General features: G+C 43.0%; 5 protein-coding genes and 1 pseudogene across 8 annotated transcripts in view; 2 read left to right on the top strand and 4 right to left on the bottom strand.

Annotated features, from left to right (window-relative positions):
- Window positions 1–16,125: 16,125 nt before the first annotated feature.
- On the bottom strand, window positions 16,126–33,298 carry LOC121584276 (annotated as a pseudogene).
- An 8,581-nt stretch (window positions 33,299–41,879) lies between these two features.
- LOC121584275 (arrestin domain-containing protein 3-like) lies at window positions 41,880–44,132 on the bottom strand. The gene is made up of 4 exons (XM_041900102.2): window positions 43,986–44,132; window positions 43,297–43,393; window positions 42,817–43,073; window positions 41,880–42,077 (listed from the first exon to the last, which is right to left on the bottom strand). The coding sequence occupies exons 1-4, from the start codon at window positions 44,130–44,132 to the stop codon at window positions 41,880–41,882; spliced, it is 699 nt and encodes a 232-aa protein (XP_041756036.2).
- A 7,077-nt stretch (window positions 44,133–51,209) lies between these two features.
- Window positions 51,210–69,142, bottom strand: LOC121584450 (arrestin domain-containing protein 3). Its single transcript, XM_041900332.2, has 7 exons — window positions 68,793–69,142; window positions 65,384–65,428; window positions 58,332–58,392; window positions 55,553–55,703; window positions 55,259–55,355; window positions 53,100–53,356; window positions 51,210–52,402 (listed from the first exon to the last, which is right to left on the bottom strand). Exons 1-7 carry the CDS (start codon window positions 69,046–69,048, stop codon window positions 52,037–52,039), a joined length of 1,233 nt encoding a protein of 410 aa, XP_041756266.2. The 5' UTR covers window positions 69,049–69,142; the 3' UTR covers window positions 51,210–52,036.
- Window positions 69,143–77,809: 8,667 nt separating this feature from the next.
- Window positions 77,810–104,961, top strand: ttc37 (tetratricopeptide repeat domain 37). Of its 3 annotated transcripts, none has more exons than XM_041900329.2 (41): window positions 77,810–77,915; window positions 78,979–79,073; window positions 79,206–79,349; window positions 80,886–80,977; window positions 81,082–81,157; window positions 81,236–81,376; window positions 82,952–83,050; window positions 83,183–83,291; window positions 83,535–83,675; window positions 83,753–83,854; window positions 84,115–84,239; window positions 84,413–84,499; window positions 84,646–84,749; window positions 85,212–85,338; window positions 85,676–85,855; window positions 86,133–86,257; window positions 86,361–86,611; window positions 86,887–86,989; window positions 87,238–87,420; window positions 87,622–87,775; window positions 87,949–88,027; window positions 88,252–88,313; window positions 90,379–90,435; window positions 90,655–90,723; window positions 90,902–90,976; window positions 91,180–91,321; window positions 91,503–91,596; window positions 91,771–91,848; window positions 91,958–92,082; window positions 92,193–92,316; window positions 92,445–92,669; window positions 93,035–93,107; window positions 99,345–99,398; window positions 99,567–99,678; window positions 99,800–99,928; window positions 100,108–100,232; window positions 100,491–100,655; window positions 100,799–100,951; window positions 102,413–102,543; window positions 102,997–103,126; window positions 103,445–104,961. In XM_041900329.2, exons 2-41 carry the CDS (start codon window positions 78,984–78,986, stop codon window positions 103,517–103,519), a joined length of 4,710 nt encoding a protein of 1,569 aa, XP_041756263.2. In that variant the 5' UTR covers window positions 77,810–77,915; window positions 78,979–78,983; the 3' UTR covers window positions 103,520–104,961. The 3 variants fall into 3 exon arrangements, with proteins under 3 accessions (XP_041756263.2, XP_041756264.2, XP_041756265.2); XM_041900330.2 differs by lacking the exon at window positions 77,810–77,915 and adding an exon at window positions 78,470–78,651; XM_041900331.2 differs by lacking the exons at window positions 77,810–77,915; window positions 78,979–79,073; window positions 79,206–79,349; window positions 80,886–80,977 and having other exon boundaries at window positions 81,215–81,376.
- A 296-nt stretch (window positions 104,962–105,257) lies between these two features.
- On the bottom strand, window positions 105,258–125,877 carry LOC121584451 (grass carp reovirus (GCRV)-induced gene 2p). Of its 2 annotated transcripts, XM_041900334.2 has the most exons (3): window positions 125,677–125,877; window positions 121,963–122,073; window positions 105,258–105,944 (listed from the first exon to the last, which is right to left on the bottom strand). In XM_041900334.2, exon 3 carries the CDS (start codon window positions 105,941–105,943, stop codon window positions 105,263–105,265), a length of 681 nt encoding a protein of 226 aa, XP_041756268.1. In that variant the 5' UTR covers window position 105,944; window positions 121,963–122,073; window positions 125,677–125,877; the 3' UTR covers window positions 105,258–105,262. The 2 variants fall into 2 exon arrangements, with proteins under 2 accessions (XP_041756268.1, XP_041756267.1); XM_041900333.2 differs by lacking the exons at window positions 121,963–122,073; window positions 125,677–125,877 and adding an exon at window positions 107,472–108,024.
- A 17,761-nt stretch (window positions 125,878–143,638) lies between these two features.
- Window positions 143,639–144,179, top strand: part of zgc:194908 (uncharacterized protein LOC797835 homolog) — a 1,520-nt gene continuing 979 nt past the window's right edge. The window contains exon 1 of the mRNA XM_041900101.2: window positions 143,639–144,179. This exon is cut by the window's right edge and continues 979 nt beyond it. The gene's annotated coding sequence lies outside the window, so the exon portion shown is untranslated.

Genomic DNA, 144,179 nt, shown 5'->3' with positions numbered 1-144,179 from the left:
TTTTAAATTTATTTTTTATACTGGCCCCCCGTGGGAATCAAACCCACAACCCTGCGTTGCAAGCGCCATGCTCTACCAACTGAGCTACACAGGGCCCAATTCTCTTTTTATTTATGGGGGCGTGTTTGTTAACAATACCACTGAAAATATCAAAAAAGAAGGTCCAAGCGTCTTCCTTCACACCACAGTCAACAATTTTGTACTGTAACTGAAAGATCCGTGACAAGCAGATATTGTGTCATAAGGAACAAATGTGGAAAAACAGATTAAGTTAAACTCAAGAGTTGGGAAATAACTGATACATGTGACAGAATAACATAATTACAGACATTGTGACAGTGACAGACAGTGTTTCAAAACAACAGAGATTCTGGGAAACTGGGCCCGTATCCACAAAGCAGCTCATAGTAGGAGTGCTGATCTAGGATCAGGTCCTTCCTGTCCATAATAATCTCTGTCCATAATGATCTAAAAGGGAGAACAGATCCTAGGTTAGTACTCCTATTCTGAGATGTTTTATGGATACAGGCACAGACCACCAGCTAGTGTCTTACATCCTATGGGCATCAAGGACCAGGACTGAACAACACTGTTTTCACACAGAATCTTATAGGAGGACATTCTTTCTGCCATTCTCAGCTGCTTTTAATTTGTCCAGGAGGATAACCAGGGGCAGTTTAACCTCTGGGTCTTTGGCCATTGGGCGTCAACATTGACCTTAATGGAGTAGAGAATAGAGAGATTAATGTATACTGAGTTGATATTTGAGACATTGATTTGCAGGTTACTCAAAGATCTCATAATGGTGTAATTTACACAGTGAATTACTAAATACGTTTTTATGAGAATTGCATTGCATTCCCTTCACACAAAAGCACAAAACATGCCCTCTTTCTCTAACATTATTCAAAGTGGTGCACTAAAAAGTTATTTGAATTCAACAAAACACAAGAGGTGCTGCTGCAAAATCGGTCGGTCTGCTGTCTGATCACTTGAAAATGCTTGGGTACACTCAAGCATGGTGGTGCTAGATCACATTACTACTCTCATCACTGTTATCACACGTATATGGAGAAGTTCATGTGAAAGAATGTCACATCACCTAAGCAGCATCAAATAATGCTCTTTCCTACTTTTCCACTGCATTCAGAGCCTAAAACTCATCATCAAATCAAATCAAATCACATTGTATTTGTCACATGCGCCGAATACAACAGGTGTAGACCTTACCGTAAAATGTTTACTTACAAGCCCTTAACCAACAATGCAGTTCAAGAAAGAGTTAAGAAAATATTTACTAAATAAACTAAAATAAAAAATTCAATAAAAATAAAAATTTAACACAATAAAATAACAATAACGAGGCTATGTACAGGGGGTACCGGTTCCGAGTCAATGTGCAGGGGTACAGGTTAGTCGAGGTAATTTGTACATATAGGTAGGGGTAAAGTGACTATGCACAGATAATAAACAGCGAGTAGCAGCAATGTAAAAACAAAAGGGGGGAGGGGGTGTCAATGTAAATAGTCCGGGAGGCCATTTTATTAATTGTTCAGCAGTCTTATGGCTTGGGGGATAGAAGCTGTTAAGGAGCCTTTTGGTGCTAGACTTGGCACTCCGGTACCGCTTGCCGTCCAGTAGCAGAGAGAACAGTCTATGATTTGGGGGACTGGAGTCTTTGACAATCCTTCCTCTGACACCACCTAGTATATAGGTCCTGGATGGCAGGAAGCTTGGCCCCAGTGATGTACTGGGCCGTACGCACTACCCTCTGTAGCGCAATACGGTCAGATGCCGAGCAGTTGCCATACCAGGCGGTAATGCAACCGGTCAGGAAGCTCTCGATGGTGCAGCTGTAGAACTTTTTGAGGATCTGGGGACCCATGCCAAATCTTTTCAGTCTCCTGAGGAGGAAAATGTGTTGTTGTGCCCTCTTCACGACTGTCTTGGACCATGATAGTTTGTTGGTGATGTGAACACAAAGGACCTTGAAACTCTCTACCCGCTCCACTACAGCCCCGTCGATGTGAATTGGGGCCTGTTCAGCCCGCCTTTTCCTGTAGTCCGTGATCAGCTCCTTTGTCTTCCTCACATTGAGGGAGAGGTTGTTGTCCTGGCACCACACTGCCAGGACTCTGACCTCCACCCTATAGGCTGTCTCATCATTGTCGGTGATCAGGCCTACCACTGTTGTGTCGTCAGCATACTCAATGATGGTGTTGGAGTTGTGTTTGGCCACGCAGTCGTGGGTGTACAGGGAGTACAGGAGGGGACTAAGCATGCACCCCTGAGGGGCCCCAGTGTTGAGGATCAGCGTGGCAGATGTGTTGTTGCCTACCCTTACCACTTGGGGGAGCGGCCCGTCAGGAAGTCCAGGATCCAGTTGCAGAGGGAGGTGTTTAGTCCCAGAGTCCTTAGCTTAGTGATGAGCTTTGTGGGCACTATGGTGTTGAATGCTGAGCTGTAGTCAATGAACAGCATTCTCACATAGGTGTTCCTTTTGTCCAGGTGGGAAAGGGCAGTGTGGAGTGCGATTGAGATTGCGTCATCTGTGGGTCTGTTGGGGCAGTATGCGAATTGGAGTGGGTCTAGGGTTTCCGGGATGATGGTGTTGATGTGAGCCATGACCAGCTTTTCAAAGCACTTCATGGCTACCGACGTGAGTGCTACGGGGCGGAAAACATTTAGGAAGGTTACCTTCGCTTCCTTGGGCACAGGGACTATGGTGGTCTGCTTGAAACATGTAGGTATTACAGACTCGGTCAGGGAGAGGTTGAAAATGTCAGTGAAGACACTTGCCAGTTGGTCCGCGCATGCTTTGAGGACACGTCCTGTTAATTCGTCTGGCCCCGCGGCCTTGTGAATGTTGACCTATTTACAGGTCTTGCTCACATCGGCTACCGAGAGCATGATCACACAGTCGTCCGGAAGAGCTGGTGCTCTCATGCATACTTCAGTGTTGCTTTCCTCGAAGTGAGCATCAAAGGCATTTAGCTCGTCTGGTAGGCTCGCGTCACTGGGCAGCTCGCGGCTGGGTTTCCCTTTGTAGTCCGTAATAGTTTGCAAGCCCTGCCACATCCGACGATCGTCAGAGCCGGTATAGTAGGATTCAATCTTAGTCATGTATTTGACGCTTTGCCTGTTTGATGGTTTGTCTGAGGGCGTAGCGGGATTTCTTATAAGCGTCCAGATTAGTGTCCCGCTCCTTGAAAGCGGCAGCTCTAGCCTTTATCTCGGTGCGGATGTTGCCTGTAATCCATGGCTTCTGGTTGGGATATGTACGTACGGTCACTGTGAGGACGACGTTGTCGGTCCACTTGTTGATGAAGCCAGCGACTGACATGGTATACTCCTCAATGCCATTAGATGAATCCCGGAACATATTCCAGTCTGTACTAGCAAAACAGTCTTGTAGCGTAGCATCCGCATAATCTGACCACTTCCGTATTGAGCGAGTCACTGGTACTTCCTGCTTTAGTTTTTTATTGTAAGCAGGAATCAGTAGGATAGAATTATGGTCAGATTTGCCAAATGGAGGGCAAGGGAGAGCTTTGTATGTGTCTCTGTGTGTGGAGTAAAGGTGGTCTAGAATTTATTTTCCTCTGGTTGCACATTTAACATGCTGGTTGAAATTAGGTAAAATGATTTAAGTTCGCCTGCATTAAAGTCCCCGGCCACTAGGAGCGCCGCTTCTGGATGAGCATTTTCTTGTTTGCTTATGGCCTTATACAGCTCGTTGAGTACGGTCTTAGTGCCAGCATCGGTTTGTGGTATTAAATAGACGGCTACGAATAATATAGATGAGAAGTCTCTTGGTAGATAGTGTGGTCTACAGCTTATCATAAGGTACTCTACCTCAGGCGAACAATACCTCAAGACTTCTTTAACATTAGACATCGGGCACCAGCTGTTATTTACAAATAGACACACACCCCCGCCCCTCGTCTTACCAGACGTAGCTTCTCTGTCCTGCCGATGCACGGAAAACCCAGCCAGCTCTATATTATCTGTGTCGTCATTCAGCCACGACTCAGTGAAACATAAGATATTACAGCTTTTAATGTCCCATTGGTAGGATAGTGTTAATCGTAGATCATCCAGTTTATTTTCCAATGATTGCACGTTTGCCAATAGTACGTATGGTAGTGGAGGTTTACTCACTCGACCTACGAATTCTCAGAAGGCAGCCCGACCTCCGCCCCCTTTTTCTCAGTCTTTTCTTCACGCAAATGACTGGGATTTGGGCCTGGTCTCGAGAAAGCAGTATATACTTCATGTCGAACTCGTTAAAAAAAATTATTCATCCAGTTCGAGATGAGTAATTGCTGTTCTGATGTCCAGAAGCTATTTTCAGTCATAAGAGACGGTAGCAGCAACATTATGTACAAAATAAGTTAAAAAATAAGTTATAAACAATGTGAAAAAACAAACAAAATAGCACAGTTGGTTAGGAGCCCGTAAAACGGCATCCATCCCCTCCGGCGCCATTATATATAATATACCTTAAGTGTGTAACTTCAGTATCGGTCAGTCTAGGAGGTTCCTAGATGATATGAGGCACAAAGTAGATTGTTATGATAACATCTCTTGTAATGCCACTGCCAGTTGTGGGTGTTCCTGGTATAAACACACCTTTGTGTGAGAGAAACAGAAACAAGTCCATTGATTAAAATCAACACCATACCCTCAGTCCTGGAACGATCATATCAGACTTGGACAGAAAGGTGAACTCAACTTTGACTTTGCTTGTCATCCTCATTGACCTTGTCAACTTTGTCTTCAAACTGTAGGTGATTTTGCCAAATTTTGCCACATAAGATGAAGGCATTTTTCTGAGATGAAAAAACATAACATAATATTCAGTCAACCACTATTACTGTCACGATCGTCTTCTTGTGAGATATTGGACCAAGGCGCAGCGTGTGCAAAATACATCTCTTTATTTTGGAAGAGAGAAAACACGAAACCGAACACTATCCAAAACTTACAAAACAACAAACGACCGTGAAGCTAAATAACGTAAGTGCACAGACCAGCAACAAACGTACAACATAGACAATTACCCCCCAAACACATGATGCCCATGGCTGCCTTAAATATGGCTCCCAATTAGAGACAATAAACCACAGCTGTCTCCAATTGAGAACCAATCTAGGCAGCCATCAACATACAAACACCTAGACAAGAGATTACCCCATTAAACCTACAAACCCCTAGACAAACCAAAACACATACTTCACCATGTCACACCCTGACCTAACTAAAATATTAATGAAAACAAAGATAACTAAGGCCAGGGTGTGACAATTACAGTAAAAAAAGTTTTTATTCTGTTAAAACACATTGTGTATGAAATGTTTCTAAATACCTACACATCATTTGATGGATGGAACACTTACTCAGTTGGGATCTGGAAGGTAAAAGGGTACACATGTCGCCCAGGACTAATGAATCTGGAATGTAAAAGGTTACTCGTCGCCCAGGACTAATGAATCTGGAAGGTAAAAGGGTACACGTCGCCCAGGACGAATGATTTCAAAGCCTGGAAAACAGTGAATACATTAAATGTATTCACATGTTGTATTACCATCTTAACATGGTACATCCTGATCAAAATCTCAAGAAAAATCTCATCACATCTCACCATAGTAGGCACAAAATACCATCATAAATTTGATTGTTAATTTCTGATTATTTACTATTTATGAAAGTAAACCAAATAAGAGGTAGGCTGCCATTACACACACCATCCATTTCCCCTTCCTGCAACAATATTTGCTCAAGACTGAAGTATTCCTTCTTGCTACTGAACTCCTTAGTATATTTATTTTGATGTTTGTTCCATTCCACCTTGGCTTTACCTATTGCCTTGACAACAAGAGACTTGACTATGGTCTCCTTGGATACATCCAAGGATGAATATCCCTTTTATAACATGGCTTTAATTTAACACATTTGCCACTAGAAATGTGTTCATTTGCTGATATAAATGTGTTCAATGTCCACTGAAGTAGCTAGCAAGTTTACTGGATAGCTACAGTGGTTGCCATGGTAACCAAACAAACAGACTTGCTAGTTTAGCTAACCAAACCATCAGTCCTAGCTTGCTATTATGAAAATCGAATTAAACAATATCAATACTGTTTTCAATTCGACTTTTGCTTTCAAAAGCAGCTCAAACAAAACATGTAAAAATTATCTATAGCCATTGAATTCTACTGTGCAAATATACTGTGCATTATAGGGAAATAATGCACGCTCTAGAATGCCCTTCAAGCCAATCAGAAAGGAGTATTCAACAATGCCGTGGTATATTTAAGTGATAATGCCAGAGAAGGCAGTGTTTTCGACTTTGTCTCGGGCCTAACAACACCTGTGCCAATATATCCTCCAAACACCAACGGGTTACCAACATATTCAAATAATGATTGACATATTTTCATGAAAAACTTTATTTTGATGAATTTATTCATGATATTTCATCCTTCCACAAGATATAGTCCCGACACAAATTTAGGGTTGATACCCAAGCCGGCTGGTCGTTCGTTTTATCGGTTCGGTTGCCAGAGAACCGACTCTTCGTACAGTCTTTTTGTTCTGTATCTATGGACGCGACCTCGTCGTTCGTTGTAAATGTTCCATTGCCATTCTGGCTGGCAACGTTCTTATCCCTTGCTTGCTAGCTAGCAAACTACGGCTAACTTACAGTCACGTCAACAGTGCAGCCAGAATAACAACAGTAGCTGTATTTGCATTTGTTTAAGCTGTTTTCTAGTGACATTTATTTGGATACATCCATAACAATGAGTTAATGAGGCGCAATTTCGACCTGGCATAGAAAATGTGCTCTCTCGTCAGGACACTGTTCTTCAGAGGAGCTAGCCAACAACACAGCTAACACTTCAAACTGAAGCTGGAAAGACTGCAAACTAGCTGCACTTCGTTTCGTTTGACCTTTTTTCAATTGACATTTCTTTGTACATATCCATAAAAACGATGCCAGCTGATTCATGATTTCGACTGGCTGAGAAACGCTGCCTGCCTGCCTGTCTGTCTCGTCCCGACTCCCGACACGTTCATTACCATTTGAATATTGAAACAATGTTGCAAATGTCAGAGAGACAGACAGCAAGGTTTATACAAATCTCTGCTGTTGAAAACTAAATGTTAGTCTAAAAGAAATGTGAGATATTGTCTAGATGCTTTTTATAGTAGAGCTCAAGTTTATAAATTGCCTAGCTGGGCTGATGAGACAGTGGAGATGGAACAGAGTAAATAGTCATTTTAACATCATAGATTTAGCTGGTGGTAACTTGTGGAATAGACACTGGCTGGAATGTGGTTTTAACCAATCAGCATTCAGGATTAGACCCACCCGTTTTATAAAAAGGGATAAACCAGTTTTACACCTCACTATCCTATCTGCATGATGTTCCTCCTCCATGGAAGTAGTCCATGGAAACCTACTGGTTTCATTATCACATGCTTGTCTGCCATCTGTTTTGTTATGATTGTTACTGTTAGTTTGTAAACTGGTCTGGTATGTGTTTTAAGAGATACATGCAGTGAGTAAAGTCACTGTTGTTCATAACCAATGAGACGTTAGTAAAGTAAAGTGTTATTTTATTTATTTGAGAGATATACAGTAGACAACACATGCAACTCTGTTGGTCAAAGTGAGGTAGCTTGAATATTTCCTTGTATTTTTCCAGAATCTGAACAACTTTATAACCATTCACAAATGTTTATATGAATTTGTCCTTCTGTTTCAGCTCTGGTCCTTTGAACCAACAGGGCATGCAGGCTTTCGTTCCTGACAAGCACTAACACCTGATTCAATTATTTATCAAGGGTGTGAAGTCCTGTTGTTGTTTTCTCACACAATATCTTAAAGAGATTCTCCATTATTTTATATACTTTCTAGCCAGTAGTTCTGAATGTAGCGCTCACAAGCCAAAAGTGGTCCCAGAAAATTGCATACTATGTCACAAATGATCAGATATGTGGACCACGTCATTGCTCTCTCTCTTTCTCTCTGTTGTGTGTGCATCTTGCTAGCTGTCACTAAAATGGTGAACGCTGAAGCTCATTGGCTAGAAATTGAATTGCTAGGGGGCTGGCCCTAAAATTTAGGGAAAATGGCACAGCACAGCTTCCAGAAAAACAGAACTTCCAGAAAAACTAGGGATTTTGTGGCTAATTTAGGTAAGACAATAATTCTGCTCATAGACAGGATTCAGTAGGTTACTTTTTAAATGTAATCTGTTACAGTTACTAGTTACCTGTCCAAAATTGTAATCAGTCATGTAACTTTTGGATTACCCAAATTTAGTAACATAATCTGATTACTTTCAGTTACTTTTAGATGACTTTCCCCTTAAGAGACATTAGAAGAAGACAAAAATGAATATTCCCAATTGAACAACATATATTGCAGAATAAATCAATGTTAGAGTTTACATAGCTGGCCATAAATGGATGTTGTATTTTACTTTATGAGTTATGTAGGCTTCTTCTAAACCATTGCATTCTACTACAATTCAGATAATAATACGACTAGGCTATATCTTTACATAAAAAACCAAGTCTGACAGATTTCCAGTCATTCCAATTCATTTAATAGGTGGCAGGTAGGCTAGCGGTAAATAACTTTGGGCCGGTAACCGAAAGGTTGCTAGTTCGAATCCCCGAGCTGACTAGGTGAAAAATCTGTCGATGTGCCCTTGAGCAAGGCACTTAAAGCTAGTTGCTCTAGACAAGAGCATCTGCTAAAAATGTTTAAAAAAATAAAAATACCCCTTGATCTTCAAGAATAGGACATGGAAATATAGATTAGCCAAATTGTTTTACCTGAGCATAACCCAAAAACGAAGGACTTGGAGGACTGATTGGGCTCATTGTTTCGAGTTGAAAAATAAATGCTGCTCTCATGGAATGGTATGCTTTGAGCACTACCGAAAAGTGCTATTTGCATGTGAAAAATGAATGCCATATGCTGCATCTGCTATAGGCCTATTGTTTACGTTTTTGTTGGTGACACTTTGATATCTTGATCATTTGCAGCTGTTTAATTTACTGCAGTGGGCTAAATTAGGTTCACACAGAGTGTTTCTTGGTAGTTGAAAATAAAGTATACACCTCACACACATGGTTATGGGATTTTTAAAAAGAAGACACTTGAGCAATAAAAGCCCCACTCGTGGCCTTCTTAAATTAAACTTGTTTTTGACAGTTTTTGCACAATACCACAGAAGAGTTTAGAAGGGAGGAACTCCCTCAAACTTTTATTCCATGGGCTGGGATCCGCACTATGCAGCTGCTGCAAGAGCACAGTCTATCCACTGGTCGCAAAAACAATGATTGATAGGCAGCTTAAACTTCTTCAATTAAACCATTATTGGGTTAAATTACACATAAACACTGAGTGTACAAAACATTAGGAATAGCTTGCTAATATTGAGTTGCACGCCCTTTTACCCTCAGAATAGCCTCAATTCGTTGGGGCATGGACTCTACAAGGTGTCGAAAGCATTCCACAGGGATACTGGCCCATGTTGACTCCAATGCTTCCCACAGTTGTGTCAAGTTGGCTGGTAGTGGATCTCTACTCCGAAAAGCTCGTTCCATATCATCCCACAGATGCTCAATTGGATCTGGTGACTGGGCAGGCCACTATCAAAAAGCTGAATTCACTATCATGTTCGTGTAACCATTCCTGGACAATCCTATCCTTGTGGCATGGGGCATTATCCTGCTGAAAAAATCTATTTGCAGATGGATACACTGCTGCCATGAAGGGCTATTCCTGATTGGTAATGATGTTCTGATATCCTGTGGCATTCAAACACTGCTCCACTTTTATCAATGGGCCCAATGTGTGCCATGAAAACACAACCCACACCATCACACCACCATGCATGTACTCATGTGGTTTTCTCCATACCCTAGTCATCCCATCAGCATGAAACAGCAGTAACTGGGATTCATCAGACCAGGTCATGTTTTTCCAATTCTCCAGTGTCCAGTGTTTTAGTTCCTTAGTCCACTGCAACCACAGTTTCTTGTTTTTTGCTGAAAGAAGTGGAACTCTTTAAGGTCGTTGGCTGCCATACCTCATTTGTGTCAAGGTACGATGAGTTCTTCATTCTTTTATGGGTCTTTGGACAACAATGTTGTACTGGACTGTCAGTTGACTTAACTGTAGCCCGTCTGTTGCGCTGTACAATTCGTGTCAGCCTCCTTTGTCCTCTTTCATCAATGACCCGTTTTCGACCACTGGCCTGCCGTTGGATGGATGTCCTTTGGGTGGTGGACCATTCTTCATACACACGGGAAACTGCTGAGCGTGAAAAACCCAGCACCATTGCAGTTCTTGACACACTCAAACTGGTGCTCCTGGCATCTACTACCATACCCCGTTCAAAGGCACTTAAATATTTTTTCTTGGCCATTCACCGTCTGAATGGCACACATACACAATCCATGTCTCAATTGTCTCAAAGCATCAAAATCCTTCTTTAGCCTGATCCGCTCCTTCATATACACTGATTGAAGTGGATTTAACAGGCGACATCAATAAGGGATCATAGCTTTCACCTGGATTCACCTGGTCAGTCTATGTCATGGAAAGAGCAGGTTTTCCTAATGTTTTGTACACTCAGTCTACATTTGTGAACAGCCGACCATAACAACCACAATCCATAAGGAGCAAATAGCTAAATGAGAGAGCAGTAGTGTGAGTCACATCATTGTGCTGTGTAGATATCAATAATAAGTAATATTCGTATCGCCCGTAGGCTACACCACTGTTGTCTGCCCTTTTTTTTGGGGGGGGATAGATCAGCTTTAATATTGCAGATATATTGTAGCTTCCATCAATATAATTGTCTGCATCACTTCCAATCCCCCATATATTTTTTTCGCTAATACATAGATAAATATATATACATATACATACATACACATACATACAGTGGGGGAAAAAAGTATTTAGTCAGCCACCAATTGTACAAGTTCTCCCACTTAAAAAAGATGAGAGAGGCCTGTAATTTTCATCATAGGTACACGTCAACTATGACAGACAAATTGAGGAAAAAAATCAAGAAAAATCACATTGTAGGATTTTTTATGAATTTATTTGCAAATTATGGTGGAAAATAAGTATTTGGTCACCTACAAACAAGCAAGATTTCTGGCTCTCACAGACCTGTAACTTCTTATTTAAGAGGCTCCTCTGTCCTCCACTCGTCACCTGTATTAATGGCACCTGTTTGAGTTGAGTTGAGTTTGAGTTTATTTTTACAGGGACAGTGCACATTAATCAACGTTTCAGTAAAAGTGCCGGTTTTAGCCAGCCGGCTAATTTTCAACCGCAGTCCCTGGGCAGGTTATTAAAAACAATTACAATATGGACAATAACAACATAGAACAAGACATAGCATACAGACATAGCAACATAGGACAAGCAAGACGTAGCATACAGACCGAGCAACATAGAACAAAAAGCAGCAAGACAAAATTCATAAAAGCAACAAAATGTTTCCACACCTCACAAGTTACAGACAACAGACATGGAAAGCGGCAACACACAGCTAGGGACCATGTTCACAAATCTGATTGACCTTTAGCCATGTCTTCAAGCATTTTGTGAAAGTGTGATATGTGGTGCAGTTGTGTGTGTCTGATGGCAGTGTATTCCAGACATGGGAAGCTCTCACAGAAAAAGCAGATTTACTAAAGGTGCTTTTCCTTAGGGGAACTACACAGTCACCTCTCATGGCAGACCTTGAACTTGTTATCAGTATAAAAGACACCTGTTCACAACCTCAAACAGTCACACTCCAAACTCCACTATGGCCAAGACCAAAGAGCTGTCAAAGGACACCAGAAACAAAATTGTAGACCTGCACCAGGCTGGGAAGACTGAATCTGCAATAGGTAAGCAGCTTGGTTTGAAGAAATCAACTGTGGGAGCAATTATTAGGAAATGGAAGACATACAAGACCACTGATAATCTCCCTCGATCTGGGGCTCCACGCAAGATCTCACCCCGTGGGGTCAAAATGATCACAAGAACGGTGAGCAAAAATCCCAGAACCACACGGGGGGACCTAGTGAATGACCTGCAGAGAGCTGGGACCAAAATAACAAAGCCTACCATCAGTAACACACTACGCGCCAGGGACCCAAATCCTGCAGTGCCAGACATGTCCCCTGCTTAAGCCAGTACATGTCCAGGCCCGTCTGAAGTTTGCTAGAGTGCATTTGGATGATCCAGAAGAGGATTGGGAGAATGTCATATGGTCAGATGAAACCAAAATAGAACTTTTTAGTAAAAAACTCAACTCGTCGTGTTTGGAGGACAAAGAATGCTGAGTTGCATCCAAAGAACACCATACCTACTGTGAAGCATGGGGGTGGAAACATCATGCTTTGGGGCTGTTTTTCTGCAAAGGGACCAGGACGACTGATCCGTGTAAAGGAAAGAATGAATGGGGCCATGTATCGTGAGATTTTGAGTGAAAACCTCCTTCCATCAGCAAGGGCATTGAAGATGAAACGTGGCTGGGTCTTTCAGCATGACAATGATCCCAAACACACCGCCCGGGCAACGAAGGAGTGGCTTCGTAAGAAGCATTTCAAGGTCCTGGAGTGGCCTAGCCAGTCTCCAGATCTCAACCCCATAGAAAATCTTTGGAGGGAGTTGAAAGTCTGTGTTGCCCAGCGACAGCCCCAAAACATCACTCCTCTAGAGGAGATCTGCATGGAGGAATGGGCCAAAATACCAGCAACAGTGTGTGAAAACCTTGTGAAGACTTACAGAAAACGTTTGACCTGTGTCATTGCCAACAAAGGGTATATAACAAAGTATTGAGAAACTTTTGTTATTGACCAAATACTTATTTTCCACCATAATTTGCAAATAAATTCATTAAAAATCCTGCAATGTGATTTTCTGGAAATACTTTTCTCATTTTGTCTGTCATAGTTGACGTGTACCTATGATGAAAATTAGAGGCCTCTCTCATCTTTTTAAGTGGGAGAACTTGCACAATTGGTGGCTGACTAAATACTTTTTTTCCCCACTGTACATATATATAAATTAATATATATGCATATCCTTTAAAAATATATATTTTCCTTTATTACTTTCCAACCCCACCACCCCTCCCCTAATTGGAGTAAACTAGTGAACAACAACGCTTAGGCCTCTACTTCCAGCTTATACATACTATATACATTTTATGGACACAGTCAGTTTTACAATAGTTATATTTTGTTTGTTTTTACTCCTGAACTTCCTCTACCCTCAACCTCTCCGATCATTTTTATGATGTCCATCCGGTTTGCTTCTATATGCCATATCTTTCAAACTGTGCTCTTTCACAAAAGTTCTTAACCTATAACCTATATACTTATTGTGGACACAGTATGTTTTACGTTAGTTATCTTGTTGTTATTAGTCCCAACCTTCAGCTCCATTCAACCCCTCCCATCTATCTCTTAACACCATCCATTTGGGATTTCTATTTGCCATATATTTTTCAACTGTACTGTGATGTTTCACAAAAGTTCTGCTTTTGTCGTCCTTTCCTCCAAGTGTTTATTCAAGTAGGATGTATAATCTTTGGATGACAACAGCAGTCGCGCCATTTCAGTATTTTAGCATTTTATTAGGATCCTCACGCAAACATAGTTTCTGAATGAATATCCTAGAAGTAATCATTGGGTTTAAAAAAAAAGTATTTGTAATCTGATTACAATATTTTTGCTGGTACCGTAACATTTACATTTTAGTCATTTAGCAGACGCTCTTATCCAGAGCGACTTACAGTTTAGTGAGTGCATACATTTTTACAGTTACAGTTTTTTTGTAATCAGTTACATGTAATAGATTACATGTAATCCGTTACTCCCCAACCCTGCTCATAGATTATGCATGTATGAACTACACATTGACACAGCCAGCCCAAAGTTGGAGGTTTAAAAAATACTAAGTAGTCGCCAATGTTCTGGAGCATGTCTTTAAGAGAAGGTGAGAACTCATTTAGACCAGCTGTATTCCTGCTGCCGTTCCTCAGCTGCTTTTGATTTGTCCAGGAGGATAACCAGGGGCAGTTTAACCTCTGGGTCTTTGGCCATTGGGATGTCAAGAGTGACCTACAAATACAGAAAATATATGAATGTACACTTAGTTGCCCAAATGTTTAATTACAGCATAGTTTTCACATGCAAAGTGACTGCTTTATCCATATCTTTTGTGTGTGTGTTTTTTATGAGATGAAAACGCTCTTTCCTCTCCTACTCTGCATCCCTGTATTCATAATTTAGCTGGTCTTGTGCTTTCATTATATGTGTGTATCTCATCACAATATACCTTCAGTCTGTACTCTAACTTCAGTATGGAGCAGTCTAGGAGGGAGACAGGGAGTTGTGGAGGGATAGTCAGCACTTTGGTCACAGTCTGTCTTGTAGAAGCCGTAACAGAATCTCCTCTCTCTTTAATGATGTCATTGGTGTAGACTTTCCTTTTATGCTTGGCGAAGAAGCTCTGCTCTTCATATAGGTAGAAGTCTGGGGTTACTGTGCGTGTAGAGTTGTTGTGTATCTCAACAAGGACTTTTATTGCTTCACCTTACAGTGGACACAAGGAAAGGAACTTGATTCAGTTATTGGGTTTGCAGACTGTACATTTAGAGACATTTTTCTCCTCAGGAGAAGTGTATCACATTGTAGCCTAATTCATTAGCAAATTAGATAGTTCACTCGTACATTTTCCCCCATTCATTTATTGAATTTCATATTTCATATTCATTTATTGAATTTGTATATTAATTTACTGATCTCTGTTTTATTTAATACAACCCACCTTGTACCTTATTGAATGGATATAGATTTAATATTAAAATGACCATCAGCTCTGATCGCTGTTAGGCTAGCTGAAGTGGCTTTGGTTGCAGACTGACCTGATAGATACCCCATTGTCTCAATATGAATGTCCATAGAGATATTTCCAGAGGCAAGGAATACAACCTTGGAACCATGCTGGGGCTCCTACGAAACAAGAGATAAAAAGTAGACTGTTAAGATGCGTTCTCTTGCCATGCTTATTTTGTCTGTAACTAGTAAAAAAGCAGATGTAGTTACAGAAACAGGATAGAAAATAAGAACTCTTTACCCTCAGTCCAGGAATGATCATATTAGTCTTTGACAGATACGTGAACTCTGTCTTGGCTTTGTCTATCAACCAAAGCGTCCTGATCAACTTGGCCTTCAAACAGTAGGTGATTTTTCCCCATTTACCCATGTAAGATGAAGGCATTTCTCTGAGAGGAAATATGAAAAAAAAGAAAACCCATTATCATCTATCTGTGGAAACCACTAGAAGGCCTTTTTACATAACAAAATCTGTGATTATTGTTTCCTCAAATAAAAAAAGAAACCCACAAATATGTGATGGATGGAACACTTACTTGGCTGGAATCTGGAAGGTGAAAGGGTACACATGTCTCCCAGGAGTAATGATTTCAGAGCCTGAAAAACGGGATCTATTTTGAAATGGGCAATGTAAATTCAGATTCTGCTTAATACAAAGTCATATTAAGCATATATGTAACCTAACCCTACAGTATTCTCAACCATGGTTCTGGAATACCATAACATCACCAATAATTATTATTGTGAGTTAGGCTATTAAATGGTTAGGCTAACCATTCTTAATTGTTGCAGAAAGTAAACACAGAAAGCTGAAGTGTTACATACCATCCCCCTTCCCTTCCTGCAACAATATTTTAAGACTGAAGTATTTCTTCTTGCCACTGAAGGCAACAGGGTTTTGCCCCTCATGTTCGTTCCATTTCACCTCAGCTTTCCCTTTTGCCTTGATAAAAAGAGACTGGAGAGAGGTCTCCTTGGATGCTTCCAAAGTGACCCGCCCAGTGATAGTATCCCCAGCTGAAAAAGTGCCATGTTCATTAATCATGTTGTAGTTGACCGAGAAGCGTTTAACTGTCATTCTGACTGAGTTGGTGAACTGAGCAGTCACAAGGGGCATGCGCGACTCTAATGTATGATTCATGAAGCAAGACAATAGTTTCAGTAGTCCACACAGTGTAACAGGAGATGCTACCTAGAAGCATGGAGGATGAGGACCAGAGCAGACCCTTTGAGTTCACTGTGTTATTACCTCCAGGCTAAAAGTCAACTGTGCTCTCTACTATGAACAGGGATACCAACCAGTTTGGCACATCGTTATCTAGCAGTCATGTCCCTCCATTATGGAAGTAGGCTACTTTATCTGTGTCGCGGGCCACGGCTCTTCAGCCAACAGGTGGCTATTTTTATTTATTTTATTTAACCTTTATTTAACCAGGTAAGCCAGTTGAGAACAAGTTCTCATTTACAACTGCGACCTGGCCAAGATAAAGCAAAGCAGTGCGATAAAAACAACAACAACACAGAGTTACATATGGGGTAAACAAAACATAAAGTCAAAAATACAACAGAAAATATATATACAGTGTGTGCGAATGTAGTAAGTTATGGAGGTAAGGCAATAAATAGGCCATAGTGCAAAATAGTTACAATTTGGTATTAACACTGGAATGATAGATGTGCAAAAGATGATGTGCAAATAGAGATACTGGGGTGCAACATTAGCAAATAAATAACAATATGGCTATGTCACAGTCACATGGGTAAATGCCGTCAAATATGTTACAAATAATACATAATATAACTTGAGCCATATAATATAATTGTGTATAGGCTACATCCTTATTGTACTCCCTTGATCAGGAGAAACCTTTATTACCATGTAAAACAGAGATGTTAGGTATTTGGCTTGGGGTTGTAGCTACAGTTGAAGTCGAAAGTTTACATACACTTAGGTTGGAGTCATTAAAACTCGTTTTTCAACCACTCCACAAATTTCTTGTTAACAAACTATAGTTTTGGCAAGTCGGTTAGGACATCTACTTTGTGCATGACACACGTAACTTTTCCAACAATTGTTTACAGACAGATTATTTCACTTACCACGTTCATCTGGACAAACAATAGTACGCAAATATAAACACCATGGGGCCATGCAGCCATCATACCACTCAGGAAGGAGACGCGTTCTGTCTCCTAGAGATGAATGTACTTTGGTGCGAAAAGTGCAAATCAATCCCAGAACAACAGCAAAGGACCTAGTGAAGATGCTGGAGGAAACAGGTACAAAAGTATCTATATCCACAGTAAAACGAGTCCTATATCGACATTACCTGAAAGGCCGCTCAGCAAGGAAGAAGCCACTGGTCCAAATCCGGCATAAAAAAGCCAGACTACGGTTTGCAACTGCACATGGGGACAAAGATCGTAGTTTTTGGAGAAATGTCCTCTGGTCTGATGAAACAAAAATAGAACTGTTTGGCCATAATGACCATCGTTATGTTTGGAGGAAAAAGGGGGAAGATTGCATGCCGAAGAACACCATCCCAACTGTGAAGCACGGGGTGGCAGCATCATGCTGTGGGGTTGCTTTGCTGCAGGAGGGACTGGTGCACTTCACAAAATAGATGGCATCATGAGGAAGGAAAATGATGTGGATATATTGAAGCAACATCTCAAGACATCAGTCAGGAAGTTAAAGCTTGGTCGCAAATGGGTCTTCCAAATGGACAATGACCTCAAGCATACTTCCAAAGTTGTGGCAAATGGCTTAAGGACAACAAAGTCAAGGTATTGGAGTGGCCATCACAAAACCCTGACCTCAATCCTATAGAAAATGTGTGGGCAGAACTGAAAAAGCATGTGCGAGCAAGGAGGCCTACAAACCTGACTCAGTTACACCAGCTCTGTCAGGAGGAATGGGCCAAAATTCACCCAACTTATTGTGGGAAGCTTGTGGAAGGCTACCCGAAACGATTGACCCAAGTTAAACAATTTAAAGGCAATGCTACCAAATACTAATTGAGTGTATGTACACTTCTGACCCACTGGGAATGTGATGAAAGAAATAAAAGCTGAAATAAATAATTCTCTCTACTATTATTCTGACATTTCACATTCTTGAAATAAAGTGGTGATCCTAACTGACCTAAGACAGGGAATTTTTACTAGGATTAAATGTCAGGAATTGTGAAAAACTGAGTTTAAGTATTTGGCTAAGGTATATGGAAACTTCCGACTTCAACTGTAAATGGCTAGACACTAATAACATAATCACTGAATAAATACTGGACCTAGCATTTTTAGGGTGCAGGAACAATATGATTTTCTCCTTCACTTAGGTTTTATTTAATATTAGTTCATGGTAAACATTAACTGCATTTGCCAGATATTTTACATATAGTGATAATAATGCAAAAATAAAGAAATAACGATTGTTATGTGAGAAATTGTGAACATTACATGCACACAATAAATAATATACAAAAACCATCACATTTAGCAATCTCAGATTTTAAAAAGGACCAAAATGACTGTTAAATCATACAAATAAATACACTGTATACAGTACATTGATAGATGAATATGCATCAGAAGAGAGTGGTATTTCATTTGATCCCGCTCGACCTCTAGCTGCTTGGAGACTGACCCATCAATGTTAGGGAGTAAGGTGGAAGATGGGGGTTCCTGCCCAAGACCTTGAGTTGCAGGAAGAACAATCATAGGTAGCTTGATCTCAGGGTTTTTGGTCAGGGCAACATCAAGGCAACCTGAAAGAACAGACAAATATTATGTATCAAAAACCATGAAATGTTTGTAGGGCAGGCTACTCTTTATAATCTGCTTTCATCTATAGCTAGACAATCATCTCTGTTTCACACTTCCAATATTAGGGTTGTTTTCTTGCCCTGTTTAGGAGTATTTTCAAGCAATTTCTATCATTGTCAATTACCTTCAGTCTGTACTCCAGTTTGAGTATGTGGCAGTTGAGGATGGTTGGAGTGAGTTCTGCAGGGATGGTGAAGAGCTTGGTCACAGTCTGTCTGGTGGAAGAAGCAACAGACTCGCCTTTTTCTTTCACAAGGTTTTGGGTGTCGACTCTTCTCGCCCCTCGGGCAAACAAACTCTTCTTTTCATACAAGTAGAAAATGGGTTTGATTGTACGTGTTGAGCTGTTGGTGATATATTGCTGTGGCTTTCAATGTCTCACCTGTAAAGGTATTTACATATGCAGAAACACAGAGGAAAAATCCAAATGATCAATTTGAATAGTCATTGACATCACACATTTCTATGACAGTGAGATTATGTCCAGCCAAGGTTCAAATTATGCATTATTCACTCATGGAGGTGATCTGAAAACAGTGAGCTGGACCTATTTTAACACTTATGTGGCACCAAAACATCAACATGAATCTCCATTCTAACTCCTTGTCCTTGTTTTACTACAGTATAGGGCTATAGCCCGGGGTAGTCACATTGATTATGTAGTGCTGATGCTACTTCTTTCCACTAGTTGGTGCTGAATCATTACCTTGCTGGTATCCCATCCTCTCAGTGTGAATATTCATAGAGATGTTTCCAGATACAAAGAACACAACATCCTTATCCTTGGTCCCATGCTGAGGTTCCTGAAAAGGCACAACAGTGGTGACACAACATAGAATGTGATAATGATCTCTTGTGCAATGACAGTAGTGCTTGGTGTATCGTAGCCCTTTCCTGCAGTCAATGACCAAAAGCCCCTATTTGGCCTCATGGGTGGAATGTTATTCATATTTTTCATAATTTCATAAATAACTAATCATCAGTAATATGTGTCAGTGCAGTACATGTTTTTTCCAACAGTTTGCTAAGAGATGGCAGCAAGCTGATAGGTCTGCTGTTAGAATCAGTAAAGGCCGCTTTACCACTTGTTGGTAGCAGAATGACTTTGGCTTCGCTCCAGGCCTGAGGACAAACACTTTCCTGTACGCTCAGATTAAAGATATGACAGATAGGAGTGGCTATATAGTCAGCTACCATCCTCAGTAGCCTTCCATCTAAGTTGTCAATGCCAGGAGATTTATCATTATTGATCGATAACAAACATTTTTACACCTCTCCAACACTAACTTTACAAAATTCTAACTTGCAATGCTTTTCTTTAATATATACAGTATATATATATATATATATATATATATATATATATATTTGTGACGTCACGAGAGGCTACACAGCTTTCAGCGGGATTGCTCAAGTAGTGCAAGGAGACAAGGTTCAAACAAAACAAGGATTTTATTATAGGTCTTGGGAAATTAACGAAAATATAACAAAATTCTGTTCTCTTGTGGCTCTTTAAGGGTTAACAGTTCAGGGATGTCTCTTCCACATCCAAAATCATAATTCTCACTCGCTCAGATAACTTTTCCCCAGCCTTACTGTAGTCCACGTTGCAGCTAGTGGCCAACCCAGCAAAAAGTCCTTCCAAATGTCTCTCACGTATTTCCACAGGTGCATATATCCAAAGGTGAGTATTTCCCAAAGGTAAGTATCTCCAAATCCTTATATTCCTCATGGAAGTGGACGTGCAGCACTCTTGTCCTCCAGAGAGCCCAGGTTGGAGACTGTGTCTCTTCCCTTCCCAAACCTTCAGCTCATCAGCTCCTCATTTGTTTCAGCTGCGTGGGAAGATTGGCCATAGAGGGGTGGAGTTCCCCGACCATACCAGCAGATGGAGCCATAGCTGTCTGGGTTTGCAGCCACCTCAGGGGGATGTAACGTCCCCTCCAGGACACAGCCTCTCGTGACATCACACATCCCCCTCCTCGGGACCGACGTCCTCGTCGGGTAAAGGCTGCGAAGAAGGCATCACGCCGGGAGAGGGCGTCCGCATTGCCGTGGTGCTTGCCAGACTGCTCTCTCTTCAACTCCTCCAACTCTAGGACCAGGGACTCAGCCTCCTGTTGTCTCTCCTTGAGTTTCTTACTGAACGCATCAGCCTTGGTTTTAGCAGAGTTTAGCTTCTGTTGAGCAGCTTTCAGTTCCTTCTCTCTCTCTGCCTCCGCATTCTTCATCTTGTTCTCCAACACCTTGTACTTCTCCTCTGCCTTCTTCTGGACCTCCTTACTACTGCGCAGGGTCTCCTCACACTCCTCGATGGTCCTGCGCAGCCCTCTCCAGCTCCTCCTGTTGCTTAGGGAAGGAGCTCTGTTGGAGTTTAGCCTGGAGGATATCTAACTCTTCTGTCTTCATGTCTAACTGTTGCTTTAACAAACGATACCTCCCAGCGGTCCCCTTCAGACCAGACAGTTCTTTGTCCAGATTCTGTAGCTCCGTCTCTGTGTCGGTCTGGGCACCTGCCATCCCTATCAGAGCCCGAGGCGGGAGTGAGTAACTCGGAGGATTGCACCGGAGCCTTCCCAGGATGAGTCTTGCCTCTCCGTTTCCGAGGTACTCGGGTTATCCTCTCCTGAGACTCTCTCCAGAGTGGGTAAAAGGCTGGGCAGTCTCGTCCAATTAGGACAGGGACGGGGAGGGAATCAACCACCCCCGCCGTCGTGTGTATGGTTCCCCGTGTGCTGGTCATTGTAAGTTCAGTAATGGGGTATTCTCTGGTGTCCCCATGGACACAGGAAACTGGGAGGACTTTCCCGGGGTCAGACACGTTGGGCCCACCAAATCCTTACGCACCAGGGGTGGCCCGGCTACCAGAATCCAGTAAGGCCTCCACATCATGGTGATTCACAGTTACCGGGCAGGTGGGGGTCGATCTGGGCCGCCATCTACGACTCCCAAGAGCGAGGCAAAACGGGTGTGTGGGTGCTGAGCTGGAGGACTCCGCAGTGGGCATAGGTTCATCGGCTGGTTTCCCACACTGCCAGGAGATATGTCCCATCTCCCCACACCGGTAACACTGTCGAGTTTCCCCCTCCTGGTGTACTCTTCTTGGACCCGCCTGGTTTCTGGCTCCCCCTGGAGCCGGGATAAGTCCTGACGTGGCTGGGTTTTTACCTTGGGGTCCTTTGGACGGGTTCTTCCCATTTGTGGTGGGGCCGCACTCCTGGGGTCTTTTTCGGGAAGCATTCAGCATCTCCGCTGTGGCCTGGTACTTTTCCACAGCTTCCACGGTCAGATCAGCCGTGGTCAAGGCCTGTTGACTGATGAACCGTTTTGCCTCATAAGGCAGGGCGCGTAGGTAACGATCCACCACCACGGCCTCCACCACCGCCGCTGCTGTATTCCTCTGCGGATCCAGCCATTTCCTTGCGATTCGGACAAGTTCATGCATCTGCGCCCGAGGAGGTTGGTCTGGTTGGAAGGTCCAGCTGTGAAAGCGCTGGGCCATACCAAACTTTGTGAGTCCATATCTGCTGAGGATCTCAGACTTCAGGGCATCATAGTCAGTAACCTGGTCAGGGCCCAGGTCCCGGACAGCATTCAGCGATTCCCCGGTTAGAAAGGGGGCTAACAGACCAACCCACTGTTGCTTGGGCCAGGCTTCCCTAGTGGCCGTGGCCTCAAATGCATGCAGGTATGCCTCAATGTCATCGGTAGCTCCCATCTTAGATATAAAGTCACTTGCCTTTATTGGGCGGGTATTTTGGACCACCCTCTGTCTCTGCAACTGCAATTCCTCTGCCTTCAGAAGGTTGGCTTTCTTTTGCTCCTCCAAGAGAGCCACGTTTGCTTGCATCTGGGCTTGCTGGCCAGCAACAAGGGCTTTCAATATGTCCTCCATTTCAGTCGGCGGGGAGCCTACGGCCAACTTGGAAAACTGGGTGATCAAACCTTCGGTATCCTCCTCTGACATGCACTATTAACGCTTGAGCGTGCCCGTATTCTCCACCATCTGTGACGTCACGAGAGGCTACACAGCTTTCAGCGGGATTGCTCAAGTAGTGCAAGGAGACAAGGTTCAAACAAAACAAGGATTTTATTATAGGTCTTGGGAAATTAACGAAAATATAACAAAATTCTGTTCTCTTGTGGCTCTTTAAGGGTTAACAGTTCAGGGATGTCTCTTCCACATCCAAAATCATAATTCTCACTCGCTCAGATAACTTTTCCCCAGCCTTACTGTAGTCCACGTTGCAGCTAGTGGCCAACCCAGCAAAAAGTCCTTCCAAATGTCTCTCACGTATTTCCACAGGTGCATATATCCAAAGGTGAGTATTTCCCAAAGGTAAGTATCTCCAAATCCTTATATTCCTCATGGAAGTGGACGTGCAGCACTCTTGTCCTCCAGAGAGCCCAGGTTGGAGACTGTGTCTCTTCCCTTCCCAAACCTTCAGCTCATCAGCTCCTCATTTGTTTCAGCTGCGTGGGAAGATTGGCCATAGAGGGGTGGAGTTCCCGACCATACCAGCAGATGGAGCCATAGCTGTCTGGGTTTGCAGCCACCTCAGGGGGATGTAACGTCCCTCCAGGACACAGCCTCTCGTGACATCACAATATATATATATATATACACTTGACATAAGATCTTCTCTAAGCATTACAGGGATATGGCTCTGAATATATGCAGCAACACCTCCCCCATAAGCATTCCTGTCTCTTCTATAGATGTTATAGCCTTGTATTGCTACTGCTGTATCATCAAATGAATTATCTAAGTGAGTCTCAGAAATGGCTAATATATTAATGTTATCTGATGTTAACATATTATTGATTTCATTAACCTTATTTCTAAGGCTACATATATTAATATGGGGTATTTTCAGCCCTTTCCTGTGTAGTTTATCTATTATGTTTATAGACATAATATGGAAAAGAGCAAACAAAGCAAGATAAAAATATATATATACATTCAGCAGTCCATTAATAAGTTGGTGTGTGTAAGAGTGTGTGTGTGTGTGTGTGTGTGTGTGTGTGTGTGTGTGTGTGTGTGTGTGTGTGTGTGTGTGTGTGTGTGTGTGCACTGCGGGGTTGAATCTACACTACATAACCAAAAGTATGTGGACACCTGCTCGTCGAACATCTCATTCCAAAATCATGGGCATTAATATGGAGTTGGTCCCCCCTTTGCTGCTACAACAGCCTCCACTCTTCTGGGAAGGCTTTCCACTAGATGTTGGAACATTGCTGTGGGGACTTGCTTCCATTCATCTACAACAGCATTAGTGAGGTCGGGAACTGATGTTCGGCTATTAGGCCTGGCTCGCAGTCGCCGTTCCAATTCATCCCAAAGGTGTTCGATAGGGTTGAGGTCAGGGCTCTGTGCAGGCCAGTCAAGTTCTTCCACACCGATCTCGACAAACCATTTCTGTATGGACCTCACTTTGTGCATGGGGGCATTGTCATGCTGAAGCAGGAAAGGGCCTTCAGCAAACTGTTGCCACAAAGTTGGAAGCACAGAATCGTCTAGAATGTCATTGTCTGCTGCTGCGTTAACATTTCCCTTCACTGGAACTAAGGGGCCTAGCCCAAACCATGAAAAACAGCCCCAGACCATCATTCCTCCTCCACCAAACTTTACAGTTAGCACTTTGCATTGGGGCAAGTAGCATTCTCCTGGCATCTGCCAAACCTAGATTTGTCCGTCGGACTGACAGATGGTGAAGCGTGATTCATCACTCCAGAGAACGTGTTTCCACTGCTCCAGAGTCCAATGACGGCGAGCTTTACACCACTCCAGCCGATGCTTGGCATTGAGCATTTTGATCTTAGGCTTGTGTGCGGCTGCTCGACAAGGAAACCTATTTCACGAAGCTCCAGACGAACAGTTATTGTGCTAACGTTGCTTCCAGAGGCAGTTTGGGCCTTGGTAGTGAGTGTTGCAACCAAGGACAGACCATTTTTACGCGGTACGCATATCAGCACTCGGCGGTCCCGTTCTGTGAGTTTGTGTGGCCTACCACTTCGCGGCTGAGCTATTGTTGCTGGTATACGTTTCCACTTCACAATAACAGCAATTGCAGTTGACCAGGGCAGCTCTAGTAGGGCAGAAATTTGATTAACTGACTTGTTGGAAAGGTGGCATCCTATGACGGTGCCACGTTGAAAGTAACTGAGCTCTTCAGTAAGGTCATTCTACCGCCAGTGTTTGTCTATGGAGATTGCATGGCTGTGTGCTCGATTTTATACACCTGTCAGCAACGGGAGTGGCTGAAATAGCCAAATCCACTAATTTGAAGGGGTGTCAACATACTTTGTATATATACAGTGCATTCGGAAAGTATTCAGACCCCTTGACTTTTTCCACATTTTGTTTACATTACAGCCTTATTCTAAAATTGATTAAATTGTTTTTTTCCCCCTCATCAATCTACACACAATACCACATAATGACAAAGCAAAATCAGGTATTAATAAACTTTTGCAAATGTAGAAATAAAACAGAAATATTACATTTACATAAGTATTCAGACCCTTTACTCAGTACTTTGTTGAAGCACCTTTGGCAGCTATTATAGCCTTGAGTCTTCTTGGGTATGATGCTACAGGCTTGGCACACCTGTATTTGGGGAGTTTCTCCCATTATAATCTGCAGATCCTTTCAAGCTCTGTCAGGTTGGATGGGGAGCGTCGCTGCACAGGTCTCTCCAGAGATGTTCGATCGGGTTCAAGTCCAGGCTCTGGCTGGGCCACTCAAGGACATTCAGAGACTTGTCCTGAAGCCACTCCTGCGTTGTCTTGGCTGTGTGCTTAGGGTCCTTGTCCTGTTGGAAGGTGAACCTTCACCCCAGTCTGAAGTCCTGAAATCTCTGGAGCAGGTCTTCATCAAGGATCTCTCTGTACTTTGCTCTGTTAATCTTTCGCTCAATCCTGACTAGTCTCCCAGTCCCTGAGGCTGAAAAACATCCACACAGCATGATGCTGCCACCACCATGCTTCACCATGCGGATGGTGCCAGCTTTCCTCCAGACGTGACACTTGGCATTCAGGCCAAAGAGTTCAATTTTGATTTCAGCAGACCAGAGAATCTTGTTTCTCATGGTCTGGGAGTCTTTAGGTGCCTTTTGGCAAACTCCAAGCGGGCTGTCATGTGCCTTTTTTCTGAGGAGTGGTTTCCGTCTGGCCACTCCATAAAGCCTGATTGGTGGAGTGCTGCAGAGATGGTTGTCCTTCTGTAAGGTTCTCCCATCTCCACAGAGGAACTCTGAGGCTCTGTCAGAGTGACCATCAGGTTCTTGGTCATCTCCCTGACCAAGGCCCTTCTCCCCCGATTGCTCAGTTAGGCCGGGCGGCCAGCTCTAGGAAGAGTGTTGGTGGTTCCAAACTTCTTCCATTTAAGAATGATGGAGGCAACTTTGTTCTTGGGGACCTTCATTGCTGCAGACATTTTTTGGTACCCTTCCCCAGATCTGTGCCTCTACACAATCCTGTCTCGGAGCTCTATGGACACTTCCTTCAACCTGATGGCTTGGTTTTTGCTCTGACATGCACTGTCAACTCTGGGAACTTATATAGACAGGTGTGTGCCTTCCAAATCATGTCCAATCAATTGAATGTACCACAGGTGGACTCCAATCAAATTGTAGAAACATCTCAAGGATGATCAATGGAAACAGGATGCACCTGAGCTCAATTTCGAGTCTCATAGCAAAGGGTCTGAATACTTATGTAAATAAGGTATTTCTGTTCTTTATATTTAATACATTTTCAAAAATGTCTAAAAACCTGTTTTCACTTTGTCATTATGGGGTATTGTGTGTAGATTGATGAGGGGAAAACAAAATGTAATCAATTTTAGAATAAAGCTGTAACGTAACAAAATGTGGATAGAAATCAAGGGGTCTGAATACTTTCTGAATGCACTGTAGTGTACGAACCCATAGGCTTTGCTCTCTCATCCCTTCCAGGCTTTTGTGAGGGAGGGTGGACAATGAGCCTGTCATAGCAGATGTAAGCAATGTCCTCACGCGCTCTGGCAGCTTTCATGGCTGGGATAAATTCTTCAGGACAGCTTCAGGATAGTCCTTGTTGAGGAAGATATAAGATATACATTCCTCTCAAGTTATTGGCTCTTTCCAGAACAGCTACCTTGTCCTTGAACCTCAGGAACTTGACCAGTATCGGCCTGGGCCTGTCACCTGGGCCGGTGTTGGGTTTTCCAGTCCTGTGGGTGCGCTCCACCTCAATTTTCCTGTGGTCAATCTTCAGTTTCTCCGAGATAATTTCCCTCACTTTGTCCTCAGACTCCATCCAGGTCTCATGTGGAGATTCTGCAATTCCATCCACAATCATGTTGTTACGCCTTGATTGTCCCTCAAGATAATCTGATTTCTCCGTCATTGTTATTATGGATTCACATACAGAACTGATGTCCTCTCTCAATGCCTTACCGATTGCTGACATCTTGCCATTCTCCTGTTGAAACAAATCGAGCTGACCCTGGGAGAACTGCAAACTGTTCTTCAGGTCCTGGACCTCTCTGGTCAGGTCGTCCATTATTTATTAGTTGACTCCAGCAGTATTTGGACAAAAAACACTTGAAGCTATTTTGCTTGTAGAACTATTTTTGTTCATTTAACCTCTTAAGGAATCGGTCCCATTTTTTCAATTTTCGCCTAAAATGACATACCCAAATCTAACTGCCTGTAGCTCAGGACCTGAAGCAAGGATATGCATATTCTTGATACCATTTGAAAGTAAACACTTTGCAGTTTAGGCGCAATATAGCAGTGTGTGTGCAAAGTTTCAGATTGATCCAGTGAAGCATTGCAATACTGGACTATTTTGTATCAAGTCTGCCCAAATGTGCAAAATTGGTCAATTGATACATTTTCAAGTACATAACTATAGAGAACATACAAACATGATATGGTAACACAAAATGTAAGTTTACACACTCCCAGGAATGTCATAAATGATGGATCATTAGCTTATACACTAACTTTCACACATCTAGATGGCCGGGCGGGGTGGGTGTGGAGCCAGAGACAGCAGGGGTTCGAACCCAGTTCCTACATTTAAATATAAAAATTGATTTTATCAAACAAAACTATGCTACATTTTATCTCTGGGACCCTCAGGATGACAAATCAGACCAAGATTACTGAATGTAAGTACATTATTTACCTTCAGAGGAGAATGTATCAAACCAGTTGCTGTGATACGTTTTTTGTTGTTGTGCACTCTCCTCAACCAATAGCATTACATTTACATTTACGTCATTTAGCAGACGCTCTTATCCAGAGCGACTTACAGTTAGTGAGTGCATACATTCTTTTTTTTTTCATACTGGCCCCCCATGGGAATCGAACCCACAACCCTGGCTTGCAAACGCCATGCTCTACCAACTGAGCTACACAGTATTTATTCACTGTGATAGCTACTGTAAATTGGACAGCACAGTTAGATTAACAAGAATTTAGGCTTTCTGCCCACATAAGACATGTCTATGTCCTGGAAAGTTTGCTGTTACTTACAACAGTCATGCTAATCACATTAGCGCACATTAGCTCAACCGTCCCGTATACAGGACACCGATCCCGTAGTGGTTAAAATATCCTTCTCCTGTGATAGAGAGACACCACTGTCCTCAACTGTACTCCTGCCGGCTTTGGTCTTTGTCATGGTAACATCATAGGTTATGCAGTTACTCCTCGCAGTTCCAGACAGGGCAGGTCGCAGGGAAGATTAAAAACAACAATAATAACAATAACAAACATCAGGGTCTAGACAGCCACAAGCCCGGGAAAATCTGCAGTCCCAGCCACAATGGCTAACCTAGTCGCAGACTGCGTTCAAGCAGTCAAGAAAACCCTGCTAGCTTGATAGGCAGCCAGCTATCAGTTAGGCTAGCTGCTACGCCAAACAGCTCCTCAGACCCGGCCTTGGTCGGCAGGATCACTGGACAGAGAGTAGCAACTGTTTCAAACCGCATCGTGGGATCCAAATTCAAAAGGTACAGCAGCTAGCTAGTAACCAAACTTTTTCAATAGACTTTCAAAACTTTCCAAAACAACAAACTTTGCAAAACAACAAACCAAGCTCTCCCTCGTTCCATGTTCAACAGGAAGTGAGGACAGGAAGTGGACTTATTGTGGACCCAGAGCATCCCAAACATTCTCAATGCTCAATGGGTGACATGTCTGGTGAGTTTGCAGCTATTTTTGCAGCTATTTTTTTAATGTATCGTGTAGTAGAGCTGCATAAGTGAACTCAGTGGAATTAGAGTATGATAGCTAAAGAGATGGCGAAAACACCTGTCTCCGGATTACATCTTCAAACTAAGGGCAACCATGGCATGTGTGACAGGGAGACGCGTCCATCCATGCATGATGGTATCACTGGCGCCGACGAAGATGGCGGCCTCGCGACTAGCTCTTAGGAAACTTTGCAGTATTTTGGTTTTTTATTTATTATTTTTTACATTTTTAGCTCAGAAAGTGTTTTGCATCATTACATACAGCCGGGAAAAACTATTGGATATCAGAGCAGCGGTAACTCACCAACATTACGACCAGGAATACGACTTTCCCGAAGCAGATCCTTTGTTTGCTCTCCCCAGGGCAACTGAACTGATTCCAGCGGCTGACCCAAAACATCGCCGGCAGAGAAGAGGCACTCGGAGCAGCCTGCTGGTCCGACTTAGGAGGCGCGCAAACCACCCACCGTTTCCAAGTATTCTACTCGCTAATGTTCAATCTTTAGTTAACAAAGTCGACGAACTACGGGCAAGGATGTCTTTCCAGAGAGACATCAAGGCCTGTAACATACTCTGTTTCACGGAAACATGGCTCTCTTGGGATATTCTGTTGGAATCGGTCCAGCCAGATGGGTTCTCAGTTCATTGCGCAGACAGGAATAAATATCTCTCCGGGAAGCAGAAGGGCGGAGGTGTGTGTAATTGTAGTAACATAGAGGAACTTGAGTCCTTCTGTTCACCCGACCTAAAATATCTGACAATTAAATGCCGACCGTATTATCTCCCAAGATAATTTTCTTTGGTTATAGTCACGGCCGTGTATATCCCCCCTCAAGCCGATACCACGACGGCCCTCAAAGAACTTCACTGGACCTTATGCAAACTGGAAACCACATATCCTGAGGCTGCATTTACTGTAGCTGGGGATCTTAACAAAGCAAATCAGACGGCATACCTAGCCGCGTCCTCAGAGCATGTGCAGACCAGCTGGCTGGTGTGTTCATGGACATATTCAATCTCTCCCTTTCCCAGTCTGCTGTTCCCACATGCTTCAAGAGGGCCACCATTATTCCTGTACCCAAGAAAGCAAAGGTAACTGAACTAAATGACTATCGCCCTGTAGCACTCACCTCTGTCATCCTGAAGTGCTTTGAGAGACTAGTCAAGGATCATATCACCTCTACCTTACCTGTCACCCTAGACCCACTTAAATTTGCTTACCGCCCCAATAGATCCACAGACGATGGAATTGCCATCACACTGCACACTGCCCTACCCCATCTGGACAAGAGGAATACCTATGTAAGAATGCTGTTCATTGACTATAGCTCAGCATTCAACACCATAGTACCCTCCAAGCTCATCATTAAGCTCGAGACCCTGGGTCTGAACCCCGCCCTGTGCAACTGGGTCCTGGACTTCCTGACGGGCCTCCCCCAGGTGGTGAAGGTAGGAAACAATATCTCCACTTCGCTAATCCTCAACACTGGGGCCCCACAAGGGTGCGTGCTCAGCCCCCTCCTGTACTTCCTGTTCACCCATGACTGCGAGGCCAAGCACGCCTACCATCAATGACGAGACCGCCTACACGGAGGAGGTGAGGGCTCTGGGAGTGTGGTGCCAGGAAAATAACCTCTCACTCAACATCAACAAAACAAAGGAGATGATCGTGGACTTCAGGATACAGCAGAGGGTGCACCCTCCTATCCACATCGACAGGACCGCAGTGGAGAAGGTGGAAAGCTTCAAGTTCCTTGGCGTACACATCACCGACAAACTGAAATGGTCCACCGACGCAGACAGTGTGGAGAAGAAGGCGCAACAGAGCCTCTTCAACCTCAGGAGGCTGAAGAAATTTGGCTTATCACCTAAAACCCTCACAAACTTTTACAAATGCACAATTGAGAGCATCCTGTCAGGCTGTATCACCGCCTGGTACGGCAACTGCACCGCCCACAACCGCAGGGCTCTCCAGAGGGTGGTGCGGTCTGCCAAACGCATTACCGGAGGCAAACTACCCGCCCTCCAAGACACATACAGCACCTGATGTCACAGGAAGGCCAAAAAGATCATCAGGGACATCAACCACCCGAGCCACTGCCTGTTCACCCCGCTATCATCCAGAAGGCGAGGTCAGTACAGGTACATCAAAGCTGGGACCGAGAGAATGAAAAACAGCTTGTATCTCCAGGCCATCAGAATGTTAAACAGCCATCACTAGCACATTAGAGGCTGCTGCTGCCTATTGAAATCACTGGCCAAGAAATGGAACACTAGTCACTTTAATTATGTTTACATATCTTGCACTACTCATCTCATATGTATACTGTATTCTATTCTATAATATTCTACTGTATCTTAGTCCATGTCGCTCTGTCATTGCTTGTCCATATATGTATATATTCTTAAATCCCATTCCTTACTTTTTTGTGTGTATTGGGTATATGTTGTGAAATTGTTAGATATGACTGCACTGTCGAAGCTAGAAGCACAAGCATTTCGCTACACCCGCTATAACATCTGCTAAACACGTGTATGTGACAAATAAATGTTGATTTGATTTGATTTGATTTGATTTGATGTACGGGTAAAATGCTGACCACACCACTAGCGTCACGTGAGGGAGCATTGCAAAATAAATGTACACATACATGTTATTCAATCATTGCACCCACACTGCTCGCGCACGTCAACGTGCGTCTGCATAGCCAGGCGCTAAAATAGAACTTGGTTCTGCAAGTCCTGCCTCTCCCATCTCCTCATTGGTTTTTAGGAGTTTATACCCACGTGGGTGATTGAAAGATGAACTGAGGTCCACACTCCAGTCCAGTTGGTGGTGGTAATGCATCTTAAAGTTGGTTGCCAACCGCCATATAAAGTCCAAAGAAGAAGAAGAAGCCTGAAGGAGGAGAGATTACTAGAAACCAACTCTGTTTACTCTTTTATCTGTGGATTAATTGTCGGAGTAGAGGACCTTGTGCATTTCAGGTAAAATAACAACCCAATGTTTATATCCCAGGACAAATTAGCTAGCAACAGCAAGCTAGCTAGCTACATTTCCATAAATGTTTAATGCTTTTCGACCTGTCCCCAAATTAATATGGTTGGTTCAGAGTTCATTTTGATATTTCAACCTGCGTGTCCTGATAGCGTCTGGTGTGGATGGACAAAATCAACATGCGCGCGATGTCACAAGTAACCATTTTGGGTGCGTTCGTAAATTCAGTCTGAGTATGCCAGAGCGCAGAATAACTGATGAATTTACGCGCAACACCCGTTGAATATGGCCGGTGTCAGTAAATGTTGGCAAAAAATAGTAATTAAATTGTTGCCAGCAGCACAGTTACAGTCACCAATGCTCTGGATAACATGAAAACAGCCTAACCAGCTCTGCTAGGGCGAGTAAAATGGTCAGTGGGGTGTTCACTCATTTGTGTCTGGAAGTAGCTAGCAAGCTAGCCAATGTTAGCCAGTTAACTTGGGTGCTTGACTGCCGTTGTGAGGTCAAAACGCTCGGATCAACCCTACTCATCAGCCAGAGCGTCCAGTGTGTGCTCTGAACGCTCCGAGAGCGAAACGAGATGGGTGGGGCTAAAGCTTAAGAGGGTGTGAACGATTTTGAATGGGTGTAGACAAAGAAGAGCTCTCCAGTAGGTACCAAAACATTTAAAGGCCATTTTCTCAAAAGTGAGAAAGTTTATCAATTTAAAAAGCAGAATTACATTCCCATTGTTTCTCAAATGCAGTGTATGATATACCATTTTGTAGCTCTGTCTCTGCTTTTATCCAATGTAAAAAACACAATTTCAAATTGTGCTACATAAGACCGAATCAAGGCGGTCGGTCACAAATGTGTTTTATTTTTTAGGTGTAAACAGGGCTTAGGTGTGTATGTGATTTTACCATACCAAACTGTTAAGTGACAACAGATAACCTCAGCTCTACCTATGGCATGTGGCATGATTGGGTCCAGTCATTCCTCATTATCTAATATTGTTATGAACCTGAGTGAGAATGCCATACATTATCATTGACTCTTCCCTCCTTCAATATATTGTGCTCAATTTTGAAGTATTTCTTGCTGGCATAGTATACAACTTTTGTATACTGTCCATAATATTCAGTCCAATGCACAGTAGCCTTTCCTTTGGCCAACAAAGTGAGAGACTGGATCTTAGTTTCTTTTGAGACATCCACAGTGATTCACCCAGTCAGACGATCCCCGCTGGTGAAGATGTTCTGTGCATTGATCGCATCATAATCAATGGAGAAGCTGTTGATAGTCATTCTCTCTTGAGAAAATACCAAACTAGTTTGGTCCTGATCAACAAAATGAAAACTCCCACTCAGGTAACACTTGAAAAAGAGACTTGACCAACCTGAAATGGTTGACACGAGGCAAAGCAAGATATTTAACTATCTATGTGTGCAGGAAACTGGTTTTACCACATGCCAAACTGGATACAGGATAATGCTCAATTTGAATTATAGCATGTGGCATGGATCTTAAGCCTTGTTCACACGACAGGCCTTAATGCTCAAATCAGTTTTGGAATACTGACTGTCCAAACAGCAAGTTAAAAGTAACCAAATAGGATGTGTGTTCAGACAGCAGTCATTTGCTGACATGGCTATGCTAGTTGTCATAGTAACGACGAGTGTGTGCACAGTGGTGTAGGCTGATTGGTGGTGGTGCTCGTGCTTCCTATCACTCAGAGGTTAGGTAGCAAGCTAAGGTGACAACAATGCCTACCATGGACTTTTCCCAGTTGCTTTGAATGTTCAAAATCATAGTGTAAGAACACTTTTAAAGCCTCAAAGGATAAGATGATCCAACTTTCAAAACGAGTCCTTTTTGGCTAGCCACAGCAGTCAACTAGCTAGCTAGGTAGCTGTTTAGCTTTCTATCACGTTCACTAATTGTTTGTAATCAATTAACAAGCTAGCTAGTTGGCAACCACATGTTCTTGTCAAACTGTCAGCAGAGTAGCTAGCAAGCAACAAGATGTGACAAATAATAGTCTAAAAGCCACTTGAGGGCAAATAAATCAGATTTGACTGTCGCATGGCCAGGAATCAGATTTGTATCTGATTTCAAACCACCTATGAAGGTGGTTTGAAATGTGACTTGAAATATCCAATTCCATGTGCTTTTTGGATGTTCAGAGAACAGGAAAAATAACAGATTCTAATCGGATATGCAAAAAAAAGGATTTGGATCAATTCAAACTGTTAACGTGAACAAGCTTTAGTTTCTTTAGGCTGCGTTTACACAGGCAGCCCAATTCTGATATGTTTTTCACTAATTGGTCTTGTGACCAATCACATCAGATCTTTTCACATCAATCTTCTTCAGATGTGATCTGATTAGTCAAAAGACCAATTAGTGGAAAAAAATATCAGAATTGGGCTGCCTGTCTAAACGCAGCCTATGGCGCCTGAGCGGCCATCGGAGAGGCGTGTACATGTGAGGGACTTGGTAATGGGCGCGTTCCTCTGCCCAGGTGTTGCTGATGCACTATTTGCTATGTGACAAGCAGGAATGTGTGATGTGTGGGCCCTAGTACATACAAGATAAGATCATAGGACCAGGAATCCATAATATTTTGTATAGTGAAATGCAGATGGGGCCGCTGATTACCCGGGGCGCAAGGTGGTTGGAGTTATCAACAAAGCAGCATGACAGAAATATGATGCCAAGTTTTCGAACTACCGGTAGTTTCTTTGTGAAGATACAGTGAGGGAAAAAAGTATTTGATCCCCTGCTGATTTTGTACATTTGCCCACTGACAAAGACATGATCAGTCTAGAATTTTAATGGTAGGTTTCTTTGAACAGTGAGAGACAGAATAACAACAACAAAAATCCAGAAAAAGAAATGTCAAAAATGTTATAAATTGATTTGCATTTTAATGAGGGAAATAACTATTTGACCCCTCTGCAAAACATGACTTAGTACTTGGTGGCAAAACCCTTGTTGGCAATCACAGAGGTCAGACGTTTCTTGTAGTTGGCCACCAGGTTTGCACACATCTCAGGAGGGATTTTGTTCCACTCCTCTTTGCAGATCTTCTCCAAGACATTAAGGTTTCGAGGCTGACGTTTTGGAACTCGAACCTTCAGTTCCCTCCACAGATTTTCTATGGGATTAAGGTCTGGAGACTGGCTAGGCCACTCCAGGACCTTAATGTGCTTCTTCTTGAGCCACTCCTTTGTTGCCTTGGCCGTGTGTTTTGGGTCATTGTCATGCTGGAATACCCATCCACGACCCATTTTTAATGCCCTGGCTGAGGGAAGGATGTTCTCACCCAAGATTTGACGGTACATGGCCCCTTCCATCGTCCCTTTGATGCGGTGAAGTTGTCCTGTCCCTTTAGCAGAAAAACACCCCCAAAGCATAATGTTTCCACCTCCATGTTTGACCACTTCTGCAAATGCTTCCACTGTTTTGAACAGATTAGATTATACTATTTAGAACGAGCAGCCAGCTCACAAACGAACAAGTGCACCAGGGAGAACGCAACAAGCATGCAGATGCAATAAGTGAAAAACACATTATCTAACTGGGGATAGCTAGCTAACATAATGTCAAAAAGCATGATGTGCTAGCCAGTTAACTTTCATTCTAAAATAACTTCATATTTCCAAGTTAGTCAGATATTAGTTTAGAGAGACTTGAAAATTCACAACATGTTAAGTGTGTGCCCACAGGCCTCTACTCTGCTACCACTTATCTATAACACAAAATATATTTGTACATGTGTGTATAGTGCGTATGTTATTGTGTGTTTGTATGCATGTGTCTATGTATGTGTTGCTTAACAGTCCCCGCTGTTCCATATGGTGTCTTTTTATCTGTTTTTTTAATCAAATTTTACTGCTGGCATGAGTTCTTCATGTAGTCATGGCTCTATGTAGTATTGTGCACCTCCCATAGTCTGTTCTGGACTTGGGGACTGTGAAGAGACCTCTGGTGGCATGTCTTGTGGGGTATGAATGGGTGTCCGAGCTCTGTGCCAGTAGTTCAAACAGACAGCTCAGTGTATTCAACATGTCAATACCTCTCACAAATACAAGTAGTGATGAAGTCAATCTCTCCTCCACTTTGAGCCAGGAGAGATTGACATGCATATCATTAATGTTAGCTCTCTGTGTACATCCAAGGGCCAGCCGTGCTGCCCTGTTCTGAGTCCCTCTTTGTGGCACCTGACCACACGACTGAGTGGTAGTCCAGGTGCGACACAACTAGGGTCTGTAGGACCTGCCTTGTTGATAGTGATGTTAAGAATGCAGAGCAGCGCTTTATTATAGACAGACTTCTCCCCATCCTAGCTACTGTTGTATCAATATGTTTTGACCATGACAGTTTACAATCCAGGGTTACTCCAAGCAGTTTAGTCTCCTCAACTTGCTCAATTTCCACATTATTCATTACAAGATTTAGTTGAGATTTAGGGTTTAGTGGATGATTTGTCCCAAATACAGTACTTTTTAGTTTTTTAAATATTTAGGACTAACTTATTCCTTGCCACCCATTCTGAAACTAACTGCAGCTCTTTGTTAAGTGTTGCTGTCATTTCAGTCGCTATGGTAGCTGACGTGTATAGTGTTGAGTCATCCGCATACATGGACACACTGGCTTTACTCAAAGCCAGTGGCATGTCATTAGTAAAGATTGAAAAAAGTAAGGAGCCTAGACTGCTGCCCTGGGGAATTCCTGATTCTACCTGGATTTTGTTGGAGAGGCTTCCATTAAAGAACACCCTCTGTGTTCTGTTAAATTTTTTTTAGACATCCACAATATAGCAGGGGATGTAAAGCCATAACACATAAGTTTTTCCAGCAGCAGACTATGATCTATAATGTCAAAAGCCGCACTGAAGTCTAACAAAACATCCCCCACAATCTTTTTGATCATCAATTTTTCTCAGCCAATCATCAGTTATTTGTGTAAGTGCTGTGCTTGTTGAATGTCCTTCCCTATAAGTGTGCTGAAAGTCTCTTGTCAATTTGTTTACTGTAAAATAGCATTATATCTGGTCAAACACAATTTTTTCCAAAAGTTTAGTAAGGGTTGGTAACAGGCTAATTGGTCGACTATTTGAGCCAGTTCAGGGGGCTTTACTATTCTTAGGTAGGGGAATAACTTTTGCTTCCCTCCAGGCCTGAGGGCACACACTTTTTAGTAGGCTTAAATTGAACACATGGCAAATAGGAGTGGCAATATCGTCCGCTATTATCCTAAGTAATTTTCCATCCAAGTTGTCAGACCCCGGTGGCTTGTCATTGTTGATAGACAACAATAGTTTTTTCACCTCTTCCACACTTTACGGAATTCAAAATTACAATGCTTGTCTTTCATAATTTGGTCAGATATACTTGGATGTGTAGTGTCAGCATTTGTTGCTGGCATGTCATACCTAAGTTTGCTAATCTTGCCAATGAAAAAATAATTAAAGTAGTTGGCAATATCAGTGGGTTTTGTGATGAATGAGCTTGATTGAGGTAATATGTACATGTAAGTTTGGTTAGGTGATTGATTGATTGAAGTACTGTGTACATGTAGATAGGGGGTGAAAAGCACAAAGTCTGGATAGCCGTTTAATGAACTGTTCTGCAGTCTTATGGCTTTGGTGTAGAAGCTGTTCAGGAGCCTTTTGGTTCCAGACTTGTTGCTCCGGTACCGCTTGCCGTGTGGTAACAGAGAGAATAGACTGTGACTTGGGTGGCAGGAGTCTTTGACCATTTTTAGGGCCTTCCTCTGACACCACCTGGTATAGAGGTCCTGGAGGTCCTGGATGACAAGGAGCTCGGCCCCGGTGATGTACTGGGCCATATGCACTGCCCTCCGACGCCTTGAGGTCGGATGCTGAGCAGTTGCCATACCAAGTGGTGATGCAGCCAGTCAAGATGCTCTCAATGGTGCAGCTGTATAACTTTTTGAAGATCTGAGGGCCCATGCCAAATATTTTCAGCCTCCTGAGTGGGAAGAGGCATTGTTGCGCCCTCTTCATGACAGTGTTGGTGTGTTTGGACCATGATAGGTCCTTAGTGATGTGGACACAGAGGAACTTTAAGTTCTCGACCATCTCCACTATAGCCCCGTCGATGTGAATGGGGGCATACTCGGCCCTGCAGTTTCCTGTAGTCGATGATCAGCTCCTTTGTCTTGCTGATGTTGAGGGAGAGGTTGTTGTCCTGGCACCACACTGCCAGGTCTCTGGCCTCCTCCTTGTAGGCTGTCTCATCATCGTAGGTGATCAGGCCTACCACTGTCATGTTGTCAGCAAACTCAATGATGGTGTTGGTGTCGTGTGCGGCCACGCAATCGTGGGTGAACAGGGAGTACAGGAGGCGGCTAAGCACGCACCCCTGAGTGGCCCCCGTGATGATGGTCTGCGTTGCCGATGAGTTGTTGCCTACCCTCACCACCTGGGGGCGGCCCGTCATAAAGTCCAGTATCCAATTGCATAGTGAGGTGTTTAATCCCAGGATCCTTAGCTCAGTGATGAGCTTGGAGGGCACTATAGTGTTGAATGCTGAGCTGTATTCTCACGTAGGTGTTCATTTTGTCCAGGTGGGAAAGGTCAGTGCGGTGTGCAATAGAGATTGCGTCATCTATGGATCTGTTGGGGCGGTATGCAAATCGGAGTGGTCCAGGTTTCTGGGATGATGGTGTTGATGTGAGCCATGACCAGCCTTTCAAAGCATTTCATGGCTACAGGGGCGAAAGTCATTTATTAATGAAGCCGGTGACTGATGTGGTAAACTCCTCAATGCCATCGGATGAATCCCAAAACATATTCCAATCTGTGCTAGCGAAACAGTCCTGTAGTTTAGCGTCCACTTAATCGGAATCGAACCATTTCCATATTGAGCACATCAAATCAAAATCAAATCAAATTTTATTTGTCACATACACGTGTTTAGCAGATGTTATAGCGGGTGTAGCGAAATGCTTGTGCTTCTAGCTCCGACAGTGCAAGAATATCTAACAAGTAATATCTAACAATTTCACAACATATACCCAATACACAAAAAAATAGTAATTGAGCACATCACTGGTAAATCCTGTTTGAGTTTTTGCTTGTAAACTGGAATTAAGAGGATGGAGTTATGGTCAGATTTGCCAAATGGAGGGCGAGAGAGAGCTTTGTATGCATTTCTGTGTGTACAGTAGAGTTGATCTAGAGTTTTTTTCACCTCTAGTTACAAGAGACATGCTGGTACAAATGCATGGATAGCCTTCCAAAATCAGAGTAGACCTGTTTTAAATCTGACATCAGCGGTTGCTTCTGTGGTAAAACTAATACATTAAATTCATATTGCATCCAAGTAATGTTCATGTAACAATGTTGCTTCCATCTCTCTGCTTGCCCAAGTCTAGGCTCTAGGGGGACTGTGTTGTACGCATCCAGCAGCACTTCCTATTCCGCCCCATCCATATTGGACCTGAACAAGCATGCATACACATCCAACCTCCTTCAGGTTTTAATTTCTACCCCTTTTTGGCTACTTTCTGCCATTGACTTCACCAGGCTTTCTGAAGCCTGGTTCTCGATGAGGCTACACTGATATACAGAAATTTCCATCAAATATCCCTGATTTGTATGCGCTCATAAAAAATTGTAATAGGCCTATCTTATCAATTAAAAAAGACATGTAGCCTTTTCCCCCTGACTTTTGAATAGGTGATTACATCTCTGTGTAGCCTATACTTTATCCCTCACATTTGTTTTCCATAAATTAAATAATTGTCTTTGCACAAGTCTTTAGTTGGCTAATCCTAGCTTTACTGTAATGTTTGGGGATTTGTTCATTGCAAATAGTAATAATAATATATTTAATTTGTATAGTGCTTTTTATTAGTTCTCAAAGCTTTTCTAAGGCAACATGCATACATTTAAAATCAAGGCAGGTAAAATAGCAATAAGTATATGTGCTAATAATAATATAATATTAATAATATAATAATAATATGCCATTTAGCAGAAGCTTTCATCCAAAGCAACTTACAGTCATGCATGCATACAAAAATGCATATAAAAAATAAATACCAATAAAAGTGTAGGAAGAAATGGTTAGACAATACAATACAATCAATTCCAATTCTTCTGAAATTGTTCACCCTCCATCTTCCTTTCTCCAGGAGAATATCAATAGAATTTGCTCAATTCCTCACATCATCGCCGCTGTCCTCTCTTCCCATCTTTTTGAAAAAGGTCAAAGGTAATCGAGGCCGAGGCGGCAAGGAGAGGAAACGTGGAAACAACTACGCTGGTATGAAATTAGACTTTCCTTGTCGACTAGCATCTCATGTTTACAGAGGAGAATTTCAAAACATACACTCACCGGCCAGATTATTAGGTACACCATCCCTTTCACGAAAATAGATCGCTCCTACAGACAGCGAGTCACGCGTGACCGTGGCTTGCTATATAAAGCAGTCAGACAGGCATTGAGGCATTCAGTTACTGTTCGATTGAACATTAGAATGGGCAAAACAAGTGACCTAAGCGACTTTGAGCATGGAATGATGGTCGGTGCCAGGCGCGCCGGATCCAGTATCACAGAAATGGCCACCCTCCTGGGCTTTTCCCGCACGACAGTCTCTAGGGTTTACCAACAATGGTGCAACAAACAAAAAACATCCAGTCAGCGGCAGTCCTGTGGGTGAAAACAGCTCGTTGATGAGAATGGCAAGAATCGTGCAAGCTAACAGGAAGCGGCACAGGTCCTAATCCAGGCACTTGTCATCTCCCGTCTGGATTACTGCAACTCACTGTTGGCTGGGCTCCCTGCCTGTGCCATTAAACCCCTACAACTCATCCAGAATGCCGCAGCCCGTCTGGTGTTCAACCTTCCAAAGTTCTCTCACGTCACCCCGCTCCTCCGCACACTCCACTGGCTTCCAGTTAAAGCTCGCATCTGCTACAAGACCATGGTGCTTGCCTACGGAGCTGTGAGGGGAACGGCACCTCCTTACCTTCAGGCTCTGATCAGTCCCTACACCCAAACGAGGGCACTGCGTTCATCCACCTCTGGCCTGCTGGCCCCCCTACCTCTGCGGAAGCATAGTTCCCGCTCAGCCCAGTCAAAACTGTTCGCTGCTCTGGCACCCCAATGGTGGAACAAGCTCCCTCACGACGCCAGGACAGCGGAGTCACTCACCACCTTCCGGAGACATTTGAAACCCCACCTCTTTAAGGAATACCTGGGATAGGATAAAGTAATCCTTCTACCCCCCCCCCTTTACTCCAACCCACCCCCCCCACCCCCCCGAAAAAATAAAAATAAAAAACAACTTTGTAAAGAGGTTATCCCACTGGCTATAAGGTGAATGCACCTATTTGTAAGTCGCTCTGGATAAGAGCGTCTGCTAAATGACGTAAATGTAAATGTCTAACAGTCGGGCCACAAGCGGCGCAGTACAACAGTGGTGTTCAGAGCGGCATCTAGGGAACGCACAACTTGTCGACCCTTCAACGCCACAGCGTATTTAAATATTGTTGCTGACCAGGTGCATCCATTCAGGCTGTTCTGAAGGCAAAGGGGGGTTCGACCCGGTACTAGATGGGTGTACCTAATAAACTGTGTGAAGTGGTAAAAATAAATGTAGCTAGTTGTGCCTGAAATGTTATAGATAAAACGATGAGTAGCATATCATTTTAAAGGTACATACTTTTCTCCTCCGACAAAACAACAACTGATTCAAAGGGGATGTGGCGCATTTCAAAACTCTTCCATGTAGTACTCCGGTAGGATACCTATCAAGGAGCAAACTCCTCCGTTCTGGGTCACGGAAGAGAGGAGGATGGAGGAGTTGAGGAGAGGATGGACTTTTGCCCAATTGAGAATCTCTGTGTCTCTACAATTTTCCATAGAAATTTGACGAGGAAGCAAACATTTCGTAGGGGGGTGGTAGCTCAGAGGCTGTTGGGACTTGTGACTCAAAACCAAAACTGGAGTAAGGTGGGGGTTCCTGTCCAAGAGTTTGAGTTGCAGTAAGAACAACAATAGGTAGCTTGATCTCAGGGTCTATGGCCAGTTTAACATCAAGAACGACCTGAAAGAATAGAAACACAACAAGTATTACAAAAGGCTTGTTTGAATAATTGGAAACTTAAAACATAGTTGTTCATTTGGTGTCTGGAGCTCTGCAGTTCAGATTCATCCTATCACATACACTACCGTTGAAAAGTTTGGGGTCACTTAGAAATGTCCTTGTTTTTCGAAAGAAAAGCAATTTTTTTTGTCCATTAAAATAACATAAAATTGATCAGAAATACAGTGTAGACATTGTTAATGTTGTACATGGCTATTGTAGCTGGAAACGGCTGATTTTTTATGGAATATCTACATAGGCGTACAGAGGCCCATTATCAGCAACCATCAGTCCTGTGTTCCAATGGCACGTTGTGTTTGCTGTAGCTCAGCTGGTAGAGCACGGCGCTTGTAACGCCAAGGTAGTGGGTTCGATCCCCGGGACCACCCATACACAAAAAAAAAATAATGTATGCACGCATGACTGTAAGTCGCTTTGGATAAAAGCGTCTGCTAAATGGCATATTATATTATTATTATTATGGTTGCTGATAATGGGCCTCTGTATGCCTATGTAGATATTCCATAAAAAATCAGCTGTTTCCAGCTACAATAGCCATTTACAACATTAACAATGTCTACACTGTATTTCTGATCAATTTTATGTTATTTTAATGGACAAAAAAATTGCTTTTCTTTGGAGAACAAGGACATTTCTAAGCGACCCAAACTTTTGAACGGTAGTGTATGTAGGTAGCTACCTTCAATCGGTACTCCAATTTGAGTATAGGACAGTTGAAGATGGTGGCAGGGAGTTGTGGAGGGATGGTCAGAATTTGGGTCACCGTCTGCTGAGTGCCAGCAGGGACCCGATCACCCTTCTCCTTCAAGATGTTGTGGGTGTGGACTCTCCTCTTATTCTGGGCGTAGAAACACTGCTTTTCATACAGGTAGTATTTTGGGGTCACTGAGCGAGTTGAGTTGTTGACAATAATTGCCCTGACTTTCAGAGCCTCTCCTGTACAAATAGATTTAAAACCTGAATGAGGTTAGATGTGTATGCTGGTTCAGGTCCAATATGGTGGGGCGGAGTAGGAAGTGCTGCTGGATGGGTAAGACACAGTCCCCCTCAAAAATGAAACCTATTTGGTTAGTAGAGATCCGACTTGAGTATTTTTCACCCCAGTTTATTTGAGACAGGTGGTAAAGTTTTTTATGTACAGCTCAATATCAATCGTTACCTTGCTGGTATCCCTGCCTCTCAGTGTGAATGCTCACATAGATTTTTCCAGATGCAAAGAACATAACATTCTTATCCTTGGTCCCATGCTGAGGTTTCTGAAAAATGTGACACACAGCAGTCACAATGAAGTTATATCTGGATCCATGTCAGTTTGGGGAGCGAAAAATATTATTTATTTAGTGACAAAAAAGGAATGTGTTATAGAATGTGTTTCCCCTGTCTGACCTAAATAACTTGTTTGTATATGTATGCTGATCTGTAAGTATTGGATGTATGGAATTGACTGTTGATACTGTAGGTAGGCCTAGAGTATAAGTCTTTCTGTTTTTGTAAGTATTTTGTCAGTACATTACTTTTTATTTATATTATTCTTGTTTTAAATGTATGTAGTTCGGTCCTTGAGCTTTTGTTGTCCATGAATGTTCTGTATCATTTAATGTTTTATGTTTTGAGTGGACCCCAGGAAGAGTAGCTGCTGCGTGAGCAACAACTGATGGGGATCCTAATAAATAAAGACATAAGGCCAGGAGTTTTTCCAGACCATGTGACCAGGAAGTTATCACTTGACTTGATCAATGTTAGTTGTGGGTGTAACACAAACATTATATTCTACATGACAGGCAGGAATGTGTGATAACTAAACTCTGGGCCCTAGTAGTGACAATATAGCCTAATACTGGTCCTTACCATTAGATATGGGATCATAGACAGGTCTGCCTTTGAGACAAAGGTGAAATCAGTCTTGGCTTTGGTGGCAAACCTCATTGACCTGGTCAACTTAGCCTCTAATGAGTAGAGGATTTGACCACATTTACCCTTGAAGGAGGAGGGCATGTCCCTGAGGAAGACAAGATAACATCGTAGGACCACGAATCCATCACATTTCTCTAGTGAAATTAAAACAAAATGTCACATTTCTATCCATAACCATGATTTAAAAGAAATCTCTAGTTAATTACTATTGCATTCATCTCATATACTCTTTCTGCAGCTAATATATCTGGTTTATTTCAAATTATGTTCCTGCACTGCTATGATTTCTTTATGTAGATGTAGATCGTGCATATGAGTAGTGCCTAGTCTCTCATGGTTAGCCTTCCAAAATCAGAGTAGGCCTATTTGAATCTGACATCAGTGGTTGCTTCTCTGGTAAAACTCACAAATTAAATTCATATTGCATCCAAGTAATGTTCATGTAACAATGTTGCTTCCATCTCTATGCTTGCCCCAATCTTGGTTCGAAAACAAAGACCCTCACATAAACTACTATCACCCACAAAGCATTGTTACCCATCGCTCCACAAAAGCCACAGCCCTTGCGGACTGTTAACTAGCGTGCACTGGTAATTAACTAGCCATTTCATCCCCCTTTGACCTCCTCATTTTCCACAGCGACCCCGCAGCTGGGCAGAGCCCAACTGAGTGATCTGGGTCAAAACAGCAATGTGTCCCTGTCGTTGCCCCAACCTCAGCTAGAAACCTGGGACCCTCTGAACACATTGACAACTATCACCCATGAAGTATCATTACCTATTGCTCCACAAAAGCCGGGGCCCTTGGGGAGCAAGGGAAACAACTACTTCAAGGTCTCGGAGTAAGTAGGTGGCTTCCCCAATTGGGTGATGTCACCGATTGAAAACTACTAATGTGCACCACTGACTAGTTAGCCATTTCACATCGGTTATATTTACAACATTAAAAAGTGTAATACTTACTTGTCAGGAATTTGGAACGAGAAAGGATGCACATGCCTTCCTGGAGTTAGAACATTGGTGCCTGAGAGTTTGGGGAAATATAAATCTAATTTAGATACACTGAACAATGTTGACCATGTAGTCTCTCCCAACATCTGTTATCAAAGTTAACTGAGCTGATTATGGGCATTCTGCGATTGGTACATCCATTTTTGGACTTTCAAATTAGGCAGCCGCTGCGTGACCTGACTGAACCAGCCCTTCACACTCCAGCAGAACACCTATCCTGTGCATTAAACAACCTTATAATGTTCTGTGTTTCTTAACACACAAAGAAAGTTTTGGAAAAACCTTACGCAGCTTTTGCTGCCCCCCCCCTCCCTTCACATTACTCACTTTAGGCTACTCACCTTTTTTAAACCCCAGTCTAATCAATGACATGTTGTACAAAGTATTTGATACACTGCCGATTTTGCAGGTTTTCCTACTTACAAAGCATGTAGAGGTCTGTAATTTTTATCATAGGTACACTTCAACTGTACACTTCAACTGTGAGAGACGGAATCTAAAACAAAAATCCAGAAAATCACATTGTATGATATTTAAGTAATTAATTTGCATTTTATTGCATGACATAAGTATTTGATCACCTACCAACCAGTAAGAATTCCGGCTCTCACAGACCTGTTAGTTTTTCTTTAAGAAGCCCTCCTGTTCTCCACTCATTACCTGTATTAACTGCACCTGTTTGAACTCGTTACCTGTATAAAAGACACCTGTCCACACACTCAATCAAACAGACTCCAACCTCTCCACAATGGCCAAGACCAGAGAGCTGTGTAAGGACATCAGGGATAAATTGTAGACCTGCACAAGGCTGGGATGGGCTACAGGACAATAGGCAAGCAGCTTGGTGAGAAGGCAACAACTGTTGGCGCAATTATTAGAAAATTGAAGAAGTTCAAGATGACGGTCAATCACCCTCGGTCTGGGGCTCCATGCAAGATCTCACCTCGTGGGGCATCAATGATCATGAGGAAGGTAAGGGATCAGCCCAGAACTACACGGCAGGACCTGGTCAATGACCTGAAGAGAGCTGGGACCACAGTCTCAAAGAAAACCATTAGTAACACACTACGCCGTCATGGATTAAAATCCTGCAGCGCACGCAAGGTCCCCCTGCTCAAGCCAGCACATGTCCAGGCCCATCTGAAGTTTGCCAATGACCATCTGGATGATCCAGAGGATGAATGGGAGAAGGTCATGTGGTCTGATGAGACAAAAATAGAGCTTTTTGGTCTAAACTCCATTCGCCGTGTTTGGAGGAAGAAGAAGGATGAGTACAACCCCAAGAACACCATCCCAACCGTGAAGCATGGAGGTGGAAACATCATTCTTTGGGGATGCTTTTCTGCAAAGTGGACAGGACGACTGCACCGTATTGAGGGGAGGATGGATGGGGCCATGTATCGCGAGATCTTGGCCAACAACCTCCTTCCCTCAGTAAGAGCATTGAAGATGGGTCGTGGCTGGGTCTTCCAGCATGACAATGACCCGAAACACACAGCCAGGGCAACTAAGGAGTGGCTCCGTAAGAAGCATCTCAAGGTCCTGGAGTGGCTTAGCCAGTCTCCAGACCTGAACCCAATAGAAAATCTTTGGAGGGAGCTGAATGTCCGTATTGCCCAGCGACAGCCCCGAAACCTGAAGGATCTGGAGAAGGTCTGTATAGAGGAGTGGGCCAAAATCCCATTATTTATTATTATTTATTATAAAATCCCTGCTGCAGTGTGTGCAAACCTGGTCAAGACCTACAGGAAACGTATGATCTCTGTAATTGCAAACAAAGGTTTCTGTACCAAATATTAAGTTCAGCTTTTCTGATGTATCAAATACTTATGTCATGCAATAAAATGCAAATTAATTACTTAAAAATCATACAATGTGATTTTCTGGATTTTGGTTTTAGATTCCGTCTCTCACAGTTGAAGTGTACCTATGATAAAAATTATAGACCTCTACATGCTTTGTAAGTAGGAAAACCTGCAAAATCGGCAGTGTATCAAATACTTGTACTCCCCACTGTATTTCTGAACAATTGGTCCGGACTGGACCAAATCTGAACCAATCATAGACGTCTATGTTTGGGCCAAATCAAGGCCAGTCTGGACTGGATTAATAATCAATGTCTGTGAATGTTGAAATCAAGGCCGAGCGTTCTTTCAAAATCGGAAGAGCGTGAGCTGCATTACTTTATTATAATTTTTTTGTCAAGTTAAAGGGACATCCACGCCTAGGGCGATAATTATAATGATAACTATAATAAATGATAAACTGTACATAAACTATAAACATTGGCGAGCATCCACACTAGAGGACAGTTTATAATTTCTCATTCTACAGTAGCCTTTGCCTGTCAACTGATCAACCCATTCTACTGCACACTGTATAAGGTGTTTACAGACTATTCAGCGCTTTCAGGGTGTGTGTATTGTCATAGTGACAACTGCAAATAAATGTACATGCAATGAAAAATGATATACAAACACATGTAGACGTTAAAGAGACATTGAAAAGACATCAAGTTAATTTTCAGTTCATGGAGAAAGTTTAAAATAGATATTTTACCAATGTTGAAATTGTCTTTTTACAGACATTGAAAAATACCTATTTTTGCAGACATTGAAAACATGACTCTACCAGACATTAAAAAGTTGCTTTGTCTGACGTTGAAGTCACATTAATCATACGTCAATGAAGAACGCATTATGTCATGTTTAAATGTTCAAATAAAATAGGAAAGAGAAGCAAAATGGAGGTTAACCAATCATAAACGTCTATTTTTGGGCCAAATCAAGGCCGTTCTGGACCAAACAAAAATCAACGTATGCGGACCAATAACCGAAGTCCATGGACGTCCTGCATCAATTTCAAGAACTTTGAAAGACTTATTCTACCAGAAAATAGTCCAAATAAAGAAAAACCCTGGACTGAGTAGGTGTGTCCAAACTTTTGATTGGTACTGTATATATATACACACTGAGGGTACAAAACATTAAGGACACCTTCCTAATATTGAATTGCACCACTCATTTTGCCATCAGAACAGCCTCAATTTGTCGGGGCATGGACTCCACAGGGATGTTGGCCTATGTTGACTCCAATGCTTCCCACAGTTGTGTCAAGTTGTCTGGATGTCCTTTGGGTGGTGGACTATTCTTGATACACACGGGAAACTATTGAGCGTGAAAAACGCATGCAGCTTTGCAGTTCTTGGCACAAACTGGTGCGCCTGGCACCTACTACCATACCTCGTTCAAAAGGCACTTAAATATTTTGTCTTGCCCATTTACCCTCTGAATGGCACACATACATAATCCATGTCTCAATTGTCTCAAGGCTTAAAAATCCTTATTTAACCTGTCTCTTCCCTTTCATCTACACTGATTGAAGTGGATTTAACAAGTGGCATCAATAAGGGATCATATTGCTTTCACCTGGATTCACCTGGTCAGTCTATGTCATGGAAAGAGCAGGTATGTGTCCTTAATGTTTTGTACACTCAATGTATATATACTGAACAAAAATATAAACGCAACATGTCAAGTGTTGGTCCCATGTTTCATGAGCTGAAATAAAAGATCCCAGAAATTTTCCATATGCACAAAAAGCTTATTTCTCTCAAATGTTGTGCACAAATTTGTTTACATCCCTGTTAGTGAGAATTTCTCCTTTGCCAAGATAATCCATCCACCTGACAGGTGTGGCATATCAAGAAGCTGATTAAACAGCATGATCATTACATAGGTGGACCTTGGGCTGGGGACAATAAAATGTCACTCTAAAATGTGCAGTTTTGTCACAAAATGTCACAGATGTTTCAAGTTTTGAAGTAGCGTGCAATTGGCATGCTGACTGCCGGAATGTCCACCAGAGCTGTTGCCAGATAATTTAATGTCCATTGCTCTACCATAAGCCACCTCCAACGTCGTTTTAGAGAATTTGGCAGTATGTCCAACCGGCCTCACAACTGCAGACAACTTATAACCACGCCAGCCTAGGACCTCCACATCAGTCTTCTTCACCTGCGGGTTCAGCTTTTCTGATGTATCAAATACTTATGTCATGCAATAAAATGCAAATTAATTACTTAAAAATCATACAATGTGATTTTCTGGATTTTGGTTTTAGATTCCGTCTCTCACAGTTGAAGTGTACCTATGATAAAAATTATAGACCTCTACATGCTTTGTAAGTAGGAAAACCTGCAAAATCGGCAGTGTATCAAATACTTGTTCTCCCCACTGTATTTCTGAACAATTGGTCCGGACTGGACCAAATCTGAACCAATCATAGACGTCTATGTTTGGGCCAAATCAAGGCCAGTCTGGACTGGATTAATAATCAATGTCTGTGAATGTTGAAATCAAGGCCGAGCGTTCTTTCAAAATCGCCATGTTTGGAGGAAACCTGGCACCATCCCTACAGTGAAGCATGGTGGTGGCAGCATCATGCTGTGGGGATGTTTTTCAGCGGCAGGAACTGGGAGACTAGTCAAGATCGAGGGAAAGATGAATGGAGCAAAGTACAGAGAGATCCTTGATGAAAACCTGCTCCAGAGTGCTCAGGACCTCAGACGGGAAGATTCACCTTCATACAGGACAACAATCCTAAGCACATAGCCAAGACAAAGCAGGAGTGGCTTCTGGACAAGTCTCTGAATGTCCTTGAGTGGCCCAGCCAGAGCCCAGACTTGAACCCGATCGAACATCTCTGGAGATACCTGAAAATAGCTGTGCAGCGCACTCCCCATCCAACCTGACATAGCTTGAGAGGATCTGCAGAGAAGAATGGAAGAAACTCCCCAAATACAGGTGTGCCAAGCTTGTAATGTCATACCCAAGAAGACTTGAGGATGTAATGAGTAAAGAAATTTTCCGGATTGACTGACCTTCATTTCTTAAAGTAATGATGGACTGTCATTTCTCTTTGCTTATTTGAGCTGTTCTTGCCATAATATGGACTTGGTCTTTTACCAAATAGGGCTATCTTCTGTATACCAACCCTAACTTGTCACAACACAACTGATTAGCTCAAACGCATTAAGAAGGAAATAAATTCCACAAATGAAGTTTTAACAAGGCACACCTGTTAATTGAAATGCATTCCAGGTGACTACCTCATGAAGCTGGTTGAGAGAATGCCAAGAGTGTGCAAAGCTGTCATCAAGGCAAAGGGTGGCTACTTTGAAGAATCTAAAATCTATTTTAATTTGTTTAACACTTTTTTGGTTACTACATGATTCCATGTGTGTTATTTCATAGTTTTTTACATTTTTACATTTACGTCATTTAGCAGACGCTCTTATCCAGAGCGACTTACAGGAGCAATTAGGGTTAAGTGCCTTGCTCAAGGGCACATCAACAGATTTTTCACCTAGTTGGCTCGGGGATTAGAACCAGCGACCTTTCGGTTACTGGCACAACGCTCTTAACCACTAAGCTACCTGCCGCCCTAAGCTACCTAAAGCACACCGTTGCCTCGTTTGGTTCACATTCCAATGATAAAACTGTGGGGGGGGGGGGCTATAAATAAAACTTCTGAATGTGGGGGGGACATGTCCCCCCCCCCCCAGTGAAAATTGCACCCCTGGTTAAAACTATAAGTTTGATATCATGGATGATCAGTTCTTGCACTCAGAGCTCCGTCTATGAATTTGAGTGTGGTTAGTCTACATTTCTCTACCCCCGCCTTTCCTTAACTTTATCCAAACAGTATAGCTTTTTTATTGTTTGAACTGCAGATTGCCCCTTTACTACTTTTTCCCCAAAATGTCCTCCTCATCTTTATGATGGCTGATATGCAATGCATACATTTGTAAGAAAATAAGAAAATAAGTTTTGATACTTTACCATTCCCTTCCTGCAGTATACACTGCTTAATTGAAAAATATTCATCTTTGGCATGGTATGTTACCATCGAGTATTGTCCATAATCTTCCTCCCACAAAACAGTAGCTTTTCCTTTTGCCTTGACAGAAAGACATTTAATCTTTGTTTCAGCTGAAACGACCAACATAATTCTCCCTGTGATAGTATCTCCCCTTGAAAATACATTTAGCCCATTCTTCGCGTCATATTTGATTGTGAAGATTTCGATTGTCATTCTGGTCAATGAAATGAAGCGTAGCCAACGCAGAAAGAAAAACAAGTGTTGGTTGGGTTCACAACTGTCTGTAATATAACATAGTAAGGGAGTAGGTTTATGTTTACAATAGGCGGGGACAATAAATAGGCCTTTGCCCACGATATTTGCAATGTCATCATTAAACGTTACGTCTGATTAATTTTCCAACACTTGTTGTGGCAGCATAACTCCGTGATTCTTCTCCATAAAATAAAAGGTTGTAAGGCTTACATAAGGTTTATGTATGCATATGGTGTGGTATTTGGTTGATAACAAGGTGTTTGTGGTTTTCTGTATCTCATCATAAAAAAAATTGACCAGTGGCCTATTATCATCCTGGATATATATATGGTAATAGTGGAAATGTGTGTGTATGTGTGTGTGTGTATATGGTAATAGTGAAAATGTGTGTGTGTGTGTGTATGTATATATGTAATAGTGAAAATGGCCAAATAAGTCCAAGGAAATAAAAAGCAGGGACGTCCAGGACGATAATAGGCCACTGGTCCATTTTTTGAGATACAGAAAACCACAAACACCTTATAAATAAAACTATTTAATTAGATTATCAGCACCGCCATGAAATTATAACATTCACTGTTTCATTCTTACCAGCAATATTCATATGTAGACAACTTATACAAGGCACACTGTTAGGCAGAGCTTTGTTCCATTTCATTATTCATAGTAGGCATTTCCAAAAAGATTGAAGTTATACACGTTGCCATGGCAATGACAAGAAACATCAACAATAGAGAAGTATGGAAGTATAAATGGACGTCTAAAGAGATAGAAAACTGCACATTATAATATACAACGCATTCATTTGTTATCATCTACCCTCTATCTTTTCTCCCACTAGGATTGACCACCAAAATCAGACAGGGATGGGTATACTCCGTAGGCTGGGGGAGGCGCATAAGCTCCTGGGGCCATTGGTGGATAGGCTCCTGGGGCCGTTGGTGGATAGGCTCCTGGGGCCGTTGGTGGATAGGCTCCTGGGGCCGTTGGTGGATAGGCTCCTGGGGCCGTTGGTGGATAGGCTCCTGGGGCCGTTGGGAATTGTGGTGCGCTGTTCCATCCGGGTTGGTTTGTGTTCCCAAACGAGTCAAAACCAAAGTCAGAGTAAGGTGGCGGCTGCAGTCCAGGCGTTTGAGTTCCAGGGAGGATGACCAATGGCAATTTGACTTCTGGGTCTCTGGCGTACGGAACATCCAGGACGATCTATGATGTAAACAAGGATATTGGAATCAAATTCAATGCAATAAACGACAAAGCACAGTATGCAAGCTAGAATTAAAGGTAAATGATTACATTTACATTTTAGTCATTTACGCCCAACGCTCTTAACCAGTAGACTACCTGCTGCCCTTGATTATTGGATATAACGTATATTCAAGCTAATATTTCAAGTGCATACTGTTTAAAAAAAAAACGTTTACATTTGAGTTAGAAAAAATGACTCGTATAAATCGATCAGTGACACTTTGTCAAACAGTATAACGATTTACCAATTGCATAATGTGGACTCATTAAGAAAATGGTTTGCCCAACAGTAAGTTATTCTTAGAGAAAGAGAACATTTCTCATTAAGATCATTGTGGTTAAAATGTAGCCAGCCTCTAGTCTTTGCGCTACATTTCTATCAATGATAACAACCCACATGACTTCAGAAGTTGTAAAACTGGGTCTCTAATCATTTCAAAAGTCTAATGACTCCCTTGGTAAGCAATAACAACAAAAGAAAGGGAGGAGTTTCACCAGAGCATTCCTTTTGCAGCAACCAAGCCCACTACAGCATGTTGTAAGCCCAGAACATGTTTCCTGTATCTTAGTAAATAAATGGTCAAGGCACATTGTAGTAGTGGTTTTGGATAGACACTGAATACATGTTTTAACACACACACAGAGAGATACACACCTTCAGCCTGTACTCGCATTTGATATTACTGCAGGTGAGGATGGACGGAACAATGTGGTGTGGGATTTTAAGGACTTTAGTGACTTTCAGTTGCCCAGATGGCGGGATAGGCTCTCCCAGCTCTTTCAGGATGTCTTTAGTGGACACCCTCATCTTTCCCCTCGCAAAGAAGCTGTCCTTCTGGTACAGAGTATACTTGGGCTTGATCTCACGAGAGGAGCTATTCTCAATGGACGCCACAACCGTCAGGTCTTCACCTGCAAAGGGAGGGGGGTATATTTATGGTAGCTATGTTTTTCTGAATTCATGATACTCAGCGCCATGGTCAAACCCTAATATGAGATAAATGATAGTAATTCAAACACTTGAGCAAATCTACCATGTCTGTGCATGATTTGCGTGAAACCTCAACTTGTGCTTTTTTATGAATAAGTAATTCATAAATACAAGTGTTAAAGTGGAACTGACAGCGTTTTAGCAACATTAAATCATATAAAAATCTGTTCATATACACCCCCAGGAAGAATTACGTTTCTTTTACATTTTCTGACAAGCGAGCACATAGATAGGGTAATTTCCATACTTTCATAGAATGTTTGGGAATGACGTAGAGTAAGGCATTTGTGAAAATTCTATATCAATATAGAGTGTGAAAGCGGCCGTGCGTTTGGATAATTAATAGACACTGCAGTAAATAAAACCTAATACAAATGTGTCAGTCTTGTCCAGGACCGGACTCTACACAGACCAGTGTGCCATAGCCAAATCAGAGCTATAGTAGGCATACAGTGGAGAAAAAAAGTTTTTAGTCAACCACCAATTGTGCAAGTTCTCCCACTTAAAAAGATGAGAGAGGCCTGTAATTTTCATCATAGGTACACGTCAACTATGACAGACAAATTGAGGAAAGAAACTCCAGAAAATCACATTGTAGGATTTTTTATGAATTTATTTGCAAATTATGGTGGAAAATAAGTATTTGGTCACCTACAAACAAGCAAGATTTCTGGCTCTCACAGACCTGTAACTTCTTCTTTAAGAGGCTCCTCTGTCCTCCACTCGTTACCTGTATTAATGGCACCTGTTTGAACTTGTTATCAGTATAAAAGACACCTGTCCACAACCTCAAACAGTCACACTCCAAACTCCACTATGGCCAAGACCAAAGAGCTGTCAAAGGACACCAGAAACAAAATTGTAGACCTGCACCAGGCTAGGAAGACTGAATCTGCAATAGGTAAGCAGCTTGGTTTGAAGAAATCAATTGTGGTAGCAATTATTAGGAAATGGAAGACATACAAGACCACTGATAATCTCCCAAGATGAAAGATGAATGAATGATTGTCCCAACGCACGTTTTGACAACTCAATACGAACTGCCGGCCCGCCCATTTGATCGATCCCAAATATATTTGATTGACAACTCAGAGATATGCATGCTAACTGTGGATAACAGTCGTTCAAGTTCAGCATAGCTAGCTAGCAAAGCGATTCACATTTCTTGCTAGCTAACCAAATGACACCCGCAACTCTAGCTGTAGCCACCGAAAAACGATGTGAGGGGAAAAAGTTGGTCGCTCTCCCACTCGTCCAATGACATGACATCCTTCCAGCAGTTAGCTAACCTTAGCCTCAGTGTTTTTAGCTTGCTAAATAGTTACATAAATAGATATGCAAGCCTACTAGCCACGTTATGACCTACTTGTGATCATTGCCCATGCTAGTTTGATTGTATAGACTTTCCCAGCCTTAGTTACTTACATTCGTCCGTTTTTGTCCAAAATATTGAGTCATTGAAACAGTGCATCCCGAATGGGTTGATATTTTTGACTGATATGATCGTCTGTTTGTTTCATATTTGCAAAGTCATTAAAATGCTGTCAATTCCACTTTAACCACTAAAGTCAACAATACAACTGACAAGATTCAGCTGTATTGTTTGTGTATGCATGACAAAGAACAAAATGCAATCATCTGGAAAGTATATGCTTGAGGATTGGAATACTGACAACACCCTTCCTTCACTCTTACATGTTTCCATACCTTATATTTTCTAAGAACAGTCAAATGTTCTTAAGCAACAGTATGGTATGAAAGGCTATATACCAGGGGTGCATTACTCTGTCCCTAGCCCTCGTTAGTCCTGTTGGTTTTCTTACCTAAGTAGTAGCCCATTCTCTCTATGTGAATGTCCATTCCCACTTTTCCTGAGGTGAATAACTTCATCTTTTTAGCCTTGGTTCCATGCTGAGGTATCTGAAAAGGAACAGACAGTTGTGCTACAAACACCACCACCATATAACCACAATAAGGAGGAGAAACAATTAAGAAAAGCATTGGCAGTACTGCATTAGTATCGGGATAGGCTCACACAGTAGTATTCACTGTGTCAACAAGGCGCATGTGTGTGTGTGTGTGTGTGTGTGTGTGTGTGTGTGTGTTTGATTCCATACCATCAGCACAGAGATGCTGCCCGGGTCTGCCTTGGAGACAAAGGGGAACTCAGCCCTGGCTTTGCTGGATATCCTCATTGATCTGCTCAACTTGGCCTCTAACGTATACAGGATTTTCCCCCAGGCACCTTTAAAGGATGATGGCATTGCTCTATGAAGGAGGAACATCAGTATTATTAGTTTATTTTTTATTACAAAACGGAGACTAAGCGTGGTGATAGATCGACATTCTACATAAAGTTAATATTTTATGGTGTAGTAACTAGAAGCTATTTGGTAACTACACTCAGCTGTATGGTAACTCCAGATTAGGGCCATAAATAAACAAGTGAACTGTCATAATTGGAAAATGGGCAACTAATGTCTCCGATTGGTGCAAAGTGTTAAACAAAGCAAAATATATTTTATATTTTATATTTGAGATTCTTCAAAGTAGCCACCATTTGCCTTGATGACAGATTTGCACACTCTTGGCATTCTCTAAACCAGCTTCATGAGGTAGTCACCTGGAATGCATTTCAATTAACAGGTGTGCCTTGTCAAAAGTTAATTTGTGGAAATTCTTTCCTTAATGTGTTTGAGCCAATCAGTTGTGTTGTGACAAGGTAGGGGTGGTATACAGAAGATAGCCCTATTTGGTAAAAGACCAAGTTCATATTATGGCAAGAACAGCTCAAATAAGCAAAGAGAAACGACAGTCCATTACTTTAAAACATGAAGGTCAGTCAATCTGGAAAATTTCAAGAACTGAAAGACTTAAAATAGTGAAAATAAAGAAAAACCCTGGAATGAGTAAGTGTGTCCAAACTTTTGTTTCTTCAAGTGCAGTCGCAAAAACCAAGCGCTATGTGAAACTGGCTCTTATGGGGAGTCATTGCAGATAAAGGTGGCACAACCAGTTATTGAGTGTAAGGGGGCAATTACTTTTTCACACAGGGGAATTGGGTGTTGCATAACTTTGTTTATGAAATAAATGAAATAAATATGTAATTGTTGTGTTATTTGTTCACTTATGTTCCCTTTATCTAATATTAGGTTTTGGTTGAAGATCTGATAACATTCAGTATCACAAATATGCAAAAGTTGAGAAAATTAGAAAGGGGGCAAATACTTTTTCATAGCACTGTAAGTATTCAGACCCTTTACTCAGTACTTTGTTGAAGCACCTTTAGCAGCGATTACAGCCTCGAGTCTTCTTGGGTATGACGCTACAAGCTTGGCACACCTGTATTTGGGGAGTTTCTCCCATTCTTCTCTGCAGATCCTCTCAAGCTCTGTCAGGTTGGATGGGGAGCGTCGCTGCACAGCTATTTTCAGGTATCTCCAGAGATGTTAAAATCGGGTTCAAGTCCGGGCTCTGGCTGGGCCACTCAAGGACATTCAGAGACTTGTCCTGAAGCCACTCCTGCGTTGTCTTGGCTGTGTGCTTAGGGTTGTTGTCCTGTTGGAAGGTGAACCTTCACCCCAGTCTGAGGTCCTGAGCGCTCTGGAGGAGGTTTTCATCAGGGATCTCTCTGTACTTTGCTCCGTTCATCTTTCCCTCAATCCTGACTAGTCTCCCAGCATGATGCTGCCATCACGCTTCACCGTAGGGATGGTGCCAGGTTTCCTCCAGACGTGACACTTGGCATTCAGGCCAAAGAGTTCAATCTTGGTTTCATCAACCCAGAGAATCTTGTTTCTCATGGTCAGAGTCCTTTAGGTGCCTTTTGGCAAACTCCAAGCGGGCGGTCATGTGCCTTTTACTGAGGAGTGGCTTCTGCCTGGCCACTCTACCATGAAGGCCTGATTGGTAGGGTGCTGCAAGGATGGTTGTCCTTCTGTAAAGTTCTCCCATCTCCACAGAGGAACCCCCCCCCCGATTGGTCAGTTTGGCTGGGTGGACAGCTCCCTACCAATCAAGAGTGTTGGTGGTTCCAAACTTCTTCCATTTAAGAATGATGGAGGCTACTGTGTTCTTGGGGACCTTCAATGCTGCAGACATTCCTTCGACCTTATGGCTTGGTTTTTGCTCTGACATGCACTGTCAACTGTGGGACTGGTGTGTGTCTTTCCAAATCATGTCCAATCAATTGAATTTACCACAGGTGAACTCCAATCAAGTTGTAGAAACATCTCAAGGATGATCAATGGAAACAGGATGCACCGGAGCTCAATTTCATGTCTCATAGCAAAGGGTCTGAATACTTATGTAAATAAGGTATGTTTATTTTTAATACATTTGCTAAAATGTAAAATAAAACTGTTTTCGCTTTGTCATTATGGTGTTTAGTGTGTATATTGATGTGGAAAATGTTTTATTTAATCCATTTTAGAATAAGGCTGTAACGTAACAAAATGTGGAAAAAGTAAAGGGGTCTGAATACTTTCCGAATGCACTGTCCATGTAGTATCTGCAATCTATTGATTATATTATTGACTTAATATGGCTGTTTACTCAGGCAGCTCATTTCTGATCTTTTGCCACTAATTAGTCTTTTAACCAATCAGATCAGATATTTTGCCCATAATTGGGCAAAATATCCTAATTGGGCTGCCTGTGCTTCAAACGTAGAGTAAATAATTTGTTTATTCTCATTCAGTGTGTCATGAGGAATGCTAAGACACAATCAATCATAAAACACAATGACTTAGAAAGTTAACCATTGTAAACAACTCAGGATTACCTTGCTGATGTTAACAAGATAGCTAACTACTCTAATTATTTGATTGTGCTTCATGATCGAGTGTCTTAGCAATCTAAATATTAGCCCACCAGGTGTGTATGCAGGGCACTTACTGCTGAGGGATCTGAAAGGTGAATGGGTAAACGTGAGTTCCAGGAGCTACGACATTACAATCTGAAAAACAATAAGTCACGTTTATGTTACAAGAGTAAAAAAGAAGCCGTCCAGAAATATGGACCTTTTTCTAGGCATAAAGTTCAGTGAAGTGTGTAGTAAAGCTGCGTATTTGATAAAGTTGCCACACAGTGAGTGTGTGTGTGTGTGTGTGTGTGTATGGGTGATTCTCACGAACTTGGTACATTTTTAAAAGACAAAGATAAACATTTTTATTTTGTAATGAATAAGATACCGTCTCAAATTAATCATCTTAACTGTTCAGATTCAAGACCATGCGCAAAAAAAGTATTACCGTAACACTTGTGATGTTAGAAAAGAAACATAGCATGGTGAAAATGTTGCAATTTTTTAAAAATTGCCTTAGAGATACAGGATAATTATTACAATATTTCATCCAAAACAATGTGATTATGATTAAGTATATTTTAATTAGTTATCTAGCATGTTCATAACCTGGATTTTTTATTTATGTTTTAAACTATTATTAATATTTTAAAAGTACACAAATATAAAGAGTAAATTACATTTTATGCACAGCTAAAATATTTTGAATTCTGTAATATTCTAGGAATATGTTATCATTGATGCATTTCGGTAATGAGATCCATGTTACGGTAGATGAGACCACATTACGTTAATGAACAAATAAAATGAGCAAACAATATTTTATTAAGAGCAAAAAATATAAATTTAGAACCATATTAACCATTAAGAACAAATTGATCATAACCTCCCCACCACTGCCCAGCTCCACCACATCCCACACCCGCTAAACCACAAATTTTTTTTAATGAACAGTCCTTCCCTATTCCTTCAGTGTTACGAGTGTAGGCTAACTACAGTGTTCCAACCAGTGCCTAAAATAATGCTAACCAGTAATGCTAATCGCTAACTAGCTAGCTGGCTAGCTAAAATGCCATTTAGCTAAATGCGCTAGCTAGGGCAAAGCAAACATTAGCTCTAATACAGGTTGCTACCAGTGATGGTGTATATCAGCATGTTGTTTGTTTGTGCATTAGCATGTTCTGAATCAGATAGCCTGTTCACAAATATTTGTCTAAATGCTATTAAAATGTGATTAGGGTCCCATGGGAAACACCGACCAACACTTTGGTTCCTACCCTGTCATAACTCCTACCTGGCTTTTTCTATTTGTTGTCATGCCAAATCTTTATACTTCTATGATTCCCAACAGTTGTGTTTTGATCTACGCAGTTTATTAGGTACACCACCCCGTTCACGAAAATTGATCACTCCTACAGAGTGAGTCACGTGGCCGTGGCTTGCTATATAAAGCAGGCAGACAGGCATCAAGGCATTCAGTTACTGTTCGATTTAATGTTAGAATAGGTATAACGAGTGACCTAAGCGACTTAGAGTCTGGTATGATCATCGGTTCCAGGTGCGCCGGATCCAGTATCTCAGAAACGGCCGCCCTCCTGGGCTTTTCACGCATGACAGTGTCTAGGGTTTACAGAGAATGGTGCAACAAACAAAAAACATCCAGTCAGCGGCAGTCCTGTGGACGAAAACAGCTTGTTGATGAGAGAGGTCGAAGGAGAATGGCAAGAATCGTGCAAGCTAACAGGCGGGCCACAAACAGACAAATAACGGCGCAGTACAACAGTGGTGTGCAGAACAGCATCTCGGAACGCACAACTCATCAATCCTTGTCACGGTTGGGCAATTGCAGCAGACGACCACAACGGGTTACACGCCTATCTGCTAAAAACAAGAAGCAGCTCCAGTGGGCAAGCAATCACCAACACTGGACAATTGAGGAGTGGAAAAACATTGACAAATCCTGGCTCCTGTTGCGTCATGCTGATGGCAGAGTCAGGATATGGCGTAAGCATAAGTTAAATGTGTAAGACATTTCCGTTGAATGCAGTCAGTTGTGCAATTGACTAGATATCCCCTTTCCCTATCAATTTAAACATACATTTTTCTGGTGCTTATAGTATGTGGTGCTCCTAACTTTTCTACCAATGAAAAACAGTGCTACCAATGAAAAAAGTTAATTTAGAGCCCTGGTTACAACACAGGTATAAAAGCAGTGTCAATTGGATTGTTACCAAATCTTTCTGTAGGGACAAATGAGTCATCAATAACACTCGTCTGCAACTTTCCTCTCTACACACACACCTCTCTTTCCTTTCTTCTGTACTCCTCATGCAGCTCTGGATTCCTGTACAGTTGCTCTCTATGCTTCTCTGCCTTCTCTTTTGATGAAGCCCTCTTTACATTTTAGTCATTTAGCAGATGCTCTTACAGTTAGTGAGTGCATACATTTTTTTTTCATACTTTCTTTCCTTGTCTGCCAATCTTAATAACAAGAACTTTAGATTAATCAGATTGTTCTGTTTATTGGACTACTACATTATTACACAACCCCTAAAAGGGGAATTACATTTTCAAAAATGTTGTTTGTCAGATGTTTTCATACCTCAAAAGTAGTCTTATGGGAAAAGTTAACCCAAATTACAAAATTCCATTGGTACATTGGTTTCCTTATCCTGTAAGCAGTCGGCGGACAAGGTAAGACAGCAATCCATGCTTTGGTTTTGTTTAGCATTTATAGCACAAAACCTATGCAAGTGGATATCCCCGATACAAGCATGTTCCATGTCCAAATCCTCCCAAAGTGTAAAGAATGTATTATATAGCTCAATAAAATTACTTTGACATGATTTGGAAATGAAATGCGAAAAAGTATAATAAAATCAGGGATATTCACTTACATTGGCTTTGTGCTAGAAATGCTAAAAAGTTAGAGACAATGACCAGGTAAACAAAACCAAAGCATAGATTGCTGTCTTCTCATAAATAGACAGCATACAGAGTAAGTGGACCAATGTATTGTGTAATTTGTGTGAACTATTCCTTTAAGTCCACATCCCAGGCCATTCATTGTGTAGATACACCTACAGTGGGGGGAAAAAGTATTTAGTCAGCCACCAATTGTGCAAGTTCTCCCACTTAAAAAGATGAGAGGCCTGTAATTTTCATCATTAGGTACACGTCAACCAGAAAATCACATTGTAGGATTTTTTATGAATTTATTTGCAAATTATGGTGGAAAATAAGTATTTGGTCACCTACAAACAAGCAAGATTTCTGGCTCTCACAGACCTGTAACTTCTTCTTTAAGAGGCTCCTCTGTCCTCCACTCGTTACCTGTATTAATGGCACCTGTTTGAACTTGTTATCAGTATAAAAGACACCTGTCCACAACCTCAAACAGTCACACTCCAAACTCCACTATGGCCAAGACCAAAGAGCTGTCAAAGGACACCAGAAACAAAATTGTAGACCTGCACCAGGCTGGGAAGACTGAATCTGCAATAGGTAAGCAGCTTGGTTTGAAGAAATCAACTGTGGGAGCAATTATTAGGAAATGGAAGACATACAAGACCACTGATAATCTCCCTCAATCTGGGGCTCCACGCAAGATCTCACCCCGTGGGGTCAAAATGATCACAAGAACGGTGAGCAAAAATCCCAGAACCACACGGGGGGACCTAGTGAATGACCTGCAGAGAGCTGGGACCAAAGTAACAAAGCCTACCATCAGTAACACACTACGCCACCAGGGACTCAAATCCTGCAGTGCCAGACGTGTCCCCCTGCTTAAGCCAGTACATGTCCAGGCCCGTCTGAAGTTTGCTAGAGTGCATTTGGATGATCCAGAAGAGGATTGGGAGAATGTCATATGGTCAGATGAAACCAAAATAGAACTTTCTGGTAAACACTCAACTCGTCGTGTTTGGAGGACAAAGAATGCTGAGTTGCATCCAAAGAACACCATACCTACTGTGAAGCATGGGGGTGGAAACATCATGCTTTGGGGCTGTTTTTCTGCAAAGGGACCAGGACGACTGTTCCATGTAAAGGAAAGAATGAATGGGGCCATGTATCGTGAGATTTTGAGTGAAAACCTCCTTCCATCAGTAAGGGCATTGAAGATGAAACGTGGCTGGGTCTTTCAGCATGACAATGATCCCAAACACACCGCCCGGGCAACGAAGGAGTGGCTTCGTAAGAAGCATTTCAAAGTCCTGGAGTGGCCTAGCCAGTCTCCAGATCTCAACCCCATAGAAAATCTTTGGAGGGAGTTGAAAGTCTGTTGCCCAGCGACAGCCCCAAAACATCACTGCTCTAGAGGAGATCTGCATGGAGGAATGGGCCAAAATACCAGCAACAGTGTGTGAAAACCTTGTGAAGACTTACAGAAAACGTTTGACCTGTGTCATTGCCAACAAAGGGTATATAACAAAGTATTAAACTTTTGTTATTGACCAAATACTTATTTTCCACCATAATTTGCAAATAAATTCATGAAAAATTCTACAATGTGATTTTCTGGAAAAAAAATTCTCATTGTGTCTGTCATAGTTGACGTGTACCTATGATGAAAATTACAGGCCTCTCTCATCTTTTTAAGTGGGAGAACTTGCACAATTGGTGGCTGACTAAATACTTTTTCCCCCCCCACTGTATATGCAATAACCCCAAATGAAATAAAATCAGGAAATGATATGGTGTTTTCCTGTTGGTGTTCAGGCATACAGCTGGCTCTACACAACCAATGGCATGGGGTGTGTATTTATCTTGTGAAAAGCATGAGCTGGCGCACACCCAAAACATTAGTTCAGGCATACGGCTGGCTCTTCACAACCAATGGCATGGGGGGTGTATTTATCTTGTGAAAAGCATGAGCTGGTGCACACCCAAAAAAGTTAGTAGAGGTGCTGACTAACGGCGAGTAAGCTGTAGGCTATAAAAATAAAGAGAGTCGTACACTATATATTAGCTCCCACCAACGTTTCGGGATCATCTTGTATTCATCTTGACAATTCATCTTTGAATTTACGTGTAATGCCCCTTTAACACAGGTTTGTCCAATGTTTTCAGACCTCAAAAGTTGTGTAATGTCAAGAACAGCCCGCATTGCATGTCAACAATTACAACATCATGCTATATGCCTCAACCCCAAATGAGTGATGTTTCTTTTCTGTTGAAGAAGCAGCAGCTATTCTTCCTGGGGTCCACACAAAACAGAACATGACAACATACAGAATGCTTATGGACAGGAACAGCAACACACATTTAAACTAAGAACAATCCAACTAAAGAACAATCTGACTATTTTAAAGTAATAATAAGAAGAAAGAGAAAGTAAAGAAAAATATATAAATTAATAATACTAAGAATAATGTGTGGGTGTGTGTAGAGTGTGTGTGCGCATCTCTTCACAGTCCGCATTGTTCTGTGAGGTGTCGTTTTATCCGGGGGTTTTTTTATCCTTGAGGTGTTGTTTTATCTGTTTTTGAACAGTTACCTGAGGTGGAAGATAATTCCATGCAGTCATTGCTCTATACCAGGGTTCTTCAATTCCGGTCCTGGAGGGCCGAAACACTTTCTACCTGGTAGTTAATTGCACTCACCTGGTGTCCCAGGTCTGAATTAGCCCCTGATTAGAAGGAGAGGATGAAAAACAGAGGTGTTTCGGCCCTCCAGGACCGGAATTGAAGAACCCTGCTCTATACAGTACTCTGTGTCTCCCAGCCTCTGTCCTGGACTTGGGGACTGTGAAGAGACCCCTGATTGCATGGGGTACACCCCCCTTTAACTTTTTTCACATTTTGCTGCTTTAAAATGTAATCTAAAAAGGAAAAAAATAATTTAATCCCTACAACCTACTCAACATTTTCAAAGTGAAAGAAAGTTATTTTAAAATAACTTTTCAAATTAAGAAAATACTACTGAAATATCATAATTGGTTAAGTCTCCACCCCCCTGGGTTAGGCTAATACTTGGTGGAAGCAACTTTGGCAGCCATTACAGCTGTGAATAATTTCCATTAAGATTCTACCAACTTTGCACAACTCTTAGGGTTTTTGTCAAAATTGCTCAGGCTCAGTAAATTTGGTTGGGGATCATTGATGGACAGTGATATTTAAACCTTGCCTCTGATTTTTTAAGGAGATTTCAAAATCAGGACAGACTAGACCACTCAGGAACACTCAACACCTCTTGGAAAGCCATTCTGGTGTGTCTTTGGCATTAAAATGTGTAATTGTCTCACTGAAAAATAAAACTCTTCCCCCAGGGTTAGGTTTTCAGAAGACTGAATCAGGTTGTCCTCTAACTTTTTACATGGGCTTTGCTCCTTTCATATTTATTTTGATCCTGACAAACTTCCCAGTCCCTGCCGATGACAAGCATACCCATAACATGATGCTGCCAACACAATAGGTTTTGAGCTGTGTGTTAACAGGCTGAACAGACAATTCGGTACTTTCAGCGCGTCAATACCTCTTACGAAGACCAGCAGTGATGCAGTCAATCTCTCCTCCACTCTGAACTAGGAGAGAATGACCTGCATGTTATTGACATTGTCCCTCTGTGTACATTTGAGGGCCCAGACGTGCTGCTCTGTTCAGGTTCAGCTGCAGCTTTTCTAGGTCCTTTTTTGACACACCTGACCATACAACTGGGTAATAGTCAAGATGCGACAAAACCAGAGCTTGCAGGACTTGTTTGGTTGCATGTGATGTTAAGAAAGCAGAGCATCTCTTTATCACAGACAGACCTCTCCCCATCTTTACAACAATAGAATCAATATGCTTTGACCATGACAGTTCACAACAGTGGCGTGTATTCATGGATGCCAAGGGAAGCCATGCTTAACAAAAAAATTGACCATAAATAAAAATAAAACATTCTGTTTCTGTGTTTAATAATTTTCCTTCAAGTCACAAAAGGCTGAATGTATCTTACAGGAGAAAGCATCCGAGCGAGCAAAACTGCGGCCCTCTGTCTCTCTATGTGTAGGCCATCTATCTGATGCCGTCTGGTCCATATAAAGGCTATAAAGCTGAATTGGTTTCAGTTGGTTTTATGAGAATCACTCATGTGTGTCTGCATGCGTTGCCACACAGTGTTCCAGAAGTGTTGAGTGTGTGATTATAAGAAGCAAACTCACACATAGTGGCACTTTGACCTGTCAACAGGGTTTGATGGTCTTGTCCTAAGGAGAAATCAGTATATAGTTATTGAACGATTGTTTAGATCAAGGCGACTATGTACATCTGTTAACATGCGTTTGGATCATCATCAGCTGATGGAAAAGGCTCACTGGAATTCGCATAACTCACTCTTAATGCATTGCCCCACAGCCCCTCATTGGCTTACCTGGAATCTTTTACCTGTAAAAATTGGTTAAAGAAATCCAACTCTACACCAAAAGTAGGTGTTTAACTTGGTGCAATGGTATGGATCATTATTGATCAGTTGCTGTACAGTCGTGGTCAAAAGTTTTGAGAATGACACAAATACTAATTTTCACAAAGTCTGCTGCCTCAGTTTTGATGATGGCAATTTGCATATAATAATAATAATAATAATAATAATAATAATAATAATAATAATAATAATAAGCCATTTAGCAGACACTTTTATCCAAAGTGACTTACAGTCATGTGCGCATACATTTTTACGTATGGGTGGTCCCGGGGATCGAACCCATTACCCTGGCGTTACAAGCGCCATGCTCTACCAATTGAGCTACAGAATGTCATGAAGAGTGATCAGATGAATTGCAATTAATTGCAAAGTCCCTCTTTGCCATGAAAATGAACTTAATCCCCCAAAAAACATTTCCACTGCATTTCAGCCCTGTCGCAAAAGGACCAGCTGCCATCATGTCAGTGATTCTCTCGTTAACACAGGTGAGAGTGTTGACGAGGACAAGGCTGGAGATCACTCTGTCATGCTGATTGAGTTAGAATAACAGACTGGAAGCTTTAAAGGAGGGTGGTGCTCGAAATCATTGTTCTTCCTCTGTTAACCATGGTTACCTGCAAGGAAACACGTGCCGTCATCATTGCTTTGCACAAAAAGGGCTTCAGAGGCAAGGATATTGCTGCTAGTAAGATTGCACCTAAATCAACCATTTATCGGATCATTAAGAACTTCAAGGAGAGAGGTTCAATTGTTGTGAAGAAGTAGTCAGGGTGCCCAAGAAAGTCCAGCAAGTGCCAGGACCGTCTCCTAAAGTTGATTCAGCTGCGGGATCGGGGCACCACCAGTGCAGAGCTTGCTCAAGAATGGCAGCAGGCAGGTGTGAGTGCATCTGCACGCACAGTGAGGCGAATACTTTTGGAGGATGGCCTGGTGTCAAGAAGGGCAGCAAAGAAGCCACTTCTCTTCAGGAAAAACGTCAGGGACAGACTGATATTCTGCAAAAGGTACAGGGATTGGACTGCTGAGGACTGGGGTAAAGTCATTTTCTCTGATGAATCCCCTTTCCGAATGTTTGGGGCTTCCGGAAAACACCTTGTCCGGAGAAGACAAGGTGAGCGCTACCATCAGTCCTGTGTCATGCCAACAGTAAAGCATCCTGAGACCATTCATGTGTGGGGTTGCTTCTCAGCCAAGTGAGTGGGCTCACTCACAATTTTGCCTAAGAACACAGCCATGAAAAAAGAATGGTACCAACACATCCTCCGAGAGCAACTTCTCCCAACCACCCAAGAACAGTTTAGTGACGACCAGTGTCTTTTCCAGCATGATGGAGGACCTTGCCATAAGGCGAAAGTGATAACTAAATGGCTCGGGGAACAGAACATCGACATTTTGGGTCCATGGCCAGGAAACGCCCCAGACCTTAATCCGATTGAGAACTTGTGGTCGATCCTCAAGAGGTGGGTGGACAAACAAAAACCCACAAATTCTGACAAACTCCAAGCATTGATTATGCAAGAATGGGCTGCCATTAGTCAGGATGTGGCCCAGAAGTTAATAAACAGCATGCCAGGGCGGATTGCAGAGGTCTTGAAAAAGAAGGGTCAACACTGCAAATATTGACTCTTTGCATAAACTTAATGTAATTGTCAATAAAAGCCTTTGACACTTATGGAATGCTTGTAATTATACTTCAGTATACCATAGTAACATCTGACAAATATTTCATAACACTGAAGCAGCAAACTTTGTGAAGACCAATACTTGAGTCATTCTCAAAACTTTTGACAACGACTATACACATTATATAACGTTACTAGTCAGCCCCTTGTCAATCTTTTTTTTTTTTTCACCTTTATTTAACCAGGTAAGCCAGTTGAGAACAAGTTCTCATTTACAACTGCGACCTGGCCAAGATAAAGCAAAGCAGTGCGATAAAAACAACAACACAGAGTTACATATGGAATAAACAAAAACGTACAGTCAATAACACAATAGAAAATCTTGTCATTTACATTTTAGTCATTTAGCAGACGCTCTTATCCAGAGCGACTTACAGTTAGTGAGTGCATAAATTTTTCAATCTATACCTTCAGTAATAGTAGTGACATGTGAAGTGCAGTGGCGACTACACTGGACTAGCCTGATCCACCATATATAGATCTCACACACACACACAGACACATATAGCACACACACACGTATACACATACACACACTACCGTTCAAAAGTTTGGGGTCACTTAGAAATGTCCTTGTTTTTGAAAGAAAAGCTATTTTTTTGTCCACTAAAAAAACATCAAATTGATCAGAAATACAGTGTAGGCAATGTTAATGCTGTAAATGGCTATTGTAGCTGGAAACGGCTGATTTCTAATGGAATATCTACATAGGCATACAGAGGGCCATTATCAGCAGCCATCAGATGCTGGAGGAGTGCTTGATGCCATCTGTCAAGCATGGTGGAGGCAATGTGATGGTCTGGGGGTGCTTTGGTGGTGGTAAAGTGGGAGATTTGTACAGGGTAAATGGATCTTGAAGAAGGAAGGCTATCACTCCATTTTGCAATGCCATGCCATACCCTGTGTGCGGCGCATGATTGGAGCCAATTTCCTCCTACAACAGGACAATGACCCAAAGCACAGCTCCAAACTATGCAAGAACTATTTAGGGAATAAGCAGTCAGCTGGTATTCTGTCTATAATGGAGTTGCCAGCACAGTCACCGGATCTCAACCCTATTGAGCTGTTGTCCAATTTGTGGGAGGTGCTTCAGGAAGCATGGGGTGAAATCTCTTCAGATTACCTCAACAAATTGACAACTAGAATGCCAAAGGTCTGCAAGACTGTAATTGCTGCAAATGGAGGATTCTATGACGAAAGCAAAGGACACAATTATTATTTCAATTAAAAATCATTATTTCTAACCTTGTCAATGACTACATTTCCTATGCATTTTGCTATATTATCTACTGAAACTCATTTCATGTATGTTTTCATGGAAAACAAGGACATTTCTAACTTTTGAACGGTAGTGTATATATATAAATAAATAAAATGGTAGAACGACGCTACTACTGCACTACAATAGGCATACTTCGTAAATACATTTCCCATTGAAAACTCTGGAAGCTGGGCTTGATGCCTTACCTTGGCCTTTTTGTTCTCGAATGATACATTGTTCAATGCTAAAGTACTTGTCCTTGGAATGGTAAGTTACAGTTGTCTTATTATGATGTTCTGTCCAAAGGACCTCCGACTTTCCCTTCGCTTTTATGGAAAGAGAATCTATTTTGCAATCTTTTCCCAATTCCAACGTTATTCGTCCCGAAATGAAATCGCCGCTGCTAAAAGTTTTGCCTACATCGTCGTAGGTTACCGAAATATTCTTTACGGTAGACGACATTTCAAGAAGAGCGCACGGAGAGATAGTAAAGAAACTGAGGTAATTTAAAATGTTCAATTGTTACTAAGGAACGACGCGAGTCTCTTTCATGACGTAGTCTAAACGATGGGCGTGGCATGAACCAGAATCTTACGACAGACCTTCTTCTTCGATGAGGTTTAACGGCGGTTGGCATCCAATTTGTTGCATTACCGCCACCTACTAGACTGGTGTACAACTCCCTTATATTTTGCTTGAAAAATTAAATAAAGAAATACCCTACCATCTAACACTACACTCACAAATTCAAAATTATTATTAATAATTAACACCACCCCACTCCACTATTTAAATATATTCATTCCTACCTCATGCCCTCAACCTGAGATGATGGAACATTACCACTTAACACTCCCTGTAACTCTTCTGATGTCAAGTCTCGCACACCCAAATACCTCTCTGCAGCTGCCACCACAACCTCAATTTTCTTAGACGTACGTTCCATCCCTGCTGTACAATTAATAACCATTGCTATAAATGCTAAACATTCAAATCTTACTGAAACATATCACTTGTCCTATCCCTCTGCATTGGTACATCTCTACTACTCTCACCACTCCTCCCCCTTGACCCATCTTCCTCTACTTTCTTCACTGCCTCAGCATATGACAACTTCTTCACTACTCTTACCCTGGAAACCTCAACCTGCCTTTCTCGCACAGGACATATATTTAAATAGTGTGGTTGTGGTGTTAATTATTAATAATAATTTTGAATTTGTGAGTGTAGGGTATTTCTTTATTTAATTTTATTTTTCAAGCAAAATATAAGGGAGTTGTACACCAGTCTAGTAGGTGGCGGTAATGCAACAAATTGGATGCGAACCTCCGTTAAACCTCATCGAAGAAGAAGAAGCCATTCAACAACGTTTCAAGCATAATACTGTCAAAATACGTTCGATACTTATCAAATAATGGAGTTTCGCTGATCAACTATGGCCATTACTACCGTTACGGTCGGTATGTACTTCCAAAAAGGTCTAAATAAAAAGTGACATGCAACCGAAAAAATGCAGTCTGGAAATAATCTAAACATTGTTTTTGACCAAGTGTATGCGCTTCTTCGTTTTCTTTAGGATTTGGTTGGCGGATCGCATCCAACTTTTAGGTGCGTACACCGCCACCTACTGTACTAGCGCGTGAGGCCATTCACGGCCTACCTACATGAAATTCTTGAAGTGCAAGAGCTCACCGAAAGAGGAGTTTTTGTATGGAGGTCAAATTTCATGTTCACATGCGTATCAACGGCTGATCTTGCCTCTTCTTTTTCTGACCAGAGTACCTTCTTCCATATGTTTGGGGAGTCTCCCACATGCCTTTTGGTGAACAACAAACATGTTTGCTTATTTTTTATTACAGAAAATCACATTGTAGGATTTTTAATGAATTTATTTGCAAATTATGGTGGAAAATAAGTATTTGGTCACCTACAAACAAGCAAGATTTCTGGCTCTCACAGACCTGTAACAACTTCTTTAAGAGGTTCCTCTGTCCTCCACTCGTTACCTGTATTAATGGCACCTGTTTGAACTTGTTATCAGTATAAAAGACACCTGTCCACAACCTCAAACAGTCACACTCCAAACTCCACTATGGCCAAGACCAAAGAGCTGTCAAAGGACACCAGAAACAAAATTGTAGACCTGCACCAGGCTGGGAAGACTGAATCTGCAATAGGTAAGCAGCTTGGTTTGAAGAAATCAACTATGGGAGCAATTATTAGGAAATGGAAGACATACAAGACCACTGATAATCTCCCTCGATCTGGGGCTCCACGCAAGATCTCACCCCGTGGGGTCAAAATGATCACAAGAACGGTGAGCAAAAATCCCAGAACCACACGGGGGGACCTAGTGAATGACCTGCAGAGAGCTGGGACCAAAGTAACAAAGCCTACCATCAGTAACACACTACGCCGCCAGGGACTCAAATCCTGCAGTGCCAGACGTGTCCCCATGCTTAAGCCAGTACATGTCCAGGCCCGTCTGAAGTTTGCTAGAGTGCATTTGATGATCCAGAAGAGGATTGGGAGAATGTCAGATGAAACCAAAATATAACTTTTTGGTAAAAACTCAACTCGTCGTGTTTGGAGGACAAAGAATGCTGAGTTGCATCCAAAGAACACCATACCTACTGTGAAGCATGGGGGTGGAAACATCATGCTTTGGGGCTGTTTTTCTGCAAAGGGACCAGGACGACTGATCCGTGTAAAGGAAAGAATGAATGGGGCCATGTATCGTGAGATTTTGAGTGAAAACCTCCTTCCATCAGCAAGGGCATTGAAGATGAAACGTGGCTGGGTCTTTCAGCATGACAATGATCCCAAACACACCGCCCGGGCAACGAAGGAGTGGCTTCGTAAGAAGCATTTCAAAGTCCTGGAGTGGCCTAGCCAGTCTCCAGATCTCAACCCCATAGAAAATCTTTGGAGGAGTTGAAAGTCTGTGTTGCCTAGCGACAGCCCCAAAACATCACTGCTCTAGAGGAGATCTGCATGGAGGAATGGGCCAAAATACCAGCAACAGTGTGTGAAAACCTTGTGAAGACTTACAGAAAACGTTTGACCTGTGTCATTGCCAACAAAGGCTATATAACAAAGTATTGAGAAACTTTTGTTATTGACCAAATACTTATTTTCCACCATAATTTGCAAATAAATTCATTAAAAATCCTACAATGTGATTTTCTGGATTTTTTTTCCTCATTTTGTCTGTCATAGTTGACGTGTACCTATGATGAAAATTACAGGCCTCTCTCATCTTTTTAAGTGGGAGAACTTGCACGATTGGTGGCTGACTAAATACTTTTTTTCCCCACTGTATTTGGGTGAAGAAGGCACAGTGATGCCGAAACGTTGGTGTTTTTTTACCCAATAAATTACTGGGAGGTTATACATATGGAGTGTGCGACTATTTGTTTTTATTGCTTACAGTTTATTCAACGTTAGTCAGCACCTCTACACTAAATAATTTTCTCTGGGTGTGCGCCAGCTTATGCTTTTTATCAGTGCCTTCAGAAAGTATTCACAACCCTTAACTTTTTCCACACTTTGTTGTGGTATAGCCTGAGTTGTCACTGGCCTACACACAATACCCCATAATGTGAAAGTGGAATTATGTTTTTAGAAATGTTTACAAATTAATAAAAAATGAAAAGCTGAAATGTCTTGAGTCAATAAGTATTCAACCCCTTTGTTATGGCAAGCCTAAATAAGTTCAGGAGTAAACATGTGCTTAACAAGTTGCATGGACTCACTCTTTGTGCAATAATAGTGTTTAACATTATTGTTTTATGACTACCTCATGTCTGTACCCCACACATACAGATAATTGTAACGTCCCTCACTCGACCAGTGAATTTCACACACAGATTCAACCACAAAGACCAGGGAGGTTTTCCAACGCCTCACAAAGAAGAGCACCTATTGGTAGATGGGTAAAACATCAAATAAACATACATTGAATATCCCTTTGAGCATGATGAAGTTATTAATTACACTTTGGATGGTGTATCAATACACCCAGTCACTACAAAGATACAGGTGTCCTTCCTAACTCTGTTGCCAGAAAGGAAGAAAACCGTTCAGGGATTTCAACATGAGGCCAATGGTGACTTTAAAACTGTTACAGAGTTTAATGGCTGTGATAGGAGAAAAGTGAGGATGGATCAACAACATTGTAGTTACTCCACAATACTAACCTAATTGACAGAGTGAAAAGAAGGAAGCTTGTACAGAATACAAATATTCCAAAACATGCATCCTGGTTGCAACAAGGCATTGTCCTGAATACAAAGTGTTATGTTTGGCGCAAATCCATTACAACACATTACGGAGTACCACTCCTCATATTTTCAAGCATAGTGGTGGCTGCATCATGTTACGGGTATGCTTGTAATCATTAAGGACTGGGGAGTTTTTCAGGATAAAAAAGAAACAGAATGGAGCTAAGCACAGGCAAAATCCTAGAGGAAAACCTGCTTCAGTCTGCTTTCCACCAGACACTGGAGATGAATTCACCTTTCAGCAGGACAATAACCTAAAACACAAGGCCAAATCTACACTGGAGTTGCTTATCAAGAAGACAGTGAATGTTCCTGAGTGGCCGAGTTACAGTTTTGACATAAATCTATGGCAAGACCTGAAAATGGTTCTCTACCAACGATCAACAACCAATTTGATGGAGCTTGAAGTATTTTGAAAAGAATAATAGGCAAATGTTGCACAATCCAGGTGTGGAAAACTCTTAGAGAGACTTACCGCGAAAGACTCACAGCTGTAGTTGCTGCCAAAGCTGTTTCTCCAAAGTATTGACTCAGGGTTGTGTGAGTACTTATGCAAATTAGATATTTCTGTATTTCATTTTCAATACATTTGCTAACATTTCTAAAAACATGTTTTCACTTTTTCATTATGGGGTATTGTGTATAGATGGGTGAGGGAAAAAACAATATATTTAATCCATTTTGAATTCAGGCTGTAAGACAACAAAATGTGGAATAAATCAAGGGGTATGAAAACTTTCTGAAGGCACTGTAGCTAACAGTAGCAGTATGTGGGTAAAATCACTGGGGAAGCCAAGCCCCCCCCAACCCAACCCCCAAAACAGCAATATTACAACCTGTGTTGTGATAATTGCATTGTTTGCTCTATAACCTGTTAGTTCATATGCCTTGCCACCGTGATATATAGGCCTAAGGCTGAGACAATAACAAAACACAGTGGCAGAATAAAATCAACCACACCTTTGTTTCATCACAAAACTGGAGAACAACATCTGTTCCGGTGGTGTCCATAAAGTATATTGCATGTAACAAACAGTTACATGACCTACAGCATGGTCAATCAAGTTAATGTTTCCGACATTTTCGGACTACTAAACAACTATTGATTTAAAACACCGGAGAGATACCGCAAGTCGCAAAGAAAACAGGAGCTGCCTCCACTATTCCAGCACCACTTCAATGTCATCAAATCCCCTATGCTTAGTCTAATACAGTGACAACTAAAATATTCCAAAAACAATTTAGTCCAATCAACGTAAGCTATATATCATGTGGCTGTCCATGGGACTGATTTCCGTGTGTAAGTAGAAAAGACATGTTGACTCACCCTACTTGTAGAGAAACACCAATGCCATAATCCTATTTTTCATGTTGCCGAAACAGTTTATGACTTTGTCATACAGTACACACCTTTAGTTTTTGTTGTCCTAGGCTACCTGGCTAAAATGCTAACTTCCCTTAATGGGCAACAATTAGCCAGCTAGTTAACATTAGCCTACTACATCTAGCTACATAGTGAACTTCCATCCTCTCAGGCTAGAGGCACAATGTATGAATTTATGGTTGGATCCGAATTGCCGTTTTAATCATTGGCCAATACGGAGAATTAAGTAAAACCACAAGTCCAAATCCATATCTCCATCCAATGGCTAATTTAGGAAAGGGACAATTTTAGCTAGCTAGCCACCGGAGGGCAACAACACAACACAACAATTCAAGTTTTTTTCTGTCAATGATGTTTGGCTTTTGATGTGAAGCCAAATCCAAACTTTTTTTTGGTGCACCAAGACCATTCACAGTTGAGTTCACTCAGTCTAGCTCAACGCTGATTGGCTATCATTGTATATATTTTTTTTATCAAGGGAGGCCAAATGCTCACTGGCTTCCCTTGCTACAGACGGCAACAATATCATACTCTTTTTGACCAGACAGCATCAGATAGATGGGCTACACATACAGAGATAGAGGGGCGCTGTTTCGCTCAATCGGATGCTTTCTCCGGTGAGATACATTCAGCCTCTTGCTAATTGAAGGAAAATTATGAAACAGAGAGATTAAAGATAAATAATTTTCGGGGTTTTGTTTCTTGGTAAATGTTCCCTTGGCATACATGAAAACATGCCACTGATAGCTACACATCAAACATATTGCAGCAACCTTAACCGAACACCTGGCGAAACGGTTAAGGTGTTGTCTTTACAGTCGCTGGACCGTTTTGTAACAGAGGCCAACCCTGACAAATAACTAAAATGTCAACCATAAAACCGTACACCCAAGTACTTTTCTGCCACCACACATCTACAGTGGGGAAAAAAAGTATTTAGTCAGCCACCAATTGTGCAAGTTCTTCCACTTAAAAAGATGAGAGGCCTGTAATTTTCATCATAGATACACGTCAACTATGACAGACAAATTGAGATTTTTTTATCTCCAGAAAATCACATTGTAGGATTTTTAATGAATTTATTTGCAAATTATGGTGGAAAATAAGTATTTGGTCACCTACAAACAAGCAAGATTTCTGGCTCTCACAGACCTGTAACTTCTTCTTTAAGAGGCTCCTCTGTCCTCCACTCGTTACCTGTATTAATGGCACCTGTTTGAACTTGTTATCAGTATAAAAGACACCTGTCCACAACCTCAAACAGTCACACTCCAAACTCCACTATGGCCAAGACCAAAGAGCTGTCAAAGGACACCAGAAACAAAATTGTAGACCTGCACCAGGCTGGGAAGACTGAATCTGCAATAGGTAAGCAGCTTGGTTTGAAGAAATCAACTGTGGGAGCAATTATTAGGAAATGAAAGACATACAAGACCACTGATAATCTCCCTCGATCTGGGGCTCCACGCAAGGTCTCACCCCGTGGGGTCAAAATGATCACAAGAACGGTGAGCAAAAATCCCAGAACCACATGGGGGGACCTAGTGAATGACCTGCAGAGAGCTGGGACCAAAGAAACAAAGCCTACCATCAGTAACACACTACGCCGCCAGAGACTCAAATCCTGCAGTGCCAGACGTGTCCCCCTGCTTAAGCCAGTACATGTCCAGGCCCGTCTGAAGTTTGCTATAGTGCATTTGGATGATCCAGAAGAGGATTGGGAGAATGTCATATGGTCAGATGAAACCAAAATAGAACTTTCTGGTAAAAACTCAACTCGTCGTGTTTGGAGGACAAAGAATGCTGAGTTGCATCCAAAGAACACCATACCTACTGTGAAGCATGGGGGTGGAAACATCATGCTTTGGGGCTGTTTTTCTGCAAAGGGACCAGGACGACTGATCCGTGTAAAGGAAAGAATGAATGGGGCCATGTATCGTGAGATTTTGAGTGAAAACCTCCTTCCATCAGCAAGGGCATTGAAGATGAAACGTGGCTGGGTCTTTCAGCATGACAATGATCCCAAACACACCGCCCGGGCAACGAAGGAGTGGCTTCGTAAGAATCATTTCAAGGTCCTGGAGTGGCCTAGCCAGTCTCCAGATCTCAAACCCATAGAAAATCTTTGGAGGGAGTTGAAAGTCCATGTTGCCCAGTGACAGCCCCAAAACATCACTGCTATAGAGGAGATCTGCATGGAGGAATGTGCCAAAATACCAGCAACAGTGTGTGAAAACCATGTGAAGACTTACAGAAAACGTTTGACCTGTGTCATTGCCAACAAAGGGTATATAACAAAGTATTGAGAAACTTTTGTTATTGACCAAATACTTATTTTCCACCATCATTTGCAAATAAATTCATAACAAATCCTACAATGTGATTTTCTGGATTTTTTTTCTCTCATTTTGTCTGTCATAGTTGACGTGTACCTATGATGAAAATTACAGGCCTCTCATCTTTTTAAGTGGGAGAACTTGCACAATTGGTGGCTGACTAAATACGTTTTTTCCCCACTGTACGTAGCAAACCGACAGGTGTGGCATATCAAGAAGCTGATTAAACAGCATGATCATTACACAGGTGCACCTTGTGCTGGGTAAAATAAAAGACCACTCTAAAATGTGCAGTTGTGTCACACAACATAATGCCACAGAGGTCTCAAGTTGAGGGAGCGTGCAATTGACATGCTGACTGTAGGAATGTCCACCAGAGCTGTTGCCAGGGAATTTAATGTACATTTCTCTACCATGTCATTTTAGAGAATTTGGCAGTACATCCAACCGGCATCACAACCGCAGACCAGTGTAACCACGCCAGCCCAGGACCTCCACATCCAGCTTCTTCACCTGCGGGATCGTCTAGAGACCAGCCACCTGGACGGCTGATGAAACTGAGGAGTATTTCTGTCTGTAATTAAGCCCTTTTGTGGGGAAAAAAATATTTCTGATTGGCTGGGCCTGTCTCCCCAGTGGGTGGGCCTATGCCCTCCCAGGCCCACCATGGCTGCGTCCTTGCCCAGTCATGTGAAATCCATAGATCAGGGCCAATTTTTATTTATTTAAATTGACTGATTTCCTTATATGAACTGTAACTCAGTAAAATCGTTGAAATTGTTGCATTTATATTTTTGTTCAGTATAGTTTCAGGCCTGTTAGGGTACTCCCAGAAAGTCCTAGCAAAATTCTTGTTTGATAAATATTTTATTGTTAAAAAGCTATTCTTGCCCATTTTATTGGAAATCTATTACCTTAAGGTACGTCATGGTTACCCAGAAATTATTTTATATTGATATAAAAACAGCTTCATTGGGCATTTAAATAGTTACCCCAGCGAAAGTACATATTGTTGTGCTTCCGAGTCAAATTTCCCGGAAAATAACAACATTACATAGTTTGTTCTGTTTATGAAGTATTGCATTTTTCAAATAAATTTAAAGGCCTTATTTAATTGAGACAATCATGGCATTCGATATAAAAAATATTAAATATCAATGCTTGCTTTTATTTGGAATAAAATTAATAAATTGAAGAATATTCACTTCCGGGACAAACTCCCTGGTCAACACCTTTTAGTAAAGAAGTATGATTGCTAGCGACGTGGTTTCGCTATAATCAAATAATGTTTTATTACTGAATTAAAAGCATCTAGATAAGCGACAGGTAAAGTTAACGCTTGTGTTTTGTTGCTGGTCCTTTTTACGTGTTGTGGTAACGAGCCAAGCAAGCAAGCTACCTAAAGGCTACCTGAAAACGAGTGTAAACAACCGGCTAACAGTAGTTAGCTAACGTTACCTAACTTGTTTTGATTTAGTTAGCTAACTACAGTAGCTAGTTGTAGTGCAAGCTAGTTTTAATAAGGCTATTGCTATCTATACTTAATCGTTAGCTTGATGACAAGCTACCTTGCTAGCCAAGTCAGTTTGCTAGCTGGTAACCCAAACAACGAGATCTAAGCCAACGATTATATAACTACGGTTTCCCCTTTCTGTGTCTAAACTATGTCTGGGCTAGCTCTAAGACTCTAGACGGCATTAGTTTTTAGCGATTACCTTCGCCACGACAGGCTCATGTGAACTACAATCCCGACGCGGTGTTTTAACGTTTAGAAACGTCAATAATCATCACTTTCAATAGGCTTTCGTAACATATGGCCCGTATCTTTCATGAGCGAGAAAGAATCCTTCAAATACAAAATATACACTTACTGTAGCAGTTTTGCACAGATCCATGTAGCTATGGGTGCCTCCATCTGATCTGACGAAACTACACTTCCCGAGTTAGGCTTACACACAGGTGTTTGGAGCACCCTACATAGCCAATTAGCACAGCTGGTCTTCCTTTTAACAAGCGATGTAACATGGAGCTATTGCTGTGTGGGAACACTAACCCTATAAAGGTGTGTAGTAATTTAACCTATTGTTTTTTGAAAATTATTTATCGTGATATGAAAGATATGTTCCTTATGTTTCCAAAAACATTCTGCAAGCGATGCTTGTTAATGTTTTGACTATCGTCTGGGCTCTTAACAAAACTACCCCGGTCCGAAGATACTATTGTCAATAAGTGCCAAAGCAGTTAGCATCTATGAATGGGCTATGTATGTCTGTGTTAGCTGGCTAACGTTACTCCACTCCTGTTGCTATTAACGTTAGCCCAATTGCTTAATTTTGGTGACAACTTTGACTGGTGTCTTAATTGACTTCTCACTGACTTGGATTTATAGAGACAATGTCAAACAAAGAAGTGAAATCGGCTCTAAAAAATGCTAGAGATGCCATAAAGAACAAGGAATTTAAAGAGGCTCTAAAACACTGCAAGGTAAGTCCTTGCCCATTTCTCTATGTTCTTACTACACACACTTATAGTGTGAGGGGAAACTGGGTGATATGTAGGATTTGCTGTTTTGAAAAAGTTATTCTGTCAAATAACTCAAACCAATTCCCCCACCAGGCTGCCCTGAAGCTAGAGAAGAACAATTACAATGCCTGGGTGTTCATTGGAGTGGCCGCGTGCGAGCTGGAGCAGCCAGACCAGGCCCAGACAGCCTACAGGAAGGCTCTGGAGCTCGAGCCAGAGCAGCTGCTGGCCTGGCAGGTACTGTGGATACATCACACCTAGATCAACTGAACTAATATAGGCCCTCACTAGATGTAGGCTTCTAGATAGGACACACAATTGAAGAGTGTCCCAAAAGTAGAGGTGCGACGATAAACCAAAAATTATCGATATTGACCATACACAATCTCTTATCGTGGGCATTTCACTGATATCGTTCATAACGATAAGTAGCCTATACCAGAGAAATATGACGTTTGAAGTGAAATACATTTGCTAATATGGGTGATTGTTAATGAAATTAATAGTAGTATAAAAAATAAATTTAAAAAAAGAATGTATGCACTCACTAACTGTAAGTCGCTCTGGATAAGAGCGTCTGCTAAATGACTAAAATGTAAATGTAGTAGTTTAAAACCAGTTAAATGTAACGAAATATAATCAAATGTAATACCCAAAATTAATTATTTATCATGAGAGGGTCATAAACAATAACAAGTAATGCTGCATACTCAAAGGTTGAAATCTCACCTTTCTGGTAAAAATAGTTATAAATTGCTGAGGTGTAGTCACTTTTGAGAAAACAAGCTCAAATACACGGTACAAATATGAAATATTTTATATGATGTGTTTCCTATTCAGTAAAATTGTATGAATAAGGATTGAAATGACACATGCTTTCTAAATATAGTATAATCAAATTATTAAACTAACTATAAGATTTCACCTTCCTTGTAACTGTAAAATACATATTTGTATGTTTAGTGTTAGAAAATGTGCATATTTTCTAAAGGTCTTTCTTGATCAAAACATCTGCCCCCATCGCTGTGAATGTCTCACAGAGCTCTAGCTTGGCTTCCTAAACTTGTTAGGAGCTTGCCTGTCATCACATATTAATATTGTCTGTCTTTGCCAGTGTTTTGTTTAAAAACTATTAATTGTTTTAGATTACTGCCTATAAATCGATCTCTGAATGTGCTACAGCCACAAAAACTATCACTCCTGCTGCGCTACGATGTAAGGAGTCCAGGCATATGTTCTTAGTGGCTGTGATGTAGGGTTCAGCTAGGAGTTGATGAACTGTCAGAAGAGCGAATGAAATGGTAGGAGGGACATCCCAGCTTCAAGTGGTGTCAGATTTCACATCCTGCTTCATACAGGCAGAAGAGACATACTCCTGTGTCCGTGAGAATCAGGGTTACTGCTCAATACAAGCCATTTCGATCTATGGTGTCCTCAGATCGATTTATAAGCGACAATGTCGGTCGGAACCAGTACCAGAACCACGCAGATCCCCAAAACAGGGGACTTTACATCTAAGAGGATTTATAAAAGGATAATAAATAAATACAAATGTGGTGCACATTAATGTTATAAACTTATCGTTATCGCAACAATTCAGGCGATTTATCTCGTTACGGATTTTTATTCCATATTGCCCAGCTCTACCCAAAAGTCACATTATCTACACATTATCCATCTATCTTACACAGAGTATTCCAGAGCAGTGTTATGGGGCATGTCACTATGTCAACATGCTGACTAGAATGTGACCTGTTATTGTTGCTGTTTTAGGGATTAGCAAACCTGTATGAGAAAAGTGACCAGACGGATTTCAAAGCGGAACTACCCAAAGTCTACCAGAAACTCATTGAGCTTTATGAAAGGTAAGACATGATAATCTCTCGTACCTCTACTACATTACAAATTTCCACCCTGTGGTTAGCTCTTGGACTATTGTGTTTATCTGTGTCTTGTTCTGCATACACAGTTCAGACAAAACAAAATGTTATGAGGTGATCAGAAAACTGGCAGACATCTACCATACGGAGAAGGACTATTTACAGGTATGTAAAGATAGTAGTTGCCCTTCAAATGAAGGAGGATATATGTTGTTGTCATAGGGTGGATGTGTATGCGTTTAGGTGGCCAGGGTGTGGCGAAGGCTGATTCAGCTGAAGGAAGGAGAAGGTGCTGACAAGGCAGAGCTGCTGCAGCTATGTCAAAATATGACCTGCCTTCTCTCAGACAGCGTGGCAGAACAGGACAATGAGACTCAGCAGCACGTAAGAGCAATTATAATATACACAAATAATCCCCTTGATAAACATTGTCTGGGTCGTTCCACCTCAAAAGCAAAAGAAAGAGGATTACAACAGAAAACTATATATTGTCTGACTGTTCTCTCTGCTACCGCACGCCAAGACCAAACGGCTCCTTAACAGCTTCTACCCCCAAGCCATAAGACTACTGAACAGTTAATCAAAAGGCCACCCAGACTATTTACATTGACCCCCCCCAACCCCCCACACACATTGCTGTTACTCACTGTTTATTATCTATACATAGTCACTTTATCCCTACCTACAGTGCCTTGCAAAAGTATTCATCCCCCTAGGTGTTTTTCCTATTTTGTTGCATTACAACCTGTAATTTAAATTGATTTTTCTTTGGATTTCATGTAATGGACATACACAAAATAGTCGAAATTGTTGAAGTGAAATGACAAAAGAACTTGTTTCAAAAAAGTAAAAAATTTTATAACGGAGACTAAAATTGAGCTTTTTGGCCATCAAGGAAAACGCTATGTCTGGCGCAAACCCAACACCTCATCACCCCGAGAACGCCATCCCCACAGTGAAGCATGGTGGTGGTGGCAGCATCATGCTGTGGGAATGTTTTTCATCGGCAGGGACTGGGAAACTGGTCAGAATTGAAGGAATGATGGATGGCGCTAAATACAGGGACATTCTTGAGGGGAAACCTGTTTCAGTCTTCCAGAGATTTGAGACTTGGACGGAGGTTCATCTTCCAACAGGACAATGACCCTAGGCATACTGCTAAAGCAACACTCAAGTGGTTTAAGGGGAAACATTTAAATGTCTTGGAATGGCCTAGTCAAAGCCCAGACCTCAATCCAATTGAGAATTTGTGGTATGACTTAAAGATTGCTGTACACCAGCGGAACCCACCCAACTTGAAGGAGCTGGAGCAGTTTTGCCTTGAAGAATGGGCAAAAATCCCAGTGGCTAGATGTGCCGAGCTTATAGAGACACCCCAAGAGACTTGCAGCTGTAATTGATTTTTGGTCTTATTTCTTGCCTCTTCAAAGTGGTAGGCATGTTGTGTAAATCAAATTATACAAACCCCCCAAAAATCTATTTTAATTCCAGGTTGTAAAGCAACAAAATAGGAAAAATGACAAGGGGGGTGAATACTTCCGCAAGCCACTGTACATGTGCAAATTACCTTGACAAACCTGTACCCCCGCACATTGACTCTGTACCGTTACCCTCTGTATATAGCCTTGTTATTATTTTTTTGTGTTTTTATTTTTTACTTTATTTAGTAAATATTTTCTTAACTCTATTTCTTGAACTGCATTGTTGGTTAAGGGCTTGTAAGTAAGCATTTCACGGTAAGGACTACACCTGTTGAATTCGGCGCATGTGACAAAATGTTATTTGATATTGTGTGTTTGGGATTTTTACCATTGAAGACCATTAGAGACCATACCAGGGGGACCTACAGGGGGTGTGTGGTGTACCAGTGTCTTGTGTTATTGCTAGTCATTGCGAAACGTTTTTCTCCCCTATGCTTTGTGCTCATTCCCACTGTTGATGTTATGTTTATGTTCCCAGTTAATTGCAGCCTTTGAGAAGGCCATGGTTCTCTCTGACAATGTGCCTGGCGAGGACCATCGGAAGCTCTCAGCTGACTACCTCAAATGCCTTTCACAAGTAAGTCCGCCCCTGTCTTTTGCACTCACTCAATCTCTGACACACAGTTATTATGAGTGCTGGGACTCTGGGTTAGGACTAAGGCCGGCATCTTGCGCTGTCAACTGACCAGAAAAATGTTCCTCTCTCTAGCTTTCGCATGAAGAGGGTAAAATGAAAGAGGCCTGTGAGTCCATGTTTGCCCTCTATCCCTCACAAACATTTCCATTGGAGATCCTCAGTGCACATCATCTCAAGTCAGGTAAGAAATCACTGACTTAGCAAACTATAGATAAAGAACTGGTGCAGTCATTGGCAGTGTATAGTTTCACTTCAGGTAAAATAAAAACAAAAGATTGACCTTGCAGGACTGGGGCAGGTCAAGTGTACTATTCAGTGATTAGTATGTATTATTTGATTGAGCCTTTTGTCGTATGGCCAATGGGTCAAAGAAGTGACAGATTGCGCCTTTTAAATAGTCAGCGTGTGTGTATTTGTCTCTTAGGGGTCTGCAGTGAGGATGCAGGCCGCTGTTTCTCCCGTCTCTTGGAGTTGGACCCAGACAGTGGATTAGGCCAGCTGGGCTTGGGCATCAGAGCTCTGGAGGAGAGCAAATGTGACGACGCCATTAAGTACCTGGCCCAAGGTGAGCAGTGTGGGGGCTTTGGTTTGGCTGTTGGTCTGTGGTTTTCTCCACCACCTCACTGTCTGTTGTGCTCTCAGGACTGGAGCGAATGCACTCCAGCTTGGTGGGCTGGTGCAGCCTTGCTCAGGCCCAGCTGAAAATGCACAGATATTCCGACTGCGCAACATCCTGCACCCAAGGTACATCTATCTAAAACATCTGGCTGGTGTTTCATAATCCTAACCTAAACCTTTTCTCTGAAAACCCACCGTACTTTCCACATATCAGAGCTTGGCTATGACCTTACTGTAAGCCTACTCATCCTTGTTTGAAGGTTATAGTGACTTGTCAAAGATTGCCTCTAAGCTTGACCAGTTGAAGACCATATCACCCTTAAGTCAAAGATGTGTATTGAGATGTGGCATTCAGTGCGTTGACAGGCCTTGCTGTGTCCTTTCAGGGCTGAAGCTGCGTGGGGCTGGAGAAGAGGCACTTGGGCAAAAGCTCCTGAGGCTGAGACTAGAGGCCCTTGTGAGGACTGGGGATGAACACACTGCAGACCAAGCCCTGGAGATCCTCTCACAGGTACAGCATTCATACTCCACCTCCTCTCACCGGCTGCTCCCCAACATTTAATTTACTGTCCCTTTAGTTGGTGTAGGCTCAGCACCGATATGCTCTAATTTTCTACCATTACTATCTACTGATATGTATGGGGATTTGTTTGTTTGCTCATCAAAATATATATTTATTTATAGCTTTCAGATGCTAACAATGACCCTGTCCTGGTAGCCTTAAAAGGAAGAGCGTATTTGCAAAAAGGCCAAGTTGACCAAGTGCTCCAGGTAAGACACCTTCGCTTGTCATCCTTCACAATTCTTGGTTACGCTAACGTATCTTAAGTACCTTCAGGTAAATGGGTATCAAATATTTTGTGCCTATTTTGTTGAGTTCCCATGTGCCTACTAATCTCTGGCCTTGTACCCAACAGGTATCCACGGAGCTGCTGGACTTTCACCCTGATCTGGCCGAGGGACTGGTGCTGAGGGCACTAGTACACATAGCACAGGGTCAGCACCAACTAGCAGAACAGAGGTGTGTCCAGGGACTGCAGTTGAAAGTCTGCCAGCTGGTTAAAACGGGCACTTTTACTATAATGTTCAAAGCAAATGTTATTGGTCACATACATGTGTCTAGCAGATGTTATTGGTCACATACATGTGTCTAGCAGATGTTATTGGTCACATACATGTGTCTAGCAGATGTTATTGGTCACATACATGTGTCTAGCAGATGTTATTGGTCACATACATGTGTCTAGCAGATGTTATTGGTCACATACATGTGTCTAGCAGATGTTATTGCGTGTGTAGCGAAATGCTTGGTGTGTGTGTGTGTGCCCATCCCCCATTCAACACACTACTTCTGTATTGATAACTGTCTCTTTTACTACCGTTTTAATCAACAACTCATCACTGTTCCTAAGAGACTGTGTGACTGAACTAGACCATGTAGTTAGATCAACCTTCCTCTTGTCTTCTCCTGTCCCCGTTGTAGCCTCCTGCAGGCCACAGCCCAGAGCCCAGCCTGTGGAGAGTACTACTTCCTGTTGGGGCAGCTCTACTGGGACATGGGGGAGGAGAGTCGCAGGGACAGGAGCAAGGCCCACACCCATCTACTGAAGGTCAGTGTTGCCTGCAGGGCCTCTGCCTGGGAACACTGTGTAGATGGAGAATCATACTATGGAGAATGCATTATGGTCACATCCACACATAAGCAACTCCCTGCCGTTTTTAAATGCACACTCATTGATGAGAGGTTCCTGCACATTGTTACTCATATGGCTTTTAAATGTCATAGGATGATCAAGAGGCTTTAACAGTGGGCGGGATGGGCTGTGGGCACATTGCTGGCTTTGGTAAAGTTAAACTACAGTGCTGCTCACATCCAGCTGTACGGTATGACATTAGTTTGGTGATTGGCTCACTGCCATTACTGACAGCTGGTGTGTTTTGTGTCAGGCTGCCAAACTGGATCCGTACCTGGGCTCTGTGTTCCGCTACCTGGGCCATTACTACCGGGAGGTGGCCAGGGACCAGGGACGAGCCAGGGGCTGCTACAAGAGAGCCTTTGAGCTGGACAGCAAAGACGCAGAGTCCGGGGCTGCCTCTGTGGATCTGAGCATGAAGGAGGGGGACATGGTGAGTTGTCTGTTGATCTGTGCTGGTCATGGAGGGCTGTAGCCGATAACAGCAGACTTTCCCCTGTGGAAGTGACTAGTAGTCCATCCACCTGATTTCAATACATTTTGATATAATATAAATGTCACTTAGGCCTACCTAACTGTTTGAATCAGTTGATTTTGGGCCTGGCTGAAATGTCTCGCTTGCTAGTATAGACTATGGACATTATAGTATAATCCAATCTATGCTGCTGTGTCAAGCGTCTGTCCCTGTTCCCTCTATCTGCCTTCCCCAGGACACTGCCCTGGCTGTGCTCCAGTCAGTGATCGAGAGAGCCACCCCTGGTTCAGCTAAGTGGGCCTGGATGAGACGAGGCCTATATCACCTGAAGGTGGGCCAGCACCCCCAGGCCTGTGCAGAGTAAGTTCCCTGAGGCTACCACTCACTTGAACAGTCTGACACCACACACACACACACACACACATACTAACACACACACGCACTCATTGATGTGTTATGTCAGTCTCCAGGCTGCTCTGAGGGCCGACCCCCAGGACTGGGTGTGCTGGGAATGTCTGGGCGAGGCCTACCTGAACCGCCGGAGCTTCACGTCGGCCCTGAAGGCCTTTGCCAAGGCCCAGCTGCTCAACCCCTCCTCCATTTACAGCCTCTACCAGACTGCTGCCATCAAACAGACCCTGGGCAAGTTCAAAGAGGCTGCTGCAGAGTACCTGCAGATCATAGCCCAGGAGGACTACGTGCCTGCACTCAAAGGTAGGGGTGTGTCTGCGTGCACATTAGCGTACTGTCATTTTTGGTGTCTATTCCAGGGTGATTTATTGTTTTGCACCCTGACAGGACCTTATTATCTAATTTTTGTTGCGACTGTGACAGTCTGACAGCGTACACTAATTACAGTATGTTCAGAAGCTCTGAATGGACCATGTTGGAGGATGACCTTTCCTTGAATCCCAGTCGTCACATATCACAATGCTTGGGGCTGGTGGTCATTTCCCTGTATTGTGTGTGTGTCCCTGTGCTGCCCCCAGGCCTTGGGGAGTGTCTGCTGTCCTTGGCCAGAGGCCTGATGGAGGACTATAGAGATGGTGGAGCCATAGACCTCATCCAGCAGGCCATCCAGTACCTCTTCAGGTTAGACACTTCACTCAGTGCTCCCAGGAGCCCAGAGCGGCAGCTCATTGAATGGGATTACTGGAACTCGCCATCAGAGAGAATTGGAATTAATTGGGTCCATAATAAAATTACACTGTGCTATCAAAGGGAAATCGGCCTTAACACATTATTTGTTTTTCATTACTAAAAATGATTTTGCACTGATAAAATGTATACAAAAACACACTTGACTGTACTTAACATCCCCTTCCCCTGTGTCTGCCCAGGGCTGTAGAGCAGCGTCCAGACCTGTCCTGTCTGTGGAAGTTACTGGGAGATGCCTGCACCTCAGTCAGCACTGTGGCCCCCAGCAGGGCCCGCGTTGTGGTGCCAGGCCTCCTGGCCCAGTTACAACCCCCAGACCAGGGCCACCTTCTCAACCAGGGACACATCCTCCGAGTGGGGGAGAGGTGAGGCGCCAACACCGGCTAGTCACTAGTGTTATGATAGAAGCCACGTGATTTGAATACACAGGACAACACTAATGGTCAATGGATACTGTGGAGGAGGCACCCGCCTGGGAACTCTCTAGTGATAGGATTATTAGGTTTGGTCTGCACTGTAAGATGAATCAGGAGTCAATGACACACAATGATTGTCTTTGTGTACAGATGCTATGGGCGTGCTCTGAAGCTGATGCCTGAGAGCTCCAGCCTGTGGTATGACCTGGGTCTCAACTACTACCACCAGGCCCGTCTGCCCCCCTGCCCTCAGGAGATGGAGCACACCACCCTGCTGCTGCTGCTGCTGGAGAAGGCCCTGCAGGTACACATCTCACCTGGATGGATGGATGGATGGATGGGGTAGAACACTCATTTGTCTTGGGAGGAGGAGTTGGAAGAGATGTATTCAGCCCAATTCTTGGAGTTCAACACGTTGCATAGTTCACATACAATATCAATGTAATGCATTAAATATACTCTTTCTCTTCTCGTCAGTGTGTGAAGAAGGCCATCATGTTGAACAGTAGTAACCATAGCTACTGGAACGCCCTGGGAGTGGTCGCCATGAGCAAAGGTAGAAAGATGTAGCCTGGGTACCAGCGTGTTTCTGCTATCATTCCACTTCTTGTCATGTTTGGCAATGACATGGAGTACAAGGAGTGGAATGTTGGACCCAAGTTTTACTTTTGTCTGGTTGATGGGAGCCTTCGTTGGTGGTGGAGCTATGGGATGTTGTTGCCATGTCTTCAGGTCTGTTTATAACGTATGAATGGCTAAGTGTTTACTCTTCCTTTTCAGGAGTTGAGAACTATGCCCTTGCCCAACACAGCTTCATTAAGTCAGTGCAAGTGGAACCCAATGTAAGTACAACACCTCACACAGTATTGGGTACTCACTTTTCATTGAATCATCTCTTATGTCTTAGTCTGGGTACCAGCCTGTTTAGCTATCATTCCACTCCTTGTCATGCTAAACAGACTGGCCTTTCTGCCATCCTCAAATATGAACATTCTATCATTAATGAGCTTGAGGAGAACAGAGGCTTTGATCCTGATTCGATAACCCTCACAGCTACAGTTGAAGTCGGAAGTTTACATACACTTAGGTTGAAGTCATTAAAACTAGTTTTTCAACCACTCCACAAATTTCTTGTTAACAAACTATAGTTTTGGCAAGTCGGTTAGGACATCTACTTTGTGCATGACACCAGTAATGTTTCCAACAATTGTTTACAGACAGAATATTTCACTTATAATTCACTGTATCACAATTCCAGTGGGTCAGAACTTTACATACACTAAGTTGACTGTGCCTTTAAACAGCTTGGAAAATTCCAGAAAATGATGTCATGGCTTTAGAAGCTTCTGATAGACTAATTGACATCATTTGAGTCAATTGGAGGTATACCTGTTGATGTATTTCAAGGCCTACCTTCAAACTCGGTGCCTCTTTGCTTGACATCATGGGAAAATCAAAAGAAATCAGCCAAGACCTCAGAAAACAAATTGTAGACCTCCACAAGTCTGGTTCATCCTTGGGAGCAATTTCCAAACACCTGAAGGTACCATGTTCATCTGTACAAACAATAGTACGCAAGTATTATATATGCAACTGCACATGGGGACAAAGATCATACTTTTGGGAGAACTGTCCTCTGGTCTGATGAAACAAAAATAGAACTGTTTGGCCATAATGACCATCATTATGTTTGGAGGAAAAAGGGGGAAGCTTGCAAGCCGAAGAACACCATCCCAACCGTGAAGCACAGGGGGTGGCAGCATCATGCTGTGGGGGTGCTTTGCTGCAGGAGGGACTGGTGCACTTCACAAAATAGATGGCATCATGAGGAAGGAAAATGATGTGGATATATTGAAGCAACATCTCAAGACATCAGTCAGGAAGTTAAAGCTTGGTCACAAATGGGTCTTCCAAATGGACAATGACCCCAAGCATACTTCCAAAGTTGTGGCAAAATGGCTTAAGGACAACAAAGTCAAGGTATTGGAGTGGCCATCACAAAGCCCTGACATCAATCCTATAGAACATTTGCTGGCAGAAATGAAAAAGCGTGTGCGAGCAAGGAGGCCTACAAACCTGACTCAGTTACACCAGCTCTGTCAGGAGGAATGGGCCAAAATTCACCCAACTTATTGTGGGAAGCTTGTGGAAGGCTACCAGAAACGTTTGACCCAAGTTAATCAATTTAAAGGCAATGCTACCAAATACTAATTGAGTGTATGTAAACTTCTGACACACTGGGAATGTGATGAAAGAAATAAAAGCTGAAATAAATAATTCTCTCTACTATTATTATGACATTTCACATTCTTAAAATAAAGTGGTGATCCTAACTGACCTAAGACAGGGAATATTTACTAGGATTAAATGTCAGGAATTGTGAAACTGAGTTTAAATGTATTTGGCTAAGGTGTATGTAAACTTCCGACTTCAACTGTATCATCCAATCACAACGATTATGCAAATATTGGAACTATATCACTTTTTTTCCCTCCACAGCACACGTTGGTATCTTTTTTTTTTTTGTCCAGATGAAACCAGTCTGTCAAAAGCTGCTAGCTCATGTCAAAATTGTCAAAGTTATTCCATACTGCAATTCCAACCACAAAATGTCTCTGCTTTAATTTTAAGCCTCAACATGCAACAGCTTGCCTAGCTAACAGCTAAATGTTTTTTACTTTGTTAGAATTCTATCTTCCAGACTCCCCATGTTGTCATGGAATTATTTATGTTATGTTTAACAACCAATCAGCTACTCCACCATAAATCCAGCTGCATATTGAACGTTGAGATTGCCGGAAGGCCAGTCTCTTTGGCAATGACACGGAGTGGAATGATAGCTAAACAGACTGGTCCCCAGGCTAGTTATGTGGATGTGTTTTAAAAAGAAATGTCCTCCCAATCTAGAATGTTGTTGCTTGGACAAACCTGGGTGCTTTGTATCTGAAGAAGGACAATGTTGAGGTATGTGTCTTCTAGACCGTCAATTCCTATGTCTATATTCTGTCTGTATAGTCTGTATTACTGTCAGGTCCATTGTACTAGGAATGTCTCATTGTAAATGTACTTGATTCTGATTCTATCTACGGATGTTTATTGAAAGCATCAACTTGTATAGTGTGTTATTGTATTATTCACTTCATTCCCCTGTTAGTTAACAATCCTGCTCCATTGCTTTCCCAGCTCTCCCATGAAGCCTTTAAGATTGCCCAGTCTTTGGAACCGCTGTATGTCGGCTGCTGGATTGGACAGGTATCTAGTGACATGCCTGCAAGGCACCAGAGACCCTAACCATGCAAGCCAGTGTTGCTCAATGTTATACAGACAAGTTCTAACCTCCTTCTATCCCCTACTTTTTCTTTTTCTCCTCTTGTCTATCACTATTTATCCTCTTGTTCCCCATATCCCGTTTTCTACTTGTATCTTCCAGGCCCTCATTGCAGAGATGGTGGGCAGTTATGATACCATGGACCTGTTCAGACACACCACAGAGCTCAGTACACACGTATGTCAATTCATTCCCTTATTTAGGCCACTGTTGGTGGTCCTCAGCTGAGACCTATTGGAATGATGAGAATGTATGATGATATAGTATCTCATTGTCCACTATTCTGTTATCCTGTCTCCTGTTTATTCTCTCCTTCTCTCGCTCTCCTGCTCTCTCTCTCTCTTCCTCTTCCCCCCACACACACACACACACACCCCTAGACGGAGGGGGTAAAGGGCTATGCCTATTGGGTTTGTGCCACTCTGCTGGATAAGAGTAACAGGGACTCTGAGCTCTATCGCTACAACATCGTCCAGATGAATGCAGTGTCTGCCGCTCAGGTGGCTTTGAGCAAGTACACAGGTGTGTGGTTGAGTCATCCATCAAACTTTCGTACAACGGCCTTTTATGCTATAATTGGCTAAACAAGAGATTGTTGTACCTTGTTGTATCTTCTGTCTTTGATTGTCAAATTTAGAAATGAGCGCTAAGAGCCTAAAGGGAAATGTCTTCTGAAATAGTTAGTTTCTTTCTGTCTTGTCAGAGCGGATCCAGACAGACCCTGATGCCTTCGTCATGCTGGGTTTCCTCAACGAGCACCTGCAGCTAAAGAAGCAGGCAGTGCTGGCCTACCAGAGGTGTGTCTGTCTTTGTCTGTCTGGTTATGGAGTGTGTGTGACTGTGTGCCTGTACTTGCTATTTAAATGAAAGGTTAAATAGAAAATTAATCTCTTGAATAGGAAATTAATCTCTTCTGTTTTTCATGAAGTAATTCACTAATTCCATATGTTTGGACTTCCTCTTCTCCTCAGAGCTGTGGAGCTGCTGCAGGCGATGCCTTCCGTGGAGTTACTGGCCTTCTCCCTGGGAAGCTATGGCCGGGCCCTCTGGTACCACAACAATTTGTCCTTGATACAGACATTCCAAAATGATTGACAGATCTCAGAAAACAGGCTTTGGTCAGTTTCGTAGTATAAGTGTGGTGTTTCTTCCCCACAGCAACACAGGCCAGTGGGAGGAGGCAGTGCATGCTTACTCCTCCACATCTCTAGAGGAGCTCCACGACCTGGCAGGCCTGGCGCTGGTCTACTGCAGAGCAGGACTCATCCCAGAGAGCATCAGTGGTGAGTGGCTCATTCAGTGTGTGTGAGTGGGCATGCGCAAGTTTGTGTTTCTTTGTGTGATTATATGTTTGGATGCCTTTCAACGTTGCCCTGTCCCCTCTGTCTCCTAGCCTATGAGAAGGCTCTGATGGTGGCCTCCAGTGAGAAAGAGAAGGCCTACATTCTGACTTCTCTGGCTCTGCTGCAGCACAGACTGGGGAACATGGACTCCGCTAAAACACTGCTCTTCAAATGGTCAGTTCCCCCTGACACTCCACTGCTTCAACACGTCTCCCTTCACACATTGAATGAAGACCTAAATGACTAAACCTACGGTGTGTGTGTGTGCGCATCTGTCTCTTTGCATCTGTGTGTGTCCATAGCTCCATGCTGAAGGAACCTGTGCCAGAGTCTCTGCTGTGCCTGTGTGCTCTGGGGCTAGTCCATGGGGACAGCACGCTGGCCAGCGCGGCCCTCACTGAGCTGCTGAAGCAGGGCAGGGCCACTGGGGCTGCCGTGGAGCAACGCTGCCTGCTCACCTGCACCCTGCTGGCTCTGCAGGGCAACCACAGCGCTGTGCAGCGAGAGGCCTCCAGGGCCGTCCACAGGTACAACACCTCAGCAGACAAACACACCGAACACCACTGCCAAGGGTATAGTCAATAGTCCAAAGGAAAACGTTTTGCAACTAAAATTAGTTTCATATTGGACCAAACACTAGGTAGGTCCAGGTAGTTACCTCCCCGTTTCAGCCCGTTTGGCTCCATTTGGTTCATAGTGTGTGCACCCCAAGTCTCAATATCGACCCATAACCCCTGCCTGTACTACACACCTATTCTACCCCCCTTCCCTTGAGTAGCATCATGGTCCCTTTCTTATAGTTTAGGATTAAAGAAAGAGCTAGAATGTCTTCCGTATGAGTAGGTATGTAGATACAGGTAATTACACATGTTTTCTTGTTGTGTTGGTGCAGTAACCCTGGGAATCCTTCCCTGTGGGCCCTGCTCTCCAGACTGGTGCCACAGTATTACCCCAGGAAGGCCAACGTATGTCACCTCAGCCATACATACATACATACATACATACATACATACAGTGGGGAAAAAAAGTATTTAGTCAGCCACCAATTGTGAAAGTTCTCCCACTTAAAAAGATGAGAGGCCTGTAATTTTCATCATAGGTACATGTCAACTATGACAGACAAATTGAGAAATTTTTTCTCCAGAAATCACATTGTAGGATTTTTAATGAATTTATTTGCAAATTATGGTGGAAAATAAGTATTTGGTCACCTACAAACAAGCAAGATTTCTGGATCTCACAGACCTGTAACTTCTTCTTTAAGAGGCTCCTCTGTCCTCCACTCGTTACCTGTATTAATGGCACCTGTTTGAACTTGTTATCAGTATAAAAGACACCTGTCCACAACCTCAAACAGTCACACTCCAATCTCCACTATGGCCAAGACCAAAGAGCTGTCAAAGGACACCAGAAACAAAATTGTAGACCTGCACCAGGCTGGGAAGACTGAATCTGCAATAGGTAAGCAGCTTGGTTTGAAGAAATCAACTGTGGGAGCAATTATTAGGAAATGGAAGACTTACAAGACCACTGATAATCTCCCTCGATCTGGGGCTCCACGCAAGATCTCACCCCGTGGGGTCAAAATGATCACAAGAACGGTGAGCAAAAATCCCAGAACCACACGGGGGACCTAGTGAATAACCTGCAGAGAGCTGGGACCAAAGTAACAAAGCCTACCATCAGTAACACACTACGCCGCCAGGGACTCAAATCCTGCAGTGCAAGACGTGTCCCCCTGCTTAAGCCAGTACATGTCCAGGCCCATCTGAAGTTTGCTAGAGTGCATTTGGATGATCCAGAAGAGGATTGGGAGAATGTCATATGGTCAGATGAAACCAAAATAGAACTTTTTGGTAAAAACTCAACTCGTCGTGTTTGGAGGACAAAGAATGCTGAGTTGCATCCAAAGAACACCATACCTACTGTGAAGCATGGGGGTGGAAAATCATGCTTTGGGGCTGTTTTTCTGCAAAGGGACCAAGACGACTGATCCGTGTAAAGGAAAGAATGAATGGGGCCATGTATCGTGAGATTTTGAGTGAAAACCTCCTTCCATCAGCAAGGGCATTGAAGATGAAACGTGGCTGGGTCTTTCAGCATGGCAATGATCCCAAACACACCACCCGGGCAACGAAGGAGTGGCTTCGTAAGAAGCATTTCAAGGTCCTGGAGTGGCCTAGCCAGTCTCCAGATCTCAACCCCATAGAAAATCTTTGGAGGGAGTTGAAAGTCTGTGTTGCCCAGCAACAGCCCCAAAACATCACTGCTCTAGAGGAGATCTGCATGGAGGAATGGGCCAAAATACCAGCAACAGTGTGTGAAAACCTTGTGAAGACTTACAGAAAACGTTTGACCTATGTCATTGCCAACAAAGGGTATATAACAAAGTATTGAAAAACTTTTGTTGTTGACCAAATACTTATTTTCCACCATAATTTGCAAATAAATTCATTAAAAATCCTACAATGTGATTTTCTGGGAAAAAATATTCTCGTTTTGTCTGTCATAGTTGACGTGTACCTATGATGAAAATTACAGGCCTCTCTCATCTTTTTAAGTGGGAGAACTTGCACAATTGGTGGCTGACTAAATACTTTTTTTCCCCACTGTACATACAGTGAGGGAAATAAGTATTTGACCCCTCTGCAAAACATGACTTAGTACTTGGTGGCAAAACCCTTTTTGGCAATCACAGAGGTCAGACGTTTCTTGTAGTTGGCCACCAGGTTTGCACACATCTCAGGAGGGATTTTGTCCCACTCCTGTTTGCAGATCTTCTCCAAGTCATTAAGGTTTCGAGGCTGATGTTTGGCAACTCCAACCTTCAGCTCCCTCCACAGATTTTCTATGGGATTAAGGTCTGGAGACTGGATAGGCCACTCCAGGACCTTAATGTGCTTCTTCTTGAGCCACTCCTTTGTTGCCTTGGCCGTGTGTTTTGGGTCATTGTCATGCTGGAATACCCATCCCACGACCCATTTTCAATGCCCTGGCTGAGGGAAGGAGGTTCTCACCCAAGATTTGACGGTACATGGCCCCGTTCATTGTCCCTTTGATGCGGTGAAGTTGTCCTGTCCCCTTAGCAGAAAAACACCCCCAAAGCATAATGTTTCCACCTCCATGTTTGACGGTGGGGATGGGGTTCTTGGGGTCATAGGCAGCATTCCTCCTCCTCCAAACACGGCGAGTTGAGTTGATGCAAAAGAGCTCGATTTTGGTCTCATCTGACCACAACACTTTCATCAAGTTCTCCTCTGAATCATTCGGATGTTCATTGGCAAACTTCAGACGGGCATGTATATGTGCTTTCTTGAGCAGGGGGACCTTGCGGGCGCTGCAGGATTTCAGTCCTTCACGGCGTAGTGTGTTACCAATTGTTTTCTTGGTGACTATGGTCCCAGCTGCCTTGAGATCATTGATAAGATCCTCCTGTGTAGTTCTAGGCTGATTCCTCACCGTTCTCATGATCATTGCAACTCCACGAGGTGAGAACTTGCATGGAGCCCCAGGCCGAGGGAGATTGACAGTTATTTTGTGTTTCTTCCATTTGCGAATAATCGCACCAACTGTTGTCACCTTCTCACCAAGCTGCTTAGCGATGTTCTTGTAGCCCATTCCAGCCTTGTGTAGGTCTACAATCTTGTCCCTGACATCCTTGGAGAGCTCTTTGGTCTTGGCCATGGTGGAGAGTTTGGAATCTGATTGATTGATTGCTTCTGTGGACAGGTGTCTTTTATACAGGTAACAAGCTGAGATTAGGAGCACTCCCTTTAAGAGTGTGCTCCTAATCTCAGCTCGTTACCTGTATAAAGACACCTGGGAGCCAGAAATCTTTCTGATTGAGAGGGGGTCAAATACTTATTTCCCTCATTAAAATGCAAATCAATTTATAACATTTTTGACATGCGTTTTTCTGGATTTCTTTGTTGTTATTCTGTCTCTCACTGTTCAAATAAACCTACCATTCAAATTATAGACTGATCATTTCTTTGTCAGTGGGCAAACGTTCAAAATCAGCAGGGGATCAAATACTTTTTTCCCTCACTGTACATACATACATACATACATACAGTGGGGAGAACAAGTATTTGATACACTGCTGATTTTGCAGGTTTTCCTACTTACAAAGCATGTAGAGGTCTGTAATTTTTATCATAGGTACACTTCAACTGTGAGAGACGGAATCTAAAACAAAAATCCAGTAAATCACATTGTATGATTTTTAAGTAATTAATTTGCATTTTATTGCATGACATAAGTATTTGATCACCTACCAACCAGTAAGAATTCCGGCTCTCACAGACCTGTTAGTTTTTCTTTAAGAAGCCCTCCTGTTCTCCACTCATTACCTGTATTAACTGCACCTGTTTGAACTCGTTACCTGTATAAAAGACACCTGTCCACACACTCAATCAAACAGACTCCAACCTATCCACAATGGCCAAGACCAGAGAGCTGTGTAAGGACATCAGGGATAAAATTGTAGACCTGCACAAGGCTGGGATGGGCTACAGGACAATAGGCAAGCCACTTGGTGAGAAGGCAACAACTGTTGGCGCAATTATTAGAAAATGGAAGAAGTTCAAGATGACGGTCAATCACCCTCAGTCTGGGGCTCCATGCAAGATCTCACCTCGTGGGGCATCAATGATCATGAGGAAGGTGAGGGATCAGCCCAGAACTACATGGCAGGACATGGTCAATGACCTGAAGAGAGCTGGGACCACGGTCTCAAAGAAAACCATTAGTAACACACTACGCCGTCATGGATTAAAATCCTGCAGCGCACGCAAGGTCCCCCTGCTCAAGCCAGCGCATGTCCAGGCCCGTCTGAAGTTTGCCAATGACCATCTGGATGATCCAGAGCAGGAATGGGAGAAGGTCATGTGGTCTGGTGAGACAAAAATATAGCTTTTTGGTCTAAACTCCACTCGCTGTGTTTGGAGGAAGAAGAAGGATGAGTACAACCCCAAGAACACCATCCCAACCGTGAAGCATGGAGGTGGAAACATCATTCTTTGGGGATGCTTTTCTGCAAAGTGGACAGGACGACTGCACCGTATTGAGGGGAGGATGGATTGGGCCATGTATCGCGAGATCTTGGCCAACAACCTCCTTCCCTCAGTAAGAGCATTGAAGATGGGTCGTGGCTGGGTCTTCCAGCATGACAACGACCCGAAACACACAGCCAGGGCAACTAAGGAGTGGCTCCGTAAGAAGCATCTCAAGGTCCTGGAGTGGCCTAGACAGTCTCCAGACCTGAACCCAATAGAACATATTTGGAGGGAGCTGAAAGTCCGTATTGCCCAGCGACAGCCCCGAAACCTGAAGGATCTGGAGAAGGTCTGTATGGAGGAGTGGGCCAAAATCCCTGCTGCAGTGTGTGCAAACCTGGTCAAGACCTACAGGAAATGTATGATCTCTGTAATTGCAAACAAAGGTTTCTGTACCAAATATTAAGTTCTGCTTTTCTGATGTATCAAATACTTATGTCATGCAATAAAATACAAATTAATTACTTAAAACTCATACAATGTGATTTTCTGGTTGAAGTCTCTCACAGTTGAAGTGTACCTATGATAAAAAATTACAGACCTCTACATGCTTTGTAAGTAGGAAAACCTGCAAAATCGGAAGTGTATCAAATACTTGTTCTCCCCACTGTACATACATACAGTTGAAGTCGGAAGTTTACATACACCTTAGCCAAATACATTTAAACTCAGTTTTTCACAATTCCTGACATTTTAATCCTAGTAAAAATTCCCTGTTTTAGGTCAGTTAGGATCACCACTTTATTTTAAGAATGTGAAATGTCAGAATAATAGTAGAGAGAATGATTTCTTTCAGCTTTTATTTCTTTCATCACATTCCCAGTGTGTCAGAAGTTTACATACACTCAATTAGTATTTGGTAGCATTGCCTTTAAATTGTTAACTTGGGTCAAACGTTTTGGGTAGCCTTCCACAATCTTCCCACAATAAGTTGGGTGAATTTTGGCCCATTCCTCCTGACTTTGTTCTCCTTAAGCCATTTTGCCACAACTTTGGAAGTATGCTTGGGGTCATTGTCCATTTGGAAGACCCATTTGCGACCAAGCTTTAACTTCCTGACTGATGTCTTGAGATGTTGCTTCAATATATCCACATAATTTTCCTTCCTCATGATGCCATCTATTTTGTGAAGTGCACCAGTCCCTCCTGCAGCAAAGCACCCCCACAGCATGACGCTGCCACCCCCGTGCTTCACGGTTGGGATGGTGTTCTTCAGCTTGCAAGCTGCCCCCTTTTTCCTCCAAACATAACGATGGTCATTATGGCCAAACAGTTCTATTTTTGTTTCATCAGACCAGAGGACATTTCTCCCAAAAGTACGATCTTTGTCCACATGTGCAGTTGCAAACCGTAGGCTGGCTTTTTTTATGGCGGTTTTGGAGCAGTGGCTTCTTCCTTGCTGAGCGGCCTTTCAGGTTATGTCGATATAGGACTTGTTTTACTGTGGATAAAGATACTTTTGTACCGGTTTCCTCCAGAATCTTCACAAGGTCCTTTGCTGCTGTTCTGGGATTGATTTGCACTTTTCGCACCAAAGTACGTTCATCTCTAGGAGACAGAACGAGTCTCCTTCCTGAGCGCTATGACGGCTGCGTGGTCCCATGGTGTTTATACTTGCGTACGATTGTTTGTACAGATGAACGAGGTACCTTCAGGTGTTTGGAAATTGCTCCCAGGATTTATTTTCTGAGGTCTTGTCTTATTTATTTTGATTTTCCCATGATGTCAAGCAAAGAGGCACTAAGTTTGAAGGTAGGCCTTGAAATACATCCACAGGTACACCTCCAATTGACTCAAATGATGTCAATTAGCCTATCAGAAGCTTTTAAAGCCATGACATCATTTTCTGGAATTTTCCAAGCTGTTTAAAGGTACAGTCAACTTAGTGTATGTAAACTTCTGACCCACTGGAATTGTGATACAGTGAAATATTCTGTCTGTAAACAATTGTTGGAAACATTACTTGTGTCATGCACAAAGTAGATCGACTTGCCAAAACTATAGTTTGTTAACAAGACATTTGTGGAGTGGTTGAAAAACAAGCTTTAATGACTCCAACCTAAGTGTATGTAAACTTCCGACCTTAACTGTACATACATGCACACACTGAGCTGGTACTTGATCAGCTTGTGTTGTGTGCTCCAGGGAGGTGCGGTGGCAGGCCACGTGGCGTGTCTCGCCAGCATGACCCAAGGGAAGGTACGTATGCACTCTTAACCACACATCTCAACCCTACCCCTCGTCTCAACCTGACACCCCCCAAATGTCACTACTGATCCTCTCTGTACTGTTTGGTCGCCTCCCTCTCACTGTGTCTATTCTGTCTCTGTGTGTTTGCTGCCTGCCGCTACCTGTGTGTGGCTGCAGAGGGCACTGCTGTACAGTGGAGTGAACCAGCTGGCGTGTGGCAGACACTCTGGAGAAGACCGCAGCAGGAACGCCCTGAAGACCATGCAGAGGGCTGTGCTGCTCTGCCCCGGTAAGACCACACACACAGCCTTTTCCAACATAAACATCGACACACAAAGCCTCAATCCCTTTAAAACTGTGTATGGACTCCCTGATGTAACGTGTTCCTCTCCTCTCCCCGTCTGTGTCAGATGACCCGGCGGCATGGGCGGGGCTAATGGCTGCTTGTCACACAGAGAACACAGCCTGCTCCCTCTCTGGCTCCACCCCTGCCAGACGAGGCTTGGAGCAGGTGCTCATGGCTGTGGTGTCAGAGAAAGGTAGGTCAGCACTGGTCTGAGGTGTTTGTGGCTATGTGTACATGTGCAGCAAAGACATGGGCCTTTGTAACATTGTTTTAGTTTTGGACCAATTCAAATGTGATACTTTCTCTCTCTGTCTCTGTCTCTGTCTCTGTCTCTGTCTCTGTCTCTGTCTCTGTCTCTGTCTCTGTGTGCAGTGCGGAATGTGGAGGAGGTGGAGCAGCCTCTGGCCCAGGCTCTGGAGGGTTGGGTGCTGCAGCAGGCTGTGACAGGACTGACAGGTGGAGGCCAGCTAGAGCAGGCTGAGGCCCTCTGCTCTCAGGTAACCCCCCCCCCACACACACCCTGTACGCGCAACAGTCATACGTCCCCTATACGCTCAGCGCTTCCAAACCACATCCGTCATACATCTCTCTGAGCTCTTGAATCTAATTTGAAAGTGATGGAGTTTTCATGTTTGATCTCCTGAAGACTCTCCTGCAATTCTCCCCATCTGGCCCATGTCGTTTGGAAATGCGCTTCATGGTCCACAATTCTGAAGTGTCATCCTCTAAACCCGTCTCTCCCCCCCTCCTCCCAGGTCCTGAGTGTGTCTCCTGAGAACCCCGCTGTAGTCCTGCTGTTGAGGCAGGTGCAGTGTGAACACCTCCTGCTGTCCAGCGCCGGTACTGCCCTGCCAGCTTCTGTCCTGGAGCAGCTCAGCAGTGCTGTCCTAGCCAATCACACCTCAGTGGCCGCCTGGCACGTGAGTCACACACTGCCGACTGGGGGGGAGTGGACACATGCACATAGGTGTACATGGAAGATATTGGCCTGGATGTCTGTAAAGTATTGTATGTTCACAGCCTTCTTCCCTCACTTGTCTCTCCCCGTCCCCCCCTCTCTCAGTGGCTGGCGGAGGTGTATCGTACCCAGGGTCTGCTGGTACAGGCAGTAATGGCATACAGACAAAGCCTGCAGCTGGCCTCCCAGCTTGGCCTCCACAGTGGAAAAATGGCCTGTCTTCTGCGCCTAGCCCTGCTGGCCCTCAGCCCCTGCATGGTGAGTCTCCCTCTGGGCCGAGCCCTGCTGGGCATGGTGAGTCTCCCTCTGGGCCGAGCCCTGCTGGGTATGGTGAGTCTCCCTCTGGGCCGAGCCCTGCTGGGCATGGTGAGTCTCCCTCTGGGCCGAGCCCTGCTGGGCATGGTGAGTCTCCCTCTGGGCCGAGCCCTGCTGGGCATGGTGAGTCTCCCTCTGGGCCGAGCCCTGCTGGGCATGGTGAGTCTCCCTCTGGGCCGAGCCCTGCTGGGCATGGTGAGTCTCCCTCTGGGCCGAGCCCTGCTGGGCATGGTGAGTCTCCCTCTGGGCCGAGCCCTGCTGGGCATGGTGAGTCTCCCTCTGGGCCGAGCCCTGCTGGGCATGGTGAGTCTCCCTCTGGGCCGAGCCCTGCTGGGCATGGTGAGTCTCCCTCTGGGCCGAGCCCTGCTGGGCATGGTGAGTCTCCCTCTGGGCCGAGCCCTGCTGGGCATGGTGAGTCTCCCTCTGGGCCGAGCCCTGCTGGGCATGGTGAGTCTCCCTCTGGGCCGAGCCCTGCTGGGCATGGTGAGTCTCCTTTTGTGCTACACTGACAACACCAAGACCTTGGGGCAAGGGGGAACAATTGATTCAACATGGTGGTGTCTTACTGTAATATTTAATACTGAACTTTTTAATAAGTTTCTGGAATACCATGGAATGTTACATATCAAGGAGCAATCCAGTTATTTACACATCCATGACAAGTCAAGAATGCGGCGTTTGTTTGTATTCCAGGAAATTGTACAAGTGATCCTTGACATATGAACCCTTTGTCCTAAAAAAAAAAGTCTGAAATGTGGTTGAACCAAGGGAGCTGGTGTATTGAGTCAGTTGCTAACAGTAAACATGCATTGTACACAGCTGGTTATATAAAAAAGACACTCACACAGAGGCCCATCCCCCAAATACAGAGACAGACAACAGAACACACACATATGGCAGGTTAGTGAGGGATGACACACACACACAATGATGGGACCACTGATCAAGGCCAGGTGGAAATGCAAACAGCACCAAGGGAATTCATTGTCAGGTTACAGTAACTGTGCTTTTATACAGCTCCCCCATCCCTTTCAACAGCCCCAGTGTATGTACAGCTCTAAAAAGGGAGGTTTGGGTTATGCATCAGACTCGGGCTGTGAGCATAGCCGTGGGAAGTAGGGGTGCTGATGGTGCTGCAGCACGTTTCTCTTCCTGTGAGGTGGTAATGATCTGTCTCTCAGCACCTGCTGGGTTCCCCTCTCTTAGCCTGAGCCCACATTAATGGCAGACATGGTACAAAATACAAAGCCTTCCAGATCAGACAATTCTTTGATTAAACAGTGGAACATTGCATTGTCTTTTTCATCAATGTAGTTACTGCTATAAAGCTTCAAGGGACATTCACCTTCTGCTCACCTATATGGAGGTATGAAATGTTTAGTGTTATTTTTCTGTGTGTGTCAGGCGAAAGTCCCTGGTGATGAATGGAAGGAGCTGGTTCTGGAGGCGACCACCGAGGCTCTGAAGCTGGGCCCCTCCCCTGTAGCCCTCCTCGTCCAGGCACTGCTACACTTCTCCACCAAGATGGCCGCCAGGTGGGCACCCTGCTACGCTCATCAGAGTGGCTGGCGATGTCCCAATTTATCTCTCCTTCCTCCCAAAGTGTGGACTTATTCACTTCCTTACCAGTAGCTTCCTTTCAAGTTAGGAATCAGAAATATGGTGAAAACTCCCACTAGCCAATGTCTCCACCAAGCCAATGCTTTTAGATGTATGGGAAGTAGTGAATGAGTGTACACTTCAAGATATTATTGGGATGCACCCTTAAATCTCCATTTCACACTCGCCCCTCGAACCATGACCGCAAATCTTCAACTAATGTGTTCAACAGTACAGTTGATATGAATGATGCCATTACCGGACAGCTTATACTCGTGTAATACAACTTCATAACACATTCACAATAAGTAAAAGCCCTTGCACATTCAGTGCAAACAACTCTCTCCTGTCGTCTGAGTCGGATTGCTCTGATTGTTGTTGTCGTCCAGGGAGACGAGGCGTCTGTTGGAGAGGCTGGTGTACGCCCCCTCCCATGGTTACCCGGAGACGGTGGCGTGTGTGGCCCGCTGGTACCTCCTACGCCACCTGCACGCCAAAGATGACCTGGAGCTGATGGACGTGAGTACAGAATTAACCAATTACAGCGAAGAGATTTCTAAGAAGTATTCATGTGTGATTGGTTTAAAAAGACTAACTTGACAGTATTTGTGGGTAAAATGAGATGCAATATTTATTACAGGAGAAGGTAGTATATTTACTGTGTATTGATTGCTTGGGCTGTCTAAGCAGGGCGCACAGTTGAGGCCAGGTGTACTGTTTCAATAAGAAAGGAGCAGGCCAGCCAGGTGGGATGCACTGAGGTAGCAGCAGTTAGCTAGGGACTGCCAATCAGCAGTTTTGAACTTTGTGTGCGTCTCTGTCTGTGTGTGTCTTTAGACCCTGGTGGATCAAGCCAAAGCCTGTGGAGACGGCAGACTGCTGGAGTTCCACACACTGCTCACCTCTGGCTGAATGACTGACTACCAGGGGACAGCACCGCTCCATCCACAGCCAGCCACTCACTCAGCAAACAATGCATGACCTGAAGTCAACAATGTATCTCCTTCACTGCCTGACTCCTGTGCTGTCTCTCCCTTTCACAATCATGTCAAATGTTTACAGTACTTATGGTATTTGTATGCAGTGGATTAGTTTAGGCGATCAGTTCTTACTATGGGACATTGGAATGATGTTGGGATTTGGGAATAACACCCACAGGAGGCACTGAGGGTCAAAACACTAGCCTCTGAAGATGGTATCTTAACTTTTTGAACAGCACGGCAGGATGTAGAGGAGTGGTCATATCATGCATAGGGTATGTTGTCGTCTATGTACGATCGTATGCATGAATGAGATGACCACTCTATCCTGCTATGCTGTTCAAAGGGTATGCTTTATGTAAGTAGAAGGGAAGGTAGTGGTAAGCAGTGAACACATCCCCTAAAACATGTTCCTGTCACAATGTTTAGTGTTCCTATTCAGCAGCTTAACTTCAAATCCTCAGAGGTGCATTCTGTAGCTTTAAGTTCATTTCCCCAGTGGCAACTCACAGTACTACAAACGCATTCAGCCAAAAACAAATGGATACATTTGGACACACCCAAACCGACAACTTCAGATTCAGCACTTTTGACCGGAAAAAAATAACTCTTCCAAAACATATGTATTGTCTTTAGACAGCTTCTGGTGAATGTTCACTAGTAAACCCATATTTAACTGACCAGTTACTAAATGCCTTGACTGATACTTGTGATATTGACAGACAAACAAGGTCATGTTTCAATTCTGTAGTTGACTAATTCAGAATGTAAACTTTGTCATTTTGTTATTGCACTATGCTGTTTATCATGTAGAAAAGTGCCTTCCTCAGAGCATGATCTATATTAACATATCTGCTTTTGGGTGTTGCCTTAAAGACAAAATATGTATTACTTAATTACATTTTTAATTTGCTCTCAAACCCAACCCACTGGTGCGGAAGGCCACCCATATATATGCTCTAAGCCTGCCCATGAGTCAGGACTGAAGAGTAAAGATGGCTGAAATCACATCACACACCACTGGGTCCCAAACTCCTTAGATTCCAGTGTAGTTTGCACTGTGCATACTGAGGAAATTGTGCTTTAAACAAGGAGCTTTCTCCGAAACGAGTCAGCAATAAATATAATTGAAGGGAATTAAGCTGCCGTCCTCAACCTGCTTTTACAATTGTTGCTTCTTTATTTCATATGAATGCTGTCACACATTGCAACACAGCCAAATGATATCATGTACCCCCTGCCATAGCTATATGTAAGAAGACAAAAAACCCTGTGAGGAAAAAGCATTTTAACTTGAAATATGGAGCTCATGTATTTCATATGAAATGGATACACAGTGATACTGCAGGAATAAAAGGCAGATATACAAGAACATGCTGTGTGTCTTTGTTGATTCCCTCCGGCACATTGTGCACCAAAAAGCACACCATAATCATCCACATGCAACATAGGCCTACATGTGGCGATCAAAAGTAAGTTAAATTCAGAGGTTTGTTCAGGAGATACATTCTGGCCACATGATGTACAGCATATATTTTACAGGGGGAAAAAAGATTAGGTCCCTGAGATATGTGTATGCAATAACACACCACCGAAGACTAGACCATAACGCATCACTGCCGAATGAATAATTGTTGATCAATACACACCTCTTAACCCTTCAACCCCCCCACCGTTAGGCGCTGGCAGAGCAGGTGTGTTTGGTCATGAGGGTGCAGATGTTCTGTCCGCAGCCCCAGCACGGGTGCAGCGTGTGTGTGTGATATGGCGTGGTCTTCCTCCTGCACAGGGTACACACACCCCCAGCCACCGCAACCTGCCTGTCTCCACCCCTTCCAGCCCTAGCCTGCTTCTGTGATACCAGCTGCTTTAGCTCAGCCAGGATGGTGGGGTTGGGTGCAATGGCGATGCCGGTGACCTCGACACGCTGGGGGTCAAACACACAATCCTCCTCCAGGCCACTGGGCACGGAGAGCATGCCACAGTTGGGGGGCACCCATGCCGTGTCGTACCCCGCTGCGTTCCAGCTCTTCTGCATAGGGTGGTTGTCTTTGTCGATGCGTTTCACGCGGCCAGCATTGACACGCAGCTGCAGCACCACACGGTCGGAGGCATTGGCTTTTAGCGGGTAGCGCTTGGCCTTGCACTTGTTGCGGCTCACGTACACACCTGGGCCTAGCATGCCATCAGGGGACTGGCGGAAACCATTGGTGATGATGAGCCGAGCAGTCTGGACATTGGTGCCATGGTACATAGTGTAGGCACCCCCCTTTTGAGGCTCCTGCTCCGCCCCCAGTTCCAACACCAGGGATTCGTCATCGTACACCACGTCCCAGCCAAAGAACGCCACCGACATCCTATAATTAAATTCATTGGACAGTCAAAACAAAATATTATTCAGGGTGTATATGGGAGCCAAAAATAACTTCCAATTAATGGAACGGTGTAAAATGATTTGAGTTGGCTGCTAAGTGTAGGCCTACTTCCTGGCATTGGTGTAAAGTGCTTTAAAATGGCAATATGTAACTTTTTGCGCGACCGGACCAAATTCACATAGAAACGTTAGTTATAGATCTATCATTCTACTTGCAAGTCTACTTGCAAGTCTAAAGTGATAGATCTGTTCTATGTGCACTATTTCTATGCTTCCCGTTGTTAAGTTTTGTTAACTTTTTTTTTTACTTTCGGTTTTGTACACCAGCTTCAAACAGCTGAAACAACAATATTTTTGGTTATGGAAAATATACTTCACAGCAGTTTAGATGGTACAATGATTCTCTACAATATACTAGCTTATTTTGTCACATAAAGTGAAATTAGGCAAACAATTAGAGTTTTAGCAACCAAGAAATGGCGGAGCGATTTCTGCATAGTGCAACTTTAAGTACAAATACTTTAAAGTACTACTTAAGTAGTTGTTTTGGGTTTTTGTACTTTACTATTTATATTTTTGACAACTTTTACTTTTACTTTTACTCCACTACATTCCTAAAGAAAATAATGTACTTTTTACTCCATACATTTTCCCTGACACCCAAAAGTACTCGTTACATTTCGAACGCTTCCTTAGCAGGCTGGGAAAATGGTCCAATTCACACACTTAACAAGATAATGTACCTGGTCATCCCTACTGCCTCTGATCTGGCAGACTCACCAAACACAAATTGTTTTTTTTTGTAAATTATGTCTGAGTGTTGGAGTGTGCCCCTGGCTACCCATACATTTTTAAAACAAACAAATCTGGTTTGCTTAATATAAGGAATGTGAAATGATTTATATGTTTGCTTTTGCTTTTGATAACTAAGTATATTTGAGCAATTACATGTACTTTTGATACTTAAGTATATTTAAAACCAAATACTTTTAGCCTTTTAATCAAGTAGTATTTTACTGGGTGACTTTCAATTTTACTTAAGTCATTTTCTATTAGTGTTAATATGTAACTTTTTGGCCAACGACCAAATTCACATAGAAATGTGAGTTATAGATCTATAATTCTACTTGAAAACAAGTCTAAAGTGGTAGATATGTTCTATGTGCGTTATTTCTATGCTTCACGTTCTTAAGTTTTGTTTTTGCGTCTTGTACTTTCGATTTTGTACACCAGCTTCAAACAGCTGAAACAACAATATTTTAGGTTATTGAAAATATATCTCACAGCGGTTTAGATGGTACAATGATTATCTACACTATACTGGCTATAATGTCATATTTATAATGTCATATTTCATTTATGACTTATACATAGCTGCTAAACATGGAACTGTATGGACCGCAGACAAAACTAAACACAATGGCATAACCATAACAGACAGAAACAAAATAAAACAGACAAGAAATTGCTTTCCAAATTAGTATTACATGAATATTAGTGTTTTTCTTACCTGTACAGCAATGCGTCCGCGAAGTGAATCGGTCAACCTGAGCAATTCTACTTTCGTTTTCTGTATAACAAAATGTAAAGTAGCCTAGGCTAACGAAATAGCACTACGTTATAAAAACAGCTAAAACGGGAACGTGCCGCATTAATAGACCTAGACGCAGTACAGACCACAGAATTGGGCCTATATCTTAGACCTCGTAATGCAGACGATTCCCATAGAGAATTCCTCTATAATTAATTATTGCAACAGTTGCAAGTTCAACTCGGCAACTGTAACAACTTGGAGGACACTTATGTGCTGCATCTCAACAGTATTTGTTTCCTCCCCTCCCCTCCTCACCTTTCCTTAATATTTACATTTACATTTAAGTCATTTAGCAGACGCTCTTACCCAGAGCGACTTACAAATTGATAAATGGTTATATCAAATTTAAAAGTGAATAGAATGTTGTTGTTACTATAATAGTGTGCTGTAATATGAAAGGCCTATAGTAGCATGGGGTGGTATGCGCATATTACCTCATGAAATTGAGATAATATGTACATATGACCTCAATCAGTGTTGCCAACTCCTCAGTAAGGAAAGTAGCTATTGGCTGTCCTAAAAGTCACTAGAAGTCGCTAAATGACGTCATCACCTAATTTGCATAATTGGCCATGTGCATGTAATTGTGATGGACGCTGTAGGAGAGAGGAATAACGTTGTGGGAGAGCCAAAAGGTGAGTAAAAATAACTAAATATGTTTAGAACTACAAATGAACTTTCTTCTGTCGATTCTAGTTTTTTTTTATGTCACAATTCCAACCCTCCTCCTTTATCCGGGCTTGGGACCGGCAAAAGTGACCCAAAAGAGACACTCTGGCTGAGGGTTTTTTATTTATTTATTGTATTTTTTATTTTATTTTTCTTAAGTTTGGTTTGGTTTTTAACCTTATGGTCCACTTAGGAGCCTACAACAAGTCACAGTAAAACATGAACATTTTTAACCATAACATTTGTAACATTGTTTTGTATACAATCTACATTAACAATCTAAATGGACCAAAAAGAGACAGTAGAAAAAACGGTCAATGGCAATGTGAGAAAATGATGGCAACTAGCCTGGCCCTAATTCAGGTTAATAGTTTTTTCAGACCACCCTCCACACACACACAGGCTGTGATGGCTCACAGAAAGAGTGGGTCATCGTCATTTTGGTCAAGGCTCTCTATGGCAGGTTCAACAACTGAGTGAGCAGACTTAAATGAGTAAGCAGCTGATGTGCCAAAAAGCTGCAAAACATTATCAGGCAACTGGTGCTCATAGCAAGCCTCACCAGACAGCTTCAGTCCATATCGAATGTACAGGATGGAGTTAAGGACATCCGATTTCTAAGTTTTCTTTTTACCACACTCATCTGGCTGAATACTCTCTCGACTTCAAAATTAGAGTGTGGCAAGGACAACACAGACACAGAAGCCATGGCAAGTTCTTGAAACGGGTTGATATCAGCTGCATCCCTGAACTTCCAAATCTCACTCCAGAAGCCCAGTGTGTTTTTTGTCTCATTCCATTTACTAAGATGGATGGCACGCCATTGCTGGACAATCTTGTCTATCTCTGCAGTGGAGTAGCCAAGGAGCTTGGATATTTTTTATATTTCTCCAGGGCTCTTATTTTGCTTTAGAGTTTCCTCCACATTGAAAACTGACACGTACTGCAATGCTTCGATGTTGTCCGGCAGTCTCACCCTCAACTCATTAGTGAGGGAGATGGTGAAGGCTACACACCGCTTTCGGAAATTGTTTTCATCCTCAGGCACAAGGTGGAGCTCAGCTTCCTTTGACTCAAAAAGGTAACTAAGGTACGGTTTGGGACTGATGTATCCATCTATTGGCCCTTTGAGTACATCAACATTTGCCAGTGGATTCAGCACCCTGCTGCTCACAGACTTGATCAGGCTAACCAAGCTGTCAAGTAGCTTAAGAGGATCTACTTGCTCTCCTTCAAAAGCCTTGATGGCCAACTGTATCTCACCCAGCACTGACTTCAAAAAAGTCAGATACAATATGTTTTGAGGATCACTGTATATGGAGTATAAAACCTCAGCCATGTAGCAGTGTTCACTGGACTTGCGAAATGCAGTCTAAGCTCCTCCCACTGGTCCAAAATGCGTGAAACCGCGGGTTCAATGGAGAGCCAACGTGTGGCACACCTTGGTTATCTGTAAAGGTTTCTCCCCACAGTTGATGGTCTCATATATGGCCTCCCTGCGCTTTGGAGACACTGAAAACCAGTTCTAAGTCTCTCGTACCAAGTACTCCACACTACGGGGGATGGTGTCATTGGAAGCATGACTTACAGCAAGCTGCAGAGAGTGGCACACACAGTGAATAAGAACCAGCTCTTTGAGGCCATACTCCTCCTTTAGCACTTTATGGACCCCATTGTTAATCCCCGTCATAACAGAGGCATTGTCAGTCCCTATCCCCAGGAGTTTCTCTTTTTTAAGACGACACTTCTCGAGGAAAGCCACAACAGCACAGGCTATAGATTTGGCATCTCCTCCCTCCAACTCAACAAGCCCCAGAAATGTAGATACAATTGTCTGCTTGGTGTCACTAAAGTACCTTATCACAACCCCCAGGTACTTAGAAACACTTACATCCGTGGACTCATCGAGGAGGAAGCTGACCAACTTTTTCAGAAAGTATGGGGCTAGAACACCATTAATTATTTCTGTGCACTTTGTCCTGTGTATTTTGAAGTGGGTAGCTGCAGTGGAGTCTGAGAAAGCAGCTCTACATGCTTCTCCAATGTGATCACATGCCAGCGATAGCTAATGCCATGGTGGCCTCAGCCTTTTTTGCAGAGTCAATTTTTTTAACCATAAATGGCAGCTTGTTTTGGGTGGAACTGTTATAAGGCTTTGCCTTCTGAGTATGTTTTTGAGTTGTCATGTGTTTTTTTTTACATCACTAAGTTTGGCGTAGAAATCAGCCTTACAATACAGGCAGTATGCCCGTGTATCATCTCCAATAAACGGCTTCAACCAACCTTTGAATTCAGGGTTTGTTTCTGTGGGGTTCTATTTTCTCATAATTGGATCTGTATGTGATGAATAGCTTAGAAGGAATGCATTAATGATAAGCATAGGTTTAAACTATACTGATATAAATTGTTTCACATAACAGGCTGTGATTCATGTGAGGAACGTTAGGGGGTAGGACAGATAAGACTTGTATTTCTTACAGATACGAACACTGCCTCTTTGTTGTCTGTGAACCGTTGTCTGTGAACCGTCCTTGAACTAGGTACTCACAGTACAGTGGAATGGTGTCTTTTGGGTGCTGACTCCACAGGTTGTTATAATAAAAATTTATGCCTGGCAACAGTGTGCAACAGGTGGAGCGCCAGGAGGCTGGGACCAGCCGGTGCTCCAACGGATAGGCTGAGTAAGTCTAAACCACGCTCAGTCTCTACTCTGATTGGCCAGCAGGGAGTGGGAAATATCTCTGTCAGAGTATTTGAAGAAGAACCTGTAACAATGGATTAGTTCTCTGAGTGCCCTGCGTGGTATTTCAGTGGACCCGTATATACGAACCTTCATACTTATCATACATACATTTTGCATAAAATAAATTTAGCTTGGATTGAAGATCTCTTGATTCTTATTCCAATACCAGATTTGAATTACGCAATTTCTAACATTTCCCACTCCTTTCTGTATTTTTGAGTGTACAGTTTAGACTGAGACATTATGAGCTAGCCAGCTAGATGTTTAGCTTATGTCACAGAGAGGCACACACACAGTGGACGAGGTGAGTAAATGACTGAGGCTGTGTGAGTCAAATGCAGTGATTTATTTTTGTGCAGTGATTTATTTTAGACAAAGAACATTTTACATTTACATCCCGCCCTGAATGTAAGCCAAGGCGGGATCAGCCAGCGGCGGCTTCCCGCATGCACGATTCATTTGCAGTCTGGACGCGGAGGGGTGAACATCTCCTGCTCTGACTGCAGCTGGGAGGGACTGCTGCGCGAGGACTGGGCCACCTGTGAGTGCTTTGGGACGGGGGTGGGGCCCACGGCAGCACCCGCTGCTCGTTGAGAAGAGTAAGAACGATACGTGCTTTCACGTCAGAGTCTCCAAAAGTCTCCAATAACACCAGAAAAAGTCGCTAGATTTGTCGCTAGTCGATTTTTTAAAAATGTGTCGCTAGAGGGGTCTGAATACTCACTAAATATAGCGACAAAGTCGCTAAGTTGGCAACACTGACCTCAATTACCTCGACTAACCTGTGCCCCCACACATTGACTCTGTACTGGTACCCCCTGTATATAGCCTCGCTACTGTTATTTTACTGCTGCTCTTTAATTTTTAATATTTTACTAATCCATTTTTTACTTAACCAATAATGCAGTTTTAAGAAAAATAAGTGTTAAGTGCTTGTAAGTAAGCATTTCACCGTATTCGGCGCATGTGACAAATTAAATGTGATTTGTTTTGAGTATAATATAGCAAATTGAGGGGTAGCCCTGACCGGGACTCAAACCCGGTCCAGCGACTGTCAAGCCAAAACCTTAACCATTTATGCCAAGAGGTTCAATCCTCTTGATAAGGTTGCTACATGTTGGGTTAAGGTTGCTACGTTACCATTACCCCCTTCCTTTGGGAGAGCGAGTCCCCATGCTTCTCTATACCAAGTCCCTCACATGTACACGGGTCTCTGATAGACCCACCCACCCGACACCAATGTAGCGAATTCAAGGGGTAGCCCCAACCGGGACTTTAACCACCCTGGTCCAGCGACTGTCAAGGCAACACCTTAACCATTACGCCAAAAGTTCTAAACCTCTTGACGAAGTCGCTAAAGATATTCTGGATAGGGAGAGTCAGACCCTGCAACATGACTTACGGCCTTCATATACTTTTCTATAGGCTCTGCTGGCTGCTGCTGCTGTGTATAGAACATTAAGAACCTCGTCAATTATGCCTTGTCCTCCCCCCTACTTTCCCCTTCCCTCCTCTGAAGACAGAGTGAAGGATTGAAGAGTCTGAAGAGCTAGCTTCACAGCCGTATAAAGCTGAGACTGGGGCGTGATTCATGGCTGGGTTTATTTCTGGTTTTATTTTCTGATCTGTCCCTTCGCTTTTTGTCAAGGGCTTTAGAAGCCCTGAAGAGGGAAGGCTTACCAGCTAGCACATTTGGTTCCTTAGAAGTTGTGGGATCGTACGTTTTTGATTTCCCATTGGTTCTAGGAACAAAGCCATACGTTTCCTCACCGTTAAAACTGAATGTTTTTAAAAAAAACATTCTGAGAACAATCATTTTTAGGTTGCAGGGAGGTTCTGAGAATGTTTTTCTATGGTTCCCTGAAAGTAAATATTTTGGTTTTATTATCGTTCTGGGAACGGAAATTATAGGTTATTTGAAGGTAATTAAATAATGTTCTGAGAACATGTTTCAATAACACTGCTAGCTTAGGTTAACGGTTTTGAACTCCAAGCACAGATAGAACACATGGAATTTAATTTGCTTAGGCATTAATCATGCAAACACATTTCTTTTTTATTATGGCATGGCGTCAGTGAGAGTCAAACCTATGATCTTCTGTGCTCTATCCATGGAATTAGTCCACTGTCCACCAGGATGGAGCTAGCATGCCTTGTTTTTTTTACTCATACAAAGCTGTTCATTTTAGTCTATTCAAACAGATGCCATTTCAAAGGAAACAAGCACTCATTAAGATTAGGTGTGGCCAATTACTGGGCGTGGCCAACACACCTGAACACACTTAACAAGATAGAGGATAGAGGGAGTTTCGTTGAGCTGAGTACGTTATCTATATGTTTTTAAATAACATTCTTAGAACGTTCTTTGAACGTTACTAATATATTCTTGTATTTTTTAGGAAAGTTTTCTTAATGTTCTGAGAACATGACTTTAAATAAAACCATGAGGAAACCTGTAGAAAACGTTATGCTGAAGTACTGGAATTCCCACAGAAGAATGTTGTTTCTTAACGTTCTCTGAACAATTTGAGAATATTGCTTTAAATAGAGCCACGAGGAAACCTGTAGAAAACATAATGCTGAAGTACTGAAATTCCCACAGAAGTACGTTGTTTCTTAATGTTCTCTGAACAATGTGAGAACATTACTTTAAATAGAACCATGAGAAAACCTGTAGGAAACGTTATGGGAATGTTGTATGCAAAATAACCATAGGACAATCACACTCTCACCAAGCTCTAAGAAACATATGTTTCTCAAAACGTTATGTGCTAGCTGGGTAAAGCTAGTGCCAGCTCCTTGGAGAAATTAGCTAGAAATTGGCATCAGGAAATTGGCATTACGACTAAATCCAGGCAGAGGCCAATCTTTTTTTATGAGATTTATAGTAAAGACATGTATTTTAACTGTAATGTAAATTCATCTAAAATAATTCCAGCATCCGATAAGTGCACTGTGCACCCACCAACTTTCCTTCAATTCTCAAGTGGCTGAAACCCTCACTGGAGAAATCATCCGAGTGAGTGAAACAGCACCCCTCTGTCTTACTATATGTAGGCCATGTATATGATGCTGTCTGGCCAAAAAGAGTATGACATGCCATAATATTTTTGACCAGACAGCATCAGATACATGGGCTACACATACATTTACATTGTAGTCATTTAGCAGACACTCTTATCCAGAGCGACTTACAGGAGCAATTAGGGTTAAGTGCCTTGCTCAAGGGCCCATCGGCAGATTTTTCACCTAGTCGGCTCGGGGATTAGAACCAGCGACATTTTGGTTACTGGCACAACGCTCTTAACCACTAAGCTACCTACCGCCCCCTACATACATGTCCTCTGCCTCAATGACGATGGCAGCATTATCAGTAGCACCTGTCTTTAAACAAAATAAATGCATATTGTATCCCCTAGAGCAGGGATCATCAACTAGATTCAGCTGCGGGCCAATTTCTTCTCAAGTGGATGGTCGGGGGGCCAGAATGTAATAAAAATATATATTTTTAGACTGCAAATTGACCACAAAACGCCTAAACAGATATAATATTTGACTAAAACAATAATTTCACACCTTGATTACTTTTGGGAACACTGTCCTGCGTAGTGTGCCGTCTTTTGGATGGGACTTTAAAACGTGTGTCCAGGTGTCATGGCTAAATTCTCAACCTGGCCACATTCCATCATGGCCACCTAATCATCCCCCCCATTCCTAATTGGCATATACCACTCCTCACCTCTCCACCTGATAGCTGATGTGTGGTGAGAGTTCTTGCGCAAAAATGGACACCGTGCATCACTGAGGTGGGTGCTACACATTGATGGTGGATGAGGTGAGTTTCCCCCAACTATGTTAAGCGCTTTGAGTACCTCAGTTGTTGGAAAAGTGCTATATAAATCCAATCAATTATTATTATTTGTATACGATCACATCCCTCTATTATGCGTGGGAATACTTGGGAACAGATTTCCAAAATAAAAATCACTTGGAGCTGATTTCCTGGTGTTTTTACAGTCTTTTATGTCCAACAATGAAAATAAAACTTGGCCCCATGTTTCCTCAGAAAACCACCCGCAGGCCGCCAGTTCGGTAACCCTGCCCTAGAGTCTATAGGCCCGGGGCTGGGTTTCTATAAGCTAAGTTTTGGAATTGTTTTAAGATGGTCATACCAAGGATCATTTAGCTATTTGATTTTGAATTTTAGGACCACTGTAGGTAAAAAAAAACGATACAGTGAGGGAAAAAAGTATTTGATCCCCTGCTGATTTTGTACGTTTGCCCACTTACAAAGAAATGATCAGTCTATAATTTTAATGGTAGGTTTATTTGAACAGTGAGAGACAGAATAACAACAAAAATATCCAGAAAGACGCATGTCAAAAATGTTATAAATTGATTTGCATTTTAATTAGGGAAATAAGTATTTGACCCCTCTGCAAAACATGACTTAGTACTTGGTGGCAAAACCCTTGTTGGCAATCACAGAGGTCAGACGTTTCTTGTAGTTGGCCACCAGGTTTGCACACATCTCAGGAGGGATTTTGTCCCACTCCTCTTTGCAGATCTTCTCCAAGTCATTAAGGTTTCGAGCCTGACGTTTGGCAACTCGAACCATCAGCTCCCTCAACAGATTTTCTATGGGATTAAGGTCTGGAGACTGACTAGGCCACTCCAGGACCTTAATGTGCTTCTTCTTGAGCCACTCCTTTGTTGCCTTGGCCGTGTGTTTTGGGTCATTGTCATGCTGGAATACCCATCCACGACCCATTTTCAATGCCCTGGCTGAGGGAAGGAGATTCTCACCCAAGATTTGACGGTACATGGCGCCATCCATCGTCCCTTTGATGCTGTGAAGTTGTCCTGTCCCCTTAGCAGAAAACACCCCCAAAGCATAATGTTTCCACCTCCATGTTTGACGGTGGGGATGGTGTTCTTGGGGTCATAGGCAGCATTCCTCCTCCTCCAAACACGGTGAGTTGAGTTGATGCCAAAGAGCTCGATATTGGTCTCATCTGACCACAACACTTTCACCCAGTTCTCCTCTGAATCAGTCAGATGTTCATTGGCAAACTTCAGACGGCCCTGTATATGTGCTTTCTTGAGCAGGGGGACCTTGCGGGCGCTGCAGGATTTCCGTCTTTCACGGCGTAGTGTGTTACCAATTGTTTTCTTGGTGACTATGGTCCCAGCTGCCTTGAGATCATTGACAAGATCCTCCCATGTAGTTCTGGGCTTATTCCTCACCGTTCTCATGATCATTGCAACTCCACGAGGTGAGATCTTGCATGGAGCCCCAGGCCGAGGGAGATTGACAGTTATTTTGTGTTTTTTCCATTTGCGAATAATCGCACCAACTGTTGTCACTTTCTCACCAAGCTGCTTGGCGATGGTCTTGTAGCCCATTCCAGCCTTGTGTAGGTCTACAATCTTGTCCCTGACATCCTTGGAGAGCTCTTTGGTCTTGGCCATGGTGGAGAGTTTGGAATCTGATTGATTGATTGCTTCTGTGTACCGGTGTCTTTTATACATGTAACAAACTGAGATTAGGAGCACTCCCTTTAAGAGTGTGCTCCTAATCTCAGCTCGTTACCTGTATAAAAGACACCTGGGAGCCAGAAATCTTTCTGATTGAGAGGGGTCAAATACTTATTTCCCTCATTAAAATGCAAATCAATTTATAAAATGTTTGACATTAAAATTATAGACTGATCATTTCTTTGTCAGTGGGCAAACGTACAAAATCAGCAGGGGATCAATATTTTTTTTCCCTCACTGTATATAAAAAATTATTTGATGAAATATTGAATTTGTCCTTACTGCTATTAGCCCATAGAAACGCATTGACTAACAGATACATGGTAAAACAGATAGTCAAAAATGTAATCAAAAGTAAATATGTTTAGAAGTGTATGTCCTATATCTGAGAGATATAAGAAAGCTCTGACTTTTATAATTATTCTACTACCAGTATACTGTGGAAATGCATTTTCCTGAATTTTCCGGCCCAGTATTGGGTTACCTTCAGACAAGTCCCGTGACAATTGTGGAGGGGTCATATTAGTGTGTAGCCCAAACTGTTCAGACGATACATACAGTGGGGAGAACAAGTATTTGATACACTGCCGATTTTGCAGGTTTTCCTACTTACAATGTATGTAGAGGTCTGTAATTTGTATCATATGTACACTTCAACTGTGAGAGACGGAATCTTAAACAAAAATCCAGAAAATCACATTGTATGATTTTTAAGTAATTAATTTGCATTTTATTGCATGACATAAGTATTTGATCACCTACCAACCAGTAAGAATTCCGTCTCTCACAGACCTGTTAGATTTTCTTTAAGAAGCCCTCCTGTTCTCCACTCATTACCTGTATTAACTGCACCTGTTTGAACGTTACCTGTATAAAAGACACCTGTCCACACACTCAATCAAACAGACTCCAACCTCTCCACAATGTCCAAGACCAGAGAGCTGTGTAAGGACATCAGAGATAAAATTGTAGACCTGCACAAGGCTGGGATGGGCTACAGGACAATAGGCAAGCAGCTTGGTGAGAAGGCAACAACTGTTGGCACAATTATTAGAAAATTGAAGAAGTTCAAGATGAAGGTCAATCACCCTCGGTCTGGGGCTCCATGCAAGATCTCACCTCGTGGGGCATCAATGATCATGAGGAAGGTGAGGGATCAGCCCAGAACTACACGGCAGGACCTGGTCAATGACCTGAAGAGAGCTGGGACCACAGTCTCAAAGAAAACCATTAGTAACACACTACGCCATCATGGATTAAAATCCTGCAGCGCACGCAAGGTCCCCCTGCTCAAGCCAGCGCATTTCCAGGCCTGTCTGAAGTTTGCCAATGACCATCTGGATGATCCAGAGGAGGAATGGGAGAAGGTAATGTGGTCTGATGAGACAAAAATAGAGCTTTTTGGTCTAAACTCCACTCGCCATGTTTGGAGGAAGAAGAAGGATGAGTACAACCCCAAGAACACCATCCCAACCGTGAAGCATGGAGGTGGAAACATCATTCTTTGGGGATGCTTTTCTGCAAAGGGGACAGGACGACTGCACCGTATTGAGGGGAGGATGGATGGGGCCATGTATCGCAAGATCTTGGCCAACAACCTCCTTCCCTTAGTAAGAGCATTGAAGATGGGTCGTGGCTGGGTCTTCCAGCATGACAACGACCCGAAACACACAGCCAGGGCAACTAAGGAGTGGCTCTGTAAGAAGCATCTCAAGGTCCTGGAGTGGCCTAGCCAGTCTCCACACCTGAACCCAATAGAAAATCTTTGGAGGGAGCTGAAAGTCCGTATTGCCCAGCGACAGCCCCGAAACCTGAAGGATCTGGAAAAGGTCTGTAAGGAGGAGTGGGCCAAAATCCCTGCTGCAGTGTGTGCAAACCTGGTCAAGACCTACAGGAAACGTATGATCTCTGTAATTGCAAACAAAGGTTTCTGTACCAAATATTAAGTTCAGCTTTTCTGATGTATCAAATACTTATGTCATGCAATAAAATGCAAATTAATTACTTAAAAATCATACAATGTGATTTTCTGGATTTTGTGACAATGTGGTTTTAGATTCCGTCTCTCACAGTTGAAGTGTACCTATGATAAAAATTACAGACCTCTACATGCTTTGTAAGTAGGAAAACCTGCAAAATCGGCAGTGTATCAAATACTTGTTCTCCCCACTGTATGTGTTCGTGAGAAGACAGATTTTCGGGATGTCTCCTGGTCTGACAAACACAGCAGTAGCTCGGACCTTCCACCGCAGATGCGGAAGGATTTATTTATTGGATTTATTTAGTATGCGTCGAGGAAGGTGGGGGGCCTCAAGCAGAGATGTATTTATTGTATTTTTATACTCAGCTCATGAGGCCCCTTGATGAAGTGAGCAGTAGAGGTGCGTGGGTAAAATCACTGGGGAAGCCGAGCCAAGCCAGTTAAAAAGCCTCATTACAACATCTCTTGTGATAATTGTGTTGTTTGCTCTATAACTCATTCGTTCATACGCCACTGTGATATACAATAAGGCCGAGACAACAAAATGACAACAGTCACACAGTGGCGGAATAAATCAAACTACACAAAACCGGAGCGCAACATCTGTCCGAAGTCCACAAAACCAATATTGCATATAACAAACAGTTACATGACATACAGAATGGTCCAGCAAGTTAATGTTTTCTACAGTTTACTAAACAACTACTGATTTAGAACCACAGAGTTACCACAAGTCAGCACAAAGACAACAGGAGAACTGCCTCGCTATTCCAGCACCATTTCAACTGAAACATCATCAAATCAACTAGGCTATAATACAGTGAAAACAAACGTAGATACCAAAAACTATTTAGTCCAATCAATGTTAATAAATATCATGTGGCTATCCATGGTACTGATTTGTGTGTGTGTGTATGTGCGTGCGTGCGGCAAAAAAAAAAAAACTATGTTGACTCTTTCATGTTGGCAAAACGGTCTATGGTTCTGTCATACAATAAGCTTTTAGTTTTTGTTGTGAGAGGCTACCTAGCTAAATTGCTTGCTAGCCTAACTTCCTTGCATGGGCAACAATGAACCAGCTAATTTAGCTAGCTAGTTAATGGGAACCTACTAGTCTACATCTAGGCTACATATTAAACTTCAATTGTCTCAGGCCAGTGGCACAATATATGAAGTTATGGTTAGATCAGAATCACCATCATAATCATTGGCTTGTACAGAGAGTCCAAATCCCCATCTCCATCCATGGCTTAGGAATGGGCAGATTTAGCAAGCTAGCTACTGCAGCACAACACAAGCAGACCAGAAACAGACACCTTTTTCTGACAATGACATTTTGCTTTGGATGTGATTTGACTAGTGTGAAGCCAAATCCAAACTGGCCTCCCTTGGGGGGCATTTTGCGTCACCAGGACAACTCACAGTTGAGCTCAACTCAACGCTGAGGCCAAATGCTTGCTGGCATGAATCAATTAAATGCTAGGTCGGCAACATACTCTTTTGGTCCAGACAGCATCAGACACATGGGCTACACATACTGAGACACAGGGGGCGCTGTTTCCATTGCTCTGATTATTTTTCTGGTGAGATTCTGCCACTTGCGAATTGAAGGGAAATAATGAAAACACAGAGAGACAAAATATAAATTATTTTATAATTGTTCTTTTTCTATTGGTCAAATATTTGGGGAAGCCTGGCTTCACTTGTCAACCATGAATACACACCACTGGATGTAAGACCTGAGGCAGTTGCCTTTTCTGCCTAATGGTAAGTCCGCCACTGAGCCTACCATCGGCCTCCAACAACTCTGTGCTTGAAGGCTCTATGGAAGGGCCTGTTACATCTTCATTTGTTAATTAAGGTTCTGGGTGTCAAGGATTTTCAGCATCTCATGAGTGTGTTTTTCTAGCAGGCCCTGCACTTGGATGGGAGGAGGCACTCCAAGTGGGCTCTCTTGGGTAATGATGCCAGTGACCTTCTCAGCAATAGCCTATCACACACACTGTTTTGATTGGTCTGCATGCCAGCACTTCACTCAGCTGCACTCAGATACTGCCTCCTCAACAGAAATTCTTAGCCAGGCTTTCTCCACTGCGATGTTATGTCTTAACCCATAGCTTCTCAAATACAGAATGCCTAATTTCTCTCATTGAGTGTTTCCTCTTGACAATGAGGCAATGAGGCAGCCTCTAGGGTGTGTGTGTTTGTATATATCTGTGTCTGTCTGCGTGCGTGCATGCGTGTGTGAGTGAGTGAGTGGTTTGAAGCGGCTGGGCTGTGCAACAGGACGTGCTCAAGCTACTAAGTGTCTGCCTCATTCATGACCTGTTCCTGGAGCCAGGCAATGGCGGAATAGACACAGATGGATTACCTGCTTGGGCCTGATCAAATCAATTTTTATTTGACTGACAGTGAAATGCTTACTTCCCAACAAAAAATATAAAATAGAATGTTAACACTAGGAATAAATACACAATGAGTAACGATAACTTGGCTATATACACGGGGTACCAGTACCGAGTCGATGTGCAGCGGTACGAGGTAAATAAAGGAAAGATATGTACATATGGGTAGAGGTAAAGTGACAAGATCGTAGAGTTTCCATTGTAAAAAACAAGAGGGCTTAAACATGAAATAATGATCTTGTCTAATCACTTATAATGGCTTACATTTCCCATTTCCCAAGGAGAGAGCTACTGTATATCTTAAATTGCTTGGACCAAGACTCCTTGATGTAGGGGCTTTGACCTAGTGCCTTGATGGAGTTACCAACAGGTCAATGTTTCAGGTGGAATACGAGCAATGGACATTAGACCGGTGGAAATCTGTCCTTTGGTCTTGAGTCCAAATTGGAGATGTTTTGTTCCAACCGCTGTGTCTTTGTGAGACGCATTGTAGGTGCCGTGTAGCTCAGTTGGTAGAGCATGGCACTTGCAACGCCAGGGTTGTGGGTTCAATTCCTACTGGGGGCCAGTATGAAAATGTATGCACTCAATAACTGTAAGTTGCTCTGGATAAGAGCGTCTGCTAAATGACTAAAATGTAAATGAATACAATATTTATTACTGTTATATTCTGTCGCATAGAAAACAGCATAACTATACTATTCGTAATTCTGCATCTGTGAACTATAGCTGTACCATTCATTCATCATTCATTCATGGTTTAAGTTACAGTCTCGAGTAGGGCATCTATCAGACTATCAGTGCCTGCCTAAGAATAGCTCAGTCCCTCTCACTGAGTTTCATCTGCTGCTGAGACAGATAAAAACCATAGAGGCATTAAATTAAATAACCTTCAGACAAATCTCATACACCACAACGTAGTCCCCCTCACACTCAGTGGAGCCATAGAATGTTACCTTCATCTGGCCATAAACAGTATGATTCAGTTGTTTCTCTAAAGGATTGTAAAGGTTAGTGTCCATGTTGTGTGTGTTAATGGGAGTTACTGTAAGAGCATTAGACAAAGCCTACTTGGCCTCCAGGAGCTGTGATGTGGCTGTGCAGGTCAGTCCAGCTGTTTCTCTGGCCCCGGGCCTGTTCCACCAGTAACGCCTGCAGTCTGCTAACAGCCTGGGCAGGCAGCTGCACACACACACACACACACACACACACACACACACACACACACACACACACACACACACACACACACACACACACACACACACACACACACACACACACACACACACAAAGGATGAAAACATATTCAGCAACTCTTGTGAGGCGTTACACTAAAACATTCCCTCTTGATACTAAAATCAACATTCTTTCAGTTCCACTTAAAAACATTTAACAAAGGCATAATCCCAATACACGACACTTCCATATGGCTGGTTTCACATTCGTCACCAGGGATCATAAGGAAAAACTATCTAAAACAATTGCTATGTGTATTTGCAATCCCCTTCTCCAAACGGATAACTCATTTATCTAGCTCTTATCAATAGCTCTTATCAATTTATAAATTACAGTGCATGGAGAATGCTGTTATTTCTATTGGATAAAAGAAAGTAGATGCTTTTTCCACTTGGAACCGGCATGTTCGCTCAACCTTATGGATGGTTTCCTTACGCGTAAAGGTGTTGGAATTATGACGGAATTAAGTCAAGGTCAGAATACAGCGAATCTGTAGACAAACCTCTGCCACAACTTCATTTATTTGAGCTCCACGTCAAATGAATAGTGGGTGAATAGCAGGCTATTCTCATGCTCAGATTCGAAACACACACACACACACACACACACACACACACACACACACACAAAGGATGAAAACATATTCAGCAACTCTTGTGAGGTGAATGAGAGTTCAGACAGACAACTGCGCCTTCAAACCCGCCCCCTGCGTGACCTGTACATGTTGTTTGTGCTGTGTGCTCTGTATGGTGCAGTGAACTGCATGTGTGCATGCATAGAATTACATAATGTGTCAATTCACCAGTGGTCAGATGACGCAGATGCTAAGCTACAGGACTGTTTTGCTAGCACAGACTGGAACATGTACACCACATCAGTCACTGGCTTCATCAATAAGTGCATCGATGATGTCGTCCCCACAGTGAACGTACGTACATACCCGAACCAGAAGGATTACAGGAAACATCCACACTGAGCTAAAGGGTAGAGCTGCCGCTTTCAATGAGCGGGACTCTAACCCGGACGCTTATAAGAAATCCCGCTATGCCCTCCGACGAAACATCAAACAGGCAAAGAGTCAATACAGGACTAAGATTGAATCGTACTACACCGGCTCTGACGCTCGTCGGATGTGGCAGGGCTTGAAAACTATTATAGACTACAAAGGGAAGCACAGCCGCGAGCTTCCCAGTGACACAAGCCTACCAGACGAGCTAAACCACTTCTATGCTCGCCCGAGGCAAGCAACACTGAAGCATGCATGAGAGCACCAGCTGTTCCGGATGACTATGTGATCACGCTCTCCGTAGCCGATGTGAGTAAGACTTTTAAGCAGGTCAACATTCACAAGGCCGCAGGGCCAGACGGATTACCAGGACGTGTACTCCGAGCATGTGCTGACCAACTGGCAAGTGTCTTCACTGACATTTTCAACATGTCCCCTGACTGAGTCTGTAATACCAACATGTTTCAAGCAGACCACCATAGTCCCCGTGCCCAAGGACACTAAGATAACCTGCCTAAATGACTACCGACCCGTAGCACTGACGTCTGTAGCCATGAAGTGCTTTGAAAGGCTGGTCATGGCTCACATCAACACCATTATCCCAGAAACCCTAGACCCACTCCAATTTGCATACCGCCCCAACAGATCCACAGATGATGCAATCTCTATTGCACTCCACACTGCCCTTTCCCACCTGGACAAGAGGAACACCTACGTGAGAATGCTATTCATTGACTACAGCTCAGCATTCAACACCATAGTGCCCTCAAAGCTCATCACTAAGCTAAGGATCATGGGACTAAACACCTCCCTCTGCAACTGGATCCTGGACTTCCTGACGGGCCGCCCCCAGGTGGTAAGGGTAGGTAACAACACATCTGCCACACTGATCCTCAACACGGGGGCCCCTCAGGGGTGCGTGCTCATTTCCCTCCTGTACTCCCTGTTCACCCATGACTGCATGGCCAGGCACGACTCCAACACCATCATTAAGTTTGCCGACGACACAACAGTGGTAGGCCTGATCACCGACAACGATGAGACAGCCTATAGGGAGGAGGTATAACAACCTCTCCCTCAACGTGACCAAGACAAAGGAGATGTTTGTGGACTACAGGAAAAAAATGAGGACTGAGCACGCCCCCATTCTCATCGACGGGGCTGTAGTGGAACAGGTTGAGAGCTTAAAGTTCCTTGGTGTCCACATCACCAACGAACTATCATGGTCCAAACACACCAAGACAGTCGTGAAGAGGGCACGACAAAGCCTATTCCCCCTCAATTTGATTTGATTTGATTTGAGACGTTTTCTGAGTCAGTGTTGTTGTGGTTTTGTGCTCTTGCCTTTGCTGGAGGTGACCCACTTTCCTCCAGTTTTCAATTATCTTTATGGCCGCTCTGGACCACTCCTCCATAGTTAATGTGCCGTAATCCCAGTGATTTACAGCCCAGAGAGTAGGGCATGCGGGGACTAGTCTCGAAAACCTGAACCTAGGCAAAACAGTGACTAGGGTCTGGTTCCAAAGATGGATTCTTTTGGCACAGAGGAACTATGTCACTGCCTATGTCACTACTTTTCTGCTTTAATAAAAGTTTGTCACACAACACAATGCCACAGATGTCTGAAGTTTTGAGGGAGCGTGCAATTGGCATGCTGAGGGCAGGAATGTCCACCAGAGCTGTTGCCAGATAATTGAATGTTCATTTCTCTACCATAAGCCACCTCCAACATCGTTTTAGAGAATTTCTGTCTGTAATAAAGCCCTTTTGTGGGGAAAAACTCATTCTGATTGTTGCATGTTGCGTTTATATTTTTGTTCAGTATAAATAGTAGCTAGCAAGATGGAGACCACAGAGGTTATTTTTAATGAGTGCATTTCGCAAGTGGCTAGTTTGCATCAACTACCTTAACTAAAACAACTGCAAAGGTTTTGTCTGCAAACTGTGGTTTTGAATAGCGATGTTCTGGCATGTCTGTTTCGTGATTTGTTGGGAGAGTCCCCAGATTTGTTCGATGTAAGCAGTGACATAGTTCCTCTATGCCAAAAGAGACTATGCAGGGACTGGGTGGGTCTAAGGGTGAGAGGGTAGTAGGGAAAACTGCAGATATGTGTGCAATTCACTGGCCAGATGCAATCAAAACTGAGGTGGTTTTCAGCTCCAATACCTTGATGTGTCTGTCACGCTTCACCTTTTGGTTAAAACTCACTTTTCTCATAAAAGAAGAGTATGAGAGAATGGTGGCCTAGGCTAAAAATCCCTGTTCACTGTTTGTCCAAAACAAAAGTCCAATCAGTTTTTGCTGCAGTCCTCATCCCTGTAATATACTGTATGTATTCAGCGAGAGAAAACGTTGATTCCTTCAGTAAAGGAAGATAAAATGAAAGGGAGATTCCTTCACGCATCTTTAAGCATTTCACTGTAAGGTCTACACCTGTTGTATTCAGCGCATGTGACAAATAACATTTGATTTGATTTGTGAAGAGTTTGGTCAGGTTGAGTGTTACCTACAAGCAGTCCAGTTGTTCAGAGTCTCTCACCTTCGTGTCCATCTCTCCCAATCTCTCTCCCAGGCCTGACTTGATCTCTGACACCTCCTGTTGGAGCCTGATGATCTCCTGCGCTCTGGCACTCACATCACAAGACAGCTTTGCAATGCTGGCATCACACCTGAGAGTGGTGGAATGAGACAGGGAAAGACAGCTGTCTTTACCATTACAGTACAGCACACTCCCACCTGGGGCCTCATTTATAAACGTTGCATATGCACAAAATATGCCCCAAAATATCCGTGCTCCAGTTTTCAAGTAAAAGTTGGAATTTATAAAAACTGAACTTGAAATGAGAATGTGCAGGAAAATGTGATGACACAATTATTCATAAAAAAAAAACAGGTAGCTAAATATAATATCAAGATGCAATCATTTGCTGTTAGTGAGAAGAGCGAAAATCGATTTACTTTATCTTTGCATTCTAAAATAATAAGAAATAGGCATCTATTTCCTATTATTTATTTCATTTCCATGATCATTGCATAATAAATTCCTCACCTTTTCTGACTGTGATGGTTTCATATTAGCTAAATAGCCTATATGTCACGGATTTAGCCGAGGCTGCTCCTCCTCCTTGCTCGGGCAGGCTTCGGCGTTCGTCGTCCCCGGAGTACTAGCTGCCACCGATCTAGGTTAATGTAATCATCTAGTTTGGTCTGCTTTGTGTACACCTGTTTCCCATTAGTGTTGATGGTTTCCCTTTATAACCCCTGTCTGTCATTCGTTTGTTGTGTGTGATTGTTCTCCGTTTGTTTTCGGCAGGACTGTGTATTGCGATTATTGTTCCTCCCTGTTTTGGAGGTTTTGTTGTTTTGTACTTTTCATTACGTTATTTAGTAAAGTACATCTGCCAGTCTCTCGGGGTCCTGCGCTTGACTTCGTTCACCGCATACACGTTTATCCTGACACTATAGGTCTACAACAAGATAGGCAACCATTTGTCCCATCTCTCATTTAATTGGACCCACTTCCCAGTAGTAAATAGATAAGCTATTTCAAGTATTTTGCTCTATGAGATCTGATCCGAACTGCAGTTTAACGGTAGAACAGATGGTTCACCTTTTCCATTGATGTTTGTAGGCTACTACGTCTGAATACTGTAATGTCAAATTTCTCGGGTAGACACTATTTCATTTATAAACATAATACATACTGCTAAATGACGTAAATGTAAAATATCCATTCCTAACCATTGCAAAAATAATCCTCACCTTTTCTGGCCATGATGAGTTCAAATTCCTGAAGTAGCCAATAAATTACCTGTCATTGTGCCTATTAGACATGATCATTTCAAGTTTGGGCATTTTTTATAAAAAATTTATTTAACTAGGCAAGTCAGTTAAGAACAAATTCTTATTTACGACGGCCTACCAAAAGGCAAAAGGCCTCCTGCGGGGATGGGGGCTGGGATTATTATTTTTTATATATACAGTACAAGTCAAAGGTTTGGACACACCTACTCATTCAAGAGTTTTTCTTAATTTTTTAAAACTATTTTCTACATTGTAGAATAATAGTGAAGACATCAAAACTATGAAATAACACATATGGAAACATGTAGTAACCAAAAAAAGTGTTAAGATTCTTCAAATAGCCACCCTTTGCCTTGATGACAGCTTTTCAAACTCTTGGCATTCTCTCAATCAGCTTCACCTGGAATGCTTTTCCAACAGTCTTGAAGGAGTTCCAACATATGCTTAGCACTTGTTGGCTGCTTTTCCTTCACTCTGCGGTCCGACTCATCCCAAACCATCTCAATTGGGTTGAGGTCGGGGGATTGTGGAGGCCAGGTCATCTGATGCTGCACTCCATCACTTTCCTTCTTGGTAAAATAGCCCTTACACAGCCTGGAGGTGTGTTGGGTCATTGTCCTGTTGAAAAACAAATGATAGTCCCACTAAGCCCAAACCAGATGGGATGGCAATATCGTTGCAAAATGCTGTGGTAGCCATGCTGGTTAAGTATGCCTTGAATTCTAAGTAAATCACAGACAGTTTCACCAGCAAAGCACCCCCACACCATAACACCTCCTCCTCCATGCTTCACGGTGGGAAATACATAAGCGGAGATCATCCGTTCACCCACACCGCATCTCACAAAGCCACGGCGGTTGGAACCAAAAATCTCCAATTTGGACTCCAGACCAAAGGACACATTTCTACCAGTCTAATGTCCATTGCTCGTGTTTCTTGGCCCATGCAAGTCTCTTCTTATTATTGGTGTCCTTTGCAGCAATTCGATCATGAAGGCCTGATTCACACAGGCTCCTCTGAACAGTTGATGTTGAGATGTGTCTGTTACTTGAACTCTGTGAAGCATTTATTTGGGCTGCAATTTCTGAGGCTGGTAACTCTAATGAACGTATGCTCTGCAGCAGAGGTAACTCTGGGTCTTCCATTCCTGTAGCGGTCCTCATGAGAGCCAGTTTCATCAAATCGCTTGATGGTTTTTGCGACTGCACTTGAAGAAACTTTCAAAGTTCTTGAAATTAACTGACCTTCATGTCTTAAAGTAATGATGGACTGTTGTTTCTTTTTGCTTATTTAAACTGTTCTTGCCATAATATGGACTTGGTCTTTTACCAAATAGGGCTACCTTCTGTATACCCCCCCTACCTTGTCACAACACAACAGATTGGCTCAAACACACTGAGAAGGAAATAAATTCCACAAATGAACCTTTAAGAAGGCACACCTGTTAATTGAAATGCATTCCAGGTGACTACCTCATGAAGCTGGTTGAGAGATTGCCAAGAGTGTGCAAAGATGTCATCAAGGCAAAGGGTGGCTATTTTGAAGTATGTCTGCATTAAAGTCCCCGGCCACTAGGAGCACCGCTTCTGGATGAGCTTTTTCTTGTTTGCTTATGGCCTTATACAGCTTGTTGAGTGCGGTCTTAGTGCCAGCATCGGTTTGTGGTGGTAAATAGATGGCTACGAATAATATAGATGAGAAGTCTCTTGGTAGATAGTGTGGTCTACAGCTTATCATGACGTACTTTACCTCAGGTTAGCAATACCTTGAGACTTCTTTAATATTAGACATTGCGCACCAAGAGTTATTGACGAATAGACACACACCCCCGCCCCTCGTCTTACCAGACGTAGCTGCTCTGTCCTGCCGATGCACGGAAAACCCAGCCAGCTCTATATTATCCGTGTCGTCGTTCAGTCACAACTCGGTGAAACATAAGATATTACAGTTTTTAATGTCCCGTTGGTAGAATAGTCTCGACTGTAGATCATCAAGTTTGTTTTCCATTCATTGCAAGTTGGCCATTTACTCACTCGCCTCCCAATCCTCACAAGGCACCCCGACCTTCTCCCTCTGTATCTCCGCCTTTTCTTCACACGAATGACAGGGATTTGGGCCTGGTCTCCGGAAAGCAGTATATCCTTCGCGTCGGACTCATTAAATAAATCTTTGTCCAGTTTGAGGTGAGTAATCGTTGTTCTGATGTCCCGAAGCTCTTTTTGGTCATAAGAGACGGTAGCAGCAACTTTATGTACAAAATGAATTACAAACAATGTGAAAAAACAAACAAAATAGCACAGTTGGTTAGGAGCCTGTAAAACAGCAGCCATCCCCTCCGGTGCCATTATTATATTTATGATAACTCCTTTTCTCACCCCACTGATCTTACATTGATGTTTACCTGGTACTCACTCTTAGTTGTATTTGTTTACAAGAACAGCAGATAGCCAACATTATTATTCATCAATTCCCCATAAGACTTAGAGATGAGTTAAAGTCGGAGAGCTTTAGACAGTAAATCACCACAGTGTTGAGTAGCTACTTCTCTCCCTCCCTTCACTCACCTCCCCAACTTCTATGCACAAAGCCATCTATAATCTAGACTGGGTCAGCCTGCTGTGACCCACATACTGGTCCTTATTTCATATCAGAGTGACTCATCTGAGCAACCATGAACTCACATATTCCTCATGATTACAGATCTACAGTATATTCACACCTCTATGTTTGCCAGGTTTTGATAGCAGATATGGAACTTTAGATGGGCAATCAAATATGATGAAAGGAGAGGCTTCCTAGAATATCTTCTACTTCGACAAGTATCAAAAAAACTAACACACGCACGCACACACCCACGCACACACCCACGCACACACCCACACACCCACACACACACACACACACACACACACACACACACACACACACACACACACACACACACACACACACACACACACACACACACACACACACACACACACACTTGCAGTTAAACTCAGGAATATTGAGCATGACAGTACGCCAGTTTAATTAACTTCATCACCTCTCTATGTTCCATGTAGAGGAGTAATTTCCTGGTTCTGCCAATTGCTTCTCGCGCTTCTCTTACATGCACACCAATTAGGTGATCATTTAAAGTTTTAAAATATTTTGTCAAAAATAAATAACCCATTGGTATTGAACTAATTTTGCAATGTCCCCTGTGTTTGTGAGGTCATTATTCTGTTTTGATCTGTTGGAGCTATCTGTTTCAGACACACCACTCTGTTATTACGCCAGTTCTTCTTCAGAGCAGCCCGATTGGCAACCATTCCAGAACTCATTGATGTTTATTGGATGTCATAAACATGTCTGCTTACTTATGAGGAATAAGCCATAAGCTCTGAATGGGATTCAGTGAGGCTTTGCTCAGAGAGAGAGAGAGAGAGAGAGAGAGAGAGAGAGAGAGAGAGAGAGAGAGAGAGACAGACAGACAGACAGACAGACAGACAGACAGACAGACAGACAGACAGACAGACAGACAGACAGACAGACAGACAGACAGAGAGAGAGAGAGAGAGAGAGAGAGAGAGAGAGAGAGAGAGAGAGAGAGAGAGAGAGAGAGAGAGAGAGAGAGAGAGAGAGAGAGAGAGAGAGAGAGAGATTGTGTTTGTTATCATGTGCTCTGGCCTTTCACAAACTACATTTCCCATCGATTAGCTGCCTTTTCCGGCTTTGCCGTCCTGTGACATGTTTTCATGGATTAGAAATTAATTTGATCAAGGTGAAAGGGAGCAGTGAGAAAGCTCTCTGTGGATTTCCAGGCGTTTTAATCACTGACACACTATGGTGCAAACTATTTGTGTCTCCACAGCACTGATTTAATCACGGTTGCTTCAGAAAGGAAATCTGAGGGACTTTTTGAAGGTCAGTTTTGAAATACTTACTTGTCATAAGGCTGGTACGGCTGTAACATCGACCCATGTGACATGGGTCCTTTTCATAACAGGTTTCTGTTTTTCTGAAAATAAGATATGACATTTTGTTAAGCACGCACAACAGCTTTCACCTTTAAAGCACAGTTATGTTCTGACAGATAACATTAATTCCATTCCCTGTTAAAGTAAATGGGTCACGGGAGGCTGCTCTTCAATTCAAACACAAGATACAAGTCATGCTATTTTCATAAACCTTATCTCAACCCCTTACTTAACATCCTACTTATTAACCTGTCTGAGATGTCCATTCTCCTCTGTCGCATACCCTTTTATTAAGTGTTATTCATCAAGTAAACTTACAATAGAAAATGCAGGATACTTACAAATCAATGGCTGGTCCACAATATGTTGTGATGTCTGTGTTTGTGCTGGTCACTTGGTTACTGCAGTAAAGCTGAATGGGGTGTGCCAATGTGGACGTGGCAACGTGATAATGAGGGATTGATGCTGTTGAGTTAGTAGCTGAGCTCAGCAAGCAAACCAACTTAACTTTCTCTAATGCTTAGTGGCTAAAGCATAGTAATTTACCATTAGAGTAATGGAATTTGCAATATTTGTGTAGTGGTCGACAAAATAATAATACTGTTTTTTTCAATTGCTAACACACTAAAATGACATGCACAGCACAATTATTTAAACTGACACACAGAGAGCAAAACCTCTTCTCAAGTCTCCAAAAGTCTAAACACATTTTTTGCTTTACACACATTTTGCAATTCAAAATGGCACTTTTTAAATGCACTGCACACGGTACTCTGCATAAGACACAACAATCTGACATAAAGTCACATGTTTGCCATTTCAAAACACTGCCATTCAAAATGACACTAAATGAGCTAATTGGCCAATACATGTGCCACCTGGCCAAACACCTCAATGGTTAATTGTTACCACTTCAATCAGGAAGTAAGCACTATGAAAAGACCACAGGTGAGCACCTTTTGTTTTACAACAACAATGGAAGACTTGCAGAGAGAGGAAGAGGAAGAGGGAGGGTGAGAATGAGAATGAGAGGGGGAGGAAGAGTGAGAGTGAGAGGTAGGGGTAGAGCCGGTAGAGGAGTTCATGGCCAAAGAAGACAACAACTTTCAAATGAAATCAGAGCAACCTTAGTTGATCATGTCATCAACCATGGGCTGACAATGCGAGAGGCTGGACAGAGAGTGCAGCCCAATTTGAGCCGTTTTACTGTCGCCTGTGTCATCCGGACATTTAGACTGGAGTACAGGTATGTAACCAACATTTCTTTCACACTATGTAGTACACCCCATGTCATAGTGTATCAGTTGGGTGACACCTGTTTACTTCATGAATGGCTGATGTCATACACTAACTGCACAAGTTTCCTGTACAATTTACTCTACTGTGGGGGAAATATCTTTAGGCTGCATTGTCCAAGCCCTATATTTTAGTTTTTTAGTTTTTCTAAAGGACTGAGAGACGCAACCATAGTCCCCTGTAGCTCAGTTGGTAGAGCATGGCACTTACAACGCCAGGGTTGTGAGTTCGTTTTCCACGGGGGGGCAGTATGAAAATGTATGCACTCACTAACTGTAAGTCGCTCTGGATAAGAGCGTCTGCTAAATGACTAAAATGTAAATGTAACCATGGTGGAGGAAGGGGCCAAATGTTCACCGGGGTACAGGAAGCTGCCATTGTAAACTTGGTTTTGGAAAATAATTAAATCAGATTACGAGAAATTCAAAGCCACATCATCCAAGACAACACCATATTCAACAACATTCAACGAGTCAGTCTGTCCATATTGGCTCGCATTCTCAAGCGAAACCAAATCAGAATGAAACAACTTTATAAGGTGCAGTTTGAGAGAAACTCTCAAAGAACCAAAGAGGTCAGACGACCATATGTAGATGTAAGTACAATATTGACTGCAGTGCACTACACGCAACATTGTTTCCCAGTGTACTGGATAACACCATATTGACAGCTTCTGTTCTTTGTTTTCAGGGAGTACTGGAAATGGATGCTCATGCAATCCCACATGAGTTCATCTTTATAGATGAGGCTGGGTTCAACCTAGCAAAGACCAGAAAAAGGGGGAGAAACGTCATTGGCCACAGAGTCATTATAGATGTTCCTGGCCAACGTGGTGGGAACATCACAATGTGCGCTGCCATCTCCAATACGCATGGTGTCCTCCACCGTCATGCCAACCTTGGACCATACAACATAGCCCATATTCTCACATTTCTGGACAGACTCCACAACATTCTCATACCACCAGAGCGTATGAATGATGCAGACCATCTACGTTGTAGTATGGGACAACTTGAGCTTTCATCGTGCAGCCCCAGTCCAAAACCGGTTTTCTGACCACCCACCATTTCTCGTGCAATACCTCCCACCATACTCACCATTTCTGAACCCCATAGAATAATTATTTTCGGCATGGCGGTGGAAGGTATATGACCGGCAGCCCTTTGTGCGCATGCCTCTTGTGCAGGCTATGAAAGAGGCATGTGATGAGATTGATGTGGGTGCGATTCAGGGATGGATAAGGCACTCAAGGCGCTTCTTCCCTCGATGTCTGGCAAGGGAAGATATTGCCTGTGATGTGGACGAGGCATTGTGGCCAGACCCAGCTGTGCGGCAAGATGCTGCCTAATTATTTTTCTTGCCTCTTTTTTTTTCTCTATATTTTTTATATATTTTTTCTGCAATTTTCTTTTTCAGTTTACTGTTTTTTGTGAGCATATTTTTGTTCAGTCCAATGTAAATATATCTGCTGTGCATATGTTGCACTGACTTGTTTGGTAAAAAAATTAATTGTTTCAACAGCATGTGTGTGTATCTGTAAATATTTCTGTGCATGTGAACAATCTGAAGAATTTTCTACAATTTGAACTATTTTAGTATTATGGCAAAGCATACTAAAGATGAGAGTGCTTTTCATTATGCCCAACAGTGTGCAGTTGGTTAGACAAAAATCTGGTAATATGAATGAAGTGTGTGCCATGTCGTGCAAATGTTTGATTTTGATAATGCTATATGTAGTTTTGGCTGCAGTGCTTCATTTTGCAGGATATATGAGGTATTTTGCAGTTTGGGTGTGTGGTTTTGTGAATTGTGTTAAGTATTTTGATAAAACCAGCCTAGTTTGCAAAATTGTGTTTTAGCAATCGGGAAAAACTGTAATAATAATCTGCACTTTTCAATTTGGGTTTTTATCGAGACTATAAAATGTATTGGATTGAACTGGAGTGCTAATTTCACAGCAATTAAATCTGAATATGTATTCAATATGGTCTGTTTGATTAGGTACTATGTCTGCTAGTGCTCAACTCTTGCCATCTCCTTCATTGAAAACTGCTGCTGTAGCAGAGCCTACTTAGCATCTGTAACAAGCCAATTACATATTTGCAAACTTGTCCTAAAGTGTCACTTCCAAGACTAAATGCTAATAGCTACTCAGGGGAAATAATTGTAATTGCCCCAGCTGAAATGCTAATGACAACGTGATTAAAACAACTCTTATTAAATTAAGGAACATTCTCAGTTGAAGATAACTTTCTCCTGCAATTGTATTATAGGGAAAGGGATTAGATTAACATATCAACCCAGTTAAACACCTCTGGGTGTTAGGCTATGGTTCAACCCAGCACTCAGAGAAACAAACACGACAAAGGGAGTGGAAGAAACAAAAATATTTAATAAAAGTTAAAATTGTCTTAGTCCAAAAACAACTGAAGTAAAGGAACAGAGTGGGCTAGTCGGCTCCGGAGGAAGGAGAGGCTGAGGCAGGCAGGCAGGCAGGCAGGCAGGCAGGCCGACAGGCAGGAAGGCAGGCAGGTTGGGAGGTATGTCCGAAACTAAAGACAAAACAAATGACAGGTAAAGGAGAGTGGAGAGCCAGGCTGAAGACAAAGACAAAATAACTTTACTGGTGAGCCAAGTTACCGCTCTGGTAAGAACAACGATCTGGCGCCGGTGGAGAGCCATGCCCCGGAATTAGTAGTGCAGGTTGATTAGAGAATAGGATGCAGCTGCGTAGGCAGGAATCACTGGAAACAACCCGCAGCTGCACAGGAGAGGCAGATCCTGAGCACGCCCCTGATCCACTCCAGACACACCCACATAAAGGGGACAAACACACATACAGATACAACAGACACAGAGGGGACAAAACAAGGAGGAAGGGAAACAGAAAAGGGAGAGACAAGCTGCCCACATAACAGTACCCCCCCTCAATGGTCGCCACCTGGCGACCCACCAGGCCTGTCAGGGTTGTCGTGATGGAAGTCCGTGATCAACTGAGGATCCAACACAAAACGCTTAGGGACCCAAGACCTCTCCTCTGGTCCATAACCTTCCCAATCGACTAGGTATTGGAGACCCCTACCCCGCCTCCGAGAGTCCAGTAGCCTACTGACGGTGTAGGCCGGATGGTCGTCAATGAGACGAACAGGTGGAGGTGGAACAGCCGGCGGACACAAAAGGCTGGAGGACACAGGTTTCAGTTGGGAGACGTGGAAAGTAGGGTGTATCTTCATGGCTGAAGGCAACTTCAAACGAACCGCAGCGGGGTTAATGATGGACTCCACCACAAACGGACCCAGGTACCGAGGAGACAGCTTGCGTGATTTGGTACGAAGAGGTACGTTCTTAGACGACAGCCAAACCTCTTGACCAGGATGAAACACAGGTGCGGGAGTCCTGCTCCTATCCGCTGTCATCTTGTTCCTGTCGGTGGTCCGAAGCAACGCTTCCCGAGCGTCGCGCCACACTCTCTGGCAGCGGTGGAGGTTCTCCTGAACCGAAGGAACAGCCAATTCCTTCTCCTGAGCAGGAAACAGAGGGGGTTGATAACCCATGGTAACTTCGAAGGGTGAAAGACCAGTGGCAGAGGTGGTGAGGGAGTTGTGGGCGTACTCTATCCAAGGCAGATGTTTGGCCCAGGATGATGGATGTTGAGCAGCCACACAACGAAGGGTTGCTTCGAGGTCTTGATTGGCTCTTTCTGTTTGACCGTTGGTCTGGGGATGAAACCCTGAGGACAGACTAACGGAAGCACCCAAAGCAGAACAGAAAACCTTCCAAACACGGGAAGTAAACTGTGGGCCTCTATCAGATACGATGTCCACAGGTATTCCATGGGGACGGAATACATGTTGGACTAGGAGGTCCGCTGTCTCACTGGCAGACGGTAATTTTGGTAATGCTATATAGTGAACAGATTTAGAGAATCTGTCCACAATGGTAAGTATAGTATCATTACCTTCAGACTTGGGTAGGCCGGTGACAAAATCCATGGCTATGTGGGACCAGGGACGGCTGGGAACTGGGAGGGGTAGCAGCAGCCCCGAAGGGGACTGATGGGAGGCTTTGCCTCGAGCACAGGTTGAACAGGCTGCCACAAAAGCCCGAACGTCAGTCTCCATTGAAGGCCACCAAAAATGTCTCCTAAGCAGCGTCAACGTGCGTCTCATCCCAGGGTGACCAGCAAAACGGGAGGTGTGAATCCACTGCAACACCTGAGACCGGACCGTCTCGGGAACAAAGAGTAGGTTGGGAGGTCCATCACCCGGTCCCGGGTCCGTGGCAAGTGCAGTCTTCACAAGAGACTCGATCTCCCACTGAACAGCCGCCACGACGCATGAGGAAGGCAGGACTGCCTCAGGCTCGCTGGTCTCCGAAGGGTCAGCAAACTGGCGGGACAAAGCATCTGGTTTAACATTTCTTGACCCCCGGTCTGTATGTAAGAATAAAGTTAAACCTACTAAAAAACAGGGCCCATCTGGCTTGGCGTGAGTTGAGTCTCTTAGTGGCTTGGATGTAAGCCAAGTTCTTGTGGTCTGTCCAGACCACAAACGGCAGTTCAGCTCCATCCAGCCAGTGCCGCCATTCTTCCAGTGCTAGCTTGACCGCCAGCAGTTCTCGGTTTCCAACGTCGTAATTCCGTTCTGTGGGTGACAATTTTTTGGAGAAAAAAGCACAGGGGTGAAGCTTTTGGTCAGTGGGGAGCGCTGGGAGAGGACGGCTCCCACACCTGAGTCCGACGCGTCCCACCTCCACAACAAACTGCAGAGAGGTATTGGGGTGTATCAACACAGGGGAGGTGGAAAACAGTTCCTTCAAAACCCCTACCGCCTGCTCCGCCTCAGGGGACCACAGAAAAGGGACTCTTGGGGATGTGAGTCTAGTAAGGGGTGCCACCACTTTACTAAAACCCTTAATGAACCTACGGTAGAAGTTAGCAAAGCCCAAAAATCGTTGAAGTTGCTTACGGGTGGTGGGTATGGGCCATTCCGTCACTGCCCGGATCTTCTCGGGGTCCGCCTTCACCTGCCCGCTCTCAATGATGAAACCAAGGAACGATGTAGACTGTTTGTGGAACTCACACTTCTCTGCTTTGACATACAGCTTGTTTTCCAAGAGCCGTTGAAGGACTTGACGGACGTGTGACTCATGCTCCTCGGGTGACTTGGAAAAAACAAGAATATCATCCAGGTATACAAAGACAAAACGGTTCAAAAAATCCCTAAGAACATCGTTCACCATGGCTTGGAAAACAGCAGGGGCGTTTGAGAGCCCAAAGGGCATGACCAAATACTCAAAATGTCCCAGTGGAGTGTTGAAAGCGGTTTTCCACTCATCTCCCTTACGGATCCGGACAAGGTGATAAGCGTTCCTGAGGTCGAGCTTGGAGAAAACTGTGGCGCCATGCAGAGGTTCAAAAGCAGAGTTGATGAGTGGAAGGGGATACTTGTTTTTAACAGTTATGTTGTTTAAACCCCTGAAATCGATACAGGGGCGTAACGACTTGTCCTTCTTTTCCACGAAAAAGAAACCTGCACCCAAAGGAGACGACGAGGGACGGATTATGCCCGAGACCAGAGAATCACCAATGTACTGCTCCATTGCCTCTCTTTCCGGTCGGGACAGATTGTATAAGCGACTAGAGGGCAAGGGAGCACCAGGAAGCAGTTCAATAGGGCAATCATAAGGCCTATGTGGTGGTAGAGACAGAGCCTTGTCCTTACTGAAAACCTCCGCTAAGTCATGGTATTCTTTGGGGACAGATGACAGATCAAGAGGAGCTGAGGGATGAGTTGGGTTACACTTAGTGGGGGGAACCGCTGACCTAAGGCACTCTGAATGGCAGTTAGTGCTCCAACTGAGAATGGTGTGACGTGTCCAATCAATTTGTGGGTTGTGAAGAGCCAACCAGGGGAAGCCAAGGATTAGGGGAGGTAGCTGAGCCAGACATAACTCTTAGCTGAATGCTTTCACAATGATTGCCAGAAATCACTAGGGAAACGGGGGGTGGTTTGATGAGTTATCTCCGCGAGGAGGCGCCCATCAAGGGCTGTGACCCGAATGGGGGTAGGTAGTGGCTCCATGGGGATACGAGCTTGTGTAACGAACTGGTGGCTAATAAAGTTGTCTTCTGCACCTGAGTCTATGAGAGCTGAGAGTGGCAGGGAATGACTCTGGAAACGTAAGGTTACAGGTACTTGTAATCGGGGAATGATGGGTTCAGGATCTAACTCTGGGCTCGCAAGTAGACCCACCGTTACGAGCGAGCCTTGTCTTTTGGCCGCTTAGGGCATGTAGCCAGAATGTGTGTGGCGTCTCCACAGTACAGGCACTCACCCGCCTGGAGGCGCCGTTGCCGTTCTGCTGGAGGTAGTCGAGCTCGACCCACTTGCATAGGTTCCTCCTCTGTGCTCGGGATGGAATCAGGAATAAGAAGCTGCCGGCTCCGGGAGGCGAGACTCGAGTGGTTGAAGGCTGGGGAACTCGTCCTCCCTAGATGCGGCCGACCGCCTCTCTCCCGACGCCTCTCCCGCAACCGGTTGTCTAGCTTAATGGACAGGGAAACGAGAGAATGTAAATCATGTGGCTCGTCACGAGCAGCCAGTTCATCCTTAATGGCTTCATTCAAACCGTTTAGAAATGCTCCTTGAAGTGCCACATTGTTCCACTTGGAGTCCGCTGCCAAAGTCCAGAACTCAATTGAGTACTCAGCCACACTGTTAGAACCCTGCCTCAAATTAAAAAGTATCTTGGAGGAATTACCCACATGGTCAGGATGGTCAAAAACAGTCTTCAATTTAGCAGAAAAATCAGCGAAAGTCAATCCAGTCAAAGTTTGATTTGAGCACACAGCCTCAGCCCAAACCAGAGCTCTCCCTCTTAACAGCCCCAGAACATAATGTACCTTAGAGGAATCAGTAGAAAATGACAGTGGTCTCTGCCGAAAAAATCAAGTCACACTGAAGCAAAAATCCCCGGCACTTGTCCAATTCTCCATTGAACGGTTCAGGCGACGTGACAGGGGGTTCCCGATGGAACGAAGCCTGCATCATGTCCGAGGAACCAACTTGGGGTGCATCAAACTGGGGGTCAGAGAGAGATGGAGAACTGATAACAGACAATTTAGAGACTTGTGTAGTTAACTGAGTCACCTGGTTCAGCAGTTGATGATTATTTTCCAAAAGAGTCCGAATCAGTTGGTCATGCTGTCCTAGCAACGTTCCTTGAGCCTGGATAGCTTGTTGGAAGCTGTCTTCGTTTGCCCCGTGCTGTCTCTCTGTTGGGTCCATGGCCAGATCGTTCTGTTAGGCTATGGTTCAACCCAGCACTCAGAGAAACAAACACGACAAAGGGAGTGGAAGAAACAAAAATATTTAATAAAAGTTAAAATTGTCTTAGTCCAAAAACAACTGAAGTAAAGGAACAGAGTGGGCTAGTCGGCTCCGGAGGAAGGAGAGGCTGAGGCAGGCAGGCAGGCAGGCAGGCAGGCAGGCCGACAGGCAGGAAGGCAGGCAGGTTGGGAGGTATGTCCGAAACTAAAGACAAAACAAATGACAGGTAAAGGAGAGTGGAGAGCCAGGCTGAAGACAAAGACAAAATAACTTTACTGGTGAGCCAAGTTACCGCTCTGGTAAGAACAACGATCTGGCGCCGGTGGAGAGCCATGCCCCGGAATTAGTAGTGCAGGTTGATTAGAGAATAGGATGCAGCTGCGTAGGCAGGAATCACTGGAAACAACCCGCAGCTGCACAGGAGAGGCAGATCCTGAGCACGCCCCCTGATCCACTCCAGACACACCCACATAAAGGGGACAAACACACATACAGATACAACAGACACAGAGGGGACAAAACAAGGAGGAAGGGAAACAGAAAAGGGAGAGACAAGCCGCCCACATAACACTGGGCCCTGGCAGAAAGATCTAGTGGAAGGTCTCATTTAAAAGCTTGGTCTGTCATCTCATCCCATTGCCCTCCGATCGATGCTACTCTCATTAATTCTATAGTCTAAGACATTGGGGGAGTTGGGGGGCGGTTGGGGTGCTAAGCTGACATGGAATTGTTTTAAAATGGTCATACTATGGATCATTTAGCTATTTGATATTTAATTTTAGGACCTCTTTAGGTATAAAAAAAATAACTAAAATATAGATCTTGTCCTTTACTACTAAAGCCCATAGAAACGCATTGAATAACACATTCATAAATGGCAAAAAGGACCGTCAAAAAATTATACATAAGAAACAAGGTTTTGAAGTGTCTGTCCTAAATCTAGGATATATATATATATATATATATATATATATATATATATATATATATATATAAAACCTTTTTTATAATTTTTTTTACACATATTTAACCCCTTTTTTGAGGTAGGCACAAAACTACCTTCATACTTCCAAGGTACCGGTTACCTTCAGACAAGTCCTGTGACACTTATGGGGGTCGTAGAGCAAAACAGAGAACACCATTGTGTTCGTGAGAGTCTTCCCTTTCCAGTGATCATAATAGTTTGTAGGTCAAACCGTTCGGACGACACAGACGTTTACGTGAGAAGACCGATTTTCAGGATGTCTCATGGTCTGACAAACACGGCTCTAGTTCTTCCACCTTTCACCGCAGATGCGGAAGCACAACATTGGTGGATGCGGTGGATTGAGATGCATCCAATGCAAAAAAACAACATCTTTTGATGGGGATTTTTTTGTTATGTAACTTAGATTGACACACCGGTTCGTCAATTGACTCTAGGGGGTCAAATAAAGACTACCACTGTGATTTATCCTCCAAAGAGATCTTAAGAGCTTCTATTAATCCAAGAGATTGCTTAATTGGGCTGTAGCCTATTTTTCTTTCAACATTCCTTGAATTCTTACACCCTTCCAAGTCTAAATGCATTGAAAAAAAGAGTGAAACGTTTTCTTCTCAATTACCCTATAAATATTTGTGGTATAAGGGTGTAGATGCATCTATTCAGTGAAATACGGTAGTCATGTGATTTGGAACTGTGAGTTTATTGGTCTATTTGAATTAATTGTTTGCATTTTGCTCTGATTGGTTACAGGTGTGACCATGAAGAATGCACTTCCATGGTTTTCCTTAAAGCTGGAATGCTAAATTTGAAACTGCCACATTTTCCATTTGTAATATTACAGCAACAAAGAAATTACTGCAAACAACAAACATTGATTTTTTCCCCTTGGACATCATTGCAAGCGTAATTAGTTCTACCACGTTGTGTGATGCTCTTCACCACTGTTTTCTCAACTAAACTTAAACAATAACAACGGCCATGGGGCGGACAGTGGCACTATGTTACTTATCCTTTTATCTAGAAAATGTTTTGCACAACTTCATACATTTGTTTTTATCACTTTATACATTTATTTTGGGATTTCACCATGTAAATGTATTTTTGCCTGTTAACACAGAGTGAAATAGGAGCTTCTCATTTTATACAAGCGCATTTTCATCCACGTTCACTCTCCTCGCCGCCACTCCTCGAATAACTTTGATATTTTCCAAAAGGAGGCGAGGAGGAGAGAGGATGCAAGAGTTGAGCAAATCTAATCGAGAAAAGGCCAGGGACAGAGCCGCTGCTGTCTCCAAGTCCCTGCACCATCCATAGTCTGAGAAACAACCTTTACATGTGAGTTGAAGTTGTTTAATAAGTTGCAGAGTTTGGATTAAGTACGTAGGTCATTTTGAAGTGTGTCAATTGTGATAGGGGCTGAAGGTGATGTGCGTCAGGTCCACTAAATGAACGAGCAGTTCATCAGATCATCGACCTGTGTCTCACCTCATATCCCCAATGTCCTTAGGTGATACTGAATTCCCTCACCAATAAATCTACTTCCTGGTCCTTGGCCTGTCCCTCATTTATTGGCAGTGAAATTGCACCAGATACAATATTCATTCTCGCAATCCACATTTTATTGCCATCATCTAGGTGTAAAAGCAATGTGTGTGTGTGTGTGTGTTAAAGAGAGAGTGTTTAAGAAAGATAAGAGGGAGAAATAATAAGATAGAGAGAGAGAGATGGATGGATAGAGAGAGAGAGATGGATGGATGGATAGAGAGAGAGATAGATGGATGGATAGAGAGAGAGATGGATGGATAGAGAGAGAGAGAGAGATGGATGATATAGAGAGAGGTGGATGGATGGATAGAGAGAGAGAGAGATGGATGGATAGAGAGAGAGAGAGAGAGAGAGAGGGATGGATGGATAGAGAGAGAGAGAGAGAGAGAGAGAGAGAGAGAGAGAGAGAGAGAGAGAGAGAGAGAGATGGATGGATGGATGGTTGGATGGATGAGAGAGAGAGATGGAGAGAGATGGATGGATAGAGAGATGGATGGATATATATAGAGAGAGAGATGGATGGATAGAGAGAGAGTGAGAGAGAAAGAGATGGATGGATAGAGAGATGGATGGATAGAGAGAGAGAGAGATGGATGGATAGAGGGATGGATGGATAGAGAGAGAGAGAGAGAGAGAGAGAGAGAGAGAGAGAGAGAGAGAGAGAGAGAGAGAGAGAGAGAGAGAGAGAGAGAGAGAGAGAGAGAGAGAGAGATGGATGGATAGAGAGATGGATGGATAGAGAGAGAGAGAGAGAGAGAGAGAGAGAGAGAGAGAGAGAGAGAGAGAGAGAGAGAGAGAGAGAGAGAGAGAGCGAGAGAGAGAGAGAGAGAGAGAGATGGATGGATTTACTAAATCAAATCAAATCTAATTTTATTTGTCACATGCGCCGAATACAACAGGTGTAGACCTTACAGTGAAATGCTTACTTACAAACCCTTAACCAACAATGCAGTTCAAGAAATACAGTTAAGAAAATGTTTACTAAATAAACTAAAGTAAAAAATACAATAAAAAGTAACACAATAAAATAACAATACCGAGGCTATATACAGGGGGTACCGGTACCGAGTCAATGTGCAGGTTAGTTGAGGTAATTGAGGTAATATGTACATGTAGGTAGGGGTAAAGTGACTATGCATAGATAATAAACAGTGAGTAGCAGCAGCGTAAAAACAAAGGGGGGGGTCAATGTAAATAGTCTGGGTAGCCATTTGATTAATTGTTCAGCAGTCTTATGGCTTGGGGGTAGAAGCTGTTAAGAAGCCTTTTGGACCTAAACTTGGCACTCCGGTACCGCTTTCCGTGCGGTAGCAGAGAGAACAGTCTGACTAGGGTGGATGGCAATTGTTAGGGCCTTCAGAAGACAAAAAGCAGATGCACCTCTGTCAAACATCTGCTTGCACCAGTGGATATTTATAGTAAACCTGAAGTTAAAAATGCTTAAATAACATTAACAAAACAATTAGAAACGGATGGAAACATGAAGAGATTCATAGTTTATTTCCACTGGCTATGCCTATCACACAACCAGAATTACTTACATGTTGTTAAATGAGTTGTAATATAAGTTGTAATGTAAGTTGCTTAAAGCCTACTGACAATTGAACTTAAAAGCATATTGAATCACACTCCACACAATTTGAGGTTTACTGTAAGGTACCTGGCATCGTGGTTGGAGTTTCAGCACAGCTAAAGTTACACAATGCAAGATTAGGGCTATCCTCCAATGAGAGCCAGCAGCTGTTCAATGTGATGATTCTGGAGCTCACCCAAAATGGTCATCTGAGTGCCTTTCTCTCAGACAGCAGAGAGGAAAGGATTATTTCACAATGAAGGTAAGACGTCAAAAGGCCTAATTTATTAGGCTGATATTCATTCCACACACCTCTTACAAAATGCAAACATAATCTATAGCCTATGTGGTAGTCTCAGAAATCCCAGACCTAGGGCAACATCACTAGTATGTTTTTGGAACATTGTTAATGTGGAAGGCAACCTGTCTGCCCAGGGAGACGAATCAATGGCATCAATTATGCAGTGCAATCAGGACATGTAGATCATTTACACCCACTGACATGGGTTGACCAGGGGGGGGCGCATTGCAGCTTTTAATATGTTC

The sequence above is a fragment of the Coregonus clupeaformis genome, chromosome 16 (assembly GCF_020615455.1).
Source record: "Coregonus clupeaformis isolate EN_2021a chromosome 16, ASM2061545v1, whole genome shotgun sequence".
Lineage (NCBI taxonomy): Eukaryota > Metazoa > Chordata > Actinopteri > Salmoniformes > Salmonidae > Coregonus > Coregonus clupeaformis.
This window is presented reverse-complemented; position numbering and strand designations above follow the sequence as displayed.

Bases quoted from the DNA above. Each gene is read 5' to 3' on its own strand.
- LOC121584275 (XM_041900102.2), bottom strand. From the start codon at position 44,132: ATGCCCTCCTCCTTCAAGGGTAAATGTGGTCAAATCCTCTACTCATTA. The intron at 43,074-43,296 runs GTAACGATTGAT...CTATTTGTACAG, and splicing joins GAGGCAGGGATACCAGCAAG to GAGAGGCTCTGAAAGTCAGG. The intron at 42,078-42,816 runs GTAGCTACCTAC...CTATTCTTTCAG, and splicing joins AATTGGAGTACCGATTGAAG to GTCGTTCTTGATGTTAAACT.
- LOC121584450 (XM_041900332.2), bottom strand. From the start codon at position 69,048: ATGTCGTCTACCGTAAAGAATATTTCGGTAACCTACGACGATGTAGGC. The intron at 58,393-65,383 runs GTGAGTTTGCTT...ATTGTTTTTCAG, and splicing joins AGGTCAAAGTGCCACTATGT to ATTGTAATGTCGTAGCTCCT. The intron at 52,403-53,099 runs GTGTGTATCTCT...TTTACATCATAG, and splicing joins AATGCGAGTACAGGCTGAAG to ATCGTCCTGGATGTTCCGTA.
- ttc37 (XM_041900329.2), top strand. From the start codon at position 78,984: ATGTCAAACAAAGAAGTGAAATCGGCTCTAAAAAATGCTAGAGATGCC. The intron at 88,314-90,378 runs GTAAGTACAACA...CTCCCAATCTAG, and splicing joins CAGTGCAAGTGGAACCCAAT to AATGTTGTTGCTTGGACAAA. The intron at 99,929-100,107 runs GTAGGTCAGCAC...CTCTGTGTGCAG, and splicing joins GGCTGTGGTGTCAGAGAAAG to TGCGGAATGTGGAGGAGGTG.
- LOC121584451 (XM_041900334.2), bottom strand. From the start codon at position 105,943: ATGTCGGTGGCGTTCTTTGGCTGGGACGTGGTGTACGATGACGAATCC.